General features: G+C 35.9%; 1 protein-coding gene across 1 annotated transcript; it reads left to right on the forward strand.

Moving 5' to 3' along the window:
• The first annotated feature begins 48,055 nt into the window (after window positions 1-48,055).
• On the forward strand, window positions 48,056-116,087 carry LOC145662375 (LON peptidase N-terminal domain and RING finger protein 3). The gene is made up of 10 exons (XM_081727891.1): window positions 48,056-48,937; window positions 92,570-92,688; window positions 97,892-98,014; window positions 100,739-100,915; window positions 101,867-101,972; window positions 104,223-104,419; window positions 107,589-107,890; window positions 109,362-109,546; window positions 110,626-110,822; window positions 112,198-116,087. The coding sequence occupies exons 1-10, from the start codon at window positions 48,343-48,345 to the stop codon at window positions 112,324-112,326; spliced, it is 2,130 nt and encodes a 709-aa protein (XP_081584017.1). The 5' UTR covers window positions 48,056-48,342; the 3' UTR covers window positions 112,327-116,087.
• Window positions 116,088-121,896: the final 5,809 nt, after the last annotated feature.

Consider the following 121,896-nt stretch of genomic DNA (forward strand, 5'->3'; position numbering starts at 1 on the left):
GCATACGGAATCACTCAAAAAAACAAAAACTATAAGGATATTAAAATTTATAAAAATAATTGCACTGAGAAACCCATCAGCCTTAACCAAGAAATAGAGAAAAATTTTCAAAAAAAAAATAGAATCTGGTATAAAATATGTAAAATCTAGCCAAAAAAGAATCTGAGCATTAGTATATCGCCAGGGGAGCCATGATTAATAAAAATGTAAGAATGTAATGGTATCGGTAGTCAGTATTCTACTAAAGCCAATTTAAAAATTATGGTTCTTATCTCTTCTCTGGGGAAGTCAGTAAAAAAACCGGGAGGAATACTTAAGTAAGCAAACTTTATTAACACTGAGAGAGTATATGAAAATGCAAAAACACAATAAAATTACATTAAAATAAAGTAAATTTCGTAATTACAAAATATTATACACGAGAGACCTTACTTGGCTCAGATTCTTCTCTAACTTAGATTTTACAAAGAGAGAAAAGGTCTTACATGAATGTTAGATGGAATCCTCTCGCCCACATGGCTGAATAACTTTTTCTTCGTCTTTGGCTGCTTCCGGCCCTTTAGCCTGCCTGGATTCTCCTTATATCCCCCACTTTATCATGGTTTTCACAATTAAGAGGCCTTGTTCTTTTGTTTATCTTGTCCCTTAGGCCAAGTTATTTGAACAAAACATTTTAATAGTTCACCTTTTTAAAATTCATTTAACCACAGATTATCTTATCCATTTGTTTTTTTTTTCTTTAAATCTGTTTCCCAACACACTTGGACGCCGTTCCCGAAGCTTCTGGAACACTTTTGTTAGGCAAACAGTGGTGTACCACTGAGCAGTAACAGTCCTTTGTTCTTCAAGTGGAACAGTTGCAACATGGCCAGATTTGGAAAAGAAAGTTGAGACCATCTTCTTCCCCACACTTCGCGGTCGCTTCACTTTCGTGGGTGGATTTTCGTCTGGATAGATCCAAACTGTAGACTGGCATTTATTTTCAGGGTCAAATTGATAGATCCAAGTCTAATCACCAGTAACAATGTCAGAGACGCGTCGAAAATTGCCTCCATCAAATCTTGCAAGCATTTCTTCAAACCATTCCACACGCATGCGCCTCTGCTGTTCAATCAAAGTGTGAGGCTCCCAACGAGATGAAACCTTCCTGAGCCGAAGATGATCATGAAGAATTTTTGTTACTGCTGGCGATCCAATGTTCACTGTAGATTCAATGTCCTTGAAAGTTGTTCGAGAATTTTCTCGGATCATTTGTTCCACAGCGGCAATGTTTTCATCTGACACAGCTGTTGCCGGACGTCCAGCTCTCTCTTGATTTTTAAGCGATGTCCGGCCTCTTCTGAATTCACCAAACCACCGAAAAATTGTAGCACGGGAAGAAGGAAGGTCCGCAAATGCCCCCTGCAAACGGTCAAGGCTTTGTGTCTCGTTCAAACCACTTTTGAAATCGTAAAGGGTCATTGCCCGAAAATGTTCCCTTTCGAGCTCTATTCTAGACAGCCGAATACTGCTCACATCAACAAACAAGTGAAGGTGATACGGCCACGCCGATAAGTGAGCCGAGTTGAAACTTCCTTCGCTTCTTCCCCATCAGGAAGTCGCGGTCGGAAAGAGGGATTGCCGCCGGAGGCAGCCGGCACCCGTCCGCGGCGGCACGACGATCTACTTGTTCAAAGTTGCCGACCTTTTGCCGAGGCGGCAAGCGGTCGAAAATCATCAAGTAAAATTCCCTTTGCCGACTCTTTGCCGACTGTTGCCGACCGTCAGAGCCGGCAAAACAATCGGAAAGGCCTCTTTCCGACTCTCTGCCGACTCCTTATGCCGGCCTCTTTTCGACGGCGGCGCCGGCGCATTTACTGCGCCTTTACGGTTGTTTGCCGACTGCTCGGCAAGACAACTTTCCGACGGCGGTGCCGGCGCATTTAATGCTCATTTCCGGCTGTTTACCGACCGCTCGCCAAGGCAACTATTCGTCGCGGTCGAAAATCGCGCTGAAAGATGCCGGCGTCCGGCGCCGGCAATCCGACCGCGGCATCTGGTCCTGATGGGGTTCGCTCTGGATACCACTACCGAACGCAATTGTTGGAATTCAACCACAACAATGCGTATCTCAAAACTTTCGTAGTCACCCTCGTAGAGGTAGAGGCTTATAGTATTGGACGCCCCAAAGCTAGGACCACTGGCGCAATCTTGATTACGGAAAATTTTGGTCATCCTAGTACATACACTCTGCTACTTAACATTGTATTGTATAAACTATATACTCTCTATATAACTACATGGAACACTGTAGTCTAGTGGTTAGAGCGTTGGACTCATGTCAGCGTGGTCCGGGGTTTGATTCCCGGCCGATGCTTCGTAAACTATCCAGCGTTGTGAAGCAAACTTGGGAGTCATGTGATTAAAAGACATGACGGCCACTAGGTCTACAAAGCTCCAGACATACCTGTCAGAGACACTTGACACAGCGCGAAGTCCACGTGCTAGGTCCTAGGCTCGGCATAGTTCAATCAGTCGCTAACAGATGGCGTTGGAGTAGCTCAGGCCCACAAAAGGCTGTCACTCCAAGTGGTTTGGTTATATATATATATATATATATATATATATATATATATATATATATATATATATATATATATATATAGTACAAGAATAAATATATAATCTGTTGATACGTTTTATAACACCGTGGAAATTCCTTTCTCATCATTTTCTCAAAAAACTACGCATCAGAATTTTCGGTCATGCATCTCATATTGTTCAATTTGGTGTGATCTATCCGACTGACATTGGATATCTCAACTTGGGGCAAAATCACAGTAAAAGAAAAGTTTAAGTTTAAAAGTTAAATCTTAATTTTTGGATGTATTTCATTTACCATATACCAGAGATGGGGTGAGTCAATGAAAACTTGACCCATGACACACTGACCTACTATCCATCGAGACCCACGACCCAGGACTCACTCTGACTCACGACTCACCAATCATCCTGCCCACTCTGATCCATCACCAACCCTGACTTACTTTGACCCACTCCGACCCACCACACACCATGAACCACTCTGACCCGCTCTAACCCACCACCTACCAGAACAAATCGTCATCAACTCCAACCAATGGTCCGCCTCCTCCTCCACACTGACTAAAGAGTTTACACATGTAATAAAACAAGGCTGTGAAATTATCACTAATCGGAGTTTGAATTTCTACGGTCAATCGCTCAAACATCGCTCTGTTACAATACCGGTGGATCTGACCTTTATGATATGAAATGCTAAAGGCTTTGTCATGGGCTAGAGTGCGATGAATTTCAATTTAATTATCATATATAATTATTTCCTTCTTGAATTACAGATGCTTTTCAGTAGAAAATAGGATGAAATTTGTAAGTCTCAAATCAAGGTAAAGTACGCTACCGCAAGTTCTGCTGTGTCTCGTAAGCCAAATAAATAGTAAGTCCTATTGTTACTATTACAATTACAAATATTAATATCGAAAACTGCCTCAAGTTATTTCTTTTTCAGTTAGATACTGTATATTCATCTCAGGTAAATAATAGAATCAAATGAAAAAGGAATAAAAATTGAGGTCTTGAAAGTAAAACGTAGACAAATTCACCCACCAGTGTTCAGAAGATGCTGTCTACAATGCACTGAGCAGAGTTGGTCGGTGGGTCAAAGTGGGTCATGATGAGTTGGTGAGTCAAAGTGGGTAATGGGTCGCAGTGGGTCACATCCTGTTGACTCACAACAAAACGACCCACTCACGAATCTGGACCCACTAGACCCACTTCATCTCTGCCATACCACTACATGCTATCATGTTGCTAATGTTACAACGAAAAGCTTTATGAAATTATATTTCAATAAACTCTGATAAAGTCAGTAAAAAGGATAATGCGAAATATATGTATTAGATTTCAATAACTCTTCATTAAAGACATCGTTACCCGAAGCGACTTAAAAAAAAAAAAAAAAAAGTTGATGGCACATGTGTGATTAAAGAGTCTACAATTATAACAAACTCTTTAAACGTTAATTTCCGTTTTTGTTTTATTTGCTTTGTTTTTTTGTCAACCTCTTTACCTGCATACTCCTACATTTTGCAAATTTTCTGCCCGCGGCGTTAGTTAAAAACTAAATTTAGTTTGTGCCATGCTCTGCTAAAGAGGCCATAGCAAACTAACACGTTATTGCAACATGAAAAATATAAATAGTTAAGGTTTCTGTCCGCATTAATAAATGTGACTTTTACATTAACAAACTGGAGATATGGAAGTTGCTGTGCTGGAATAAACATAGTATACGATTCGGAAGCAGGCCTACACGGACGACCCAGAAACAGTGTAACCAGCAAGTATTGCGTCAACCTCTTTTATTTCCACATCCGATAAAGCACCAATGAGCGACAAGGGATTTGTGGTCTTTTAGAAAAAAGAAAAAAATACATGGAAGGGGGTGAAGAGGAGAAGAGAGGGAATGTTTGTAATAGCATATAAGACATTATAAGCTGGGACTTCAGATAAAAAGTAGAACGTGATTGTGGATAAGGGAACCAGGTCACGGACATTTATGCTGTCCCTCACAGTTGGATTGGCTTTCTCTAAGTCACAACCTTCCAGGTCACTAGAACAAGCACATTGGAATACAAAAGACTTTTTCTTTCAAACAGAACGTGCTATTAGATTTAGATCTGATGACGAAGGCGAAAAACTGATAATTGAAAATGTTGGGTTTTGTTAGTCAAGACACGTCACTCACAGGGATAATAAACAAAATTATTCTTTATCCACTGATGGATGAAGGTAAATTTCTGTTACAGCTTTAACCACCTAAGTGGTTCTAGAAAAATGACTGATCTCATTTATCGATTTTGTATTTTACTGTTTTTTGAGTTGGTTCTTTATCTCTGGGAATCTAATGTAAAGCATTCGTTTGTCTATCTTTTATCTCTCTAGCTATGTGAGCCGCCCTTTTCCACGTTCGCTTGTTTGCTGGATTCTTTGTCAGTCTTTCCTTTGTTTGAGATGGATCCGAAAATAGTTGGTTCCGATCACGGATTATAAATAAACGTTTTTGGAAAAAAGAATTAGAATACAATATCGATATACTGTACGTATTCTGTTCACGAAACCATAAACTGTAAATAGCATGTTTCTAGAAAAGAACTGAAACTGCGTACATTTCGGCGTATCGGTTTTATTCACAAATCCGATATACATTTTGATGTATTACTTCTGTTCACAAACACGAAATGCATTTTGACGTATTAAGTCCGTTTTCAAGTCCAAAATAAAACCCCATGCACCAGAGGTAAGCGTTCCACAACTGAGACACAGTGTCCCCTAGAAAAGAAAAAGACCAATTCGGTGGACGCTGTGGCTTTCTAGTTACAATGAACTGTTTGTAAAACTATTAGAGTAAGTTCAAACTTTTTTTTTTTTTTTTGTAAAAAATTAGTAGTGTTTGCAATAAGTATTCTGAAAATGTTATAGTTAGATTTTATGGAAGAAAATTTTGATTGACATTTTATACACAAACTAACATTTCAGTTATTAATACGATTTAAGAGCTAAAGACGCATTCCATGTAGAAACATACATGGAACAAGTATATATTGCGATATCCCTCACATTAGTAAACAAACCACATGTTTCGGCACAAGCACCAGCAAGCTGACGTTGGATACCGTCACCGATGGAACACGAAAAGATACGAAGAGGACTCCTTCAACTCCTCAACAAGCTAAGCCTCCGAAGATTAGATATAAAAGAGGACACATCGAGATATTGTGCTGCCAAAATGTCTTGAGCCGTGGCAAAAATGCAAACTAAAGCTCACACCCTCACACACCCACGAGTTGAGCCAATAAGGGTTCAGCTGTTGCTAAGCGAGAGAAAGCGAGTGGAATTCCTTCAGCCGATAGCAGCGCTTGCAACGGAAGACTAGGATCAAGTCAATTATCAACCGGTCACATCTTATCTATCTCTCTAAGTTGCATTGGATGGGTGAGACTCCTCTAACCTATCTCCGAGCTGCTACGGGCAGGAGATACAATCCTGACCTCTAAGCTGCAACGGGAAGGAGATACAATCCTGACCTCTAAGCTGCAACGTACAGGAGGTTCAATTATGAAGGAAAAAACTTTTCAGAGACTTATCTATTTGTAAACTAGTGTACAAGCTCTATAGGAATCTTTATAAAAAAAAAAAAAAAAAGGTGAGTTATACCTTTTTACCGTTACTCTACCAAATATTACAATATTGAAGTTATAGCTTTTTAAAATTTACAACACATTAACACAATATAAAAGTAAATGTCACCAAGTTAAACTAACTTCAATCCCAGAATGGTCGATTTATGGCTTTAATTTTGTCAATTGAATTTATATTAAGGTCTAATAAAATATCAGAAGCTACAATAAAATATTTCCTGAACGAAGAACGAGATGTAAGCGAAATTTTATACTAAAACTAGAACGCTGTTGTATCTGACTTTTGGTTTATGGATACTTTTTCCTTGCCTACCAGTTTGAATTTAGATAACTTGTAAAGGATAATATAAGACGATGCATAACTTTGAGGCACTTAATAAGGTGATTAGACAACCCAAATGGCATTTGTGATATGTTGGATTGCATAATTTACTTGTAACCAATGTAAAGTCAATGTAGTTTGAAGAGCAATCAAGACAGCCATTCCCTTACTAAAACATAGGACTTGCAAACACTGAATGTTCTAATGGCACTTTCGTAATTGTAGAATCTACTATAGAAAAACAAAAGCGGTACTTGAATAAAGAAATTATATAAAGCCAAAAAAAAAGTAGAAAACTTTCGTTGTTTTCTTTAAGCCGGCTTCATAAGGAAAACAATCCCCAAAAGGTCGTCATTTTTAAAACTCTACTACGTCATCTCCTGTATGTCTCAAAATTAAGAACCTTCAAATAGTCTGGGATTTTAAAGGTATAATTCAATTTTCCGAATGAACCTCATGTCATTTTGTATTTACCTAGGTAGTTACTTCCTGAATCATTTTGCCATTCGATGTTTTTTTTTTTTTTTTTTTTTTTTTTTAAGCTCCTGACCCTATCAACACGTACAATTGGCCCAACATTGAATAGTAGTAAACTAGCCAACTGCAAACGTTGGCTCTACGCTGTAATTGGCACTTTGTCGAGTATTTGATAACCAACTCAACTAGCAACGTTTGCTCTACATTGTAATTGGCCGCTATGTCAAACATTTGTCAATCAACTTCATTGCCAACGCTAGCTCTGCGTTGTAATTGGCCCTTTGCTGAGCACTTACCAACTAACTACTCAAATGTCAATATTGGGTCTACATTGTAATTGGCAGTTTTGCCAACCGTTTGCCAACCAACTTAACTACCAACCTTGGGCTTACGCTGTAATTGGTCGCTTTGCTAAGCAATTACTAACCAACTCAACTGCCAACGTTGGGCTTATGCTGTAATAGGCCGCTTTGCCGAGTATTTGCCAACCAACTCAACTACCAACATTGGCCCGACGTTGTACTTGGTCGCTTTACCGAACATTTGCCAACAAACTCAACTGCCAACATAACCCATACGAAAGAAGTAAAATTGATATAAGGAAATGCGACATGGAAATTGTTGGATAAACAACGGCAAAATTGTTGGTTTTCCAACATATACTTTGACGGGCCTACGTAGTTTTTATACTGTATGTAACTTCCCAATTCCCAACTATGCTGATCATACGACCACGCAGGGGTTACCAAGTGCTGCTTCAGTAGATGCAAATTATGTATGTCTTCCTCGCGTGTTAGTAGTGCTTTACCTTTGTTTTTATTTAAATATGTTGCGGTTACAGTCACACGAAACTTCAACATAGGTGCATCGATTTTTTATTATTCTTCCTCGTTCGGTGATTTAGTGTAAATTTCATCACAGTCTTCGAAGCTAGATTGTGAAACACGTCAACAAGTTCAGTGTGAAAGCTGTAATTAACATCGTGTGCGTTCGTTTTTTTTTCCGTTTCTTCCCACATTTTCATACCACCAATTTTTCAATCATCATTTACTTTCCTTAATCATCGTCTTCCTTAGCCTAAAGAGCATAATCATGGAAAATTCAGTAGAGGAAATTAAAAGAAATTAAATGTAAATCTTAATTGTGATCCTTATTTCAAAGCTAATTTTCTGCATACTGTTTCAAAAATATGTCTTTTAAAATACAGGTCAGTAGCCAGTTTTTTTTCTTTCCTTCTTTCGTCGTTTGAACAAGACTATACATATGTACCAAACAACTAGAAATTTTAATTTAGTGGTGTTCCATCATCTTTCATCATTTTCAAACTTCACCGTGTTCTTAAAACAGTGACACAAAATAATACGAGGGCGGTTCGAAAAAAAAATGCCTTTTGGTTACTAATGATATACACTCGCAGATACAGTCTACAACATTACATTACTGTTCAACATAGTCGCCATTCAGATTGAGACACTTGTCATAACGTTTTACAAGGTTTGAAATTCCTTCTTCAAAAAAATAGAAAATAAAAAAACTCCCGCCTGGGAATGAAGGCACTTACTAACAGCATTGTAAAGTCCATTGTCATTGTCAAATCGATGCGACACAAGCCACTGTTTCATGTGCCTGAAGAGGTGTTAGTCACTTGGAGCCAAATCTGGGCTATCGGGAGGATGATCAAAAACATCCCAGTGGAAATACTTCAAAAGTTTTTTGAGTACGTCCAGTGGGGGAGCGTTATCGTGAACTAAGACTTCACCGGAAGTCACCCTGCTCTGACGCTCGTTCTGGATGACTTGTTTGAGTTGTCGTAACGTTTCAGTGGACACTCAGAAATCGTATAATCACACGCACTTCACATTTAACATGTTTATTATTATTATTATTATTATTATTATTATTATTATTATTATTATTATTATTATTATTATTTTCTTTCATAAACAATTTTCACTATTATTTATCCATTAGACACCCTTCCTATCGTTCGTGATGTGATATGAAGGTTCTTAACCCTGACCACGAGAGTTAGTGGTGAGAAACAACGTTTCCGTTATTTTCTGGAGATTCTCCCTCTTCCTCCATCATTCCCAGTCCACAAATTAATCCATAATCACTCTCTTTAATTAATTTACCGTTTCCTTTAGCCTAATTGACATAGTCGTGGGACGTACACAGAGAAAAAACGTGTGTGGCGTGTGTAAAAACGTAGGTTACATGCGTAAATCCTATACTTAACGTACAGTCCTGTACAACATCCTGAAGTAAACGTATAACTGAAAATATATGTTTTATAATACTTTCCGTATAAGTGCTCCATCTACACGTACTCTCCGTATGAAACAAAGAAACATATATAAGCGGTCAGGATCTCGCATACAGATGGGCATATATAACATATAGCTGATATACAGTATGTAATATTCATATATGTATGTAATATACAGAAGTTTGTTAGATGTCAGATATCCTGTAGCGGCATGATGTAACATCTGCTCGGGAAAAGCCAGTACGTATGTAGCATACAGATAACGTGTGTTCCGTACAGATTTCCGTAGTAAACATAAGGATTCTTTATATGTGTATGTAGGATAGGTGGGGGAAATCTGATCATGGGGGAAATCGGATCAGTCAAAACCAACTCTTGTGATTGGACGTTAAAATGATACTTTTTGCGTCGACGTGGGGGCGCATTGTAGTGCCACCTCTCACAAAAAATGGGTACTAACGGAAGACGCTATTGATTTGGCGTCAGAAGAGTTCCAAACAGTATGCATCATTAGGCTGTACAACAAACAAGTTGTGCAAAACTTACTGAACGTACTGTGTAGAAAAAGAAAAAGAAGAAAATTGCAGTTTGGGGTAAATCGGATCACTGAATTTGTAATTTGCATTAGTTGTTTGTAAGATTGGGGAAGTATTGAAACTACCTGTCTCTCTCTCTCTCTCTCTCTCTCTCTATATATATATATATATATATATATATATATATATATATATATATATATATATATATATATATATATATATATATATATATATAGTTTTATTTAAAAAAAACTCTCTTATATGATGTTGCTATGATCATAGAGGACACTGTGGCTCAGTGGTAGAGCATTCACCTCTGGTTCCAGGAATCCCTGGTTCAATCCCAGGAAAAGATAAGAAAAAGGTGGAAAATGGAGAGAACGTGACGGTTCTAACTTGTGGGTCAGCAACAGGAGTTTACATTCCATCATTTGTTATTTTCAAGGACAAGAGACTGAAAATTGAATATCGTAATGGTATGCTACCAGGATCCGACGTGTGTATGAGACGGAATCAGGCTGGGTGAACGAGGAGGCTTTCATGAAATGGGTGGAACATCTCCACAAACATCGAAGTCCTGATAAAGTTATTTTAATTATGGATGGACATTGTTCGCACGCATCCCTGTCTCTAGTAGACGTGTGTCAAAAATGTGATATACAAGTGTTGTTGTTGTCGTCTCACACAACACATGTTCTGCAGCCGCTTGATGTTCGTGTTTTTAAGCTATCCAAGGCATATTTCAATCAGCAGGCAAAAAAAAAAAAAAAAAAGTTTATTTGCGGCATTTGCATATCACAATCATTGTGATCCGATTTCCCCCAACACTGATCCGATTTACCCCATAACGTTGGGGTAAATCGGATCGATCTATCATCTGTTACAAAGTGATTTTTTTAAAGGTAAGAACTATAAAATTTAAAAACTTTTCATTACAGTATATTAGATGAAGGTTCACTTATTATTATTGATGTACTTTTCGTTTAAATAAAAGCATATTAAGCTTCCAATTTGACGTTTTCTGCAAAGGTGATCCGATTTCCCCTTACCTACCCTACAATGTACCGCTGTCCGGAGAACGGATTTTTCTCAGTATAATCCTAGAAATTTCACTTAATTGCATTCAGTGATGATTTCCCCCTTCGAGCCACGAAATTCCTCCCGGAATCATATATCCAATCGTTCGCAATGTGGATTCCCGGTATATTCGTAATACAGTGGAGTCGCACTAGTCCGGACTAGATAGGACCGGATCACCGAAAGTCCAGATTATGATAAATGGAATTGGCCTTAAAATGCACGTAATACGAATATTAAGTGTACTACAGCACTATACTGAAAACATGTACACTCATGTCCAAAATGATTGTCACATATCAATAACTATCTTGGGGGCCGCGGTGGCTCAGTGGTAGAGCGCTCACCTCTGGTGCTTGGGGTCTCGGGTTCGATCCCAGCCCCCGCTAAGTGAACTTTGTGGTGGACAAACACCGTGAGCGTGGGTTTTCTCGGGATTCTCCCGTTTCCTCCTACTTTCTTCATTCCACCATTTCATTCATTACTCATCATCACCGTCTCCTTTAGCTTAAGCGGCATAACCGTGGGACGTAAAACTCAAAGACTTAATTTCATTTTTTATAACTATCTTCTTGTAAGAATATAATTTGATAATTATTTTCCAGGGTACTTTTAATACTAATACTATGTGTATAACTGGGAAATGTGGTAAATTTCATAGGAAAAGAATTATAAATACGAAAATTAAAATGAGTAAAACAAACTGTTGCTAAATGGACAAGAGAGTTTTATTTTCGTTTTATTGTTCTTATTTATTGCTCTTTTGACATGAAATTTTCAACATACATGTCTTTGCCGATTATATACATACTAACATTATAAGAAATACCGGGTGAATTCATTATCAAATTATATTCCTACAACATATTTATAGACATGCGACAATAATTTTGGACATGAGTAGGGTGACCAGATTTTTTTAAATCCAAAAGAGTATATCCAAAAAAATTGACAGTAAGTATGAAGACAAGATGAATTACAGTATTTTATCCAATGCGCATGCAAATGAGTTAAATACTTAAAACAGTTTTACTCACCATCATTCATACATCTGCGACGATCTTGCTTTCTTGAGCAAGTTAATGTCATCCTTTATTGCCAGTCTGAACTCTTCGTAGGTCATGCTTACATTGAACTTCACTTTCATCACTTGTTCCAGTGTCGACATTGTGAGTTGACTTTTTTCCTCGCTCCAGTAAGTGTTAATAGCACTGAAGAGCCTCTCACAGTCAACATTAGTGCCCGGTAAACAAGAATTGCACGAGTGGCACAATCACTTTTAAATTTGACCCAGCCCACACTAAATCTTTGTACACTATTTTCCATTTGCCCATCATTGTCTCTCTTTTCTCTCCCCATTGTTCAAGGTGTTCTTTAACACATCTGGATATTGCACAGTAAGTGTCAAAAGTATCATTGTCACTGAATTCCAGCGAACTGTCTACATGTTTTACCTGCTCATAGAAATATGCAAACGACTTCTGAAATTCTTCATAGGTAACTGATGTGTCAAGTAGTAAATGTTTCATCGTGTTTACTTCTCCGAAAAAATGTTGTGACCACATCTCTCAGTATGTTATAACTTCAAAACCTTCTTGACACTGAGTAGGCATATTCCTCTTTTATATTCCCTTCTTTTACAAGTTTCGTAAGTAAATTTCTAGCAGAAAACGGAAAAAAAGTGTTGTTCAATTCTATCTTTGTATTTCCTCAGAAGTTCAATATATTCAACAGAAACTTCAGTCGCTGTTATATCCTCCCTCTCAATTTTTGTAATTGTTTCAGTGAACAAGATTAGCTGAGCATGCAGGAAATATAGCCACAACTCACTTGTTTCGTCTAGAAAGAAATTGACTATAGCTATTAGTGCATTTTCATCACTCAAGAAGTACCCCTTAAGTGGTTCATACTGACGTATAATTTTTTCTACACACGGAAGCAGAGACAAGAATCTCGTCTTTGAGTGACACAAAATATCCTCATAATGACAGCCAATGAACTCACAAAAGTTTTTCAAATTTTCTGTCCTTACAGTAAAAAATACTGAAATGGTTGTATATTTTAAAAACCAAATTCTCGACATCGATCGGTATTACTCTCGAACACGCCACAGAAATTCCATTGTGAAGGATATGAGCCCCACATCCGATAGGCAAAACATTTTTTTTTTTCAACCTGCATTCTAGTTCGCTATGCAAGTTTTCTGTTTAATTTTTATGCTTCCAAAATTTACTGGTGCATTATCAGCTACAAAACCGATTACCTTATTTTCCAAACAAAACTGACGTAATGTACCCATTAATACGTTCGACACAGTTTCCGAGGTTTCATTTGATATGCTATGAATTTTTAGAAGACATGTTTTTACATTAATATCAGTATCTACTTTACAGTACTGTACTAAAATAGGGATGAGTTTGGTTGCTTTACGATTGGAAGCATCACAAGCAACAACAAAGAAAGGAGCCTTTTTAACACTCCCACTACATTTGTTAACAAAGCCTCTATTTTCGTTCTCGCACATGCAAATTTTTTATTCACTGTTGATTTCAAAAGTTTGCTAGTGCAGTTCATGCTTCTAAAAGAGTGGTTATGTATAAGATTATGGTATGACTACACAAGTGCTAGTCTGTTAAATCTAGCTCTTCTGAAGATTCTGTGGTGAAAAAAACTATCCAACTAACCTGCTTCGGACGTTGATAAGCATTCAGTGTGTGACTTAGATTTTATATGTTGTTCTATATCATATTTCCTTTTTTTTTTTTTTTTTTTTAAATAGAGAACTCCTTCTTACATACTGTGCACCATGTTTTGTAAACATCGTTACTGCGGGTCCTTTTAACGCAAGGATAGCTTATTTCAAACGCTTGATTATACTGACATTTTCCTCGCGTCAATGTAAATAAAATAAATCCTTCCAATCCTCGAATAATATAATTGATTGAATGTACTTACGTACGCACGTTAATTAGAATAATAATCACTGCTGATACCCACTACCAAGAACTGACTCACATTGAAGGGAAATCAAAACCCCGTGCCATGAACTGTAGGAATATTATATAAATTCCGAAAATATAAATCATTCCAGGTAGGTCTACTCAATCAATTTAATTAACAATTTAATAATTAAAAGCTTGAAAGTTTGGATAAATCTATCACTTTAATTTTGCCGTCTTTAGTATAGTATTAGTACTAACTAATAAAAACAGTTTAGTTATATTATTTTTTCTTTTCTTTTGCAAAAATAAAATCTGGCAACTCTACAATGCAACGAGGACGAAAAACGCAGCACAGCGCAGCGGGTCTGCTACTACGAAGTACTAAGAAGTGTTGTCAACGTCCAAGTTTTACAGAAAATAAATGCAATTTTCAATTGGAAAATGCATTAAAGGTTAAATGAATTTGAAAATACCACAAAAGAGTATAATTTGATATTTTTGGGAAGAAAAAAGAGTATAGAGTATATGAACCTCAAAAAGAGTATAATACTCTTAAAAAGAGTATGTCTGGTCACCCTAGACATGAGTGTATATAGATTTTAGACTCACTGGAAAAAGTCCGCAATGTTCTTTTGCTGTAAATAAGAATAGTGTTAGCCAACGAAGCTAATTGAAGGCGTCAACGCAATACATGAGACATTCCATAAAGCTTCATAGAATTCTCTATTGCATAGTCCGTAAGTCCAACAAAACAACATAATTTATATCAATTGTAGGTTATGCCAGAATTTTTTGTTCGGAGGGGGTCCGAGCTTTGGAAGAGGGGCGTCCAATACTGCAAACCACTACGTCTATGTAGTAATAAACGGGTATTATTTTGCACCCAAAAACACAATAACTAATTGTTAAATATTTCCACTTATATTTTCAGAAAGAAAAGGATTGAACAAAATTGTTTTTATAAGAGAAAGAGTACAGATAAAGTGTAAGATCAAACTGTCATGCTACACCAATCATTTCCCTGATAAACAGGTAAAGTTTTATTGAGAAAGTGTACAAATGTATGTTGATTTAGGATTTTTTTTGGGGGAGGGGGAGGAAAAGTCTGGTGGTCTCTGGTTACACACAACCATCAAGAGATCTTGTTCGAAACAACAGTGTAAGATAAATTCGTTCTTAAAATATATCTTTGTTCTGTGAACAGAGTACTTCGTGTTTCAAAATCAACTTCGCCATTAGTTGGAGAAAAGAAAAGAATAATATTCAAAAACCCTGTTTTTTTCAACTTAGAACGATCACTTTCGTTACTAACAGATCTGTACAAAGGAGAGAATCTTGCTTTGTAGAGTAATTAGTTTTTAAAAGGATTATATAAATTATCTCATGTTTGCCAGTGTATATTTAAGCATGTCTTTTTTTCTTTTTTATCTTACATGAGGTTATTGTCCCGTAGCTACGTTTTGAGAGCTTACGTAATCAGGGTGATGTCCTCCAAAAGGGCAAACTCTCTGCTGAGAAAAAATGCGCAGAAGGGTGCTTGATCTTTTCAAGGCCGCTTCAAGCACCAAAGAACATTAATTTCGAGACAGACATCGAAAAAAAAAATAGTAATAAAAAAGGACTCGAAGAAGCGCGATCCTGTAGTTGTTGCTTTTTATCACTTCCATTCGAAAGAACGATTTCTTGGCGCGGTGAGCACCCGAGCAGTTTATATACAGTGGCGTATACAATGGAGTTTCAGTTTTACCCTTCCTTCTGTATGATACAATGGAAAAAAGTATACTAGCAGAATACCAGTTCTTCGTACGGGGAGAATACGTTTTATTTTCGACATAAAGGACTGAATTTGGATTTAAACGGCATCGGAAGTGTCACTGTTCATATCAGCGATTTCGAAAACTATGTATTCGATACAAATATCGGTCATTTTCGATCATTATATATATATATATATATATATATATATATATATAGGGTGTAACTGAAGGTCGTTTACAACGCTTGGTAGGTGATTCTTCATACGAAAATAAGCAAAACGTTTATGTGAGATTTTCTTAAATTCGGCGTCATTTCCGAGTTACAAGCTGCCGCAAATGGCGGCAAAACGACGTGTGACACCTCATTGCGGACAACGGAAAGGTGCAACAGCAAGCGGGTCTACACAGTTTAGAGAAAGTAATGCGTGAATAACATAATGGTGTGAGAAGCAAGGCAGTAGGGACGCGGCACAAGGAGTTCCTTTTCTGCATCCATTTTCCGCATGTCAGTCTGTTCACATAAGAAAGTCCCCTTTGAGAAATTCCTTGTGCCGCGTCTCTACTGCCTTGCTTCTCATACCATTATGCTATTCAGGCATTACTTTCTCTAAACTGTGTAGACCCGCTTGCTGTTGCACCTTTCCTTTGTCCGCAGTGAGGTGTCATACGTCGTTTTGCCGCCATTTGCGACAGCTTGTAACTCGAAAATGACGTCGAATTTAAGAAAATGTCCCATAAGCGTTTTGCTTGTTTTCGGGTGAGGAATCACCTCCCAAGCGTTCTAAACGACCTTTAGTTACACCCTGTATATCCCCCTCCCGTACGTTGCACCGTCAAAGTGAAATGACAAAAACCTTCCCAAACCTGAATCTCATCTATGTTGAAAATTTGATCGAGATCAGTCGGGTGGTTGTTCAAGAGCTATTAAGTCACAAACACAGCGACTTTCATTTTGATATGTAAGGAGGAGAGGAACTTCAAAGCCTCAATTTCATATCCTTTCAGGACAAGTGAGTTTCTTGTATATGTTTCTTAATATAATAAACGTTTATTTTTCTATAATGTCTTGCTCAAAGGATAGCACTGATACCTGATACGCATTGGGGTAATTACTCAGCCTTCGATTTTTGAAAGGGGTTCTGTTCTTAGAAGTACACGTCAGAAAAACATTTACAATTGCTTATTCACATACACACTATAAATTCAAATACATTTTAAACACTCTAGTGGGTCTGCATTTACTGTAATAGTTAATGAGATTATGCAATCTTTGTAAATAATTGTTGTTAAACATGAAAAAACTTTAAGTTTCACGTCCCACGATTATGCCGGCTAGGCTAAAGGAGACCGTGATGATGAGCAATGAATGAAATGGTGGAATGAAGAAAGTGGGAGGAAACGGGAGAATCTGGAGGAAACCCAAGCACACCATGTTAGTCCACCACAAAGTTCACTTGACGGAGCAGGAATTGAACCCGGGACCCCATGCACAAGAGGTGAACGACCTATGACTGAGCTCCCGTTGTCCCCGTATGAAACATGGATGTACGTACTGGTATGTCAATGCAGACAATTTATTTGTAATAAACAACAGAGTATTTTCGAAATAATAGGCATATCAGAGCGTAAACTGAAAATACTTTAGGAGTAATACATATAAGTTTTATGTTCTACCCAACTCTATTTGAAAAAGATATAGTATGTTATCTTACTAACATAAGCAGTATACTCTCGTCGAAGAGGATCTTGTTCTGTTTCACGTGTACCGCTGTTATGATGATTTCCTGAATACTAGAAAATAAGTAATTTACTCATTTATACAACGTAATCACAACGTGCAAAATAAAGAAACAAAAATAAAATATGAAATTATCAAGCAAAAATAGTAATATTAACATTATATAAGAGAAGCGAAAAGGAAAATCTGAGGGGATTTGAGTCCCTCTGAAGAGAATGATTAGACTTAGAATCATGGTAATCAATCCATGAGGGGATTCGAGTCCCTCTGAACGGAATGATCGGATTGTCAACTGTCCTCGATGTTTCTGTATTCGTGTCTCTGTAGATTAATGGTAAAAAGTGTAGTAATTAGGAAAATACAGTACTAATAAAGGTTAATGGTTAATCAATTATTTTTTAAAATGTGGTGGATTGGTTATTTCTGGTGGGAACTGTTCCTGGTTCGGTTCCCATCCACAAGATCTTTTAGTGTGTCTGTGGTGTTTTCTCAGGGTTCTCCCATTTCCTCCCAAATTCGCATTTCACAAACTCTATATCATTAGTCACTTCCGTCTCCTTTAGCCTAAACGCAGGGCCTGCCCTAGGCAATTTGCCACTCCGCGCAGTGGCAAAATTTACTTTTCTTCAGAAAGAACAAATTTTTAAAACCCACGATTGCCTACCCCAGCATGAACAACGAAGGGGAGAAAAAGACACTCGCACTAAGAAAGACCTAAACACTAGAATACAATCTCGTTGTATCTGCTTTTTTTCTTGAAATAATAATCTGTTATGTTAATGAAAGATAAAGCAAATACAGCTTCAAAACTGTAATATCTAACTAAATGGAACAGGTGTTCGCTACTGTTCGAGAATTGAGTTCTTGTATTGGCAACAATCAAGCAATCGTGCTGGGATTTGTTTGACCATTTGCTTAAACATTGTCCATGTGACCTTAAACTAATGCGACCAAAACATGATTTATGAATGCAGTATTCAAATAGTAGCTCAGCTTAGTAAATTTAACTACCATGATCATAAAGTCTATTTCCAACAAGAAAATTTTTATTTTAGATAATACAGTTATGACAGATTTTGCTGCTTCTCGAAGTTTGCTGTCCCATACAAATGCTCGTGTTACACATAGTGTAGAGCCGCCACTGCTTAAAGGGCATTAGCGTGGGACGGTAAAACTAGTAATTTAATATAATTTAATTTGAATTGTGATGGGCGCGGATTCGTGGCAGAACTCCTTATATATAGGGATAAAATAGAAGTGAGTGAATTTATAACTGTAAATTTCTGGCTTCGTATTCATTTAAAGTTATTTCACAAATAAATTAACTTCGGCCAGTTAAATGTTTTCTTTATCCTTCTTAACCTTATACAACAGAAAGGAGTGAGTGCGCTTTCAAATAATTGTGCAGCGAACATCACACATACGTGAGTTTACTTCCCTTTTTCCTTATTTCTTTACAAGGCGAGAGATAAGAACTCGTGATCTTTGGTAAACAAAAGAATACCCGTTAACAGGAAATGAAGGCGCCTATTTCCCTGGGAGATAGCCTACCGTTTTTGTCAACAGAATTTGTTTGTTAAACACAACTACCTAACACTACTTCCTGTATTTGACCTACGATAAATTACCACTTCTTGTTTCATTTGTTATTGAGTGATTGAACTAATCTTTAATATGTAAAGGTGTCCCTGAAAATTCAAGGATAGCTAAATAGTATTTTTTTTTTCCTTCAGACTTCCGCATTGGGGAGAGGGGTTGAAACCCCCAAACAAAGTTTTAGTAAGTACTTTTTTTGGGGGGGACGGAGAGATTCATTCCATACTTTGATTTTTAAAATTGTGAAACAAAATAGTACAGGACTTTCTGAAGTTTAAAGTTACGAAAGTGATAAATAAAATTAAATTTTTCAGTTTAACATCCAACGATTATGGGGGTTAGGCTAAAAAAGAGACGATGATGGTTAAGGCAAGAGAATGATGATGGAAGAATTGGTGGAATGAGAATGCGAGAAAACCCGATGTTATCTACTACAAAGTAACTTGGCAAAAGTGCTAAATAGTTTATGAGTCTTCATCCCGGCGAAATTAAAATACCGCTAATTTTACAGTAATTATGTGATATCTTCAAATAGATAAAAGATAATCGAAATGTGGAACAAGAGCTCCCTAGACAATATTATTTTACATGAGAAACCGTTATCACGACTCACTTATCTGCTTTCGATTTTGAGCCATTTTGAAAATCGGCATTTATTTTCGCGTATCTAAACAGCTGAAAACGGAAAGCCACTAGCTGACTTGTGATAACGACACCTCACGCAAAATAATAGTGTCTAGGGCGCTCTTGTTCCATATTTCAATTATCTTTTATCTATTTGAAGATATCACATAATTACTGTAAAATTAGCGGTATTTTAATTTCGCCGGGATGAAGACTCTTAAAGCAGAAGCGGAATTTGAGGATGGTGCAATTGCAGCACGTCCCATGATTACAGGGGCCCCGCGTTCTGAGCATGGTTCGTGAAAAAAGTAGATACAAAAGCACATCACGATTTTTATCAGTACCCTGGCCTCGTGAGGTCTCGCGTGCACCTGACACCGTCTCTGGTTTAAGGAACTAACTGAAAGGTTCATTCTAAAATCGGGCCAGGTCCAAAGCCTCAATATTTGTAGAAAAAAAAAACATTAACAAAATGCCCGTTTCTCCCTCAGGATTAATAAGGTATATGAAAATAATTGAAGGACATTTCAGTGGAGTTACGTAAACGCTTACAATATTATTACCTGTACGGTAGGCAACCTGAAAGACAGCATTACCGTCTCGGTCGTCTAGATCAGTACTATTCAACCGGCGATACGCGTACTCCTGGGGGTACGCGAAAATGTTTCTGGGGGTATGTAATCCTACAATAAGCATATTTCCAGTATTTATGAATGATCATAATTGAAGAAAATTTTAAAATTTCCCATGTTATTTTTTTTTCGGATATGCAGTTTATCCCCATGTAAATAGTTTTTTGATTTGCACACTGATTGTCCTTTTATTTGTCTCTATTTGTCTCCCTTTTTAATCAACAGAACATGTGTATTAAGTTTAATAAGTTCGTTTCCATTTAATTTCTTTTAGACAGCTTCAGGGCTATGCAATTGGATGGCGAACTGTGTCTAGCGGTACGTGGGAAAAAAAGATTGAATAGCACTGGTCTAGATAACAGAAGACGTAAGGGATCAGCCCCTTTACCCTGAAAATTGCAATTCAATGGACATTTTATTTTTGATTTATCATATACCTTGATCTGTGAGCAACACCCCAGACCCGTATTTACATATTGTGCGCCCCTGTGCTCTAAATAATTTGCCTCCCCCGCACAAAATTTCCCTCTCCCCGAGAACGACCAACATTAGAGTTGAATTCATAGTTTTTGGGGGTGGCTGAGATGAATAGTGGCAGTTTTAATCCAATTCAACTTCAAGGTAATACTCCACTTCCCAGGGAGGGGGCGATATTTTAAAAGTAATCGAAAACTATAATTATTAATGCTGAATTCATAGTTTTCGAGGTCGCTGAGTTTAACGGTATTAGTTTTAATGATGTTCATCCTCACCCCTTGGGGTGGGAGTGGGAGAGGATGACTTTTTTTTTTTTTAATATCATATAAGCTATTTAATAAATAACTACTGTGATTACAGCGAATTAAACACGGTCTCACGCTTGCGCGGAACTCTCGGGTTGCTAGTTTTAAATATTACTTTATGATGAATCTTTAAAAACAAAAAATTACAAAATTTTGCTGCCCCCTAAATTCTGCGGCCCTGTGCTCAAGCACAGAATAGCACTTTCCTAAATACGGGCCTGGTTTAGCCGTTTGGTCATGAAATGGCACAGACAACGTCCATTTCGTATTTAGGTATAAATATTAGATGAAATGCCCGTTACTTCGCACGGGAAGAATAGTAAAGAACGAATTCTGACCAAAGCATACACTATGTAATAATACTTTGGTCAGAATTCATTTTTTAGCTTTATACAAGAAATTCCAAAGCTAAAATGAGTGGTGTTCAGAAGAAAGAAGAGATCCGTGAAAAATATTTGAATTCCCTTAGGATACCCATTTGAATATTAATGAATTTACAAAAACCCATAAGATGTTCAATTTTTTGGCATAAATTTAAAATTTTTAATATGCTGGGTTCATCAATGCGACATAATTTAAAGAAATCCTTAAGATAGCTCAGCTACCCCGCCTCCTCTTAATTCAGGTAACTCCCCAATTGCTTCATGATACTGGGTCAATACCAGAATATTTTATTGCTCCCAGTGAGAATAGAACCAAGGAACCGCGGACACCGAGGTCGCGCACGCTAACCATGCGGCTAAACCAAAGCTAAATAATCAAATGTAAACATTCACTTTCCTTTTTAATACTCTCTATTCGTACCTGCAGATGATAATTGTTGATGCTTATTTTAACGAAAAAGAGTTGCAAAAGATTAAGAATACAGCATATAACAGTGAAATCTTGTGTACGGTTAAGAATAGAGCTTGTAGGAAGTAAGTTTTTCTTTAAACATTATGTGTAAAGCTTGTTTTTGAGACAAATTATCTATATACAGTAAAAGATAATGTCGTAACATGTTTATATAAAAGAAAAATAAAATGAATTAAAATCTTCAAGTTTTACATCCTACGATTATGCCGGTTAGGCTAAAGGAGGCGGTGATGATGAGAAATTAATGAAATGGTGGAATGAAGAAAGTGGGAGGAAACGGGAGAACCCCGAGAAAACCCACGCACATCTTGTTTGTCCACCACAAAGCTCACTTGGCGCGAGCTGGGATCGAACCAAGAACCCCATGCACCAGAAGTGAACGCTCTACCACCGAGCCACCGCGGCCCTCGTCTACACAAAAGAGTCACAAATGGAATATACTACATGAAAACACAATCCATTTCGCCATCACTGTACTAAAAGGGGAAAGAACTTGAGCCGAGTCAGCCCCCTGCCTACGCCATTGACAATAATTAATCATCAACTTTGTTACTCTCATTTAAGTAACTGGATGCACACATTTGCTATTTTATTAGCCTATTATACTGTTGTATCACTGTCTGAGAGTAATCTGCTTTTTTTTCGACTCTATTTTTACCATTTTTACTTTTGAGCGACGAAAGGAGAGAAGAAAATAAGTGATCATTAAAAAAAAAAAATAATCGAGATTTGAGTTTTTCTAAAACTAAGACGACTAAGACGATTTTGTTTATATATCATTAATAACTATAATATTGCGCAAATCACTTGTCACGAAAATTTAAAAAAATCATTAGTTTCCTTTTTACTATTAATACTAGCAGAACCCCTTTCTTCGCACGGGGAGAATAGTTTCATTTTGGACATTATTATTATTATTATTATTATTATTATTATTATTATTATTATTATTATTATTATTATTATTATTATTATTATTATTATTATTATTATTAGATATTCTGCCTTTCGGCAGGTCCTGGAACTAATGAAGTACTGGAGAGGTTTGAGAAAAGCTTTCGGGTCATCCTAAACGAAGGGAAAATCCCAACCTCCACCTCCTCGCGGGAGAAAGCGGGCAGCGTCTTTGGTGGCTAACGTAGGTGGGGACCGACCGACTCCTGGGATAAGGAGTCAGTTTCTACCAAGTGCCAACGGTCTTCTCGGAGGGCGGATGAGCGGGTGGAGGTCAGGGCACCTTCTTGTCCTTAGGAGAGGAAACTGTCCTAAAAGGCGGGTCAACGGCATGGAGATGTGGAAAGGAAATGGGAATACTACCACATTATCTTTTTCCCAGAAGGGACGAAGGAGGAGAATAAATAAATATGATGGTTCTTCCTGAGGTAAAAAATTCCGGAGGTAAAATAGTCCTCCGTTCGGATCTCCGGGTGGGGACTACTCCAGCAAGAATCATCAGAGGAGAAAATAATAACTTTCATTTCAGCATGATAACCTGGAATGTACGGACTCTACGACGTAAGGGAAAACTTGAAAATTTAAAAGTGGAAATGGACAAAGGTAAAGTGAACATAGTGGGCTTGAGTGAAGTGAGATGGCCAGGGAAAGAAGAGATAGTATCAGGAAATTACAGAATATACTATTTGGCTGGCAATAAGGCTGAGACTGGTGTCGCGATAGCAATGAAGAACGAAGTAGCAAGAAGTGAATCAAAGTGGAATACTGCAGTGACCGCTTGAAGTTTGTAAAACTGTATACAAAACCAGTGGATATTATGATAATACAAGTGTATATGCCAACAACCGACCATGATGATAATGAAGTAGAAGTAATGTAAAATATGATCATATCAGTGACATATTGCATCAGGAAGGAAGAGGTAAGGTCAACGCCGTAGTATTGGGAGACTTCAACATCGTTGTAGGAGAAGGAGCTGCGAATAAGGCAGTGGGACCATTTGGACTAGGTAGAAGAAACGAACGAGGTCAAATGCTTATCGACTTCTGTAGGCAACATGATATGGTGGTGATGAATACGCGATTTAAGAAAAGAAAAACCAAGCTGTACACGTGGAAAAGTTCAGGAGATAAGAAACGCTACCTAATCGATTACATTCTTGTGAAGTAACGTTTCAGGAATAGTGTACGAGACGTAAAGACATTGCCAGGAGCGGATATTGATTCGGAACACAATCTACTGGTGGTGGAAGTGCAAACCTGGTTAAAGGCGATCAAGAAAAATGGGAGGAGAAATCGAAAATGGAACTTAGAGTGACTAACAAATATCAACGATGATGTGAAAGAAAAGATTGAAGAAAAATTCTGTGCAATAGGAGATATGGTTGACAATATAGAGAATAGTTGGGGAAAAATTAAACAGATTCTACTAGACACACTCCACAATAACATTTGTAGGATGGAAAGAGCACCGAGAAAATCATGGATAACAATCGATGTTTAAGAAGGTGGAGAAAAGCAGAAGAGCTAAAAACACGGACATTAATGAATAGAGAGGGCTGAATAATAAATTGAGAAGAGAAACGGACAAAGCGAAAGAAAATTACATGGAACAAATATGTGAAGAAATAATGGAACTTCAATGGCGCGGCAGATATGATCTGATGTACCAGAACGCACAAGAATTACGAGGGAGAGCTAACAAAAGTATACGAAAACGTTCGGCATCGAAGACCAATAAGGTAATGAAACCACTGATCATCAAAGAATCCTTAGGATTTGGGAGGAATACATAAAAGGTCTGTATGATCAGAAGAATCGCCCCAAAGATATTGCGATCGAAGCAGAGAAAGAGATGGATGATGACGTAAAAGAACCCAGTATATTGAAAAGTGAAGTAGTACAAACAATCAAAGACATGCGAAGGAGAAACGTCACTGGAGACGACGACATACCAGTAGATTTGCCCAAGGAATTAGGAAACAATGCAAAGAAAGTGCTGATCACACTTACTAACAAGATCTACCTGAGTGGAGAATGGCCAAAGGATTTTGTTGATGTTACAATGATTGCATTGCCCAAGAAAAAGCAGGCAAAGAAGTGTAGCGATCATAGAACCATTAGCCTGATTCCCCACACTGGAAAGATCATTGCACGAATACTGTACAGGCGGCTGGAAAGCAAGATAGATGAGAGCTTAGAAGAAGATCAATATGGATTCCGGAAAGGAAAAGGCACCAGAGATGCTATTGGATTGATGAGAATTATATCAGAAAGAATTCTTGATGTAAAGGAAGAGTTGTGTTTGTGCTTCATCGACTGGCGAAAAGCTTTCGACCGAGTCAATTGGACGAAACTTCTGAAAATACTTAAAGAAATCGGAGTCAACTGAAGAGATCGACGTCTTATTCAAAACCTGTACATAGGACAACGAATGAAGATGCGCTTGAATGAAAGAGAAACCAGTAGTGTGGAGATTGGACGAGGAGTCAGGCAAGGATGTAGTTTGTCGCCCCAAATTATTTAACATTTACAGTGAATGATTAATGAAGGAAGCATTAATGGGAACTGAAGACTTCAAAATTGGAGGGCAGATCATTATGCAGATGATACGGTTATAGTAGCTAAAACCGAAGGAGGACTACAGGAGATGATTGACAAAATAGTTGACACTGGAAAACTGTATGGAATGGAAATTAACATCGAAAAGTCGAAAGTCATGAGAATATCCCGTAGAAACACGCCCTTACGAATCAGATCAGAACAAAGAGAACTTGAAGAGGCCGATAATTCCAAGTATCTGGGAAGTATTTTGACGAGAGACGCTTACTGCATCAAAGAGATCAGGTCAAGAATTGCCATAGCTAAAGAAGCATTCAACAAGAAAAGATCACTCTTAACTAGCAGGCTCAATATTGGATTTAAGAATTTGGTCAAGTGCTATATATGGAGCATTGGACTGTATGGTTCAGAGACTTGGACATTACGGAAGTTAGAGAAGAAATATTTGGAGAGCTTCGAAATGCGGTGTTGGAGGAAGATGGAGAATATAAAATGGAGAGAGAGAGCAACAAACGAAGACGTTTTAAAACGGATAGGAGAAAAGAGGACACTTCTAGCCCCATTCTTCATAGAAAGGCAAATTGGATTGGATCTTAAGAAGAAATTGTCTTCTTCATACCGCCATAGAAGAAAAGATGGAAGGTAAGCGAGGAATAGGAAGAAGAAAAACACAGCTGATCGATGATTTGAAAGATAGGAGAAAATATTTTGACTTAAAAGAGAAAGCTGAAGATCGACAAAAGTGGAAAAAAACATTTCCAGGCCCAAATCTAAATTTCTCTCTCTCTCTCTCTCTCTCTCTCTATATATATATATATATATATATATATATATATATATATATATATATATATATATATATATATATATATATATATATATATACTCCCCCTCCCCATGTTGCGGGGCTGAATTTGTATGTAAACGGCATCGGAAGTGTCACTATTCTTCTCAGCTGCTCCGAAAATTATGAATTCGACACCAATATCGATCCTTTTCGATCATTGTAATATCGTCCCCGTCCCTCTCTCCTAAGTTGCACAATCAAAGTAAAGTGATAAAAACCATCAAGGCCAAACCATCGAGATCGGTCAGGTGGTTCAAGAGTTATTAAGTCACAAATATAGTCACTTTAATTTTTATGTATCTATATAGATTTATTTACTATATCCTCTAATACAATTCATGTGATTTTATTGATATAAAATTAAGAAGTGTTTCAGAAATAACTGTAACGTATGATAGTCACTTATCAATAACAATTCCACAAACGGTAGTTACTTTTGAGACTAAGTTTTCTTTGAACGAAGTTTTCCTAAAACATAATTTTGTTCGCATTTCATAAATGTTTAAGTAGTATGTGCAGCATAACATGTTTTAGTTTAAGAAATTGGAGCGAGAAATCTCAGTGCGAGGGTTTGTTAGGTTTTATTTACACACATAAAGGTGAAGTAGAAAATAAAAATGGGCTTCCTAAAATATTTTTTCTTTTCCTATGAATAGTTCATTGGCATATTTCTTATAACCTGTGATAATAACTTTGCTCAGTGTCAAAAATCCAGGTTTCAAATAATAATAATAATAATAATAATAATAATAATAATAATAATAATAATAATAATAATAATAATAATAATAATAATAATAATAATAATAATAATAATGTGTAATATGGAGGATGTCTCAAAAGTCCCCTGACATAGGATATTTCTGTTATTATTAGTGTTAGAACTAAATGTAAGAGGGGAAGCCGTCTCCAAATATATTTGGTCTAGGAATTAATTCGTGCGGGTGGACAAGAGATGGCGCAACGAACGAAGCGTCCCACAGTTCCGTGTATCCACACATGTGTTGCAAACCCCTGTCATCGCGTATCGTTCGTAGTATAGGGCAGTGGATTAAAGCGTCAACAACACCAGTTTGTAGTTAAGTGAACATGGCGCAATTTGTGCCTGATAAAGTGTTTTTGCGGGGTGTTCTGCTGCATCACTTTAACATGCAGAAAAGTGCGATTGAAAGTCATCGTATTTTGGTGGAAGTGTATGGTGACCATGCTCTAGCTGAGCGAACGTGTCAGAAGTGGTTTGCACGGTTTAGAAGTGGTGATTTCGGCTTGGCAGACCAAGAGCGAACTGGACAGCCAAAAAAAATTTCAAGACGAAGAATTGACAGCATTGCTCGAGCAGGATTCGTGTCAAACGCAGGAACAACTTGCAGCAGCATTAGGCGTTGATCAAACAACAGTCTCCAAACCATGGGAATGATTCAAAAGATGTCACATTGGGTTCCACATGAATTGAAAGACAGAGACGTTGAAAGACGAAAAACCATTTGCGAATTGCTGCTTCAACGACAGAGCAGAAACGGGTTTCTGCATCGAATTATTACGGGTGATGAGAAGTGGATCCATTACGAGAACCCTAAACGAAAAAAGGCCTGGGTGAAACCAGATGAACCAGGTCCATCACAACCAAAACGAGATATTCACTGTGCAAAGGTTATGCTGTGCATATGGTGGGATATGAAAGGTGTGGTGTACTATGAGCTGCTGCAACCGGGTGAAACTATGAATGGAGAACGTTATCGACGACAATTAATGCGTTTGAAGCAAGCTCTCGCCAGAACACGACCAGAATGGAAGAACAGACATAATAAACTTATTGTTCAACATGATAACGCTCGCCCACATGTCGCAAAACCGGTTAAAACCTATTTAGAAAATGTCGGATGGGAAGTTTTACCCCACCCGCCGTATTCACCAGACGTTGCTCCTTCGGACTACTACTTGTTCGATTGCATGAACAACGATTTGATTGGACAGCGGTTTACTTCTTCAGAAGATATCGAAACATGGGTCTCTGACTGGATCGCTTCCAAGGATGAGGACTTCTTTCGCCACGGAATCCGTACATTGCCTGACAGATGGGCGAAAGTGGTGGCTAGCGATGGACAATATTTTTCTTAAGGTATTTATGTATTTTGTGTTTGTACTACAGCTTCAATGTGTGCGTACCAACCGCACGAATTAATTCCTAGACCAAATATTTTCAATCCAAAGTAAAGGATTTTTTTTTTTTTTTTAATCGGACGAGCCGTTTGGGCTGTACACTCTTTATGCGCCCAATGTTAAATGAAATGCAACGTTGCTATTTACCTGGACCCACAACATAAGTGAATGAAGTTACTGTTTGAAATGGGGGCTGGCCATCGATATGTTAACGTAAAAGACAGTAAATTCATTCACTTACGTTGTGGATCCAGGTAAATGGCAACGTTGCATTTTCATTTAACATTGGGCGAATAAAGAGTGTACAGCCCAAACGGTTCGTCCGATTAAAAAAAAATCCTTCACTTTAGATTGAAAACACCATGTTTGGAGATGGTTTTTCATCTTACTTTTTGTTGTAACTTTAATAATAACAGAGTTATCCTATGTCAGGCGACTTTTGAGGCATCCTGTATATGTAGTCTGTGTTATTAATTCTTTCACATTTTGAAGTAGAACTTTCGGGTCACTTTTAGTATGTAAAGATCTGGTTTCCCCGAAAGAGTAGTGGGCCCCACCAGTAAAACGTGCTGGGTACACTAGTGGTGTAGTAATTATTATAATGTGTCCATATCTCGAAACCAAATTTGATTTATGGAATGATATAGTCTCTATATGGATATTTATGTTTAAAAAAATAATAATTTCCTTACGTAATATTGCATCATTAATGTTTGCAATCTCATTCACGTGTATGTTACATAAGGTTTGCAGAAAATGATTCGTAAATAATAAGGCATATAATTTTGTTAGACAAAAATAACAAATTGTATTTACCAAAATAAGATGAAAAATGTCTCTGCTTATGTAAGAATTGGTCTGTAAATACCACTGACCAACCAAAACTTTATGATTACTAGGAACTTTTTGAACGAATTTATTGGTCTGACGTAAGAGTCACGAAACACAGAAGAGTCGCTCGCCAGACAGTGACAGTGAATTCATTGGATCAAGCAGTGTGGTGCTTTGTACGTAGAATGGGGAAGGTCAGTAATATATCAGAGTTTGATAGGAGTCAAATTTTGATGGCAAGACAACTGGAAACGAGAATCTGGCAAACAGCGCGACTTCTTTGGTGTTGATTAGTATCTTCTGAAGATAGGAAAAGGACTGTGAAACCAGCACCAAACGACATGGGCGACTATATCTCATTAAAGATATTGGACTCGTAGACCGTCGAAATTAGTAAACCAGGATAGGGCTCTAACTGTGGCACAACGAACTGCAGACTTGAGCAGTGGACAAAAACACCAGTGTATCTGAGTGTATAGTTCCCTGTACATTGTTAGATATGAACCTCTGCAGAAGATATCCTACAAGACGTGTACCAATGTTAACCGAACGGCATCGTCGATTATGACTGGAATGGGCACGTGCCCACCGTCATTGGAGCACAGGGCAATGGCACAAGGTTGCACTGGTCCGATGAATCACAATACTGTCTCTGTCACATCAATGGCTGGATCAGAATCCGTCGTCTTTCAGGAGAATGGCTGCTCGAAATGTGCACGGTAGATTCTCCATTATGATTTAGAGAACTTTGTGATGGTCACCTATGGCCCCAGTAGTTGTGTGTACAGAGCACAATGATGGCTTTTAGCTATATTACGAGGTCATTGCTAATTATGTACAACCATTTTGTGGACCATGTTTCCGGCTGGAAATGGTATTTTTTTTTTTTTTTTTTTTTCAGCAATACAACGCTGGTGAATTGCTACAATGACCCCCAAACTCATGCGTTCTAAACCCAATCGAACACTTTTGGGATGTCACCGAATGACAGATCCGTGGCCGTTGCGGAATTTAAAGGAATTAAGTAGATAACTTAGCTTACAAATGTGGTGTGTCATGCCTCCAGCCACTTGCCCAGGCCTCAATACTTCTATGCCAATCCCTATTTGTGCTTTCTTGCGAGCCAAATATGAACATACCAGATATTAAGTAAGTGATCAAAATGTTTTAGGCTGGTCAGTGTACAAGGGTCTGTGGTCTGTATATAGAGTAGACCATTTATCCTGAAACTTCCTTGGATGACTTTCAAGATAATAGGAAAAAAATATTTTGTACTATGTCCAGATTAACAAGGAGACATTATTTTGCACGCTTTACAATACTATCAGTTTAATGTGTGCCGTGTTACGCGAGGTGCTCACAAAGAACACTTGTGGTATGTTTGAAGAATGGTAAAATTTAACTTGTTAAACAGTCTAAGTCTGGTAGAATTTAACTTATTAAAGAGTCTAGGAGTGGTAAAATTTAACTTGTTAAAGAGATTAGATGTGGTAAAATTTAACTTATGAAGAGTCTAGGCGTGGTAAAATTTAACTTATTAAAGAGTCTAGGCGTGGAAAAATTTAACTTGTTAAAGAGTCTAGCCTTGATAAAATTCAACTTGTTAATGAGTCTGGGCGTGGTAAAATTTAACTTGTTAAAGAGTTTAAGCTTGTTAAGAGTTTGGTTTACCAAAAACTAATCTAAACCATACTCCATCACATGATGTACATACTACTTATCCATTTATTATTATTATTATTATTGAGGGACCGCTGTGGCTCAATGGTAGAGCGTTCACCTCTGGTGAAAGGGGTCCCGGGTTCGATCGTAGCCCCCGCCAAGTGAACTTTGTGGTGGACAAACGCAGTGTGCGTGGGTTTTCTCGTGGCTCTCCCGTTTCCTCCCACTTTCTTCATTCCACCATTTCATTCATTTCTCATAATCACCGTCTCCTTCTAGCCTAAGCGGCATAACCGTGGGACGTAAAACTCAAAGATTTCATTTCATTTATTATTATTGTTATCATTATGATTATTAAGTTTTCCTTTGACACAGAAATCATGGTGTTTGTGGCCATCTAAAGAATATAATAGTTCTAACGCCAATTACATTCTCCCGTTATGAAGCAGTCAGACTCCTCACAGTGAGAAAAAGGCAACCTCTTGACAGTGATTGCTGACATAATCCTGCAATTTTTTTTTTTTCGCGAATCAGCGACCAAAGTAAAGCAACTGAGGTGGGAAAAGTAAACGATTGCGTTCTCTTTATTTCTTTTTTACCTTTAAAAAAATAGATCTGACAGAATATGGGTGCCATTTTTATTCTGTGGGTATGTATATATGCTTGTGTAATACTAGAGAAAGGAATATCTGTGTATACTTGTTGAATCTTATGAGTTAAGCAAGTTGGGAACTAGCAAGCAAGAAAGAAAAAAATAACATACACGCGCGTTTATTTAAGCATTTACTAGGTCAAGGAAAACTTCAATCAAGCAGAAATTGGCAAAGGAAGAAAGAACGAGAGAGATGGAGACGTCGAAACGTATCTAAACTTTCTGTAACTGATATATTTCCATTAATTTTACATGAATGGCTAGTGGCGTCATTTCAAATTTTGCCAGGGGGATATGCTGCACCGACATAAGGGGGCACGGTGGCTTAGTGGTTGAGGTCTTACCTATGATGTGTGAGGTCTCTGGTTCGACCTCCCAGCAAAGTAAGTTTGTGGTGGACAACATTATTTTCGTGAGTTTTCTCGGGTACTCCCGTTTCCTTCCACATTCTCATTCCACCAATTCTTCCATCATCATTCGCTTGCCTTAATCATTCGTCTCTCTTGGTCTAAATAGCATAAAACGGGACGTTAAACTGAAATATTTCATTTCATTTCATTTTTTCACCGACATACGAAGTTCACGTTTTCGTTGCTATAGACTATCAGTATACAATAGGGATGGCCAGAACCACTTCCTAGTGGAACCGGTTTTCGGGCCTAAACGGATCCGGTTCTAGAAGATCCGGTTCCGGAACAGGTTTTTCGGATCCAAGTCTGGAACCGGTTCTTCGGATCCAGGTCTGAATCGGTTCCCAAGATCCGGTCCTGGAACCGGGTTTTCGGATCCAGGTCTGGAATCGGTTCCGGAACCGGCTTTGAAAACCGGAACTCCAAAAATCGGTTCGTCGCGGAACCAGTTCCGCTAGAACCGAAACTTTGTGACCATCTCTACGCTAAACCCGAGCTGCTAGCAGACTGTGAACAGTGTGGTAGATGAAATGGTGGAAGCGACAGGCGGGCGCCCAGGCGGCGGCCGCTTGTGTCATTTGGCTAAATAAACTGGGTAACTGGCAAACTCATTAGCTAAACAGGGAAACTGGCCAGCTCATTTGGCTAAACACCCACTGGTGGACCAAATTTTGTTTTCTGGGGGCACAAGCATGTCTGGGCGGGGAGGGCACAAGCGTATAGTCCTTTTTGCAGTGTTTTGAAGGTGAACTTTGTGCCTCCTTTATGGGTCTTTGGGAGTTACCAGATCCAGGTCTGGAACCGGTTCCTAAGATCCGGTTCTGGAACCGGGTTTTCAGATCCAGATCTGGAACCGGGTTTCGGATCCATGTCTGGAACCGGATCCTAAGATCCGGTTCTGAAACCGGGTTTTCGGATCCAGGTCTGGAACCGGTTCCTAAGATCCGGTTCTGCAACCGGGTTTTCAGACCTAGGTCCGGAACCGGTTCGAGAACCGGTTCTCCGAGAGCCGGAACCGGAACTTTGTGGCCCTTCCTAGTATTCAAGTCATGAAACTAGATTAAAAAGAATGAACCTTTCAAACTCAGGGGGATAATTACTTCCTGCCCTCCCCAAATTGTGACCCTGTGTAAGACTATTTCTGGCATGTACCACCACTTGGCGTAACAGCCCATTTGATTGCCTGAGCCGCTCCAGCGCCATCTGTCAGCGACCGGCTGAATTACTTCTAGCCTAGCGACGGAGCACGTGGTCAGCGCGCTGTGGCGCCCTGTCACATATCGGGAGCTTTCTAGACCTAATGACCGTCACGTATTTCATTCATGTGACTTCCCAGCTTGGGACGCTGAAATATTGGGAAGCACCGGCCGGGAATCGAATCTGGGATCACATGGACATGAGTCGATCGCTCTAACCACTAGATTGTCCCCGAATTTCTGGTATGTACTGAACGCAAAAGTTCTCGCATGCTTTCGGATGGTTTGGATATTCGCGAACTGGCAACAGATTAGTTTGTTTATTTAGGTTAGCACCCCTGGGGGGGGGGCACGTTGGCTCAGTGGCAGAACGCTCACCTCTGATGCGATAAGTCCCTGATTTGATCCCAGTCACGTAACATTGCAGATGATTTTCTCGGGGTTATCCGTTTTCCTCCCACATTATCATTCTTCACATTCTTCCATAATAATTCGTTTTCATTAATCATTTGTCTCCTGTAGCGTACAGAGCATAAATGCGAGGCATAAAATTATGAAATTTCATTTGAGTTAATTATGAATTATCTTCCCTTTTCATTACAAAGGCTATATGTAATGTTGATCTATAGTTGAAGATGGAATCCAAACCATCCTAAAGCATTCAATGCTCTTTCACCGAGATCAAACGCACAAAAGGCGCTCTTAAGGTTGGTTTAAAGGGACAAGTTTTGCCGATAGATGTCACTACAGTCTTCCTATCTCTCCCATGTATTTTTTACCTTTTATGAAAATTTACAATTTCTTTTATAAATTTCAACCTAGAGACTTCAAATTTTTAGAGAAGGAACTTCATAACCTACTAAAGGGAACAAACCGTGCCGATTTTTTATTTAGAATTTTCTTCATTGTTGAAACAGCTTCATCGTTCAAGATTTGGATATCCATTTCAACAATGAAGAAAATTCTAAATAAAAAATCGGCACAGTTTGTTCCCTTTAATAGGTTATGAAGTTTCTTCTCTAAAAATTTGAAGTCTCTAGGTTGAAATTTATAAAAGAAATTGTAAATTTTCATAAAAGGTAAAAAATACATGGGAGAGATAGGAAGACTGTAGTGACATCTATCGCCAAACCTTGTTCCTTTACACTAACCTTAAGGGGGGCCTCCAAAAGTTAGAGAAATAATTACGAGACGGTTGAATATTTATTTGATTTCTCATCAATTTAAATTGCCTTATAGACAAACAACACCCAACATGAGCACACTGCACAAGAAATAGTCACTAAAACTAATTTTGGTCTGCTTCTAACATACAAATAGCATGCCAATAGTAAAATGTGGCTGAATGATACATCTCCGCCATGAAAATGCAGTTAACTGGAGAGGTTGTATGCCTAAAATTACTTACGAGTTTAGAGTTCAGGCTGTCTTGTCTCGAAAAGTGTCGTGAAAATAATGTTTCGTCTCACGTCAGAAAGTGTATCTGATTCTATTGAAAGATCGATGTCTCGTCTCATGTCTTGTTAGAAAAATTTGTCTTGTTAGGAAATTTCTCTCTCATCTCTAAGCGGAAAAGTTGCCTAGTCTCGTCTTGTTAGGAAAATTTACGTCTCGTATCATGTTTTTATAAGAATTATGCCTCGTCTCTTATCTTTAGAAAAATATGTCTCGTCTCATATTTTATTAGAAAAAATTGTCTCGTCTCGTGTCTTGTTAGGAAAATTTGTTTCATTTCATGTCTTGATATGAAAGTTATGTCTCATTTTACGTCTTGTTAGGAAAATTTATGTCTTGTCTCATATCTTGTTAGGAAAAATTGTCTCGTCTCATGTCTTGTTAGGAAAATTTTTCTCGTCCCATGCCTTTTAATGAAAATGTATAGACCCTATTTATTTTAAATAATATAGTTGTGAGATATTTTGCTGCCCCTCGAAACTTACCAGCCCTGATAAGTACTAAGTACATAACTTTACTATTTATGAAAAGCCAACCTGTAATGTTTTTTGTTACCTGTGAAGTGAATGCGATAAAAAAAAGAACATCTCAAATGGCAGCATAGTTATGGTCAGAGTTAGGGTTATTTTGAACAATTGTTTCCAACTATTAAACATACTTCATACGTTCCAATTAAATCTCAATCAATCAATCAAAACATGCATCGTGTTTTCTCAGACACATGTTCACGGCAAAACAGAAACCAATACGAAGCAGCAGAACTCCTGTAATTAATTCAGAGCAATTCAACCCTGAAGTTCACGGAGAAAGATCACAGGTTACTTATAAGCTGATTCCATTAATTCTTCAGTGGAAAGAGCAAGACGGGATCCAAAGGTATACGCAACTCGTGAATGAGAAGTTGTCTTTGTTGGTACTCTTAGAAAACATACCACAAAGTTTAAGTTACCCGTTTGGAACCCAATCATTTTAAGGATTAAAAAAAAAAAATGCTAGTATGGTTTTGAGGTATAGTACAAAGTATACGACAAACACCAATGTGAATTTTGATGCCGCTTAAGGGGTTATGATTCTTAAAGGAGCTGCCCTCACGTAGGAAAGAATTTCAGACAAAAACTTCCGTCAAATTCTTATTCGAGGATCTGTGGACGTAGGGATCTGGAAGAACAGCTCATCTTGAAGTTCCTCATCTTCAAATCAAACCAATTCCACTCAGACCGGTAGCCAGCCCAAAAATGTAGGCGGGGGGGGGGGGCGATCCAACCATATTATAATAGTTCATCACCATATTATAATTCATTTTCAAGCCTACCGTGAAAATTTTAGGGGGGAGGACGCCCCCCTTGACCCCCTGGATACGGGCCTGATTCCACTGTCAGCAGTGGGGGATACTTTCGGTGGCTCAATGGCAGAGCGCTTACCTCTGGTGCATGGGGCTCCTGGTTCGATCTCCAGGCCAAGTAATTTTTTGCTGGACAGTACCGTGTCCGTGGGTTTTCTGGAGGTATTTCTGTTTCCTCCCACTTTCTCATTCCACCAATTTTTCCATCACCTCCCTCAGCCTAAAGGGCATAATCGTTAAGACGTTAAATTGAAATATTTCATTTTCTTCAATGTCAGCAACCAAGAAAAGAAATGACCTCTTATCTATGATAAAGACCGGAGTAATTCCTTTAGCGTGCTGAAGAAATTATCACTTCTACAACATGTCATCATCGTCTGAAGTGGAAGATACTTTTTGTCTTATGTGATAGAAGATGATAGTGAGAAAGTATTCTGCAATCTCTACAATTTGATTAATTTTCAAAGTAAGAGCACGTTTTCTGGAGTAACTGTGTAGTACGAGACGCTGCCTTCATAGTTTGAAAGTGGTTGTTCAAAAGTTTTTTTTTTTTTGGTCAAGAAAAACACTCCCGGTTGTGACACTTGGTCAAAAAAGTGTAAATGCTTTTCCAGGTCTCCCATCCTGAATGAGGTTTTCCTGGGTTTTCCTTATTCACATAAGATAAATGCCAGGATAGTACCTAACATATAAGTCCCGGGCCGCTTCCTTCCTTTATAAGGAACGGGCTAACATGGCCATAGAATCGTTAAAAAAAAAAATTAAAAAACCCTCTAATCATTAGGATCGATTATTGTCATATCACAGAAATATTTTTCACTGTATTTGATTACCAAGTAGAATGGAACAGTTTTTCCAAAGATTTTACGTATGTATACTATACCACATGATAAAATCAGTTAAACATTTATGTGAAACGAATATTACTTTTGTCATTTAGTGTACAAACATGACTCTTATTTGCTGTTGTTCTTAACTTTTAGTGTAAAAAAAATGAAATGAAATCTTTGAGTTTCACGTCCCACGGTTATGCTGGTTAGGCTAAAGGAGATGATGATGATGAGTAATGAATGAAATGGTGGAACGAAGAAAGTGGGAGGAAACAGAAAATGAAATGAAATGAAATCTTTAAGTTTAACGTCCCACGGTTATGCCGGTTAGGCTAAAGGAGACGGTGATAATGAGCAATGAGTGAAATGGTGGAATGAAGAAAGTGGGAGGAAACGGGAGAACCCCGAGAAAACCCACGAGCACGGTGTTTGTTCACCACAAAGTCCACACGGCGCGAGCTGGGATCGAACCAGGGACCCCAAGCACCGGAGGTGAACGCTCTACCACTGAGCCACCGCGCCCCCGGGAGGAAACGGGAGAACCCCGAGAAAGCTCACGTACACAGTGTTTGTCCACCACAAAGTTCACTTGGCGGGGGCTGGGATCGAACCCGGGACCCCAAGCACCAGAGGGGAACGCTCTACCACTGAGCCACCGCGGCCCCAACTTTTGGTGTAGTATCTTAGATGTAACATATTATCATAGTCAAACAAGATAATAATTTACAATTCATTCCAACTACAAGTTTCAGAAAGAGTTGAAATTTCTTTTTGTTCTTCTGTAAGATTGGACATGGAACCTTTACGCTCTAAGGACGCGAATTCACAGATAACGATATAACTTTCTTGTCAAAAATCTACATTTGAGGGAGCCTTACTGAACTTTTCCATTAATTTTGTATTTAGAGATTGCATTTATTATTTTATTTTTAAAAGCATAAATTGTGTTAATATTGTAGCACTGGGTTCACAAAGCTTCTAACTATAAAGGAGGTATTTACAATTGTTTGTAGCTACTTCTCAACTCATAATAATTATTATAGAACAAATTAGTTGTATATCTTTAACTCATTATCTGCAGATGCGGGTAGAAACTTCCGGATTTGGATAGAGATTCGTGGGTGCGGGTAGAAACTTAAAGGTGTGAATAGAATTGCTGGTGCGGATAGAAAAATGCGGATGTAGATAGAGACTTGCAGGTGCTGGTAGAAATTTGTGGATGTGGATAGAGACTTGTAGAAGCGGGTAGAAATTTGCGGGTGCTAGTAGAAACTTGCGGATGTGGATAGACTTGTAGATGCGGGTAGAAACTTGTGGGTGTTGATAGAGACTTGTAGGTGCGTGTAGAAACTTTCGGGTGCGGATAGACTTGCGGGGTGGACAGAGACTTGCAGGTGCACATAGACTTGTGGATGCGGATAGAAACTTGCGGATGTGGATAGAGAATTGTGGGTTCGGGTGCGGATAGAGACTTGCGGATATGGATAAAATTGCTACGAATGCGAATGAGGTAGTATTCTCCCTAGTAGCAAAATCGGTTGACCCAACATTGGGAAAATGGTGGTAATGCCACATACCAACGTTGGTCAAACGTCAGGTTTGGCCACTTTGGCAATCATTTGTCACCCCAAACCATTTCCCAACCAAAAGAGCGGTTCCCCGACATTTAACCAATGTTAAAGTAACATTTTTTTTTTTTTGTTAGAAAAAGAGTCAATTCTAATATCGTTGCGTGAAGGTAGGGAGAATAGTTGGTTCGCCAACCATACATTTCACCAACGTTGGACCAACGTTAAGTTTTCCGCTATAGGCTCGCACTGATCATCACCCAAATCCCGCTCAATCCTCAACGGTGGGCCAACCAACCTTGCTACTAGGGTTATATCCCCACAGACCTCTACCCAGGACCGAATGGGATTTTTTGAGCCCCATGACCTTTCATCCTTGAGCTCCCAGGTGCATATGCAGTAGACCGGGACAATACTTCGTCGTCTCGTGTTCCAAGATCATTGTCCTGTTGCGTTGTATTACTTGCACTTTATTATTCTTTCTAGTTTTTTCTTCAACATCTTGTTTCTGTACACTTCTACGTTCGAAAATGTAACATATAGACCTAATTGTAATTTGTATCATATTGTGTACATTTTTTCTTTCTTTCCTTGTTTATCCCCGTTCTTACATAAATGATGCTTATCTCAACTACACGAGCTCTCTCTGCCTCGTGGTTGCACCTCATCACTTCACTTTACACAGGTACCAGTTATATCGAGTTTTCCCGCGCAACAATATGAAAAGGGGGAGGAGAGTAGGAGAGCGAGAGGGAGTCTTGCTTATGCATCACTTGTGGCATAGTTGCCAACTGGTTACGTAATGAAATCACTAGCTGAAAAATGTCAATCGTTGAGTTGATAATTATGTAGTAAGCAAGTTTAGTATAGTAAAACTAAACATAACACCTCTCTATATCGCACATTTATAGAAAGAAAACTATCTATGCAATTTCTTTTGTAAATAACTTATTACAGTAACTCACTACCCAAGCTGAAATGAAACATTCGAGTTATCGGTTCATATTGGGCCAGATCCCGGGTTAATATCCTGATATCCAAATAAAGGGTTTCCTTGAACTTGTTCTTAGCTTCACCTGCTGAATGTTGAGATGATACATTCAGATATAAATTATATGAGATTTCTTTCCAGATTTTTTCCCTGATACTATGCACCAAGGCTAAAGGAGATAGTGATGTTGAGCTGAATTATACTGGTGAAGTGACGAAAATGGTAGGAAACAGGAGAACCGCGAGAGAACCCACGCACACGGCATTTGTCCATCTCAATGCCCACTTGTCGGGCAGAGGGACCGAAGCAGGAACCCCGCGCGCCACTGTTAGTAGTTCCCAGTGTAAAATGGCTGGAATTTAGCTAGTAAATAATTACAAATTGCTACAAATACTGTACAGTATATAGTAAATAAACACCAATAAACACACAAACACGAATATATAAAAGTAAAGAAATATATTCAAATAAGTAAATACAAAATAAACATGAATAAATATATACAAAAAGAAATATAAATTTATTTATTTATTTATTTATTTATTTATTTATTTATTCATTCATTCATTTATTAATTTATTTGCCTGAGAGTATTCTCGAGCACGCATACAGTTGTCAAAATTACAAAATAATTACATATATGGTATAGAAAAAACTTAGATAAAATAATACATACATAACTATGACTTTTATAAGCTTATACAATCATAATATAATTAACAAAGAAAAAAAACATTTATACATTATCTTCAAAAAACTCATTTACCGAGTAGTAACATTTATCTACTAAGAACTCGTGAAGATCCGATTTAAACATAGAATATGATTTGTTTTGTTTTAGAAAGTCAGGTAACTTATTGAAAATTTTTGTACAGTTAATATATACACTTTTTTGAAAAAACGAGAAATTTTGGGGGATAACATGCAAATTATTAACAAATCGAGTATTGTATTTATGGACGTTACTGTTTTCAATAAATAAATGTTTGTTACTTACGGTAAACAAGATAACTTTATATAGATACGCACAAGGTAATGGTAATATTTTTTGTCCTCGAAAGATGGGCTTGCAAGAAGATTTTGGTGACAATCCAAACACAACCCTTAGTGCTTTCTTTTGTAAGCGAAACGTGCTAATACATTCAGTAGAATAACCCCAAAAAATAATACCGTAAGTTATTAAAGAATGGAATTTTGCATAGTACACCGAAACTAAGGCCTCTGTTGTGACATTACCTCTTAGTCTACGGAGACCGAAACAAATACTACCTAATTTTTTGTTAAGTTGAGAAATATGCTCATTCCAAGTTAGTTTCGAACTTATGGTGACACCAAGAAATTTAGTTGAAATAGAAAAGTCGACTTTTTTGTTATTTACCATTACGTAAGGAATAAATTTATTTTGAAGAGGATAATAAAAATTTAGCAAGGAAGTTTTATCATTGTTTGGAACTAACTTATTGTTACTTAACCAGTTACTTAATCGTGAAAACGCAGTGTTTAGATTATATTCAATATCATGTGAGTTACCTGTAATAATAACATTGGTATCATCAGCAAATAAAACACATTTATTAGGCAACATTTCATATGTCAAATCATTCATGTAAATAAGAAAGAGCAATGGACCAAGCACTGATCCTTGAGGTACACCAGTTAGTATTGTACCTTTATAACTACTAAACTTACGCATTTCGCCATTATTTTCGTTCGTAATTTGAACTATCTGATACCTATCCTTCAAGTAAGACTCGATCCATTTATTGGCAGTTACTCTTATACCATAAAGCATAACTTTTTAAGTAAGATATCATGATTTACAGAGTCAAATGTCTTAGTAAGATCAACAAAGAGTCCAATTGCCCATTTTTTTTATTATTATTATTTATTGCATGCATAACAGTACTAAGAAAATCGAAAATCGCAGAATCAGTAGATTTGCCAGTTAAAAACCCATGTTGAGATAATGATATTAGATTATTGGAACGTAAGTAATTCCTTATCCTATTTGACATTATCGTCTCAAAAAAATTTTGAAAATACAGATAAAACTGAGATAGGGCGATAATTCTTAATATCGTAACGACTGCCTTTTTTGAACAAGGGAATCACTTTAGCCACTTTTAACCGTTGTGGGAAAATGCCTGATTGAAGGGAAGGGAAAAATTTAAATAAATAAATAAATAAATATAAATGAACATGTATAACAAATAAATTAGAATAAATAAATAAAATAATACAATAAATATGAATTAAAAATGCGACTAAATAAATATGAATGAAGACAAATGGATAAATACAAGTATATAAATCTGGCTAAATAAATACAAAAAGTAAATATAAATAAATTAATAATAAACAAGCAGATAACTGAATAAGATACGAAACGAGAGAGTTTTTTCAATTGAAATTTGTAAACTTTCCGAGACGAGACATCGCTTTTTTACAACACATTTTGAAGACGAGACATCTTCAACTCTCGTCTGGTAGCCACCTCTACTTAAAAGGTTAATGTTTCACCTCGTGTGACCCTGAGTAGCGTAGTCACTAGCGCTCTCGCCTTTGGTGCGAGGGGTCCCGGCTTCGAGTAGAAAAAGTGTAAAAGCCTTTTCAGGCTAGCCATCTTGAGTGAGATTTATCTTGGTTTTCTCGTTCATACCAGGCAAATGCCGGAATGGTATATCACATAATGGCTTCCAGGCCGCTTCCTTTCTACCCCATTCTTTTCTTCCTTCCCAATTTCTCGGGTAGTGTCATTGCCGAGGTCGTCATCCCTCATACGCGACGGGTTAACATGCCATTGGTAACGAAATCTGGCAATCTTATTTTTAATCCTATTCCTTCTAATCAAATGGGCCTATTCACTCCAAAGTTATTGAAAAAATAAAATATATAGAGGGGTTCCCACTTTTACAGATTTTACCACAACTATTTGTTTAATGTATCTACCTAGATCTCTCATACTTATAAAACGATAATCATGCGTGTTGTGCTATATGGTTGCGAAACATGGTCGCTTATTCTGAGGGAAGAACATAGACTGAAATTATTTGAGAATTAAATTCTGAGACGAATATTCGGACCCAAGAGGAACGGGAACGGCGGAAACTTCTTAACGGGAAACTACATAATTTATATGGTTTACCAAACATTGTTAGGGTCATCAAATCCAGGGGACTTAGGTGGGCAGGTCATATAGCCAGGATGGAAGAAAGTAGAAACGCTTTCAAAGTTCTAATTGGAAGTCCAATCGGGAAACTACCATTAGGAAGACCTAGGCGCAAATGGAAGGACAATATTAAAAAGGATCTCGCAGATACAAAGTAGAAACTGGATCCAGTTGATTCAGGATAGAAGTCAATGGAGAGCTTTTGTGTGTGCAACATTGAACCTTTGGGTTTCATAGGCCATAGAGTTAGTTAGATCTCTCACACATCTCTAATGTAGACCCTGGATCCATTTCATAGTTAGTTGATAATGAGTAATATCAAGGAAATATCTTATAGATATTTCTGAAAAGGAATGTGTCAACCAGACACGTATACCGGAATTTATTTGTGAAGGGGTCCAAGTTCAATATGAAGATAAATTATAAAATATGTAAAATTAGGCTGAATTTACAGAAAAATCGGGATTTCAGGGAGGTTCGGAGCCCCAGAACCCAGTCCCTACGTACGTCCCTGGTGTTAACTATTGACAACTTATGGTCCAATGATTTACTGGACCTTACGTCACCTGGTAACCTCCCAACCTATATTACACTCTTGCTCTTCAACTTGAACATTAATATTAACCAGAATGGTATGAGTCTGTCTGAGTATTTTGATTACCCAAAATTGAATGCTAGACTTAAGACTAAACAATTTCAAAAGAAATGTGAAATTCAGAATTCTCCGTCCGTTAAGTATTTGCTGCGAACTGTTATCAACTTTAGCTAATCTAGGGTTGCTTATGGAGACAACAGTTGGAGTTGTCTCGTCTCGAAAATATTTGATATCACGTCTCGGAAAGTGTATGTTTCTACTGGAAGAGCTCTGTCACGTCATGTTGACTTCTCACATGGGCAACCCTATCCTACTTCATCCTATCGTATCGTACTGTCTTAGCATATGATGGCTCCGCGTAGTGTAGTCGCTAACATTCTCGTCTTTTGTGCGAGCGTCCCCAGGTTCGATTTTCGGTGGGGACACTCGTTCGAAAAAGTGTAAAAGCTTCCTCAGGTCAGCCATCCTGACTGACCTCATTCATACCAGGCAACTGTCGGGATGGTACCTAACATGTAGGTCCCAGGCTGCTTCCTTTCCCAATCGTTTCTTCCTTCCATTTCCCCGGATAGTGTGATCGCCGAGTTACATAATCTCTCAGGCTAACGTGGCCATAGAACCCGAAAACCCAGAAATCTAATTCCTAATCCCCATTTTAGCATAGACCTAGAGCTGTCAATGTAAGACTTAGTAATGTGCGACTTATAAATTCAATCTTATCTTCGTACTCAACATCTAGAAGCATGACTAAAGATTTTCCAGGTTTTCTCCAGTTCCATCAGGCGAATGTCTTGCTTATACCTTGAAATAAGCCCAGGATTAGTTTCTTTTATCTCTTTTCCCATTGCTGTTTATTTGTTAAAAAAAAGATTAGTTTCCCTTTTTCAGTACCAAAGCTGTATGGGACGGGGACCTGCAGTTTAAGATGGAATCCAATACTCTCCCACGCCCACCGGAAAACTCAACCGCGATCACGTGCACCTAAGACACGCGTGCTATCCTCTAGACCAATCGTGAAGGCCAATTACTGTTCTTTGTTAACTGACAATGCCTCCATTGTAAATTATAGTAGCAGGATGTATCTCAAAGTTATTATTATGATTATTATTATTATTATTATTATTATTATTATTATTATTATTATTATTATTATTATTATTATTATTATTATTATTATTATTATTATTATTATTATTACATTGCTCAGACCGCGATCTTTCAGTTTCGGCACCTGAAAATTTTGACCGAAACAGAGCTATCATCACAACAATGCTTCTTTATCCTTATTTTTGCACCATTCACTTATTTTCTTATGACAAAAACAGTGGAATGGGAAAGGGAGGGGAAGGGGTGAGGAAAGAAAGGTGAAACCACAGACAACGAAACAACACAATACAAAACAAAGCGAAACAAAACAAATTTGAAAAGAATAACAAATTTTCAAAATCTATACGTACTATCTGAGTAAATAAAAGATTAACATGAAAATTAATTTAAGGTATTCTCCTTTGCTTGAATTAAGCCTCGTTCTAATCTTTCAATTTATTCATCATTCAGTGCCTTAAAGTCTTTATACTTAAACTTTCTTGGATGTTAAAAGTCAGTGGCGTGCGTATGTACGATTTTGTTTCTGGGAGGGGCTTTGCTAACTTTTGGGGGGGGGAGCTTTGCCTGAAAATGTGAAAATTCTGCAAAATATTTCATATACTTTACTATAGTAAGTAAGATTTCCGGAGGGGGGCTTAAGCCCGGAATCCCCCCCCCCAAATACGCCACTGTTAACAGTATCTTCTCATTATATCTCTGTTAACAGTTTATTCATCATTCATTTAATTTGTTTTTATACTTAACCTTGTTTGTATATTAATGTTGTATCTCAAAGTTATTATATAAATATTGCGAGGAGCCGATACAACGTGTTGATAGAGGCTATAACTCCCTCCCCTTTCCTTCACAAATTCTGGACATACGCCTGAGTATTGTCATCAGAGATGAATAAAAATGCAAATTTCAACGAAAATACAAATAAAATAACTAAAAATATATTACAAAATTTACCCACCCTGTATATGATCTCGGGTTCGATTTCTGGTAAAGCTACGCAGATACCAAAATTTAAAGGTATGAGGTCCGGAGTTTTCCTTTAAAATTAAAAAGTGGGTCTGTAACCCTCAAGTAACTTGGCACCACTATTTAGAGAATGTGTCTGAATTGGGATCAGGAATTAGGTTCCTGGGCTTTCGTCATCTATGCATATTAGCCCGTCATCTAAGAAGTGTGAGGTCCGGCGATCACACTGTCCGAGGAAAGAGAAGGAAAGAAGTGGCCTGGGACCTGTATATTAGCTACCATTCCGGGCATTTCCCTGCCGTGAATGAGGAAAACCTCACTCAGCATGACTGACCTGAAAATGCTTTTATACTTTCTCGACTGAGTCTCCCCGCCGGGTATCGAACCCGGGACCGCTCGCACCAAAGGCTAGAGCGTTAGCGATTTTTTTTTTTTTTAAAGAACAGTAGTTGCTAACTGGCGAACGGAAAATACTTCATAATGGAGCAAGATACTTCTCCTAGTATAGGCCAAAGAAAATAATGAAAAATAGTAATTCAATGCCTCATTTGAACTGGAAGTTGGAACCACTCGAACTAGAGATTTCTGTACAAACAAACCACTCAATTCGAATGATATAAGAATGGTACAATCATGTTTTCAAAATTTCATTCACTTTCATTAATCAACCCGTCCGTCTCCTTTGTCCTAAAGGGGATATCTGTGGGACGTTAAACTAAAAATCACCGTGTTTGTGTATTTTCTCGGGGTACCCCCGTTTCCTCCTACCATATCATTCCATCAATTCTTCCATCATCATTCTCTTGGTTTAATCATCCACCTCCCTTAACCTAACGGGCATAAACGTGGGACGTTAAAGTGAAAGATTAATTTCATTTCATTTAAAATAAATAAATAAATACATAAAATTCACAATGTACTAATCCAAGCAGTAAAGCGAACGAAAGTGCATAAACAGGGTACCTGGATAAATTCGACACTGTAGCGCCTGACACTGTACGCAACCAACTTAACTTAATCAGTTACGCAGTGCAGTATCCTAACAGGATAATAAGTTCTAGTCTAGCCCTTTCTAACAGCCCGACACATGACGTAGGAGAGCGCTCTCATAAATATGAGAATAGCACAGAAAAGGGAAGGATAGGATGAAATAAAAGAAATAGAATAAAGAACTGATGGCGGAGCATGTGTAGTCAGAATCTACGAATAATATACGTGCAAAACCATTTACTACACTATCAATATTATTGTTTGCTTGTTGTTCCCACTATTGTTTATCCATATCAGGAGGTTACCTGTCTGCTCCTTCCCCTCTCTGTGTATTTTATTGACAGGGAGAGCAACAAACATCGACGTCAAAGAGCACTCAGTTGAAAACGACTTCTTTAACCTATCACTAGTAGCTTACTATGTCAAATTCAACTCCCTGTTTCTGTAAATATGGTTCTCAAATTTGATTTTCATCACAATAAATGGTAGGGATTAAATAGTGTATAAATATCAAATTACAAACAATAAGTTTTTATCTATATACACAGCATTCACTATGGTAGTTCCCAACCAAGTACTACTAAATCCAATATATTATCTATAGCATTTTTTCCCAATTGGTGGCCCGCGGACCTCTGGGGATCCGCGGAACAAATTTAGGGAAGCTGTTGCATTATTTATCAAAGTTATAAATAACGCTATGGATTCCCTGTATGCATGTATGACCCTGTTGCTTTTCCTTTTGAATTATATCGTTAATTGATGTCACACCACTCATTTCCCTATCTAATAAATAAATAAAACTCAATACTTGATGGCACCTTATGATAATCCCAGTTGGGATCAGGTGGGTCTCTTACTTGATTGCCATTTTCGAAAGTTTCTTCGAATCGATTCTTGTATCAGTTTCCAACGTAAAAGGGTGTTTTCAGACCTACGTCTCATGGTGTACAATTACACAATTCTCTTTGTTGCATGGTTTGTAATCCTGGCTTTGGTACTTTAGATCCTTCTCCGCACCTCTGGGACCAATAGAAAGGGATTTCTTATGGCTATATGGTTAGCGTCCCTGCCTTCGGCACGGGAGAACCGAATTCGATTTGTCGTGAGAAGTTAAGTGGTTCAGATCCCACACTAAGGTGTAGATCCACGTCTCACTTAGACTTAATGCTGTAAATGAACGTTAAAATAATAATAATAAGTTTAAATGTTTATTAGGACAGCAAACAACATACATAGCCACAAGTGCGCCTAGACAACAGACACATGATAAATGCAACCCTATACAACAGTCTTGGATTATATTTAATAGAAGGCAAAATACACCAGCAATACAAGCTATACATGCAGTCGATATCCTAAAATAATAATAATAATAATAATAATAATAATAATAATAATAATAATAATAATAATAATAATAATAATAATAATAATAATAATAATAATAATAATAATAATAATAATAATAATTATTATTATTATTATTATTATTATTATTATTATTATTATACGTTTATATTTTGAATCAAATATTTAAAAAAAACGTACAACGTATTTTCTCAATTTCACCACTTCGCTCTTTTGAGGATACCCATGACCTTGATCTTTGAAGATAATGTGCTCTCAGGTACTTACACGTTAAAAATTAAATTAATTCCAATTAGGCCTACAACTAACAATTACCCTAAAAGGTGCATTTTGTGTACTACATTAGCGCAAATTAATAAGAACATTTTGTTAGGGGGCTTAGCCGCCTCTAGTTAGGTCTATGTGTATACAGTGTACGTAGCCCACACTTCATTGTATTAAATAATGAGACACGATTCAGTAATTTAGTTTTCTCATAAAATTTATGACCGTTTTTTAGAGTTCACGGGTACTAGTTGGCTACCTTGTACGCTTGCTTGAGATGCAACAAAGGGGCTGTACCTGGCGCGAGGCTAGTGACGTACCAACCTGTGGCCAATGACTGAAGTCCCGCTAAGTAACGTGACCTTTATGTAACTGCGATGCGTCTCTTGCTGTGTCTGTACCCTTGTGCATAACAACGGCAATCACTTGAGCTAGTGAAGTGGTGCGAGAAAGGAATGGGAGATGTGAGTGTTAACAAAAAGCATTGAAGCTATGCAACAATGAGAAACAAAAGAAAATAAATGTTTATTGTTGTTTTGTGACGAACAAGGATGTAGTGTTGTAGTGTGTAAAAGTGACAAATCTAATAAATAGTAAGCATGGCAGATGTAGCAAAAGATGCATTTTTAAATAGAAACTATGGACTTGCAGCTGAAATGTATGAGCGGTGTCTGAAAGATAGGGGCCACCAATCTTTCGATATTTATTTTGGTTACGGTGATTCGTTAGCCAAATCGGGGAGAATTCGTGAAGCGTTAGACGTGTATTCCCAGTGTTACCGCGTTGGAAATGTGCCCCATGACAGATTAAAACATCTTGCGAGTGCATTGTTGGAAATTGTGGGTGGTGATTCAACTGTAAGTCAACAAAAACAACAGATGGATAATAATAATGTTATGTGTTGTTTGATTTGTGAAGGTGTTCTTCTGCAACCGGTGACAACTGTTTGTGGACACACTTTTTGTCGCAGGTGTCTGTTAAGTGATACTTCAAAGGCTTGTAGGAGGTGTGGACAAAGGTTCACCGGTTCGAACCTCGAAAACATCGAAACCAACATTCTAATTAAAAGTTTAGTTGAAAAATGGTGGAGTGGTGAACTTGAAGCAGCCAAAATCAGGGAGGAAGCAAGCGGTTTACTTGAAAGAAATGAATTAGAAGCGGCTCTGGCTAAATTCAATGAAGCTGCACTTTATGGTGAGTACAGCTCATTAATATTTTATTATTTCAGAAAATATTTTTGCAAACTTTTAAAGAGATTATTTTAAAGCTTTATACAATTATATATTCTTAAGAGCACGATAGTTCAATGGTAGTTCGTCTCTGGTGCGGTTCGCTCCAAGCTGTCAGTTTGTGGTGATCGTGATTGTCTATGTGCAATTTTATAATTTTCATTACATCATCCATATCTTATAATCTACAGAGCAAATCCCAGTTCCGTATCCCTACCGGTAGCTATTTTTAGAGGAACTGTGTGATTTTTAAGATTTCTTATGATTGTTCGAGGGTCTTGACATGCAGAGTTGATAAATAAGTTTACAAGTCGAAATACGATAAAAAGAAACATTTTAGTTTTGAATATTACTGAAATAGTTGATCTGGAAAGGGACAAGAAATCCGGACAGGGATGTTTGAGGTTTGGACAAAGGTTCACCGTACAAGAGAAATGCATTATTTAAGTGCATTAATCAACCAAATAAAGCACAATATCTTTTGACAGTTGTTACGAGTTTGTGATGTGCTTCAATACATTGTTATACTTTTCAGTATATGTATTTTTCACCAGTTTGATATAGATCGATAAAAAAGAAGAAAAAATCGATGATGTAACCTACAGCAGAAATCTGCATAGGTATATTCAGCGACATAGATTAAATAACCTCCATACCAAAATTTAATTTTGAAGGAAATAGAACAAAATTTTAAAATTAACAAGTATACGTATGCACGAGGACAAGAAATGATTTTTATTAGCCCTAGTTGCAGTGTAATATTTGGTATTTCCGGATTTGGGGAGTGGATTTGAGCCCTTGAATGTCTCCTTTGAATACGTGTCTTGTAAAGAAGCTTTGAAACTAATGCATGCAAGCAAATCTAACATCACTGAAGATGAGGTCCCTTTTGGCTAAGTGGATAGTATGCGCCTTCGGCTTGGGAGTCCACGGTTCGATTTCCGGTGGGAGCTCATATGCCTTGGGTTCCGCCTTAAGCTGCAGACCCACGTCGTATATAGCATAGCAGCTTGAGTGACGCTTTAAACTGAATCTATTTAATGCAGACAGATGCATTTCGTTCACAGAATACTTTTTAATTTGCCGAATATTTATAAAAAAAATTAACGAGGCATGTCCTTGGTTTTTGTGACACTGGATTCCATTTCCAGATTTCAGTTTCATCTCAGTTCGGCATTGATATGAAGCAGTTTGACTTAAAATGTAAACAGACAGCGAGTCAGGGAAAGTGGCAGTACCATCGTACCATCTATTAACCAGTAAAAAATCTAGTAAAGTAAGTAAATTTGAAATATTTTAAACATATATAGACTTCGATTTTAATATTTTAGGTAATAGTCGAACTAATCTATTGAAAAGTACTTAATGTGATAATAATGTGCCTGGATTGCTACGCTATGCCTTTTTAAAAAGATGGAACACAAATTCTCGTAAACAACACGAAACCCCACAATTACCAAAAAATAAATACATACATAGAAAATAAATTATCAAACAGTATCGCTACACTCAGAGTGAAAAATATTTTCTTTAATAAATTAATGTATAAATAAGTAAAAATTTCAATCCCAGTCGTATAATTCTAATCTTTTGTTCGAGGGAACATGTGTATTTCTATTGATGGAGCACAATTTTTGAGTTAGCAGTCATAAGATAAATTTGAATTCATTTTCGGAACATGTTCGTAGGTGAGGGACTGTTCATTGTAGACTATCTTGTAGATTTACATCCAGGCTCTATAAGAAGTGAATATACACAACTAATGTGGTGTCTGAGCCAAAGGTATGTTTGTGGGAAAGTAAAAACGATAATCATTTAACCACGTTAATAATTTTCCTCTGAAGCAACCCGGTAAGCACTAAGCAAATTATAATTCAATTGATTACATGTAGCGTGGATTTTACATCCTCCACACACATAAATAGTTGTTCAAGATGAATTTCTGTTTGAGCTTAAACCTCCATTTAATTCTATTGAAATAAGCATGTCCAAGTGAAAAGTTAACATTATTTAAACTTAGGCGATTTCTTTTCAGTGGTTTACGGTAATCGCAAGTACCGATATGGAGTAAAATAAAATAATTATTTTGAACCTTGGTTATCGTTTCTCCTACAAGATTTGTCTTTTGTTTTCGTGAGTTCAGTAGCAAATATAATCGGACATATAATTTAATAAATAACAGTTAGCAACCTACTTTTGCTTCCCATACAAGGATAATAATAAAGAGGAGCAAGTGACGTTTACTTGAGTGTATGTGTCTTGTGATACTGCAATCGGATATTAACAGTTACATAACTGCTCTTATGGTGTGAAGACGAGATACTTAAAACAAGTCACTGAGGAATCGAGGAACAAAGAGGACGACTGATAAATGCAAAAGAAAGTTTTTTTTTTTCTTTAGCTTTACTTTACAGGTCACAGCCAGTAAGGTAAACAAAGTTAGTAATAATTAGAAATGAATTATGATAAGGAATTGGTGGGAAATGGCTAGATGTTATTTACCACTAATATCATCCGCTAAGATTAAACCAGAGTATCCTCGAACCTGAAGTTATATAGGTGTTATATGTGTTAACTACAGCTTCTATACCCAGACTGATCAAGCGTCTGATATCTGATGTTGCTGCTGTATTATAAATATAGGGTGTTCCGAGAACCTGGAGACTTTTTAAGAATATTTTCGAAATTGTCGTCCGTGGTGCACCCTCGGAAAATATGTGAAACATGCTTCAACCCCATCCCCGCCATTGTCTTACGGAGGAAATCTTCCCTCTGGTTTTTGAAAAGAAGTGAATGATCTCAGCTGTGTTGTTAATTTGTCATTCAGTCGTTTGGTCATGGCGAGTGAAGACCGTAGGTTCCTTAGAATGGTTAACAAGACAGTGTGGCCAGTCAATGTGGCAACCCTGTCCACATCCAACTATTGAAGAATTTCGGCCAAAGCGACTTGTCGCCCTCTTTCGAGGGAGGTACGGGAAGACATCGACAGCAGCGCTAGGAAGGTCACACTTGAAATAGAAAAACTCTAGTCACACACAAATACTTCTTATTCCGTACTCAAATGTATCTGTACCTAATTAAACATGAAACATAGAGAAATCCATGATGTTTCTACATTTTTGGTACACAATGTAGTGTAGTATTTCAGTTATCGAAGTTTGAAATTAGATAAAATAGATTCATGTAAACATAAGCGGAGCTATGGGGGGCATTGCTCCTCCAACTTTTTGACAAAATAAAAAAAATAAAAATGCCTCCTATAAGATCCATCAAATCTCATTTGTATTTACCGTGCCCCCCAACAGACAGAAGGTCTGCCCCTCCAGGAGGCAATTCCTAACTCCGCCCATGCATGTAACCTATTATGGCGATAGGAATGCATTTGGCGAAGCTTTGAGTTGCTAATATGCATCTTGTAGTACAGTGCATTTGTTACGCGTACACTAAACTTAACTTTATACTTACGGAGGATTGTGGCTTGACTAGATTTGAGTGAGTTCATTTGACTAACTCTGTTTGATTTCTGGTAAGTCCCAATACCATTATTTGTGATTTTCCGTACCCGCGGTGGGTGCTTGGTAGCTGCTCTAGCACTATTTGCCCTTTACGATGTTAGTTTACAACTGAAAGTTGTGTGTCAACGCGGGAATCGAACACAGAATCACTAATATTTATTAAGATTTAACAAAAAAATATATTGTACGTATGAGGTTAAACTGATGTCAATCAACAATACACTAGGTTTTGTATAGACTCATACTTCAAGTAAACTTCACAAATATTTTTTTGAGGTTTAAACAAGCAAACAAACAAAAAGACTTTTAATCTCTGGGTGGGAAGCACATTAATTTAAACAACTAACCTTTGCGTATAGTTCCATGCATGCGATATCGATAACCACTTTTCTGTATATCCTTTTATGTCAGGTTACCAACATTTCTTGGCTATTATGTAGGCCTAGGTTGCATAGAAGCTAGGGAATGCTATAGATTTTAAAATGGGATTATGGATAATCACCGTTAGAGCCACTGTTACCCGTGAAGCTTTTAACGGATTGACTACGTTAACGAGCTCGGCCCAGGTAATTAGTGTAGCTGTCTATTAAAAAGGAACAACAACAAAAACGCTTTCGTTCAAGAGTTATTGTGTGGACTAACAGACGAATGTACTAACATTACAATCTAAGGGAGACGGCAGGTAGCAATATCCTAATAATTAGGTCAGAGTTGGCTGGTTTAAACCGCTGTTTTTTTTTTTAAACTTTTAAACCAAAGAAAAAAAAAACGAAAAATGCTTTAAATCGTGTGAACTTCATGGTGATGTTTCCACATATCAAAAGATCTGCATTAGTTTTATCTCCTTTTCACCTTTTAACCAAGGCGTCCAATGTTCAATTCTCGGTCGAACCACAATCCTTCTTTCAAGTGTAAACCAAGCAGCGGTTCAGATGTCACTTTAAACAAACATAATCTTCTTGATAACCTCGGTATTACATAAGAATGTTAATCCCAGGGTTGGCAAAAACCATGGTTTTTAATGAAAAAGAGTTTTTTTCTTTAAACTCTTTTTTTTTTTTTGGTTTAAATTTAATAATTTTAATTTATTTATATTACATATGGATAGAAATAAGTTTGTTTCGCCTTGGTGTTCTTATGCAACAACAAGGCTATGATAGAAGGGGTCACATAAACTTAAAGCGGAATCCAAACCGTTTCATCGGCTTACATCCAAGAGAAATTGTTCATTTTGGACATGAAACCGAGACTAATTGGTCACAAATGCGATGCATCTACCGACTCACTCACGAAGGACTCCTGAGTACTCCTTAATACTTCAGTTTTAGCGTACTGATTATGATACATTGACCGTAAAATTTTACATGCAAATACATTTAAAGTAATAACAGGATTTTCCCAATGGCTAGGGCGTAAAGATCATAAGCCGACTTGTTAATATAACTGTCAAGAGCCATTTCAAAAGGACAAAAAATAAAGTTACACAAGTAAACAGGGTTATATATAAATTATACAGGGTTATGTATAAATTGGGAAACTCCCGCCCTAGCCATTGGGAAAATCCTGTTATTACTTTAAATCAGGGTGGAAAAAAATCATGATTTTTTTAAAAAAAATCATTTTTGTTGATTTTTTTGATTTAAATCGATTTTTTTTGATTTAAATCAAATCTTTCTCCTCGTATAATACAAGTCGGGAACTGAAGAAAAAGCATTAGGAATTAGTATTAAATGCTAATTATGCCATTTAAGTGAAAGTATTGGGGTTGAATTTTGAATTATCCCCAATAGTTAACCTATATCAATTCCAAACAATGTTTCTTAACCCTTTTAAATTATGGCTCTTTTTAAAGGTAAATTATAGACTTTCAGTCAAGCAGCTACAGCATCATCCCTATTTATCTTAGAATCATGGTACATACATCACTCTCTTTAGAATAGAACAGCTTTTGAAACTGTAACATTCACATTTCCCTATCATGTCCATGAAGCGGGAAATTTTGAGAGTAATCGGCATTTTTTAAAACTTTTTTTTCTTTCTTTTGTTTTTAAATTTTGATCCCCTCTGGATTCCCCTGTGTTAACGCACAGATCTCGAAATCAACTGGGAAATACTACGGGGAATATTTGAAGCTTATATCTTGAGTAGTAAGGGTGAGGAAACTATTTAAGAATGAGCTAAGAACATTCCCATAATGCCCCAGATGACCCGGAGGTAATATAACAATTTCCTTAGACATCCCTATTTATCCTAGGATCAGGGTTGGCAAAAACCATGATTTTTATTGAAAAAAAAAAAAAAACAACAAAATACGTTTTTTTGTTTAAACCTTTTTTTTTGTTTAAACCAGGTTTTTTTTGGTTTAAATAATTTGCTCTACGTACTTATACCACATATGGACAGAAATAAGTTTTTTTCGCCTTGGCACTATTATGCAACAACCGGATTATGCTAGAAGGGGTCGCATAAGCCCAAAGTGGAAACCAAACCACTTCTCGGCTTACATCCGAGAGCTGTTTGAACTCGGAACCGGGACTAATTGGCCACAAATGCGATACGTCTGCCGACTCACTCACGAAGGACTCCTGATAAAAATGCGTTGTAGTGATCTTTAGATACTTGTTAATGTAATTGTCAAGAGTCATTTGAGAAGGAAAAAAGATAATCAGTTGCACAAGTGAAACCATTATACAGAATGACATATGGACAATTTCAAAGTACTGCAGAGTACAGTAGAACTAATTTAGTCCAAGTTAGTTCACTACGACTTTTATCAGTCCAAATTTAAAAAAAAAAAAAATACAAGGACTTAATTTGCATATCAGCAAGAAAAGTGAATAAAGATACGAATTATCTGCGTCCACTTTGGCTCTGACCCATTTATACATAAATAGTTACAAAAGATACTTCTGATTTCAATAAATGCCTCTCGTGGGGTTTGTATAACCCCTCCCCCCAAGTACGGCATTTCAATGTATTTTATCAATAGTAAACATTATTAAAACGAAACACTATTTAGAATTTCTTTGATTGCAATTGCATAACAATGATAAACTATAAAGAAATCACAAAAGAAACATTCATAAACTTATATATTTTTTTAAAAAAAGTTGCTTTTGTAGTATAATCTCTTTGAGCAATGGATGGGGAATTTAGGTCTGAGTATAATACGAATAGTATACGGGAGTGAAACGAGATAACCCACAAATGTGTGTTCATCAAGCTTTTACGAACACTTATTTTACACTTTTACGAACATTTTTCGTTTTTTGGTTTAAACCAGCTGGTTTAAACCAGTCAACCTTGCCTAGGATCATGATTTGTACATTATTCTTTTCATAATAAAACAAATTTTCAAACGGTACCCTTCAAATGTTTCCGTCACGTATCTGGGCCGGGTTAATCACGAAAAAAGGAATTTTTGTTAAAAATCACGAAAAAAAGCTATTTTTGTTAAAAATATCCTTTTTTAAACATTTTTGCCCCTCTGGACCCCGCTGTTTCCACGCAGAAATCTGAAAACACCTGAAAATTACTAAGAGGTGCATTGGACGAGTGTGCAAAATTTGTCTTCTGAATGTAAAATGTAACCCGCCAAACAATAATTCGCATAACAAAAAATACCTTTTTAAATTTATGGCGTTATCACACACTATGCTTCAACGCAGAAAGGCGTGAAAGCATATGTAACGTGTTCCAAAATGCCTCCAGTCTTGAAGAAAACGATGTAAACAGCCTTGTTGGTACTTTTTTAATCGAATAATGAAAATTCTACCCTATTACCTAAAAATAGGTGATATAATTTAAAAGGTTACACATTAAAGAAAAAGTACAGCAATGTTTATCAAAATGACACTTTTTTTTTCCCACAAAATTTACTGATATTTGGCAGGGGCCTATTTTTAAAAACTCAAAACTAGCTTGCGACATGAAATACATAAATTTCGCCTAAAGTTATAAAATTTAAAAAAATGGAGAGGGGATAGGACCCCTCTAAATACACCCTATTATCTGGGAACAAACAAACAGGCACGTACAAAAAAGAATTTTCGTCTTAAATGTCGATGGTGATTTCCCCATTGGAATAGTTAACGATTTTAAAACCCAAACCCAATGTTACGAAAAGAAGAAAGCAGGATTGCTCCGTTACCTGTTCAAAACGGGATTTTCCCTAATCATCCTCTGCATGACACTTGTTTTCATACTTTACTGTACATTTGAGTCTCATTGTATTATGATTATTAACTTCCATAGTCGAAATAACAGAACAGAAACTGGATTTTACTTATTTTCACTTTAAATTAATTTATTTCTGAATTCGATTTAAATCAACGATTTTTATTAAAAAAATCAAGTGATTTAAATCTTGATTTAAATCGTGATTTAAATCAGACTGATTTAAATCAATCCACCCTGCTTTAAATGTATTTGCATGTAAAATTTTACGGTCATCGTATCATAATTAGTACGCTAAAACTGAAGTATTAAATTACAAATTTAGTATGTAGATATCATTCAATAAAATTAAAACAGAGTCCAATTCAAGCTAATGCTGGAAGATAGGTAAGCAGTCGATAAATTTTTGCCAATTTCTATCAATATATTAAAGCAACCTTTGCTTCTTTTTAAAACAACAGGCATTCAGGAAAGCAGAAATGAATATAGTAGGAGGTAACGGGAGAACCCTGAGAAAACTCACACACGGTGTTTGTTCACCACAAGGCTCACTTGGCGCGAGCTGGGATCGAACGAAGGCCCTCACGCACCAGAGGAGAACGATCTACCACTGAGCCACCGCGGCCCCGCTCTAAACAATTTTATTTCCGTATAAACACTGAATTTAAAGGGTTATGGAGAACGAAATGTGTAGTTTCTTTCTCTCTCTCTCTCTCTCTCTCTCTCTCTCTCTCTCTCTATATATATATATATATATATATATATATATATATATATATATATATATATATATATATATAATATCAATAAAAACATCCAGAGGAAATGCATACTCGTTTATTGTATTGAAATTCGTGTGAACGTTCACGACATACATTCTCCCACGCTCATAGTTACTGAATAAACAGCGTACTGAGTGAAAATAAACATATTTGCCGTACCACATAATAGTTACAACCTACTTATTATCGATATAACGTGAACATAATACATCAATATAACTAAAGTATCATAGAATTATAAACTAAAACAGCTTTGTTTATCGGCAGTAAAACTGTCAGAAGGTCATTAGGACCACGCGCGGAGTGTCAGTCAGTGTGTCAAAACTTGATCACCGTTACAAAGGGTTAGTCATTTGCTATTGTCAGTTAGGAGGCACAGGAAAACTGTCCCATTCTTGGCTTGAATAATGTCACCCGTCGATATAGTCCTTCAAGAAAAAAAACAAGAAGTTAGTTTTATTGGTGTACAAACTATAAAATTGATAACTATTATATAAAAAGGGTTGTGTAAAGACATTTTTAAAAGTGATGTTTTCGTGGGAAGAAATTTTCCGTGAGACGTAACAGAATTCGATAACTTTACTTAGAATTATATAAATTCATTTTATTCTGTGTAAACAACAGGTAGTTGTACGGTTTCAAGTTCGATTCTTGTGGATTATCTATTCTTATGCTCTGGTTTCACTCTAATCCACGTGTAATATAGCACAGGTACTAAAAAAAAGTGTAGTCAACTTTAATTTAACGTACGCATAATAACACGACAGCTATGCGTTAATTTGCATATTTCTACATTAAGGCGCAGAGGGCCACGGTGGCTCAGTGGTAGAGTTTACTTCTGTTGCATGGGATCCATGGTTCGATCCCAGCTCGCGCCAAGTGAACTTTGTGGGGAACAAACAGAGCGTGCGTGGGTTTTCTCAGGGTTCTCCCGTTTCCTCCCACTTTCCTCATTCAGGCATTTTATTCATTTCTTTAGCCTAGCCGGCATTAACCATGGGACGTAAAATTTAAAGATTTCATTTTATTTCATTAAGACGCAGCAGCACTTCCAAGACAATTGCATCACAAAGGGATAAGTTCTTAACGTGAGCTAAACTATTTTTTAAATTGAATTTACGAGAAACTGCGAACACAAAAGATTAAATTTAGAGAATATAAGGTTGCTAGATTTTTCAGTGAGAGAGAGAAAGAGGGAGAAAAGAAAGATTTATAGCAGTAAATACTATTCATATATCTATAGTTTCTAATATTGGAACATACTGATAAAACGTAATATTTACACATAAGATCTGTAACTCTTCGTTAAAGCATCTTCAATTTTAAAAGTCGTATATTATTATTATTATTATTATTATTATTATTATTATTATTATTATTATTATTATTATTATTATTATTATTATTAATATTATTAATATTATTATTATTATTATTATTATTATTATTATTATTATTAGTAGTAGTAGTAGTAGTAGTAGTAGTATTAGTAGTAGTAGTAGAAGAAGAAGAAGAAGAAGAAGAAGAAAAAGTATTTGCACTCCAAACGTTAGCGTACTTTCCGGTTTAGCTTTTTTTTTGGGGGGGGAATCTCCACCGATAAGATTTCACGTTTTCCGTTACTATAGCACTGTAAGACCTCCCTCGTGGCTAAACGGTTAGCGTACGAGTCTTTGGCGTGGGAGAACCGAGCTCGATTCCCGGCGGGAGCTCATCTGGTTCGGACTCACATTCAACTGTAGGTCCACGTCTCATATAGCCTCGCTGCGGAAGGGACGCTAAACTCAAATTCCAATCAAACAGTACTATATTATTGTTTAAAATTTATGCATACACATCTCAAAGTCAGGGGCCAATTACCCCCTCCCCATCTTCAGATGACGCCTGATTTTAAAGTATTATACACCATCTTTGTCTTCGTCTTTTCCCATCTATTTGCGGTCGTCATTTCTGTTTAATTTTATGTTTGTGTGTATTTAGTTGTCTTAGGAGGGATTGAATCGTTTAGACTCTTCTATAGGTGCACCACGGTATACTGAACTTGCTTTTCATATTAAGAAATGCAAAATAGCACTTTTTTTTCGCAGATTATTGTATTTGTATGTATTTTTGTCTAGGAATATGTATGCTCTGCGTAGAAAACGTGTACAAAAATCATCGCCGTGAAACAATGGAAAAATATTCAGAATTGGCACGTTTGTAGGTATCTATGTAGTATCAGACGTTCTGTTGTTTGGATTTTGTTACGTAACACCAAGCTTTAAGCAGCCCTCTTTGCCTCTCGTAAAAAAGCAACAAACTGGTTTTGCGTCTATTCTTGATCCTAACCTTCATTTTAAATTGCTAAAGTTGATTTTGAATCCATGAGGAGAATATGAAACCTCAATGTATTTTTTAAAGATATAATTGCAAGATTTTCTACTAAACACCATCACAGAAAGAAGTTATCTTTTGTTCTTTGCGCTGTTTAGTACTTTTTAATGTTGAAGAAAGTGTTAGAGAGTTCTTTATGTCATTGACCCTGGACAGAGAGAGATGCAAGCCTTGGAAGACCGGAAAACAGAACAGCGTTGCCAAGCCGTGTAAACAGAAAGTTTGTTTCATTACAATATGAGAAAGTACTGTAAACCGTTTGATGACAACACGTCGGTCGCGTTCCTATGAATACAATGTTGCTTTGTGTGAAAGGGAGACACTTACAAATACATTTTTTTAAAAAAATATTATTATTCTTTTAAGGAAGTATTCATTTTGTGAGGCCTAACTTCCGGTATTTTCGTAAAGCAGGGTTAATATCCTGAAGACGGATGTTATAATACTTTACTTCGAATATTTCGCCTTTCTCTCTTGTTAGAGGTTATCCACATATTAAAAGAGAAAGGTACTTAGTGTTAAAAACCGCAAGCTACAGGTTGTTGATCCCAATGTGAAATTTTCACCAAATCATCCTAACAAGCCACAAACTTTCTCATGAAACAGCAATGAAAATATGACAAAACAAAGTATACGAAATGAATTTTAACGAATTTTTATTTTAATGCCACGTTAACATATTTCAATTAACACATTTTTAAATTAAAAAAAAAAAAAAAAACTAACAGAATTCCCATTCTTTGCATATGGTTCATTTTGGATATAAAGGGCAAATCAACTTATGGACCCCAAAAACTATGAATTCGACACTAATATCGGTCATTTTCAATTATTTTTACGTTACCATCCCCCATTAGGAGTACTAATGGGGGCTGAAGTTTGGATTTAAACGGTATCGGAAGTGTCACTGTTCATCTCAGCGACCTCGAAAACTATGGATTCAACAGTAATATCGGTCATTTTCGATGATTTTTACATATATTCTCCTCCCATCCCCAAAGTTGCGGCGCTGAATTTGGATTTAAATGGCATTGGAAGTGTCACTGTTCATCTCAGCGTCCCGAAAACTATGGATTCGGCACTGGTATCGGTCATTTTTGATTATATATATATATATATATATATATATATATATATATATATATATATATATATATATATATATATATACAGTGAAACCTCTCAATAGCGGACACCAATGGGACATGAAGTTTTGTCCGTTACTGAGAGGTGTCCGTTATAGAGAGGTTACAGAAGTTTAATTTCTCATAACGGTAATTGTATGCTATAATATATAGTAAATACATTTTGTATTAGCGTAAATACGTAAAATTCAATATGAAAATACTCTTATTTAGTACACATTTGAATTACTGGAAGGGATGAAGGAGAAATTCATTTCTGTTAAATCATATTATTGCTGGGCAATGTTTAACAAAAAAGGCATGCTTTTTCCTCTACAACGGTAATAAAACTCATTAGCATTAAAAATCCTCAGTACGATTGCAGAAGAAACATGTGTTTGTGTGTGTGTGTGTGTGTTTGTGTACTGGCGCGGCATCTTCGTTGACAGAATGGATGAAAAGGCAAGCTATTAGGGGTGCATATGTTTATTGACCCAGGCCCAATCACAAAGAATATCCTTTTAGAGAAAATGAAAAACGAAGGCGAGAAAATTCCAACCCACACTTGTTCCAGTATCATGAGTAAAAGAAAAAGGTTTCTTTTCCGAAAAAGTAAGAGAGGAAACATTGCTCGTTGAAAATGTTATTGTAAAACAAACAATGTTTGTTTTGTTATCTATGAAACTGTCGGTAAAGATGCAAGATCCAGACGAAAAGGATTAAATTTGTTAAGGAAGGGAAGATCTTTCGCATAGAATTCCTGGCCTTACCGTGCATGGGTGTTATTGCTTATTCAACATTTCTAGAATTTACTCCAGAAAGCAGTTTATTGCGGGAAAAAAATGCAAGTTCAGCTGTTCTGTTTGATGGTTCACTCATGAGAGATACACTTATGGAGAAAAGACTGTAATATACCGCAGAACCGAGAACAATTCCTGTCCGTTATGAAGAGGTTATTGAAACGTTTGGGGAAAAAAGGACTGTCCGCGTCCGTATCTGCGAGTGTCCGTAAAAGGGAGGGTTTTATTCCGTAAGAGAACATATATTTTTGCCGGGACAAAAAAATCTGTCCGTATTATAGAGGTGTCCGTTATTGAGAGGTGTCCGTTAAGGGAGGTTTCACTGTATATCTATATATATAAAAGAGAACGTACAAAATTTTGTCCGCTCATCACGCTAATACGGCTGAACCAATTTCTTTCATTTTTGGGGGGTTATTAGGATTTGGACCCTAGATGGTTTTTATCATATCACTTTAATTTTTAATTACCAGTGTCTTGAGATAATTGACCATTCAAGTGTCCATAACGTACAAATCCTTTGTTATTAGTTCATCATAGGTAAAAATAAACGTATTTATATGCAACCCGCATGACCGTGTCACTCGGCGGGTTAACATAAATGACAGGCGATATACAGCGGAAAATAGCTTGAATCTTCTGTTTAAAATTTTTTAATTGATTTGCTTATTTTTACAGACACTTTTACAATATGCCAGCACCGGGATGACCGCAGCGAAGCGGGGCGGGTTAACATAAATGACAGGCGATATAATGTTAAGATTTACTGCAATCTTCTATGGTTTTTATCATATCACTTGAAAGCGAAAAAGTAAAAATTATCTAAGTAACAAAGTTTATTGCGTTCCGGGGTGACCGCAGCGAAGCGGGGTGAACGCTGCTAGTATATATATATATATATATATATATATATATATATATATATATATATATATATATATATATATATATATATCCCTCCTCCTCCCTCAAAGTGAAATGATAAAAACCATCCCGGACTCGAACTTCATCTATGTTGAAAATTTGATCGAGATCGGCCTGGCGGTTCAAGAAAGGCACAAACATAGTGACTTTCATTTTTCATTTATATAGAAGATGAAATAAAATCGAATAGAAATTTTAAAATCATGGAAATCAATATAGAGTCTTGGAACTTCGGAAGTGTTCGATAATCCTATATAGGCCTATATATATATATATATATATATATATATATATATATATATATATATATATATATATATATATATATATATATATATATAGTATAATTATTAAAATGAAATTAAATCTTTAAGTATAATGTCCATGGATTATGTCCTTTAGGCTAAGGGATACGATGATTAAAGCAAGTGAATGATGATGGATGAATTGGTGAAATGAGAATGTGAAAGGAAACGGGAGTACCCAGAAAAAACCCACGGACACGATGTTGTCCACCACATACTTACTTAATAGGGGATCGGATCAGGGACCCTACGCACCAGAGGCAAGCTCTCCATTACTGAGCCACCGTACCACCTAAAATTGCCATTATTAGGCAATCGTAGGTTGGTAAATGCTTTATTTGCATATCTCCCTTACGAAAAAGTTAAAACCCCGAGGCCCCCCTTGCGTACGCCATTGGTGTTGATGTTAGTGCCTTCACAGTCTCAAAAAATCGACCAATATCATTGATAGTATAGCATATTGGCATTCTCTCTCTTACATACTGCAGTCCTTTCTCCCAGAGTTGCGATATGTGTGAAATCACGAGCCTTTAATATGAAAATTCAGCAAATATGTATATGTTTTTTTGCAGATCTAAATCTATACACATACACAAACGTATAATAGACTTAATTTTAAAATGGTAATAAATTTGTCTTCTAAATAAGCAAATAACTTTCTTTAATAATGATGATAAACATTGCATTTTCCTTTACTGCAATATGCAATAACTTATTTATTTCCTTTTAAGCTTATATCACATTTTAGGGGCCTGCTAAAAATGCATTTTTGCAGAAGGCTGGTCTGCATATTTATCGTTAACACCACTGAGAGAGACCACTTTCACTATATAATAAATAAAGAAAACAATGTTGCCGGGCACGAGAGTGCAATTTCAGACGTTAAAGGTGAAAAAAAAAAAAAAAAAAAAACGAGAATGAAAATACTTGTCTGGTAACAGAAGTGGGTCATGGACAAAGCAATAACGAAGCGAAATTAAGGACATCGGCGTGTTGGGTAACGTGGAGGCATTGCGTTGGCTGGCAAGTAGGCTTACCTAAATACAAACATTCTAAAAAGACATTGTTTAAACTGGCACACAGAATAAACTAAAGATAAAGAAAAAATGAAAAAAAAAAAAAGGTTTTGTAATTTATTTTGAGAGAATTGGCACATTCGTAAGAATTTAGTATAATTAGTGTGAACTTGAGAAGCTGAAGGAAAAAAAACTGCTTTAATTGCTGTAAAATGAACAATAAGATAAAAAAGCAAATTGAAATAAATACCATGCCTTAAAAAAAATCCTAAAGCTATTTTCTGACTACTTCAAAGCACATCTTATGCAACATCCAAGTGATTACAGATGTAACTTAATGATTGTGCTGTGTTACCTAAGAAAGTTGCATTCTAAAATAAGCTCTCAAATTAGGTTGTTCTGTTACAGATCTATTCAGTGTTTATTTATTTATTTTTAATTGAACTTGAAAGGTAATTAGTAAGCAAATATGTTAACAGAGTATAATTAATGGAAAGTTAATAATGTTTTTCATTTTAACTTTTAAGAATATATTTTTTAAAATATGTAAACCGATGTTACGTATTCGTATTGGTTATATAATTCAACATTTGTATGAAATCAAGTGACCTTGTAGTAAGCAACTTACACAGTGGTTTTAGCTACAAATTTTACGTTATATTCTGTCATGGGCTTCGAGAAAGGGGGACCGGGATTCCTTGAAGTTTGATTGGGCGCACGTGTTTATGTTAAAATCCTCATTACTATCTTGCTAGTACATACAGAAATTGGCGCCATTGCAGGGCGCAAAATTCCCGGTTGCCAGGTCGCCATTGGCGACTAGAAATTTAGAGCTGGCGACCAGTGTTCAGTAGGAATGGTTTCTGCCTAAACTCACAGGGCTGCGCACTTTCTGTTTCGCCCGAATATAATTGTAACTGAGTGAGAGAAAACACGACGGGGGGGGGGGGACGTCTCAGAATTTGTATGTGATAGATACTGGCGCCCATTATTTTTGGATTTGACAGTGCGTCTAATTTTGAAATTTTGCGCCCTGCGTCATTGGATTCTGCACTTTGGCACCCTAGTACAATTGGAATTACTACTACATGTCTCCGTCTAGCTAAAGGTATTTTTTAGTGGAACTTTTCAGTAAAAGTTCTACGGATTATATTTATTTATACATATTTTTGGGTATTACCGTCATATTTGGCCTTAAGAGCCTGATATACTAAAAAGTAATAACAAAATTTACCGTTTTTCTTTTGCTTGTTTTTCATAAGTGAAAGGATATAATGGAATACAGCTTACCACAACCGTAGATAATGTTATTCTACAACAGAAGATATGAACCTGAAGAATTTTCAGTGTTGCTAAAATATCATTTCCCCCAAAATCTAAGTTAAGGCAGCGACTAGAGGAACGAACTTAACTGCATTTGATTACGTGTCTTTTTTTGTATCCTGTGAACTACTTTCTAAATAACATTATTATTTAGCTTTAACAACTGTATGTTAAAACTATTTTATTACAAACTAAATACGATTATCTAAAAAAAAAAAAAAATAGTTCACCGGATTCCAAGACAACATAATACGTAATCAAACGCAGTTGAGTTCGTTTCTCTAGTCGCTACTTTAACTTAGATTTTTTTTGGGAAATGTTATTCTAGCAACACTGAAAATTCTTCAGGTTCATATTTTCTGTTGTAGAGTAACATTATCTATGATTGTGGTAAGTTGCATTTCATTATCTGCTTTTACTTACGAAAAATAAGCAAAAGAAAAATGGTAAATGTATTATTTTTAGTATGTCAGGCTTTATAAGGAATAACGTCTCTCGGCGAGTAGGAAAGAGGAAAAGGAAGAAAGGGATTTCTTATTTGCCTGGTGTGAATGGGGGGAAAACCCAGGGAAAAACTCGCTCAGAATTGCTGACTGTTACACTTTTTGGACAGAAAATAAAGCAGGACGAAATTTGCAGTGAACAACTTCTAAGCCGTAGGGTTAGTTTATGACACATAATTTTACCCAGTAACCTATTCTTGAACCCTACGTCATTGTATATTGACTTGCCCTCAGTACAGACGTGTTTTGCCAAGAGTGTACGTACTGTAACTTCAGTACTAAGATAACTGCGTAGGCTGTTGATCAAACAGATGACGAATATAGTGATTAAGGAATAGGATGATTTTTCCGCTTTAGATTGCCTGCTGCAGTAAATATTCAGCAAGCGATGAATCAGAGAAGAAAAATCTCGGCACTGAAAATGGTTATATAACATCTACACAGGATGCTTTCCCAAGTTTTCTAAGTAACTGGTGATGCTATGACAACGGAATTATAAACGCTCGCTGAGGTCACAGTGGGCAGGGTCTATCTAGTCGCGCAAAAATCATACAGATATTTTTGTCATTAGACGGTAACGTGGAAAGAAATCTGTATTTTTAATGTTTTTCCTTGCCCGTACTCTGTCGTCTAGTGGTTAGAGCGCTTGCCTTTGGTAAACAAGGTTTCTGGTTCGATTCCCGGCTACGCTGTAGAATGGTTCAGATTTCGTTTTAAACATACCAAAAGAAAATATGTTTCGTGCTATGTAGCCTCGGCGCTGATGGATGACGTAAATATAAATTATCCAATTTAATATTTTGTTCCTTTCTATATAGTACTCCTCTAAACACCGTTCGACCGGCCATAGTCCTTCATACGCTGTAACAGCAGATAATTTGAATGATTTGAATGTTCTCCCTCGTTGCTAAACAGTTAGCTTACGCGAGAGAGGCCCGGGTTCGATATCCGGCGGAAGTGGATGTGCTTCGGATCCCCAGATTAAGCTGTAGATCTGCGTCTCATGTAGTCTCGCTGCTGAAAGGGGTGCTAAATTTGAAAATCAAATGAAAAATCAAATGATCGGTAGTATAGAAGTTTCTGATACAAAATTAAAAACTGCCCCAGTATGCTTTATCGCAGAGGTTATCAAACTTTCTGACATGGCGCCACTTTTCATACTTCATGTCTTTCCATTGACGCTTTTGTGTCTGTAAAAGACCATAATTCGATTTAATGATTACTGCTTACAGTAGTTTCAGTATATCAATTCAGAATCGGAAAGATGAAATGAAAAAGACTTTTTTTTTAAGTTTAACGTCTCATAACTTTCAGTTTATGCCCTTTAGGCTAAGGCAGACTATGATTAAGGCAAGTGAATGTTGATAGAATAATTAGTGAAATGAAAATGTATCAGAAAACGGTATTGGCCCGAGAAAACCCGCCACAAACTTGGCCGGATATCGAACCAGGAACCCTACGCACCAAAAGTAACACTCTACCACTGAGCCACCGTGGTCTCCCCTCTCCCTTCCAAAGTCAGGATTGGAAGACAACTACAGAACTAAATAACAAGGAATTTGTGACGTATCCGAGATAAATAAAGTGCGGAACTCTTGTGAAAGAACTTTCACAGCAGCAAGAAAAAATGGTTTCCGTTTTATTCTTTTGTTTAAAATGTATATCCGTATTGAAACAGTTCATATTATTTTTCACTGTCCGTCATAAACTCTACATGTTGACTTTGTAGACACAGCGCCTCAGAATGTTACGACGCACACTTTGGAGATTCCTGCCTGTTGGTATTAATGTTATTTTTTTCTTTTTTAATAAAAGGAAATCTGCTGTGCAAAATGCTGCGGGAAAACAACACAATACTGTTCCAATAGCACATGCTCTACAATTAATTAAATGCAAATCATTTTCAAGCAACCTTGAACACGCAAGGTAAAACGCTTTTCTGTGTGTATAAATAAAATTAAAAGAAAAGGAAAAAAAGCCCAACATACAATGTGTTTACGTAATCGAAACGAATTGCTGATCTTAACGCGTATTAGCAAGCTGTTACTCTGAGCATATTTTTATTATTTTTTAAAAAAATAATTATTATTTCTCTTATAAATGTGATGGGAATGGGGGCGAACGAGATATCCTGGATTATGGAGATTTCGTCCTCATTCATTGCGTCACCACCACCAAGAAGCTCTTTCCACAGCGGATTTTGGTAACTATTTTTGTTGTGTAAGTGTAAAGATGCGTGCGTTGGAGTTCTGATTCAAGGAATGGTTGGTTATGTAAGAAGATGTAGTGACGCTATTCCTTTTAAAAACCATCATATAATCACAGAATTACAGCTGAAACTGTTGCTACAGAAAATGGCTAGAAATATACGTAACTCAGCGTGCATGGAACATTCCACAAATATATCTGTCTAAATCATTCCGGCTAGGAATATTAAAATTATTATTTGTTGTTAGATTGTATTAGTTTTACATTCCACAGTTCTATCCTTTAGCCTAAGGGAAACGATTAGAAATTATGGTAGTGAAATGAGTGGTGAAAGAATATTACATAATATCCATGTCCTGAGTGAGGTTCGAACCACTGGTAGGTCTTAATATCGCCAACTTCATGGCTTAAACCGTTCAACAACCATTATATTATTTGTACAGTCAGTGACAAAAGTTTTGTTCGTTTGGTAAAATTTATTTTGGGAATAGCGGTAGTAGGGTTGGAACGTGCAGAAAATTAGATTCTTTTTAATTTACTGAAAACTGTACTCCAGTTGTCCTTGCATTCTGAAGTTATTTATGAAACTAATTACATCAAATGGAAAGAACTTTTTTGTGGCTAACTGTACATCTGAACACCTTTAGAGATGCAAAGCATAAAATGTCTCGGAAAAGAAATGATAGCTTAAATGTACAACCTCCAGCCATTATTATTCAAAATTTTTGTGAATCTCAATTAACTGTTTATAGAGTTATCCAAACCTTTAGATATCTTAATTTGGTTTAAAGGCTTACAATAATTATTATATCAGAGAGAAACAAAGAACATTTTGAAATTATACAATTCTACAGAAAAGTATGTATGCAGGTTTTCTAAAGTTGAGTGAGGATTACAATACAATACGTTTGAACTTGTTTGTTCATTTATGATCGAGTAAAACATTCAGTTCTAAACTATTCAATTAATACTAGTTTTTTTTGAAATTGTTACTGAGGCAAAATGGAATGAAATGAATCTTGATTCATGATCTATAGGGCAATGAAGATGAATAATAATTACAAGAAAATGAATTAATTGAGTAAGAAAGTGGAACGAAAATGGCCGGTTCCTAAGAAATCATGGGATTAACAAACTTCAAGAATCGAATTAGGAATCCTTTTGTATAATCGATGAGCGGTTTATTGCTAAATCACCTCAGTTCCTGTAGTATGAATAAAAATGGATCTAAAGTAAAACTTGTCTAATTTGGTTCCATAGAAAATATGCTCAATTTGTGGGGGTGGCGAATTTAATGAATACTACGTGATAAAATAAAGAATACTGTTTGACTTAAGTCGGATAATTATTAAAAACTTCACATATGGCCATACTTTTACTTAGTTTCCTGCTTAATTTGACCAGTTTTATTGATTGTATAGTTAGATTCCTAACCAAATTTCCAAACAATCAGTTAGCTTAGGTAGAGAGGTGGCTTTAACAGGTCTTAGTGTACTTGGAAACAGAGAAAATTGCATCAGTGGATTCCTAACAGTTATGTAATCAAACGGAGATAGGTATGAATATAAGATCACATAATACCACATACTCAGTACGTATAGAGTTTACTTTCCATCAAGGTGACACTTCAATTGTCAATAGAGCAAGATTGAAAACAACGAAAAAATCACAATTCAATTCTTCATTTTATGGCGTGTGAAATCTCAATATACTGTAACATTTTTTTTTTTTTTAAGAACGATCTTAAATATTTTTTGTGGGAATTGGAACACACAAAAAGTTTGACAAATTATTTGTTACGTAAGGACGGAAGAAATATTCACAGCCCTATAACAGTTGATTTGAGTTATGTATCCGCATGTGCTCTGCTGAAATGTTACACTCATACTAGTGATTCGTCACTGTTATACTCAGTGGCGTATTTAAGGGGGGGGGATCGGGCTAAAGACACCCGAAATAGATTTGTTAATTTTTCGCACTCCACGTACAACAATAATCCTTGTTACCATTTTTAAGAATTTCATTGACTTTACATTTTCTTATGCTCTTCGTTCAGAAATAATACTGTATTTGTTAAATTTCATTCCATGTGAAACTGCGTTCTTTTTTTCTTTCTTTTGTCCATTCTACTCTTCTGTTTCTTTTTCTTAGTTGTTACTTTCTTTCGTTACTCCTATCATACTTTCGACCGTTGTTAGTTGTGATTCAGGTCAGCCGTCGTCAGTAACACCAAAACTAAGAGGAGCTGATAAGCGAAACTGGTGTGCTGATGCGGATATCAACATAACGGAGCTTTAGATATTATAGGAAAGGAATATTTACATCGTTTAGTTATAAAGAAAGGTAAATGTTTGAATTAAAGGGAATCAAGAGGGGAATAAGTAGCCCGGCAAATTAGGTAGGCCAAGAGGATGCTTTCTTTTTCTTCTATGAATAGAATAAAAGGTTAGATTCGTTGCTAAATTTTTGGGTATATCATATCACGTAAGATTCACCAGTCTGCAATCCTTACCATGAAAACTTCAATCTATGCATAAATTAAAATATATTTAATTCTCAAATGTAGGTGGACAATTGCCTTCCCTGCATCCCCGTGTTGTGCATAGCCTCCCCAAAACAAAATCCTAAATAAGCCCTTGGTTTACATCGTTTCACTCTGTTCGCACTGATTCTGTAATAACTTTGTCACAGAATAACTTGCATTTTTTCTTTCAAACTTTTTATAAAGACACGTCTTCATCTTTTAAATCTGCCGTTTGTTATAAGGATTTGAAGACAAAAGGAATTTATTCTGTTTCTATGTGTTTTCGCTTTTCTACACACACACACACACACACACACAAACACATACCTCTTCCTATGTTTTCACTCGATGTTCGGTTACGTAAATCTGATGTGTATAGAACGAAAAAAGGGAGGTGGGATTGGATGGAGGGACTCACGTGCTAATTTCACGTGCCAAAGTAGTGCATGCAGTTTTAAAGGATCGATTGGGTACAGGAGAAAGAGGAAATAGGAGAGAAGTTGCAAGAACTTTGCTTATATAAAAAGCAATGACAATGCAAAGGGGGGTTAGTTAATATTTTCTTTTGAGAATGTTTTTTTTTTTTTAATCTCTTGTTATTTGCATTTCTTAAAAGATTGTTAGCTGCTATGACAGAGTATATATATTACGTGTATTTCCAAAAATTCTAGTAAATGTTAAAAATAAATAAATAATGAAATATTAGACTTGAAAAAAATTACGTAATATTGTGATCTAAAATCGCTAATGATTTCGTAGAAGTTTCTTGAGCTCTAGGCACGCAGCCAGCAGGGATCTAGACGGTATCTCGCACAAATTATCCCGTCGCCTCTAAATTATGCCGAATAATGGGATAAATAAAGGGATACGTTACGTGTTTTCAACTTTATATTGCATTTCCTAAAGTTTGCTGCGCTATGGGTTAAAAAAAAAAACATTAAAAATATGTAGTGTAACAACTCAGTTGCAGGACAAGGATAAGTGAAAATTTTCCAAGTGAACGTGGCTTGCTGATTGGAAACAGATCAGTCCTCAGAACATATGATAAGGCCCAATAAAGCGTCTGAATATCTTGTTTTTAAAATATAATACATAAAAAATGATAGTGAATCATTGTGTGGGAAAACTACATGTTCCAAAATAAACTCTGCTAAAGATAGTAAAAAGGGGATCGATCACACAGTTCCATGTATGGGATATAGAAAACTTTTCTACGTATCCCCATATTAGGTAACCAACATTTCTTTTCTACTATACAGGGTGTATAGAAGCTAGGGAATACTAGATTGTAAATGGGATATGGATAGGCACCGTTCGTTACCAATGAAGATCTGAAGATATTAACTCGATTAATGAACTCTGCTGAAATAAACGCTGTAGTTCTCTAGTGGGCCGCGGTGGCTCAGTGGTAGAGCGTTCACCTCTGGTGCTTGGGGTCCCAGGTTCGACCCCAGTCCCCGCCAAGTGAACTTTGTGGTAGACAAACACCGTGTGCGTGGGTTTTCTCGGGGTTCTTCTGTTTCCTCCCACTTTCTTCATTCCACCATTTCATTCATTACTCATCTTCACCTTCTCCTTTAGCCTAACCGGCATAACCGTGTTGCGTAAAACTCAAATATTTCTCTCTCTCTCTCTTTTTTTTTTTTTTTTTTTTTTTTTTTGCTGTAGCTCTCTATTAATAAAAAATCTCGTAAACGAATGAACATTACAGTCTCAGAAGTCGTACTACATGATGCTAATAGGACATTCAGCGGAGACTTGTTTTCGGGAAATGGAAAATTTAAATATCAGCTGATGGGTAGTATGGCCTCAAGAGGGCCGCCATCACCCTTATTTTGGTTAATGAGTGAGGGAGTCGATTGGGGGTGAGTGTGAGGGAATTGATTGAAGGAGAGGGTGAGAGTGGCAGAGGGTGAGGGTGAGTGAGGGTTAGCAAAAATGTCCATCTCTTTTATATAACATAATATAGCTTCTTTATTGAAATTAATATTCCAGAAGTCCTTGTTTTGTATTTGTATTAGTATTTAAAAAAAGAAAAGAGAAAAAGAAAGGAAAAGTAACGTGTTTTCGTTTGATCATAGACGCAAAGAATTACCTGTACCTTGTTTTTTTGGCTGGTAATTTTCCACTCCGTTGAATCCAGTTTATTGGCCTTGATGTAGCCTACAGTTACGAACTCGATGAGCAAATCTTGAACTTGATTTCTGAGACGCATTACAGCGTGATTAATGGTAACCAGTGTAACTACATAGGTCTTCAGGAGCGAAAGAAGTTGCAAACAGGACATGTGGGATCTTCTATATACGAATAATGCTGTGCAGTCTAGAACGCAGTGAAATTTTTCTTTTTCTTTTTTTAAATTGACGTCTACATCACGTTACTCTTCACCAAATACCATCACAAGTAACAGCAAGAATTCTTTATCTTCGGAGAAAACATGCTTTGTGTCATGAAAATATTATTATTAAGTGTTATACCTTTTGGCAGGTTCTGGAACTAATGAGGTTTATTTTATTTTATTTTAGGTTTAGGTCTGGAAATGTTTCTTCCACGTTTCTCGATCTTTCAGCTTCCTCTTTTAACCCCCAATATTTTCTTCAATTTTTTAATCAATTGTGTGTTGTTTTTTTTTCCTATTCCACGCTTTCCTTTCATCCTCCCTTTTATAGCGGTAGGAAGAAGACAGTTTCTTTGCAAGATGTGTCCAATCCAATTGGCCTTCCTACGAAGGATGCTATGTAAAAGCGTCCTCCTCTCGTATCCGTTTTAAAACATCTTCGTTTGTTAATCTCTTTGTCCATTTTATCTTCTCCATCTTCTTCCAACACCACATGTCGAAGCCCTCTGAATATTATTATTATTATTATTATTATTATTATTATTATTATTATTATTATTATTATTATTATTATTATTATTATTATTATTATTATTACTATTGACGACCTTACCCTCAAACATCAATTTCATATGCAACTCTACCCCCTTGCCCTTGATTGTTGTCAACCGTAAGGAGTAGATCTCATTACGAAGTCTGAAAGAAAGTGTATGCAATCTTTTATGAAAATTGGATTTTTTTTTAAAAAAAAAGGAACTATCGTTAAAAACTTTCGTAAAATGGAATGAATTCACCCTCTTCTCTCTGAGTAATTTTGACTCCATATAATTGGAGTGTATGTAATTTCAAAGAAAACATTCATTCTGGGAATCCCGCAGCGGGACTTATCAGACGTCCGTTATTCCACAGATCATTCTTGAACGAAAGCTTTTATTTTTTCGCGTAGCTCGACCGATTATGTCGGCCGACTTCAATCCATTAACATCTTCACGGATAACGGCGAGTTTTACATAATCATTTAAAATCCACGATATCCCCTAGCTACCATACAACCTGTACAACACCAAAGCGTTGCGATTTGCCTATGATAAAAAGATATGTAGCTTTGCTCATTTGCCTAATATAAAAAGATATGTAGCTTTGCTCATTTGCCTAAGATAAAAAGATATGTAGCTTTGCTCATTTGCCTAAGATAAAAAGATAGCCATTTTTTTAAGTGCACGAAGTTCATTAGACTTCAGTTCTTGGGTATTGTCTTTTCCGGAGTTTATTGATTGTCATTTTACAAAAATTTTCGCGCTTCCCATTTTCAAATTGAGAGAGGGAGAGACAGAATGACCCACTTCAATACCCAAGTAGTAGTCATCATTGTGAAGCCATAGAAACAAAATAGTGGAGGTGGACCTTAGGACAGAAGCTTCGTAGTTTCCGGCAACAGCCAAAGAAGACTTCAACAAAAAAAGATCGGTGTTAACTAGCAGACTTAATATTGGACCAAGGAAGAAGTTGGTCAGGTACTATATATGAAGTATTGGACTGTATGCTTCAGACACTTGGACATTACATAATTTAGACAAGAAATGTTTAGAGAACTTTGAAATGTGGTGTTCGAGGAAGACGGAGAATATAAAATGGACAGAGAGAGCAACAAACGAAGATGTTTTAAAACGGATAGGGGGGAAGAGGACAGCATCCTTCGTAGGAAGGCCAATTGGATTCGACACATCTTGCGAAGAAATTGTCTTCTTCATACTGCTATAGAAGGAAAGATGGAAGGAAAGCGAGGAATAGGAAGAAGAACACAACTGATCGATATTTGAAAATCAGAGGGAAAATATTGGGAGTTAAAAGAGGAAGCTGAAAATCGAGAAACGTGGAAGAAACATTCCCAGACCCAAACTTAAACTTAAGAAAAAAACTCATTAGTCTTAGGACCTGGCAAAATGCATATGGTGATGATTACTTACCATGGCATGTACGAAAAATGAAATGAATTTTTTAAATTTTACGTCTAACGCATATGCCGGCTAGACTAAAGGAGACTGTGATGATAAGAAATGAATGAAATGGTGGAATGAAGAAAGAGAACCCCGAGAAAAACCACGCACACAGTGTTTGTCCACCACAAAGCCCACTTGGTGCGAGCTAGGATCGAACTAAGGACCCCATGAACCAGAGGCGAAGGTTCTACCACCAAACTACCGTGGCCCTGGCATGTGCGAGTGGGACGTGAAGCTTAAAAAGATTTCATTTCACTTTTATTTCATATCGTTTGTTTAATACACGAGTATGTGAGTGAGTGTTTGAAAATTGATGGCCTTAGATATACTTAACAATAAATTTTAATTTATCTGAAAAGCCATTGGTGGTGAAACAGTTGTGTGATTATGAAAATTGTTTTTCTGGGTTATTTCTTTGGATTACGTTACCTGTTACGATACTGTTGCTTACATTTTACTGATTTTTCTCTTCTTCTCTTTTTAATAACTCATTACGTAAATGATAACAAAACTTCTAAGTTAAAAAAGAAGAAGAAAGTCTGTCAAGAAAATTGACAGCTTTGTGATTCACATACCACTGTATAACCTATTTAACTTGGAAATATGTAGGCCATAAGTGCTTGTTATTGCAAAACATAAAAGGTTTATAAGCAGACTTGTTATGGATGGCTTTGGTGTGTAACGCGTTACGTAAACACTTCGTTCAGTAAGCATACTTGTTAAAGAAAGAAGAAAAAATATCAAATTAAATTGATGTAAGAAACGGTTTTTCTTCTTCAATCCTTTGTTTGTAATCTTTGAGAAAGAAAAAAAAATGTCAAAGAGTTTCCAGGGATGAGTTACGTCAAAGTCACTGGCGTAATTGAGCCTCTTTTCTGTGGAGGAGCAAGGATACGAAATTCTATAGACCGGATGACAAGTAGGGGCACGGTGGCTCAGTGGTAGAGCGCCTGCCTTTGGTGTGTGGGGTCCTTGGTTCAATCCCCGGCTAAGTAATTGTGGTTTACAATATCGTGTTCGTGCAGGGTATTCCCATTTCCTCCCACTTTCTCATTCCACCAACATTTCCATCATCATTCACTTGCCTTAATCATTCTCTCGTTTAACCTTACAGGCATAATCCTCGGACGTTAATCTGAAAGATTTCATATCACCGGATGACAAAACTGCATTCGAGGATGGTGTTGATTTCTCGTTAGGGGTGGCGCTGAGGAAAGACAACGATCGTACCCGGCTGATCAATATCTGGGCTTCGATATAGATAAAATATCGAAATTTATTGATTATAAAAAATATCGGAAAATGTTGAATACTGAAATATGGAGAATATTTCATACTATAATGCCAAAATACTGATTTGTTCAGTTAAACTTTAGCGTCGCTTGTCAGAACTAAGACTGTGAGACGTGAACCTACAGTTTAAAGCGCAATCTAAACAACAATAATGTTCAAATTTTAATGCTCTCCCACCGGGAATCGAACCCAGAACCACTGGAGGAAAGGCGAATTCAGTAGTCACTAGACCAGCAGGAAGGTGTTGAAATATCGAATATCGACATATCGGTCAGCAATATTTTTATATCGATATATCGATGGTCCACAATGGTTCAGCGGTAGAGCGCTTACTTCGATGCAAAGGATCTCTGCGTCGATCCCAGACCATGTGACCTTGTGGTAGACATCATGTTCGTGGGTCCTCCCGCATTCACATCCCTCCAATTCTTTCAGAAACATCAATTTTCATTAATAAACCGCCTCCTTTAGCCTCAAGAACGTAATCTAGTGCTGTGGAGTTAGATAAATAAATTCAGTTTTTTAATAATTTTTTTTTGTATGAAGATGATCCTGTGATAGTGATTAATGGGAAAGAGAACATGTGGGGGAGTAAATTGAAATAGTATGACGTCACATCCTGCTTATTGCCAAGGAAACATGGAAATCGCCATATTTTTATATTCTGTGTTACATGAGGTGACAAGATTAAAACAAAACGAAAGTTGTAATTTGTTACATTATGGGTTATAAACATTACACTGACAGAAATACCGGTCAATTGTATTTTTTTAACACATAAAAGAAATAATTCGTTGATGAAAAAACAATCAATTTTGTGTACACTGCGAAAAATCCGTTCTCCGGACAGCGGTATATTGTACAACTGTACGGTATCCTCTTGCTTGCTATAGAAATCAGTACGGAGCATACGTTATCCATATGCTACATACACACTGCCCTTAGATTCTACATCATGCCGTTGCAGGATGTCTGATACCTAACAGTCTTCCTTATGTTACTTACATATCTGTATGTTACCTTTTCAGCTATATGTTATATTCGTCCATTTGTGTGAGATCCTGACCGCCTGTATTGTTTCATACGGAAAGTACGTATAGATGGAACACTTATACAGAAAGTATTATACAACATGCGTTTTCAGTTATACGTTTGCTGTACGGTAAGTCCAAAAACTACAGGATTTACTAATGTAACATACGATTTTAAGCACGCCATATACATTTTTTCTCAGTGTATAAAACCTAGGATGTTCAATTTCGGCATACATAATGCAGGGGCAAGCAGCTACGAGCAGGCATATGAATAATAATAACAACAATAAAATTGCTATCATCATAATGACAAAAATTATGAAACCACTAGTTTTTTTTTGTGTGTGTGTGTGTGAGGAGATTGACGGAAAAGAAAGTGTTACCGAAATTCAGAATTAAACGTCAGGCGATCTCCCAAACCAGGGTATGATCAACTTGTAATATACCACGCGGTACATACGTTGCGTACTTTGGGCACAGCGTGTAATTTGGTATTCAAAAACTTTTAAACTGTGGTTTCTTTGATATTTAACTGTCCTCGCTTCTGCTTCAAATAAAGAAGTCCGGCGACAAATGAAATTAGAGAAAAAGTTCTATATAGTTTGAGCTCAAGTCTGACATTTTGAGTAGAATAATTCTGTATTATGCTTAAAATTACGTCATACTGCTCTTTTTTAATGAATCATGCTGGGAATTCCATTGAGTCTTATCTTTTTAAATTCTATTATGTAAGACATTCGGAAAATAACACGTACTTATTTTCCAGCATTTAGATCACTGGTTCCTAACCTTTTCGAGTCTAACGCCCCCTTGGATGAATGCGATTGTACTAAGAACCTCTTGTCATCTTAACCCAATTCACCCATGCTACAAGGCGCTAATACCAAATAAGACGTGCATGAAACAATTTAAGAACCCTAAAAGGCTTCGTTTCTTAAAATCAGCATTGAAGAATCAATATTATTATTTGTTTTTTTTAAAAAATGTCTAAAGTTTTGATAATTTATAAAATGCATAATAATTTTCGTCCAATAATACCAGAAAAAAAATAACAGGTCATGAAATCGCAAACGCCCCCCTAAGTAGCCTATCACATCATTTAGAAACGAGGGCGTTAACGCCCACGTTGAAAACTACTGAAAAATCTAGATTCAAAAAAATCAATATACAAGTTTAATATTTTTTCAGTATTTAATAGTCCCACAAACCATATAGTTGATGCAAATAGAGATAGTGGTCGTCACGTAGATCTGCAATGCTATCTAAGTTTAGTGCATACACGAAGGCGTCTGTCCCCCAAAGGCTTGGCAGCAGCTTCCCAAATTTACCGTACTTCCCCAAAGATTTACCATTCTGCCTCCCAAACTTACCGTGCTTCTTCAAAGATTTGCCATTCTGCCTTCCAAATTTACCATACTTCCTCAAAGATTTACCATTCTGCCTCCAAAATGTACCATACTTCCGCAAAGATTTAACATTTTGCCTCCAAAATTTACAATATTTTCTCAAAGATTTACCATCCTGCCACCAAATTTACCATACTTTCCCAAAGATTTACCACTTTGCCTCCCAGATTTACCATACTTCTCCAAAAATTTGCCATTTTGCCTCCCAAACACCGTACTTTCTCAAAGAGTTACCATTTTGCCTCCAAAATTTACAATACTTTCCCAAAGATTTACCATTTCTGCCTCCTAAATTTACCATATTTTCCAAAAGATTTACCACTCTGCCTTCCAAATTTACCATACTCCCCCAAATTACCTTTGTCCCCCAATTTACCATTATTCAGTTTGATTGGACTATTTCCAATGAGGAATTGCCCCTCAAATATTCTCATGTGCGCAACTCGTGCCCTAAAACCCGCCTGTTGATTAGTTTGCAATCCACCATCTTGGTGCTCCAAAATTGATTTAACCCTGTGATGAGAATGCTGTTCATACAGACAAACTAATATGGCTTTTCTTGTGAGCTTCACTGTGCTCATGTGACATCGACCACTCGTTCTAAACCACACCCGATTGTCTATCGTTTCGTGAAGAGATCCTTGACAGCACACAATTTGAGAAACAAGTACGTTATTTGTCTAACAGAAGAGAAAGTTTAAAATGCTTTTCAAACAGACCACGTAGATAAACGTACAATAATAATATATATTTTTGTCGTGACCTGTACTGCACAAGGTGTGTTATCAATGACATCATGGATTCAAGGTGAACTACAACTTTCGTAAGTGTTGCTTGCCTCTCATACCACTTTACAAAACTGCTATTCAAATCCTGGTGTTGGATAAATTAAACTTTTTATTTCCGTGTTCTGCAGATGAAAATACTTTTTTTTATTATTATTATTATCTGTATTCGCAATCTTGTTTATTGCGGATCTGCTAAGTATTCAGTATAAGCGTCATGATTTATCGTTTGCATTTCATTATATAATTTAAATTCAATAGAGTTACATAACTTATTTTCAATTTATATTGAATACTTTTAGCATTTCTGCATTATTAATCATAACATAGAAGTGTTTATTACTTTCTCAGGTACAATAATTAAGAATCAATTATTACTTCTTTGTGAAATTTTCTTGTACCTACGCTACTCATATTTCTGTAAAAAAAAGAAGTATTCGAGATTTTCGTCTTCCAGTTTAACATCCTACGGTTGAACTGCCTAGACTAAAGGAGACGGTGATGATGAGAAATAAATGCAGTGGTAGAATGAATAAAGTGGGAGGAAACGGGAGAATCCCGAGAAAACCCACGCACACAGTGTTTGTCCACCACAAAGCCCACTTGGCGCGAGCTGGAATCGAACCAGGGACCCCACACACCAGAGGTAAACGTTCTACCACTGATCCACCGCTGTCCATTGTCATTGTTTGGATAGTTCGCAACGAATTTGTGTATCGTAACGGTCGTTTAACGTTAACGTAACATTAAACAAGTCGCATTTTTGGATTATGAGAAACATTTCGATGGCCATGTGAAGTATTATTTGAGAAGTGTTGTATTTTACTATAAAGTTAAGAAATAAATTACTATATTCTTCAATTTTCGTAACGTTTTTTAAAGTGATAAAGTTGAGATGGGACTACTAATAACAGCTTGATATTTGATACATAAAATTATTTAACAATCTGTTTATTATGCTTTAAAAAAATACTGTTCCAAGGGAGCGTAGATGAACGTTTAGAGTTTCGGAGTTTTCTTTTCAGAGTTTTCTGTCAGTACCATAAGACAAATGCTAAGGTGGTACACGTAATGAAAATAAGTTATCTGAGTCCTATCTACAGTTCCTTCCCGTATTTTGTTATTTCAAAGTGCAAAATGACTTCACAACTGTATCTATAGAAGTGCTAGTGAATAAATAAATCAATACACAAATATATTTGTAACTTTGTACAGATAAATTTGCACAAAAATCTGTTCCTCTGGCGGCACAAAAGTCCTTTTGCGCTTACAAGCATTCAGTATTTTTTTTCCTAAATAAAAAAAATGACAGTAAAACAGCTAATCTTTGGTTTATCCAATGCTAAGGCTTTTATATCCAGTGTTCATGATTCCTTTACTTGCTGGGAGTTAATTTTGGTGTCACATTGTTTTTCAAATGGGAACTTTTATATTGTAGCATTCCAAATTACTAAAACAGTTATTTCTAAAATTTTAATTGTTCTTTGAAATAATGTGAAAATACTATGTCATATTCAATGGACATTTAAAGGGATTTTCCGGGGATGCACTACCCATGTGCTTACAGTGTTCTTCGTAAACAGACTGTCGTAACCATAGCGTCACGTCCGCTTCAGAGTTAAGATTCGTCAGTCAAACACAAGTGGCTGACTCATCAATCATAATCCAACTTAAAAAGATAAGAAAAAAAGTCCTTAATTTAGAGTTAACTTGTGCTGAAATATTTCACTTTTTTGCGAAAAATGCGAACAACAAAACTTCGTATCGCATCAAAGAGTACAAGTGGCACAAAACTAGTTTGTGCTAATAATAATAATAATAATAATAATAATAATATGACAAAAGTAATTTATATTAGCTGTTAAAGAAAAAAAATAAGATCAAGGACATTAATACGCCCAAAGGGATGAAGATGGAGGATCTTACGTAATGTCATTGTTCCATTCAGAGCAGAGGAGTGAGATGAAAAAATAAAAACAGAAAAAGAAAACTGACCGAACATGCAAGGTGCAGAGAGGTAGATGACGTGACGTGAATCGCGTGAGTTGATTCGACGCCCAGTATCAGATACTGACTAACTTCTCCCTTCCAATTACTTCTGACGGTGTCATTTCCGCTGGCTTCCAAGTCTTTACACAAAGGAACACCTGTCAGTTTGGCTCCTCCTACAACTGTAATACTTACGCATTACGTCTGTCGTTTTTTTTACCCCCCTGCCTTTCTTAATATGAAGTTGCAGATATAATCATAAAGGTTTTTGTTCTACTGTGTATTATCTTCATGAAAGAAGAAACAAACTTTTTTTTTTTTTTTTTTAAGTAGTAATTTGTTCCCTATTCCCGTTAACTTTCCGAAAGGAAGGAAGGAATTGTGCACTATCACTGTCGTGCATTCAATGTATGAAGAGTTGATGTTCTATTGTGGAAAGATGTTTTTACTTTATTCTTTGATTTATTTCCAGGATTCTTCACAGAGTGTACAGTACTTACCGTTAAGGGTCTTCACTACAGCGAAATTAAACTGCAGCTAATTTTAGAGCTTTTTTTCTGTAATATCTTCAAAACAAATAAAAATATTCGAAAAGCAGAAACGTTGTGAACTAGACAAAACTATTTTGCATGTGATACCGTTATCAAAACTCATCTATCGGCTTTCGATTTACAACTGTAGATAGATTTAGCATTTTTTGCGGGTTCTGTAAATAGCGGCATACCAAAAGCAGATAGGTGAATTGTGGTATGCAAAATCGTATTGTCTAGTTCACTACGTTTCTGTTTTTCGAATATTTTTTATTTGTTTTGAAGATATTACAGAAAAACTTTAAAATTAGCGGTAGTTTAATTTCGCTGTAGTGAAGACCCTTAATGGTGTTTCGGTAAAGTAAGAAGACAGTGAGGAGTGAAAAGTTAACTCTAAATAAGTATTAAACACAAATATGAGAATATTTCTTATTGTTGTAAGCAAAATTCTTCAACTCAAATTTCTGACGGTTTCAGGGATATTTATTAAAAAGAAAAAAAAATATATATTATAGTACCTAGGTAGTGTAGCTGTAATAATTATGAGCTCAAGTAACCTGCTATGAGGAATGCAACGTCTTTTATATGAAAATGAAAAGAAATCTTATGACCTACGATTACACAGGCTAGGCTAAAAGAGATTGTGATGATGAGACATGAATGAAATGGTAGAATCAGGAAAGTGAGAGGAAACGGGAGAACCCAGAGAAAACTCAGCACGGTCCGGTTGGAATGAAGTTGGATACCAAAGAAATTTTTCTGTAGTTCGTGAATTCGAGTAACTGCATGAATAAAAAATGAAGTTTAATTGTTTTTTTTTTAAAAACGAACCGCTTTTTTTAGTAAATTGGGGAAGGGGCAGGATCTGTAATTTTAACCAGGGCTGAATTCTTAAAACATTTAAAAACCTACTCCTAAAAGTCCAAGTGATAGAAACATAAGAATGTGGTTAGCTACAAAATACACCTAATAACAGTGAAGGCAATGTATGTTTACCTACTTCCCTATACTAATAATAGCACCAGCATTATGCCATAATAAAAGTGTTATCATGAACTATGTATTGGGCTCAAGGATGAAAAACGAAGTGCATCTGTTTATAGTTGGTTTTATTGCTGAGGAGATCTTTGCACGGCCTTGATAAGTATAGATTAAAAGGCGGTGCCGTGAAGTCTCATTTTCATCTGATCAACAAGGAAGTTGAAACAAAGTTGCGATCAGATGTGTTGGTTAGGAGTTTTGGATAAACTACGGTAGAAGGTCATATAGAAATGCATTAATAGAAGTAATAATGAATCGCTTGCGATAGAATCAACATTTTATCACATTCTTAATAAAACAATTTCTTCTCATACAATTCTTATCCAGTTTCTTTTTCTCTTTCCATTTATTTCCAACCTTCGCTAACATGTCCTCATGGAATTTTCGTTCCATCCGGACACTTTCTCATTCTTTTCCATACTTCCATAATGATATCTAAAAAAAAAAAAAAAATCGCTCATCCATACAGTATAGATCCTCGTATAATACAATAATACACACACACGCACGCACACTTATATATATATATATATATATATATATATATATATATATATATATATATATATATATATATATATATATATATATATATATATATAGGGTGGTAAGAAACTATTTGAACAAACTTCGGGAGCTGATTCTCTGATTCTCGACATCGAAATCAGCAGAAGAAGTCATCTGCAACTTTGGTCAGTGAGGGATACTTAGGGTGATATAAGGTGCCGAAAGCGTGAGAAAATGAAATTCAGAGGGCTGTAATTAAAAAATAACGCAACGTGAGGGACGTATTCCCCAAAGGAACTTTGGGATTCCCTATAACCTGGCAAATAATCCCTATGTTCCTTTGGGGAATTCGTCGCACACATCTTGCGGAAATTTGAAACATACATTGTTCAATTGAGCAGATATGACTTCGAGTGTCATGTTTTAAACCACTCTCTACGTTGCGTTGTTTTTGAATTGCAGCCCTCTGCATTTCATTTTCCCACGCTTTCGGCACCTTATATCGCCGAAACTAATCCCTCACGGACCAATGTTCCAGAGGACTTTTTTGCTAATTTCGGTGTCGAGAATCAGCTCCCGAAGTTTCTTCAAATAGTTTCTTACCACCCTGTATATATATGTATGTGTGGGAACGGAAAATTACTTTAATTTTGTTTTATCCTGTGTAAATTTGAGGATATCGATGAAAGTGAAGGGTCAATTTCCCCTCCCGCTTCCCCAATATCTTCCCTCGATATCGAGTTGGAAACAGTGATTTATTTGGTTGAAATAACTACAATAACATGAAAGAACAAATATTCGAAACCATTATCACGTTGTCATTATGTTGTTTACATTGTGATTTTGTTAGAATAACTTCGTTTTTTTTTTTTTTTTTTTTTAATAATTAAAGTGATGAAGAACGCACAACTTACTGACCGTAATAAAAATATTCATACGTAGGGTTTCTTCCATAACATTTTGTCTCGGGAGAGGTTTTTAAAATAGAGAAAATTTTTACTATAAAATATGTTGGCCGAAGGAAGGACATAGACGATCATTGGTGTTGGTCTTACGTATTAAAGAAAGTGACATATTACCGACGATTCCAATTTAATTGATCATACCTTCGGATGAGTGAGGGAGACAAATTCCGAAAATACGTAAGTATGCTTGGAAAAACCATTGTTCTTAATATTTCCAATTCATGAGTTTCAAATAGACTTACAGTCTTGAAACTTGTGTGATAACATAAAGTAAGTATTTTAGACCGAGAAAAATTCGTTATCTGAACAGTGGTTTATTGTACAGATATACGGAATCCTTATGTTTATTACGAAAATTTGTACGGAACATATGTTATCCATATGCTCATACATACTGCCTTTTTCCCACTCAGATGTTACATCGTGCCGCTGCAGGATGTCTGACATCTAACAGCCTTCCGTATAATACATACGCATACGTATATTACATACAGGGTGTCCGAGAAGTCCTTCCCTGATTACAGAAATTGATAACTCAGGCTAGAAATAAGATAGAAATATGAAACTGGTGTTGAATTGTTTACAAACTATAAAAGTTTTTGTCTGTGTTAGGTTTGTAGTACGTAAGTAAGAAGCCCAAGAAGCCATGCCAACCAACCAGGAGAAGGCACAGTGTGTCCTGTGGTACCATGAGACACGATCACCAACCACGGTGCAGAGACAGTTCCAGACAACATTTGGGAGGACTCCACCTGATGTCAAGAGCATTAAAGCCTGGTATGAGAATTTCAAGAACACAGGGTCGGTTGCTGACCTTCCGAGGTCTGGTCGACCAAGAACCTCAGCATGTGTGGATGGAAATTGAATATCGCCTAGATGTGCTATGTGCTACCAAGGGTGCTCATGTGGAAGTGTACTGATGTGACCAAAACTTTTATAGTTTGTAAACAATTCAACACCAGTTTCATATTTCTATCTTATTTCTAGCCTGAGTTATCAATTTCTGTAATCAGGGAAGGACTTCTCGGACACCCTGTACTTCAGCGGTATGTTATATACGTACATCTATATGTGAGAACCTGATCGCCTATATGCAGTTTTTTTTTTTCGGACGGATAGTACGTATAAATGTAGCCTATGTTTTCAGTTATACGTTTGCTGGAAGATGTTACAAGGGTTGTACGTTAAGTCCAAAAACTACAGGATTTACACATGTAACCTACCTTATTACGTATGGTACATACTTTTTGTCTTAGTTGTACTAGATCGTACTGTTATTACATTGCTAAACTGTGGACATTTTTTTAAAGAATAAAATGGCTGTTTAAGTTTTGAAATTGGTAGCTCTGTATGTGAGAAAAATATCTTTTGGGTTATATATATAACCCTCAATATCTTGTCCTCAGTTAAGCTTTCCATGATAAAAGGCTTCAGAATTCATTCCGAAGTTACGCGGAAGAAAGCTAATGAATTACGAGTTTTACCAGATGTCGCCACATGTCTAATGACAATTTTCTCGAAGTACAATGACCCGAAAAGTGATTTTTTTTTAAATGACACAAGTACTTTTATCTATAAAATGTACATAAAAAAATTAACAACAATTACTAGTGATTTTCTCAGCAATGACAGATTATTAAAAGAACAAAAACAGTGTTTGAAGTAGCATTAAATGTCATCTTCGAGGAATTTATTATCTTGGTAGACATTTTTATATAACATTGACGCAAATGCAGAAACGACTTGCTCAATACATTCACCAGATAACGATCTATAATATTGTTACCTAACCTTGTAAAGGGGAAGGAACTACTACTATCTTTTTTTTTTCTTTTTCTTTTGAATGAAATTAAATTTATAACTTCTTTTTCAAACTAAGGTTGTTTCATAATTGGCTATGATCTTTTGTAGGCACAAAGCTAGGAATAGAGCGCTCAATTGATTTGACAAGGCGATTAATATCTTCTAGGATTTTCTATAGATAATACTAGCAGAGTACCTCTTCCTCGCGCGGGGAGAATACGTTTAATTTGGACATAAATGGGTGAATTTGGATTTAATCGGCATCGGAAGTGTCACTGTTCTCTCAGCGACCCCGAAAACTATGGATTTGGCACTAATATAGGTAATTTTCGATCATTTTTGTATATATCTCTCAACCTTCACCTCCCCTGCGTTGTACCGTCAAATTGAAATGATAAGAAAACATCCCAGGCCCGACCCTCATCTATGTGGAAAATTTGATCGAGATCGGTCGGGTAGTGCAACAGGTACGAAGTCACAAACATACTTTCATAAACATACACAAACGTTACAAACATACTTTCATAAACATACACAAATGTTACAAACATTCTTTTATATACATAGATATAACATTAATAATAGTTAATTCAATATTATTAGGTATTAACGAAAAAAGATGTCGAACTATGAAACATATAGCTACCAATTAATTGAATTCGTTAAGCTAAACAAAATGAGATTGGTGGATGTAAATCCTCATGCGTAGATTTCGAGAAAATCGATTTTTTACACTGACCATGAAGGTCACATGGACACTGTAGAAGCAAATGGTCAAACAAGTTCCAACATAAATTGCTTGATTGTTGTCAAATGCAAGAGCTTAATTCTCCAACAGGAACGAATATCTGTTCCGTTTAGTTAGTTATCACAGTTTTGATATGAAAACTAGTCAGAAACAAGTTCCTTATCATTGAAGGTAGAAACAACTTTTAAAAAATAACAGATGTAGAAGGAAAATCAAGAAATAAAGATAAAAGAGTTTGTTGCACTAGAATTGCAAACTGATATATTGAAATTGAATCTCGATATTGAAATCTGTAGGATATATATATATATATATATATATAGGCTGATCCAAGGGGGGCTGTAGGGGCTATAACCCCCTCTTGACGTTCAGGTATACGCTGGATAAAATGGGCTTCAATCTTACTTTACACTGGATAAAACGGCAAAATATGGATTAGCCCCTCCCTTGATCATATCCTGGATCCACCACTAGTATATATTATATATATACTAGTATATAGGCTATAAAGATTACCATCCTTCATTTGCAGGTGTGTTTGCTTTATCTTTCACTAACATAATAAATTATTATTTAAAGACAAAAACAGAGTGTATTTGTAGTGTTTAGGCATTTCTAAGTGCGAGTGCTTTCCCCCCTCCCCTTTGTTGTTCACAAGGGAGTAGCATACTTAAAATCGTGGACTTTGAGGTTTGTTTTGTCTGGAGAAAGGGGGCGGCAAAAGCCATCGCACTGGGCGGAGAATTGCCTAAGGCCAGCCCTGGGTATACTCGTTGTTTCATTATTATTTGAGACAAAAAACAATGTCTGAAAGCAGACTATTTAGTAGAGTTGCACGGGTCTCCGGGTGCTGGTGTGGGGGTGTGCAGTGTATGCAATGCATGTGACCGCCCTTCTTCTTTATTGATCTATCTGAAGCGAACGAGAACGCCGAAAGCATTGGCTTTGGCTTACGTAAGCACCGTTGTTGCCCGGCCACGTGAATTACGCAACCGTACTCAGAAGCGACATCCGTTAGAAGAAGAAAAGAGGATTAAAAAACTGCCCTTTACATACGTTTACTCTTTTTTCTTCTTTCCCAACAGAAAAAAAAAAGTTTCGCGCCATTTACGTAACGTGAAAGAACTAAATTAAAGTGAACATGGGAGAGAAGGTCATTCTACCCTCCTGCCCCCTTCACCCGCTTATCCTACACAGCACACTATATCTTCAGCATTTGCAAAAGAAAGAAAAAAGTGCTGGTAATTACAAAAAATGTGTTTTTTTTTTTATGACTCAAGTCAATTGATGCTGTTATGATGGCTGGGTCTTCAATGTTTTACATAACATATGGCATGAAATGACAGCATATGGTATTTTGCGTTGCAATTTAGTTTTATCATTACATATTTCGAAAGCAGAAATATGTAATGATATAAAATGTTAATTTTGATTGGTTGTTGGGTTCCACTTTAACGTCCTTTTTATCGCCAAGGCTGTATAAGACATGGATTTATATAAACTCAAGTTGAATGAAACTTGGTTCTCCAATAGGCGCTCACATTAACCATGGGTACGAGGGATACAGTTGAGATGAGAGCAAAGCATGCACTTGTAACAAGGTATAATGCACAGTTGAAAAGTAAAAAAATGTCGCTGATAGGATGACGTTCTCCATGCACTGGAAAAATGAAATGAAGTCTTTCATCTTTACATCCCACGGTTCTGCCATGTAGGCTAAAGGAGACGGTAATGATGAGAAATGAATGAAATGGTGGAATGAAGAAAGTGGGGGGGGAGGGAAACTGGATTGCCACGGCCGCACACGGTGTTTGCCCACCACAAAGCTCACTTGGGGCGAGCTGGAATCGAAACAGGGACTTCATACAGCAGTGGTGAACGCTCTACCGCTGAGCTACCACGGCCCTTCATGCACTGGATTAGAACAGATTATGTGGAACGGACATTATAATCATCGTACCTCAACCCCGTATCTCTGCCATATAGAGTATTTTGAAATATGAAACGCGTCCTGTGAGAATACGGTGTTTGGATCACTTCTGGAAGAAGATAACCACAGCAACAAGTACAGTATTTTTTTTTTTTTTTTAATGGAATGTTTGAAGAATGATCTTGAGAATTTTGGGAAACACGAGGCCATTTAGTACCAAGAAGCAATTAATAGTCTGGTTTCTGCTCTCGTAGAGGTTCCGCCTAGCATGTACAGCCATTTTCACTGCAAATGAGATTGAAAAGTGAGAAAGTCCGGATCGCACTTGAATTACGGTCCTCTCTCCCCTATCCTTAACAGAACCATCGCGGTAGCATAGTTGGAAGTAATCTTCCTGCCAACCGACGGTCCGGATTCGATCGCTGATAAGGGCCAACAATTTTTTTTTTTTCACTCTAGATTTTCCCGAATGTGACTTAGGAGTACATCAACCTCTGTCAAATTAGTACTTGGAGAAAAACCAGGGAGATGGAAGAAGTCAGCCATAGTGTTGTGGTGACCACGTCACCTCCTCTAAGTACGAGGTCTTGAAAATGTACTACCCACCGCAACAACTGCTTATTTTGAATGGGCGCATCATTGGGGCTAGGCTATGCGGACGCAGTTAACGAGGCGTTGGCAATGCAGAAAAGCGGGCATTACGGACTCTAAATATACAGCGTATGGACCGTATTTCAAAACCTCTTTTCAATAACTTAAAATAGGCCCCTTTTCAATTCTGTATTCTCTCATCGCTTTTGTAGTACTACACTAAACTTCGTACCGGAAGGATGCTACTTATTGCTTCCAAGTTTCGAAAACTTTCTGTACGCAATAAATCGTTGTATTAATCTTGTGGGTTACATTTTTGAAATTTGCCTACCTTCTATTAAATTGTGAAGCTGCTCATAACCCGCTACTCTTGTCCACGCCACTGAACATTTCTAAATGTCCTCTACTTTCGTATACGTGTACACTACCAGCACCACTTTGATAACCAGGGCCCGGATCTTGTTGACCTAAAATTTTCTAAAAAGTGACCTACAAAAATTGACCCTAAAATATGTTTTTTTAAACGTTTATTTCGTTAAACATTGTCATTTTTGAATATCTATTAGATTTTAATTACCATTTCTGACATTTTCAAAACTTTTGTTTTGTTAGTTGCAGTCTACGGATCAGGCCATTGTACGGCATTGTAAGTACTGAAAGCGTCAATTCACTCCCGATTTGAAACTAGGAAACACACTTAAACAATAGAAGTTCACAAGTGTAGAGTGTATACATGAGAATAATAGATAAAAACCCCGTTTAAAATCTTTGTACGTCTTCTAATCCATTGTTAGTTATTCACGTAATCACATCCTATGTGGTAAATGATCTAAAACCATCTGTTTGGCCACCGACCAACCCCTACCCCTAGTCAACCAGCTACAGCTTAGTGTTCATTAGCTTCTTAGGAATGCAGTTTTCCACCCCAATAATCAGGAACCAGGAAAAGAGATAACTTCATATTTTTCAAATCCGTGAACAGTGCTCATTTTAAGATTTCTTTATGTACAAGAAAAAGACTAAAAAGACCATAAGTGACCTGAAAGTCACCTTAAGATATTAAAAAATGACCTGAAACTTCAAAACGGCAAAAAGTGACCAAAAGTTGACCCTAAGACAATATATTTTTAGAACCTTGAGTTGAAGGATAACATTTTTATTTGAAGTTGCCTTGTCATATGCGTAACAGAAAAAAGTTGACTTGTCAACAAGATCCGGGCCCTGTTGATATCGCTCACAGACACGTTTAATATCCTCAACACTCGGTCCTCGCTCCGCGTTGAAAACTTTCGTCGAGTTCATCCAATGGTAATAGCCATTGTTCCAATAGGTCGGCGTTAACGCTGCGTTTTCTTCTTGACGCCGTGTTTGTAGTGTCCGTATAGTCCAGGCCTTAGAGGATATTTGTATCTTGTTTTTCCACCTCTTGAAAATGTTTATTTAATGTTTATATAGTACGTAACAATTGGTGTATATTGTGTATAGTGTGTCTTGAGAGCATCGAAAGTTTCGTTTTGTAACACACTACTTTTTTTTTTTTTTTTCTACGCAGTAGTTTGATTTGAAAAATCCCATAGTTTTTCATTTAGGGTTTAAGAAAGGCGGATGATTATTGGAAGTGAATTGAAATGAAATATTTCAATTTTACTTCCCATGATTATGCCGTGGAAGCTAAAGGAGATGGTGATGATGTGAATGAATGAAATGAAGAAAGTGAGAGAAAATGGAAGAACTCCAAGCAAACCCACCCACCAGATTCGAACACTCTGCGACTGAATCACTGCGGTCTCAAGTGATAAAAGTGAAGGATTATGAAAGAATTAGTGGGGTGAAATGTAGGAGGAAACGGTAGAATGCCGAGAAAACCTATTGACAGGATATTATCCGGCACATACACATGACCTTAGATTGAAACCAGGGATCTCTGCACCAGAAATAAGCGCTCTAGCACTGAGCCACTGTGCTTCACTGTAGTTTGAATTCAACGTCCTTTTACGACACCAAGGCTTTATGAGTCGTGGGCATATAACTTGACGTGGGATCTAAGCCACGAAAACATACATTGAGAATCGAGCTCGAATGTGGCAGGTTATGTAGTTTGGATCTCTCTCAACCTATACATGTGTAGGTTCACGTCTTATGTATCTTCATGGTGCTGCACTATCAAAACTTTTCAAATCTTCACATTCTACATCAATTTCCATGATTTTGATAATTACGTATAGATATATAATATTACATTACAGTAATACAGTGGACAGAACCGGAAGAACTCGCCAACACTGTTCAAGCTCGTACGGAATTTCACGTGAAGTAGGTCGACGCACGCGATGGTGGGTTGGCTACATGTTAAAAGTTCGGAGCGACATAATATAACTTCAATACCTATCTATTCACTATACTTCGATCTCTAGTTGCCTAATTATGAAAAGCTTGTACGCGACGATGAATTTTACTGAGATTCACTTCTTCCATTGTTAAAATTAATCACTATTCGTTGTTTTAGCCTAAATATAATCACGAGCTGTTGCACGAGCTGTTGTTTTAGTGTAAATTCAATCACTACACGTTTTAGCGTAAGTGTAATCATTACGCATTGTTACAGTCCTCATACTTAAGATTAATATCCCTAGCAGCACACTTGTTCGAGTCTGCATTGGTTAATCGTTGGCATATGGTTGGGAATTGCTGATTGAAAACAAAATTGAAAAAAAAAAAATGTGGACCAACGTAGTTTAAAGCTATGTTAGTCAACCAACAATTTACTGTCATTTAACCAGTAGTTTCGGCCTTGCATTCCCAATATAAAAATTTTACTTTTTTGAGTTGGTTGGCGAATGCTCGGCAAAGAGGCTAATTACAACGTACGAGCCAGCGTTGGCAATTGGTTAGCGTACTGTTTCCCACTGTTGCACCTACTGTCTGTGCTGTGCTGCTACAGGGAAAAGTGTTTGTTTTGGTATCATAATATATGTATAAATCTACTTTTGAATTAAAAGTGTTTTTACATTTATTAAAAATTAATAGTTTCTAACCAGTGTCTGTTAATTTCTTCTCTTTCTAGCACCAAATAATCATTTACTGCTGAGCAGTCGATCTCACACGCTTTATTCTCTTAACAAGTACGAGGAAGCATTAGCTGATGCCGACAAAGTCCTTAGGTTGCGACCAGATTGGAATAAGGTAAGAACCTGTTCATTATACTTTTTTATGCTTTTTAATTAAAAAAGAAAGATAAGACCTTGTTTTTTAACTTATGAAATGGATTTAACTTCTTTGCTGTAGTTAATTAGAGCTATTCATTTTACTGATTCCTTCTTAAAGCCTAGTTAAAATGTCCCTTGCTGTGTCAAAATGCATTTGCGTTATAGAAAAATTAAATACTACTCAAATTCTATCTATCACAAAGGAAAGGACATTTAACTCGACTTTTTCTAAACAGAAGAAATCAGTAAGATCAAAACGATGAAATTTTAGTTCATTTCAAACGTAAGAAAATAATACTTTCCTCCATAATTCAATGAGGCTTAATTCCGTAACGGTTTGCCTCAAAGCAATGCAAAATCTGTGCTTTAGTTTGCGATGATAGGCGTAGCAGTTATAATTGTTTTCTATTTTTCGCGTCTTGCGTTGTGTTAGAGCGAGAAATTTTTGCGAAAACTGGTACCAAAGGCTCCTGGACTAAATTACAGAGGCGCAAGTATTCGTTAAAGACGATCCGCCTCATGCAGAGTCGTTTTGACATAGATTAGCGTCATACTAAAGTCCTGACTACTGCAGGAAACATGTTAGTCGAATTCTCTAGTATGGTACTGATGACGCGTCAAAACGACTCTGCGTAAGGACGACTCCTTCGGAGAAATAATCCTTCCGGAATTAGGAAGTACACAGTTCTGATTGGTTGGCGTTATCTATTTCTCGCCACGTAGCACACATATAGCAGAAAGGAAACGCCACATGCTGTCGCCCCTCGTAGCTGAGCGGGTTAGTAATTAGTCTGTTTTGGCGTGGGTTCAAACCCAACTCAAGGAAAGTTCGATTTTTATTTTTTTAAAAATTCATAACACTTTTTTCATTAAAATAAGATGAAAATAATTTATTTACGTTACGAAACATAGCGGCAGCGAGCGAAGGGAGTTAGAAGACCCGCAAGGCTTGTTTTGTTCCACCTTGACTGTGATACGTCACACTTGACAGTTGGCTAAGATAGGGCGCGAAAAAATACTTCCGAAAGTATTACTTCCCCGAAAGGGTCGTGCATAAGGCTCTATTATTAGAAGAAAACAAAGTGTTATATATATATATATATATATATATATATATATATATATATATATATATATATATATATATATAGATAGATAGATAGATAGATAGATAGATATAGATATAGATATAGATATATATATAGACAGTTAACAGTAATGTAATTGGACGGTTCTTTTCTTTCTTTGTTTTCAATGCACCCACAAGCATAATCTCCAGCAACGGTTCTCACTTGTCAGTGGAATGGAATGAATATATATATATATATATATATATATATATATATATATATATATATATATATGGCCTATATATATAGAAAAGAAAAAATGAAGAGGATAATATGAGTTGAGTTGATTTTGAGTTTAGCGTCCCTTTCAGCAGCGAGGCTATATGAAACGGGACCTACTGATTAACGTGGAATCCGAACCACATGAGCTCCCACCGGGAATTAAAGCCGGGTGTTCCACGCCAAAGGCGCGTACGATAACCGCTTAGCCATGTCTAGGAAAACGATTATCCTTATTAACGGGAGGATTTGACAATAACTTTAATTCCATTTGACCTCATACAATCCTAAGAACTCACAATGCGCTTCATGAATACGGTATTTACTAAAAATGTATAAAAAAGGAAAACTTAAGTGCGTGTGCAACTGTTCAAGGACTTTATTGTACATGTAGCGACGTTATTCACGCGTCTATTATTAGGATGTGCTGTTTATAAGGAAAGGTTAAAAATTAAGATTTAGAACAGGTTAAAATAATCATTAAGGAAAACAGAATATATTTCAGCTGCATAAAATATAAATGTTTATAAGTATTTTTGCGAGAGACTTTTCTCAAGGTCAAACCCATTTAAAAAGGGAAAATTCATAAATTGCCGTAGCATTAACATGTAGGTTTATACGTATTTCTTGGCTTATAAAACACGATTTGTCTGTGGTTATGTAAGATATTATTTTAAAACAATTTTTCTTTGAGCTGTTGATTTATCACATGAGACTTTTGATAAATGGGTTTTAAAAAAACAGCAACAGAGGTATATGTATAAAAAGTAATTAAATTGATATTGAGAATATTAACGCATAGAACACAAGTTGGATGGATTTAAGTAAATTAACGTTATCACATGTTTTGTAAATACGTTTTTGAAAGCGTTTCGAATGTGATAAAGGCTTAAATGAGAGCGTTATGCTTCTGAGCAAAGAATATCGGATTACGTAATACTTTGCATTCCTATCGTAACAGTCTATTTTATTTGCCAATATAGGTGGCGTGGGAACATACTTCAACGCAATAAAAAATTGGAATAATAAGAAATAAATTGTGCATGTAATATGGTGATCATGTGACGTCAGCACTTTAGAATCAAGAGCAAAGTTTGCTTATCGTTTGGTTAAGTAAAAGTTTTTTTATTTTTATTTTTGTTCTTTCTTTAACAATTGAAAACTATTGTTCAGCCTGCAATCCCAACGTTTTTAAGGGAGAAGTGAGAAATCATCAGTAGTTCATGGTCGCCTGTGGTGTGAAAGGATCCTTCGTTCGATCCTAGGTGATGTAAGTTTGTGGTGGACAACAGCGTGTCCGTGGGTTTTCTCGGATTCTCCTGTTTCCTCCCACATTGCCATCCCATCAATTCTCATTCACTTTCATTTATTGCGGGAGCCGCGGTGGCTCAATGGTAGAGCATTCACCTCCGGTGCTTGGGGTCCCTGGTTCGATCCCAGCTCGCGCCGTGTGGACTTTGTGGTGGACAAACACTGTGCTCGTGGGTTTTCTCGGGGTTCTCCCGTTTCCTCCCACTTTCTTCATTCCACCATTTCACTCATCTCTCATCATCACCGTCTCCTTTAGCCTAACCGGCATAACCGTGGGACGTAAAACTTAAAGATTTCATTTCATTTTTCCTTTAGCCTAGCCGGTATAGCCGTGAGACGTAAAACTTAAAGATTTCGTTTCATTTCATCGATTGTGCTCCCGATGGTCTGATGGTTAGTGCGTTCGACTTTGACGAATGTGGTCTCAGGTTCAATTCCCAGTGTGAGGGCATTAAAATTTGAAACGTATTATGATGGTTGAGACTCCAGTTTGAACTGTAGGTCCACGTGAGTACTGAAAATGAACGTTAAACTTGAAAAACATTAACGAAACAGAACTGTCATTGACTATCCGTCTTCAGTGGCGGAACTAGAAGGTAAAAAGGTGGAGGGGCCAGCCAGAACCCAGTCTATGATAAGTATATCATGAGTTTACTATAAACGTTCAACAAATATATAAATAATAGTTTAAATTATTTTTGTCACTCAAAAAACTGGGGAGTCGTAGGCCCCCCGGCCCCGGGCTAGATTCGCTACTGTCCGTCTTCTTTTCCCTACGAAAGGGTGGTTGGGATACGACATTAAACTGTAGGTCCATGTTTTATATAGCCTTGGAGCTGAAAGATATGAAAAGAATCAATCCAATCAATAGTAGATCAATAAGACAGTTTGCAAGGTTATATCAACAAGCTGTTAGTTAAAAATAGTAAGAACCAGTGATCGAAAAAAAATATGCTTTCATCTATCTATCTATCTATCCATATAAATAAAAATGAAAGTGACCATGTTTGTGACTTAATAAATCTTGAACCACCAATCCAGTTGCACCATCAAAATTTTCAACATAGATGAGGTTCAAGCGCGGGATGGTTTTTATGATTTCACTTTGATGGTGCAATGTGAGGGAGGGGGAGATATATAAAAGTGATCGAAAATGGCGTATCTTAGTGTTGAATCCATAATTTTCGGGGTCGCTGAGATGAACAGTGACATTTCCGATGCCATTTAAGTTCAAATTCAGCCCCCATTAGTACTCCTAAGAGAGGATGGTAACATGTAAAAATAATTGAAAATGACCGATGACCGATATTAGTCTCGAATTCATAGTTTTTTTTTGATCCCTAAGTTGATTGGTGATTGTTTTAGTGCCGTTTTGTGTCCAAAACGAAATGTATTCTCTCCGTGCGAAGAACGGTCATTCTGCTAGTATTCTGTAAATTGAAAGGAAATACGTGTAGCTCATAACAGCAGTCTTTAATTCCTAGTGATGTGTATAACTAAAGTAGAAGTAAAATTGCTTCTATCGTAACTAATAGTCAGTACTATTGCGTAGGTTCGATCTTAGAGAGAAAGAAACTTATTCACGTATTAATGCGTCAACACTTACTTCTTACGAAATTTTTACCATTTCTTTTATGTACTCATTAACAAGAAGGTTGTTTTTTTTTTTCTTTTTCTGGTGAACATAACAGGAATCTTCTTATTTATGCAATTTACAATCCTTTTGTTGTAATAGCGTTACGAGATGCAATGCCACGTTATGTAAATAGAATGTATCAGGAGAGAATAAGAATAACAATATAATTACGTCACAAACATTTTGATATAAGCATCGATTGAGCAAGCAAGACTTGCCATTTTCGTTTTAAACGAAATAACTCGTTAAAAAAATACATATGGAAGTAAAAAGGATAACAGAATAAGTTGATGCAACTGTCACTAAATATTCTGTAACTTCTGATTAAGTAAGAAATACACACTATTATCAAATGGAAATGCTTGTTATATCCATTAATTTCGTAAAATAACTTTTTTCTTCTTTCGTTTTAATATAGTAATAAGGAAAGTCAGATTTTACGCCACGTGATACGTAAAATTTTTACAAGATATTCTGCGATATAATAGAATAAAGCAATGAAGCTTATAAATTGTATTGCAATGTTATTTGAGAATGTTTTCGTGGCGGCTGTTGAGGGGAGTCATACCTGCAATAATTAAAATTTTATCGCTGCAAATTGAAGGAAGAAACCAGGCACATACGTAGGAATTTATTTCCTAGAAGGTCCAAAGCTTTTCAGCAGTAGCAGATCTCGAAGGTAAAAATTGAGAAGGGTTATGATAAGTGTACGCCAGAACCCAGATATGATACGTGTATTATGAGTTTACCATAAACTTTCAAAAATATATAAATAACAGCTTAAATTATTTTTGTCACTCAAAAAACTATATTGTAGTTGAAAATAAAACTCTGGATATTGTTGTAATTTGTATTGCATTGTATATTTCCTCCCTTTATTGCAGGGCTATTATCACAGAGGTGCTGCCCTCTCTGCTCTGGGTCGACATGAAGAAGCGCTGGTAGCTTTCTGTTTATTTGTTGCATTGGATGGAAACGCTCAATTAGTCAAATATGAAGTCATGAGGGTAAGTTTCTATGAATTGACATTTTATATATATTTTCTCGCAGAAGTATGAAGCCAGAATTATTTTTGTTTGGAGACTAGGGTACACATATAGAGCAATACCAAAAACGGTTGGGCTAATGTTGGCAAATGATTGACCAATGTAAACACTGAAAACCGTTGTATCGATGATGATTTTTTTAAAAAAATCATAGTATATGAATGTATATGAATATAGTATATAGTATATGTACTATATATGACGATATTATATGTCATGACGATAGTATATGAAATATTCTACTTTTCGGCTAAGAAACATTTTCCCATGCTGTCTCTAATACAAAATTACATCGGCTCTGCAGAATGGGTCAGAATACATATTCCCAAAGTTGGACTTTCTTTCTTTTTGTAGAAATTGCGCAGATTTAGGTTAAACTACGTAGGAAAATAACTGGCTGTGCAATAGAACAATCAGACAATTAATCTTCCAATGATAACCTTACGTTGACCCAACTTTTTTGCTACTATTATTTGTTTTTGAATTACCCTATATGTGGTCCTCCCTGGCACAAGTGCTAACTATATAGCCATCCAGGTAGTTCGTTTGCTACTGGTATGCAGTCATACACACTGAATGTAATGATAGCCGTCAATCTCAAAAATGTCTCGTCTGAAATGAGTTTACCCAGACCTAGAGATAGAAAAAATAGGGTATAATAACAGAATCTTAAAAAAAAAAAAAAAAAAAAAAAGGAAGGAAGGCGGGATCGAGTCCGTGGATTTTTTTTCTCAGGATACTCCCGTTTCTTCCCACTTTCTCATTCCACCAATTCTTCCATCGTCATTCACTTGCCTTAATCATCCTTCTCCCTTAGGCTAAAGGGCATACTCGTAGGACGTTAAACTGAAGGATTTCATTTCATTTTCGAAACCTAGGGGATGAACTTCATGCGCCAAGTACTCTTTCTCGCAATAATATATTTTTAAAAAAAAAAGTACCACTAAAACTAAGGAGCGTAAAACGCCTCATTGCTATAGTAACATGGATCTTGATATATGATATATATCGGTACCCTGAACCCAGTCCTTACCTACGCATACAGTGTTCTCGGTTACTGTTTTCAGGTTATTGATGTATTAATCAATTTTGAACTGATTGAGTAAATGTTAAGTATTTAAGCAAGAACTAGATAATTAAAAAAAAAGTGTGTAAAAACTGCAAAATAGTAATAATAATGCAACGATTATACATACATATTTGAGTTTATAGTTGAAAAAAATATTTACTTTAATCAAAAGCATTTTTCAATATTTTTTCTGAATCGTATTCAAGATTTTTCTTTATTTATTTGTAATGAAATAATTCATTGATATATATATTTTTTTCAATACACATTGTCAAACGCTCATAAAGTACATATTTTCAAAATTTCCTTACCAAGCCCTGTCGTGAAGTAACGCAGGAAATGCGTCAGTGACCTTTTGGTATTTGTTTTTTTTTTTTTTCTGGCATAGTGTGACGTCATATACACACGCTGCTATTCCTGATATTATGACGAATCGTATCGACACATCATTCGTCTGATGACTATCTCGAGCCGTATGTGTGTGTGCTTTACGTGAGAAGAACACATTTAGAAAACGTACTCACACACACATAATTTGTTACAAAACATTACATCCTCATTTTAGGTCTTCGTTGCAATCCAGTTAATATATATGAATCTGTCTATAATATCTGAATGATTAATCTATATTGAATCTGTAATTTAAAAAAAAAAAAAAAAAAAAAAGTATCTCTAAATCGCTTAAAAAGAAAAAAAGAAATACGTTATCGTTGTCAATATAAGATTGCTATGCTATGCCTGCGCTGATTAAATGACTATCAAAATTTCAAGACTCTGGAAGAACAGCATGAAAGAAATATTTGAGTCAAATATACTTTTCAGTCATAAATTTATGTGTGCAATAATGCTTGCCAACATATTTATATCTTGGTAACGAGTCTGAATTCAATGCTTAAAACAGTACACTACATAGTGTTTCGTATTTTACTCTAAACATAACTGTGAAAATAAAACGTTTATGATAATTTAGAGTTCCTACTGATCAGGGAAGTCAGGGAAAATGATGCAGGTCAGAAGCTCAGCGAAAGTCAGGGAAATTTTGTAAAATTTATTTTTCTAATATTAATTGTACACCAATTTCAGCTTAGCCAACCATTATAATACATATTTGTTTTTTATTGTTGTTTTTTCTTCTACATGCAATTGTATTTTTATTACTGTTGTCTCTGTAGAATAAATGTTCTAATATATAAATATTCACCGTTATTTATTCCTTATTTATATGTCAACGTCATCCGACACTTGTTATGAAAGTAAGGAAATTTCCTGCCAAAGATCAGGGAAATTCAGAGAGAAGTCAAGGAAATAGATTTCTCCAGATCAGTAGGAACCCTGTAATTGTAAAGTTGAGAACCCGAGTGGGCCATCTTCATTTTTAAGGTAACAAAGACTTCGAAAGCTAAGAATTCGCTTGCCTTCAGCAAGTATGTCAAATGGTGCTTCAAATATTCTTATAGTAATTCATGAGGAAGAATCTCACCTGAAATATGATACATTTTACCGGCGATAAACATGTCAAAACATGTAGAATAGTACTGGTATTTGAATTTTGGTCATGCTTCATTCTGAGTTATTTAAAATAACTTACATGATTTTCGTATTTATTGTCATTGCAGGTTCTCCATCGACTACTTGGTCCTTCCCGTAAAGCAAGATGGCACTCATTAGGATTGCCTGCACCGTATTCTTTAAGTCATAGATTACGACGAAATAGGTTCCTCGCAACATCTCACCCACCTCTTAATTCTAGTGACTGTGAAGATAATTCAAGTGGCGAAGAGGATTCAGGACAAGTAAGGATTATAATTATTCTTTAGTTTATTATCATTATTACTTTTTCTTATTAAAAAAAATGAGCTGCAAATTGATAAATGAAAACGCCATTTTCTTGCAGTAATATTAATTAGTTTTTTTATTTTTAATTAAATACAATGGATTATTATCGACTGTTGAACATGACTTTACGTATAAACTTCAGGCCACGTTAATAATTTCTTTACTGTTTTCAAAGCGATTTTTTTTAAAGAGTTTATGCTCCCGAAATATATTTACAGTTCTACAAGAACTTTTGCATTTTATTCACTCCGGCGAATCTTTTTAAAAATTTCTCCTAAAAAAAAAATAACTTCCGCTATTATACGTAAATTAATCTCGTGACCAGATATCCTTGATCAAATTTTGGCCTTAAGTAAGTAAAATATCAGGAAAATTTTCTTTATTCTATATTAAGGAAACGGTTAATAGTTGGTTAATGGTTGATTTGGAATTGACAGCGTCTCTTTTAGTACCGAGACTATATGAAACATTCACCTACCGCGTACGTTAACAATACAGCCAGAGGGAGGTCTAGAAAACGGTTTCCTTTCTGCGAACAAATTATTAAGTGCCAGTAATACATCGGAGAGAATTGAGTGAAAAAGAGTAAATTTTTAAGATGGAGGTTACTTCTTTTTTTCAGCTTACCGTGTAAACAATTTTATTTATATAGGCATGTTTCAATTGATACAGACTATTTATCCAAATACTAATCGTATAAATAATAAAGCAATTGATGTAGGCAGCAGCTTTGTGGTATTTGATTGGCTTACTTCTGCTCTGGCTAATATCTCAAACACATTGTCTGTTCAATAAATCGTAATTCCTTGCAATTGCCTGTAATGTAAGTCAGAACATTTATAGTATTATATAGTTAATATATATATATATATATAGTATTATATAGTTGTTCATTACTTCTTTTGCAGACTCTTAGTCAGCGTTTATCATCTCCTTTGGCTGTAGTGCTTCAAGAGAATTCAAGACTGCACGGATTAGTCGATAGAATATTCCGAGAAATAGAAAAATTGAAACGTAAGTGGGATTTGTAATGGATCTTTGTAGTAATATTATTTTCTAGTGTCAAGCAATCGTTGTCTCCCCCCACCACCTGGAATTTCGATCTTTAATCGTAGTAATAAGGTAACTGATTTTTAATAAAGATAAAGGGAAAGATACCGGTCTTTGAAGTGTTGCAATAAGAAAAGGTTAAATGTATTAACACACAAAGATAAATACATTTGGAAAGTTACTCTTTTGACTTAATGAACTTCCTGAATTTTCTTTCGAAATCGTCTCATCTCTCATCACATTTAGCTTCCTTGCATAAGTTTTATTGAATAGAGGTCGAAGGCTGGTTTCTTATATGGTATATGATATACAGGTTTCTTATATGGTATATGATATGGTATATGATTGAAAACATAATATTTGGAGACAGTTGTATCTCTGATAATAACAGAGTTACCCTATGTCAGGGGACTTTTAAGACATCCTGTATATGATTTATTTGAAATGTACATGAGAAAGAACGGTTAATCAAAGAACGCAGATGGGATCTAGAGAAAGATCGCACTAAACTAAAATGTTACGTAAATGTCCATATAAAACTACGATCTCTGTATTCACAATATTTTGTATAGTGTGACTTTTCTCTGGATTTCCTCTGCGTTCTTTGATGAATCTTATTTTCTCAACGTGGTTTTCAGATGAATTATATCCCGAGTAATTCACTGAAATATAATGCAAATATACCAACTGATTGGTCTGGAATATGGATTAAGAATATAATTTGTAATGAACAGTATCTTATGTGTGACGTAGACTTTTTTTAACATCAGTCCATAGCAAGAAAACAAGACAGTTTTCCCCTGTCTGTTTTATGTATAGGTCATTATTATTATACTATATGTGACTTGAAAACTGTCACAAGAAAGATTCAAACATTAGTTCATATATATATCGTCGGCGTTTAGGCAGAAGATACTAACTCCAAAAACAGACGAATGAAGTTAGTTACATATATATAGTTAGTTAAAAAAAAACTACCGTAATAGTTAGTTAAAGTTTGATTAATATATGATTATTGATCAATAGTAGTCTATCCAGATTATGATTATTTTCATGGTGGAGATTTTTTTCCTTTTATTGTCTTCGGAGTTAGAAGTCTCTTTTCAACCCTGAGGTTAAATGAAACGTGTACCTATAGTTTAATACAAGATCCGTACCAAATGTACTTACGCTAGGAATCGAACCCGTAACCCGTTACCTTAAAGATGATTACACGCTAAGTACCATTTTGTTCACATAATTGCTTATCCGAAAGTGTTTATCATGAAAGCTTATTTCTAACTTGGAAATGAAATGGAAACTGAAATGTGTACTTAAAACGTTCGCTCGTTATGCCCTGTAGGCTAAAGGAAACAAATCACAAATGCAGGAAATAAATGAAAAACAAAATTAAATTCTAGTTCCACAAGGCTAAGGAAGACGATGAATGAAATAGTGGAACGAGGAAAGTGGAAGAAAACGGGAGAATCCAAAGAAAACTTCCACACACGGTGTTTGTCTACCACAAAGCCCATTTGGCACGAGCTATGTTCGAATCAGTGATCCCATACACCAGAGGCGAGCGCTCTACTGTTGAACCACTGCTGTAGGAGGAAACGGGAACACCAGAGAAAATCCACCAAGATGGTGTTATCGACCAATTGTAAATTCTAAGATGCGATGTTACAAAGAATAGAAGTATATTTTTCAAACTAGTTTTGAAAGTAAAACAATACATTTTCTTTTACAACTAAATAAATCAGGTGAACTATATAGTATTGAAAAGACAAAGATGTCCTTTTGTTAACAAAACGGTTTCAAGGCTTTTCAACCTCTTCTTCAGTTGAATAGTTTTCCACTAAGTTGACACTTGGGAATCTCTTAATTTCCAGGATAGTTATACCATACATTCTATACTTCCGAGTTGTGTGGAACAAAATTGAAAAACTATAGTAAGTTTAAAAAAAAAAAGTTTAACTATTGTTTAGTTTTCTGGAAATATGCACCAATTACTGTACTAGTTATTACTAAAAGTATAAATTGTAGAACAGATAGTCTCACACATTGATTAAACATGGGGAAAACTTTACATATGTAGATGTGAAAATCTTATCACTAACATTCACTGGTCCCTTAGATAAGATATTTGTGTTTTTTTCAAATATTTGAATATGCATCCTGTAGCATCACTCAGCAAATATATATATAATATCGTATTTGTTGTGATTGTTTCAGGCTTGGAACCGAAATCTATAGGTTTGGCTATCGATCCATTGCAAATAGATCAATCGGACTTCGACTGTATTCTCTGCTGCCGAACTTTGTGGAGACCAGTGACGACCCCGTGTGGCCATACGTATTGCTGGATGTGTCTTGATCGCTGTCTCGATTACAGTTTTGCGTGTCCGTTGTGTATGACGTCACTAGCTGATGTAAGTGTGGTCTTTTAAAAATAGCAACTTTTTTTTTGTTGTTAGTTCTTTTTATAGTAACCTAGTTTGCTTCATAGTTGTTTCAAATCTGAAGAACAGTTAAAATTAGTTTTTTTTTTTTTTAGTTCATTGTTTAAAACATTATATTGAACACACATACTATATTACCTCCAGTGTTATGTTAATAGTTGGAATAGTTTCTTCATTTATTTACGTAAATATTATGTATTAATGGTAATTATAAGTACAACTTTCCTAACTAAGAGCTTGACATACTAAAAATAATACAAAATTTACCATTTTTCTTTTGCTTGTTTTTCATAAGTGAAAGGAGACATTGAAATGCAACGTACCACAATCATAGATAAAGTCATTCTACAACAGAAAATATGAACCTGAAGATTTTTCAGTGTTGCCATTCATAGAAATGACAGTGTTACCAGAATAACATTTCCCCCAAAATCTACGTGAAGGCAACGACTAGAGGAACGAACTCAACTGCACTTGATTACGTATCGTATTGTCTTGGAATTATGTGAACTATTTTTCAAATAATAGTTGTATTTAGTTTGTAATAAACAAATTAGTTTTAACATACAATTATTAAAATTACATAATAATATTATTTAAAAAGTAGTTGACAGTATTCCAAAACAATATGATACGTAATCAAATACAGTTAAGTTCGTTCCTCTAGTTGCTGCCTTAACTTAATTTTTTGGGAGAAATGTTATTCTGGCAACACTGTAATTTCTATGGATGGCAACACTGAAAATTCTTCAGGTTCATATTTTCTGTTGTAGAATGACATTATCTGTGATTGTGGTAAGTTGCATTTCATTATTTCCTTTCACTTATGAAAAATAAACAAAATAAAAATGATAAATTTTGTATTATTTTTAGTGTGTCAGGCTGTTAATGATATAGCTTTGAATTACACATTTTAGACTTTATAGACTGTTCTTTAGTAAATTTCAAAGGTGTGAAAATGAGTTTTGTGCTGTGGAATTCTTTGAAACACTGAAGTAGACACTTTTATAAGCTGTAATTCCAGGACTAGCTTTTTATGTTTAAAAAATAATAAGTAAAAATAAAACGAAGTAAAATGCAAAAGACTTCTATTGTTTGGTAAAAATAAGTATTCTTGTTTTGCAGAAATGTTAAACTAATCGGATCGTTTTTTTCAAACATAGAAGTAGTACTTCTTGCTAAGCAAGATTTTAAAATTTGTAACTTAAGAAAGAAAAAAAAATTACAGCTTCATTTCTCTAACACTTTACAGTTTGTGTTTTATTGAATGCTAAAATTGAATGTGGTACGTAACTATGAAACATGCCACAAATACATCAGCTTGATTGTACATACAGCTTACATTTATCGCAAATAATAAATAACATAGAACGGAACTAATTATAATATTCATATTAAAAAGAAATTGGGAGGTTTGCAAAGTTGGTAGAAAGATATACATAGTTTGTTTCTATTGACTTTAACCCTTTCGAACACAGTATGTTGCTTCACGAATATGTGGTCACCTTGTATAGAACTTTTTTTTCTTGCCACTTCATTGGAATTTGTTTACGTGTGTTTGTATTTTATTCGTTATAAATACAAAATGTCTATAACGGACAAAATGTATAGAGAACTTTTGTGTTCATCACGATTTTTCAATAGTGCATTATATTATATTATGTAGCACAATTGCTATAAAAAAAAAAACAATTGTGCTAGATAATTGTTAAATTATATTCAAGGAAGTATCAGCTAGGTAAAGAACTACAAAATTATTTCTAGAAATATAATGCAGGGTGTCTATCGGTCACGAAAGTCACGAATGTCACGAAAAAGTCATGAAATCAGAAAACGGCCATGAAAGTCACGAAATTTAGCTTTTGGGTCACGATTTTTTAAAACTGCAAATGTAAGTACAGATTGATAAAAATTGTTCTATAAAACGTCAAAATTCACCACCAAAAATGTGTATGGTCGACTTTAGATGCTACCAAATCGCAAGCAAAATAAGTTTGTATCGCATGGATGAAAATTCGGCCTAATTCGCACCCAAATTCGCTCTTCAAAATGTTAGATAATTTTATGATTTGGTAAAGAAAAGGTCACGAAAAAGTCACGAAATGTCATTTTGGAATTTTAATAGATACCCTGTAATGCACTATTGAAAAATCGAGACACAAACAAAAGTTCTCTATACATTTTGTCCGTTATAGACATTTTGTATTTACAACGAATAAAACACAAGCATACGTAAACAAATTCCAATAAAGTGGCAAGAAAAAAAGTTCTATACTAGTTAGCCACATATTCGTGAAGCAACATACTGTGTTCGAAAGGGTTAAAATCAATAGAAACAAACTATGTACATATTTCTACCAACTTTGCAAACCTCATACATATATTTCGTAACGTTTTTCTCCAACTTGAGGAAAGTAGGGTTTTGTTCAAATTTTCATTCGAGCAGTTAGACAGGCAATCACTTTTGGTCTTAATTGTTCTGTACCCTTTAGTACACAGTGGAGTGCTGTAACTCCAACCATTTACTTGATAGTTTTATGACTAAATTTAGCAAAAAATGGTTTTATTTCAATTCTTGAGACAGTTAGGCAGACGTATATCTTAGAAAAATATAAGTACAGAATATATTTATTCTGTACTGAATTTCGGCGGACTACACATCAACGTTATCTTCAATTTCACTTTGATCGTCAAAACTGTTACAATTTCTTACTTCACCAATAATATTTCTCATAGCGTCTTCGAAATTACTATCAGTTGGGTGTAACTGATCCATAGCATCTTATAATAATAATAATAATAATAATAATAATAATAATAATAATAATAATAATAATAATAATAATAATAATAATAATAATAATAATAATAATAATAATAAAGATAATAAAGATAGCTAAAGCGTACGGTACCATTTCTGTGGGTAAACAAAAAACTGGTAATGCACCCTTCTGTGTATTCCAGCATTAACAACTGTCATTGGCATTTACTTCCTTCACTTTGGCAAATCTATTTTATATCATTACAAACTTGAAATATTTGTAAGTCTGTAAAATTCATGTAAATTGAATCTCAGTGAGAAATTGGTGAGAAATTCTGTGTAAAATAAATCAAAGATTTTTGTTTGTTTGCTTTGCAGTATTTAGCCACGAGTCAGAAGAGTGTAACCGAGTTCATTGAGTGTGTGTTAAAGATGTACCTGCCGAAGGAGTACGCTGCTCGCCAATACAGCTACTGCCAAGAACTCTCCGAACTGATTTTAACTGGTTTGGAGCGAGAGCCCCAGGTGCCAGTGTTTGTGTGTACGACTGCTTTCCCCTTTGTGCCATGTCCCCTGTTTGTGTACGAACCTCGTTACCGATTGATGGTGAGACGTTGTGTTGAGATGGGAACCAGACAGTTTGGCATTGCAGCGTGTCTTTCAAGAGATGGACCGAAAAGGTGAGAAAAAAAAAAGTTTTGATATATTAGTTTACATCTGTACAGTTCGAAAGTAGGGAGTGATTTTTGTGTGTAAAGACGGGTTTACTGGCCTTGTGAATACCTAACGTTTCAAAGCAAATTCAAGGAAATGATGCATGTAAAATAGCGAGGTAATGTGATGAACAATTTCGTCTTTAATCGTATTATGTTAACAAGAAAGATATAGTAACTTCACAAATTACACAATTTGAAATGAATTACACTCTACGTAATGGCTTTTATGAAATTCCCCTCGGCAATATTCTTTTTCACTCCAAAATTGGCCTATTTTGGGCAATAAATTAAATGTATCCATGCTGGAAACGTTATAAGCGCGGCTACTATACCCACCACTATTTCTTTAAACTTGAATCACAGCTTGCCGACTGGGAACGTTGTGAGCGCGGCTACTATACCCACAGCTATTATGCCCACCATTGTGCCTTTAAACCTGTATCAAAGCTTGGCGACTGGAAACGTTATAAGCGCGGCTACTACACCCACAACTACTATACCCACCACTATTTCTTTAAACTTGTATCACAGCTTGGCGATTGGAAATATTGTGAGCGCTTCTACTATACCCACAGCTACTTCTTTAGACTTACGAAAGCTTGTGAACTAAAAACATTATAAGCGCGGCTACTGTACGCGCTGCGATTTCTCTAAACGGTTATCTAAGCTTGCTGACTGAGCAATGTTAAGCAGGCTGCTACTATACCCACCCTATATTTGTTTCAATTGTTATCAAAGCTTTCTCACGGGAAACGTTATGAGCGCGATTACTATACCCAGCAGCATCTCTTTAAACTTGTATCTAAGCTTGCTGACTGCGAGCGTTGTGAGGATGGCTACTATAAAACAGGAGTTATACGAAATAAAATGATAGCACTTCCATTGTATTTCGAAAAGAAAAGCTAAATCCAGATTTTATGTAATCATCACCCAAATTTGTATTGAAACACGAGAGTTGTCAAATCTTGGTACTAAAAATCAAAAGAAAATAAGAAATCTTTAAAACGTGCCGTTTTTTAAAATTATTGATGGATATTCTAATCCAAGCAGGCCCATGATATAATTTGTTCCAAGTTGGATTTTTTTTTTTTTTTTTTTTTTAAATGATCGTTGAACTTCCCTGGGTTTTAAGTGTATAAATTGACAGTATTGATTTGATGCTTCTTTTTAATAATATAAAAATGGTTTATTTAAACTCGTCACATAGCCTTAGTGTTGGAAAGAGACGCTTACTCCAGACAAATAAATAAATACGGTTATGCTTTCTTTTCTCCATAAACATGTTACACGTATGAGAAGATACTAAAATTATTTGAATAAGGTTAAGTAATATTGTAGGGAAGTTCGTTCGATTTGTGTAATGCAGTGCGATTTAAATATATGTGCAGAAACAACCATATCTAATATAATATAAATTGTAATATTTATCCTTCAGGTACGCTGACTACGGGACAATGTTGGAGATTCGCGACTGGCTAATGATGGGTGATGGTTGTTCCATTTTGACCACCGTAGGTGCGAGAAGGTTTCGTGTATTGCATCGTAGTGAAAAGGATGGTTATGACACAGCACAGGTCCAGTTTCTTCGTGATCAGCCCATTACGCCAGACCAAGAAACAGGTTAGCTACATTCGTGTATTTCGTTAGAAAAGCGCATATGTTCAGTAAACAATAAGACCTTTCTGGTTGCAAATCATATGTCATTTAGGCTTGGAAAATTTTAGAACTGATTAACGAGTGAACAGCAGCTTAGGAAACCCGTCGCTATAGAAATAGAACATGTCCACTGAATATTATTCTATGCTAAGATGATCTTTGCTACAATTAAATATAACTTCTTTAAAAAATATATTATTTAGTCTACGATTCAAGAAAAGGGATTCCTTGTTTCCTAAAACTTATTTGGAAGTTTTTTTTTTTTTTTCTTGGCAATCTTTATGATTTCTCCCCACCATTCCTTAAGTTTTCGTCAATTCTATTTATCCAAAAACCCAATATTGCATTATGAAATGAAGATTCATATTTTATTTTTCTTGTACGGCTTATCTTATTTATTTATTTATTTATTAAAAAAAAAAAAAGCATTTTAAGCCTATTTCTTTGTGATTTGAACTTCTGTAAGTTAGGGAGAGTGGGGATGTGGAACTTCAAAAGTGAAAATAATGTTGCATTTGCATAATGAGGTTGTAGGAAACTATCTGTAACGTTATCCTAGTAAGGTCTATTCCTAGAGTGCAATTTAGAATGCTTCTATCGCTTTTTAATAGTATAACTTCTGCATGGTCATCTTTTAAACAAAGATATTTAGTTAACTCATAAAGGAAATGAAAATGACATCCTTGTATGTTACACATGTGTTAATTCCCTGTGTAAATGTGTTTGAAGCATTTTATCTTATGTTGCTGTGTCGACAATTCGTCGTTGAATAAATTTAACACAGTTGATGAACTGAAAGAAATGTATTTTTACATTTAACCAATAATTAATAAAAATATTATTTTAAATTCAACATTAAAAGTACAGTCTTCTTTTAAAAATTCTGGCAACTCACCTATCGTTAAAAAGTTTTGATTCTTACTGATGAGCGAAGTAAATCAAATAAATGAAAATTTGCTTTGTTTGTTTCTAAGATGTTTATTTCTGCCAAAGTTTTAAATTGTACTACGTAGAGGTGTGACAGCTCGTTTCGTCTATTTCAGGTATTCGGGACCTTCATGACCGAGTACGTAAAAAGGGCAAAATGTGGTTCTCAAGTATCGGCTCAACGTTACAGTTAGAAATCGTGAGGACGTTCGGTACGATGCCTGAGATGGAAGAAGACTGGATCTCTTTGCCTGATGGACCAGCGTGGGCTTGGTGGTTATTGGCCATTCTTCCGCTTGGCCAGCAACTACAGGTGAGGGTCTCACTAGTTTCTATTGATATAATAATACCGACCTGAATGAGTTGCTAAAATGTCATTTTTTTTTTTTTCATTGATATTTCAGGCAAAATTATCGATTGTCTTTCATCAGGGTATGTTTAGCTAAATTTATCGCTCAGAAAAGATTTGGAACTCATGCAGAAGAGATTTGCTACACAGTCAGGCTTGAACTAACTGAGTCATTTATTTATTTGAAGACCGTTTGGTCATTTGACGGTGGAATCGTAACCACCATTTCTGTTCAGTTTCATAAAAATCTTACATCTTACTACTCTCTGAACGAATAGCTTCGAAGAAATCGTTAGAACAAGACATTAAATAAGAATAGTGAGGACACTTTTATTAAAGCATCTACATGCTTCGAAATTTGCTATCATGTAAGTTAAGCAAGCTCTCTAACTGCTATAAAAAGATGCAGCTTTTATGAAATCAGGTCAGTTAAGGGTTGGGTTTCTAGAGACAGGTTCAATGTTTTGTAATCAAGATCACATCCTACCAAATTTATAATTTATGCGTTAAAATAAAATAATAACTGACCATGAAAGTCTGTAATTTGAATGTACACATAACCAAATATAATTTTAACATGACATTATAAACGTGTCAACTAATAAGGTACATTTGTGAAGTGTCCCCTCGGGATTCGTGTAAAATTGATTCAAATGCAAAGTTCTGCGCGGTCCAATGTGTATTGGAGTAAGTTTAGCGGTCCATAGTGATAATTTGCATATTTATGAGCCTTCACATACGGAATTCAGTCATAAACTATATACTATAACGCTCGGACACAAAATTGCTTTTAGTTTCTTTATATGTAACTGGACATGAATGTGGGGATATGCAAAAGAATTTGGATCAAGTACTGCTTCTCTAACACATGTTACAGACCCCGGCTGCCATCTTAGATGGGCCATATTGTATTCAACTTTCGTTTTTTTTATTTTATTTTATTTTATTTTATTTTATTTTATTTTATTTTATTTTATTTTATTTTATTTTATTTATTTATTTATTTATTTATTTATTTTTTGAATGGGAATAGGTGAAAGTGATACATCAAATTCATGTACAGTTTTCTCGGAAATTCACTGGTGTAGTGTACTTTATCGTATCTTGTATCGTTTGCAAGGTATTGCATGTTAAATGTCATATTAAAATTAGTACAATACACATTGGGCCGCGAAGTACTTCGCATGTCAGTCAATTTTACATGAATCCCGAGGGGACATTTCACGAATGTACCTTGTAAAGACTCAATAATCTCGTAAAGTATGATTTTTTTTTAAGGAACAACAACAATAATAATAATAATTAATCAATAACAATGTATTTTATTGTTTCATTGTAGGTTGGAATTCTGGCAACAACCAGTTTGGAGAAGCGCCTTCGTGCTATAGATAAAACGCTTGATCACATTCACAAGTTAGAAAGGCGCGAGGACCGGAAACCCAAGATGGAAACGAAAGTTGATTCATGACATGCACAAGATTGTGTTTTTCAACAACAAGATAATTTGTGACGTTAAGAGGCTGTTAAAACTATATAAAACTGTATTCTGATATTTAAAAAAATAAGAAAAAATCCACGTATATCAGTAACTATCAATCAATCTTTGAACTCAGGAAAAAATAATGTGTAATTTGCATGTTTTCAATATTATGAGAATAGAAACATGATTAAGATATTTGTAATTAATGGTAGTGTATTTTGATCGGTCCTAATGAAAAGTACACATTTTATGTACAATTCTTAGTGAAAATAAGATTTTAATTTTATCATCAGGATGTATCTTAAAGACGTGAAACAATAAAGAATAGTGTATCCATGTTCTTTTACCCCTTTTTAAAGAATTTTGTGAAGAGTTAGATTTAAATTCTCCTACATTCAAAGGAAGTTTTCTGTTTCCATATAGCATATCTAATTAATAATTTTTCTTCGTTATAAGAAATATTTTCCAAACAAAACATCTCCAATGTATACATTTCATGTAAACGGTAAACACAGGAAGTGTTTCATATTATAATGCATATAGCAATATGGCAAGTAATACAATAATTATGATATAATACATAATGCATAACAATTGAAATTACAGTGTTATTGAATTTTTTTGTTTAGTTTATATCGTTTCTATTTATTACTCAGTAATTTGATTGTAACTGAAATTTTTTGGAAAAAAATGTTCCATGAATGAGCGTGTCCTTGAGGGAATCAGTGCTAAAGTTTGGTATTATTAAAATAAAAATGCTTTCACAGTTATGAAAAATCATAATTAGCGAAGCAACTTCAATTGGAAAAAACTTTGATAAATTGTTGTTACAGCTCTTGACTGCTTATAATTACAGAAAAAAAGAACTATTTGCTAAATGACAACGTACTCATTGAGAACATTAAAAAATGCAATTGGAAACAGACATTATGGAGTCTGACAAGTTAGTTCAATATTTTTCTAAAAAGGATATTGTGTAGTCTGCCATATTACTACAGAATTCTGTATCATATACATCTTTCAGTTGCTTTTTCTTTAACATAATCTGCATTCAAACAGTATTCATATTTCAACTTCAAACACTAAGCTAAATCAAGTTTTCTTTTTATTGTAATACGTACAGATGTTTCATTAAACAACGACATTAAAAAGAATAACTACTACAAAATTTATTAAATGATATTATGTTCCATTACCTTTTTGTCTGTAAATTACATATTTTTTTAAGATTTTATAAAATAAATTAGTTATTCGTTACTTACGACCAAAATACAGTAGTCTTCATTTAAATAATATTAAATATCGTGGGACTAATTCAAACGCACTTCATTTTGAAAATACACTCTTAAAAGTTTTACGGAAGATAGATACAGTCTTGTTTCTATTCTCATAAATAAGGTAATAACCAATATAAATACTTTCTTCCTTCTTCTTTTTTAAGCAGTTGTTTCGTTGTGTAGTCCTCTTCTAGTGTATCGTCAAAACCTACTTGAAGTCTGTGCTAAAAGAGATATATTCAAAATTTATGTTTATATATTCCTTTCACGTCTGTACAATGGAAAAACTATCTTGTCGATCAGTACAACTTTGCTTTTCCTCTTTGGATTGTGCAGTTACGTTTGGTAATATGAGCCGTTCAGATGCCAAACCCATTAATTCCATCAAACGAGATTTTTCAGTAGAGAGTATTATAGTAACTTAGATACGATGTATTTAAATGGGAGTGATCAGAACGTTTACTCATTCTAGTGACAGATTGTTAAACTATGGAGTTAATCGATTTTGGCTCTTATAAAGAATGTATCTTTTTCAAGTCAAAAATGTGTAGAACTGTAAACAACAAAAAATTAAGTTAATCAGTTTGGCTTCTGAACGCCTCATATTTATCTATATCTATATAGAGTATTGGTAGTGTCTTGCACATACATCTGCTTAGACTATCCTAACAGTTTTCATTTTTTTTTAAACGCGTACATCAATCTAATTGGTATGGACGTAGGTATATTTTATTCATCGTTACTGCTAAATTTTTAAACATATTTTCTCTGTACTGATCATATATATTTTTATATATATGGAGTATATACAATTTTCGCTGTCAAATAGAGAATCATACTATATTTACGTTAAAACAAAATTTGCTCTTAATTGGCTGATTCGTTGTAAAGTTATCTTCAAAACAATATACAAGCCGATTCGTTGTAGTGTCGCCTTAACTAGTTACGGATTATGACTGTACATTTTATGACTTGGAATTGAAAACAGCATAATTTTAGACAGTGCTGAAAGTGCAATATGTAAATCAGTAAAAAGAAAATACGTAATCGTTAATGAAGCTTTAAAAAAAAATGATTTTAAACGACCACAATTACACTTTCATATTTATTAAATTTTGCATAATATAGGTAATATATATTTCTTTGTGAATATGTCGTTAAGGACAGCCATTTGTGGTTGATTACTTGGTTTAATTCATTTGTGTTTGTAATGCTCACATTTTATGACTTAAAGGTGAGCAATTTTATATTGAAATTGAGAGACTGCGATTGAGATAGATGGTCGATGTATGGTTAATCGACTCATTTTAAATGAAATATCGTATCTTAAGTGAAAACTCAATTGGTATCGTGCTTATCTACTTTACATGTAGCTGGTTGAAAATGCAACTGAAATAGATATTTTTAAAATTAATTTTATTCAAATGTTGATCGTATGAAAGAAATTATCTCAGATTATTTTCGTTCCTTGTTTGCTGTTGATTTTACATCGTGATTTTGTATTGTAAGAATATCAAACTTCAAAGTAAGTTAACAAGTATATTTGTTTTCGTTTGAAGAGCACGTACGGTAGCTTGAAAAATGATGGATTCATACAAAGTTGTCAGGTAAATCTTTAACTTAATGTGTTATTTCATTCACTTTCTTTACGACGTTAACTTAATAATCAAATAGTCGACTAAAACTTCAAATTAAATTATTTTTAATTTCATATACCATCTTTATTCTACTCAATTGGAATTCAAAAAGTTTTACTTCCAAAATCAACCGAAAGTAAAATCAACAACAGTGTCTTATGCATCATAATATTTATACAAAGTTAATTTTGTTTTTACAATAGTTCTGATATACGAAGGGAGTCCGAAAATAAGTTTCCTCAGGCGACTGTGGACAGAGGTGGGGATGCAAAACCAAAAATAGCATGTGACATTCAAGATCAGACGTATCTTCATTTTTCCACATAAGCACCACGTACGTTGAGACATTTGTCGTACCGGCCTATAAGCTTCAAAAACCCTTTCAGGAAAAAATCAGGGCTCTGCATACGAACAAAGCGTCGAACAGCTTCTGTGACTTTAGCATTGCTTCCAAAGCCTGCCACGGAGAATCTTCAGAGCTCGAAACAGATGGGGTATTAGATCACGACTGTATGGCGGATGCGCCTTTCCTCCATTGCTGTTCGCTGTCCTGGGGAAAACGAGAAGGGAAATTTATTTTCGGACTTTCCCACGTATATACGTTTGGGAATATTTATTTATAACATATTTCAAATGTGATAAAATGTGTCGATGATTTTTTAAAAATGCTCACAAAACTGTTGAGCATAATTCAGTTTTGGTTAAGTACATACTTATAAAATACTACGTAATAAAGTAGATGATGTCTGTGGGATAAAACTTCATTGTTAGGGAGCATATCGCAAAATCTTTGACATCACAGTTCAGTCCTAGATATGTTACTGTAACTTTTTTTTTTTTTTTAACCTTCTGTTGTTAGTTTTTAGTATGGTACTTGATTTGTGCGCAAAAAATTTTTGGGATTTTCCTCTTTATCGTGACAGGGACAAGTATGCAACAAGTATTCTCGATGCTGACGTTGTCACGAATTATTGCTACCAACATTTCAATAAAGAAAGATTTAGGCTTTAGGATTTAGATTTCTGGGCTTTCGGTATCTATGACCATGCTAGCCCGTCAGTTTTGAGGGATGACTTCCCTCGGAGAGTACACTATCCGGGGAAAGAAAAGGAAGGAAGCGGCCTGGGATCTATATGTTAGGTACCACTCCGGCATTTGCCTGGTGTGAATGAGGAAAACCCAGGAAAACCTCATTCAGGGTGGCTGGCCTGAAAAAGCTGTTTACACTTTTTCGACCGAGTGCCCCCACCGGGATCGTTCGCACCGAAAGCGAGAGTGTTAGCGACTACGCTACGCGGGCCACTTTCAATAAAGGATGTCTCATTCACATCGTCTATTTTAAGTTAGTATATTTTAAAAATACCAAAGAAAGATGCTGAAAAATGTTAATATTCTTTTACTAAGTTCTTGGAAAAGAAAACTGAATCAATATTCTGTGAAATTCATTTAATATCTATAATAAAATAATAACCAAGATAAGTAAATGTATTAAGTAAATACATCGTGTATACAAGCAATTGTAAAACAGACTTCAAGTAGTGGCAGATACGAAAAAATTGTGTCCTTTTTTTTTCTCTTCCTTGCTCATTCTTTTTTCTGTGAATCTCATAAAATAAAATAAAATTCGTTGATGTTGTATATTAATGGTTTGCTTACACATCAACCAAAAATTGTAATCATGCATGAACATCAATAAATGAAATAAGTGAAACATTTTATGCAGAAACAAGAAATATGATGTACCTTAATGTTGTGATTACAAGTGTGATCTAATTGTGTTTATTTATATTTAAAACAAAAATAAAATAAAAACAGAATTGACATATCCACTAGAATTGGATGCATAAATATATATATTATGTACATTCTCTTGAGAAAGCTGATTTTTTAAATTGATTAGATTATTATGATAATATGTATAAGACTGATTATAGTTATTTATGCAGTAGAACTTGTCTAAAATATTTTACTTCCATATTGTAAGAAAAAAGTGAAACTATAAAAAAAATGTTGCTTTCATCATTTTTGTCGACAATAATTTTAAAGTGTTTTATTTATTGCTATATCCTTGTTTTCTTAACGAAATGGATTGCAAGATTATTGACAATAATACAGGGCAAGTCAAAATGATGGACCCGATTTCAGAAAATTATTCTGTGAAATCAAATAACATATGTTATTATGAGACATGTGCTAAGAAAGGTAAATTGTCAAAGTTTTCTTCAAACATATCACAAGTGTTCTATGTGAGCACCTTGCGTAACACGGCACACATCAAGCCGATAGTTTATCTACTGCCAAATCTTTTGTAACACAAGTGTTCTATGTGAGCACCTTGCGTAACATGGCACACATCAAGCCGATAGTTTATCTACTGCCAAATCTTTTGTAACATAAGTGTTCTATGTAAGCACCTTGCGTAACATGGCACACATCAAGCCGATAGTTTATCTACTGCCAAATCTTTTGTAACATAAGTGTTCTATGTAAGCACCTTGCGTAACATGGCACACATCAAGCCGATAGTTTATCTACTGCCAAATCTTTTGTAACATAAGTGTTCTATGTGAGCACCTTGGGTAACACGACACACATCAAGCCGATAGTTTATCTACTGCCAAATCTTTTATAACATAAGTGTTCTATGTGAGCACCTTGCGTAACACGGCACACATCAAGCCGATAGTTTATCTACTGCCAAATCTTTTGTAACATAAGTGTTCTATGTGAGCACCTTGGGTAACACGACACACATCAAGCCGATAGTTTATCTACTGCCAAATCTTTTGTAACATAAGTGTTCTATGTAAGCACCTTGCGTAATACGGCACACATCAAGCCGATAGTTTATCTACTGCCAAATCTTTTGTAACATAAGTGTTCTATGTAAGCACCTTGCGTAACACGGCACACATCAAGCCGATAGTTTATCTACTGCCAAATCTTTTGTAACATAAGTGTTCTATGTGAGCACCTTGGGTAACACGACACACATCAAACCGATAGTTTATCTACTGCCAAATCTTTTGTAACAAGTGTTCTATGTGAGCACCTTGCGTAACACGATACACATCTAGCCGATAGTTTATCTACTGCCAAATCTTTTGTAACATAAGTGTTCTATGTGAGCACCTTGCGTAACACGGCACACATCAAGCCGATAGTTTATCTACTGCCAAATCTTTTGTAACATAAGTGTTCTATGTGAGCACCTTGCGTAACACGACACACATCAAGCCGATAGTTTATCTACTGCCAAAACTTTTGTAACATAAGTGTTCTTTGTAAGCACCTTGCGTAACACGGCACACAAGCCGATAGTCTATCCTCCTATCAAATCTTTTGTAGCGTGTTGCGGTCAATATCAGCAATTCATTTCATGGTCGCTGCTGACTCCTAGCGGTAGAAAGTAGAAACACTGCGTGGAAATGAAAAACTTTGAAAGTTAACCTTTCGAAGTGCATGTCTCACAATAACATATATATTATTGTATTTCACTGAACAAATTTGTGAAGTCGGGTCCATCATTTTGACTTGCTCTGTAGAATGACTAAGGTCAGCAGATGATCAAATGATGAATTTATTTTTTGTGGTAATGAGCTTACGAGTTTCCTAAGTCATAGATGAGTCATTTCCAGTTGGATGTTCTGTAATACCACAATTTACTGTTGTTATTCATAGTAAATTACATAGAGAGAGAGCAAGGAGGAGACATTAAACTTGGCGTTAAAAACTCCAGTGGCGACAGAAAAGCAAGAACAGGAATAGTATAGTGGATGATTGTGCAGATACGGTACTTTGTACGTTTACGAATCTGTTTATGAGTACACTGCCAACACTGCCCTACCTCGGCTTCTCTCCTTCTTTGCTCCGTCTACGTCTTAAGTACTTCCAATCGCAAAATCGAACTTCTGAGTCATGTATCTGCCAGTTGGGAATGATTGCCATAGAATGTTATAGAGCAAAACTTGTATTTAGCGGAATCGAATTCAAAATAGGTTTCCGATTAACGAAGTTGGACCTATGGTAAAAACAGAAAATTAAACCATGACTGTACAAACATATAATGGACATACTGAGATACAATGCTTTACATATCTTATTCAATTACAGTATTTCTTTTTGCTACGAATTATTAGACGCAAATCCTATATAAAGAACAGAAAATAATACTGTAAATATGTTAACCCTCGTGAGACAAACTGGGGAGTCACGTAAAAACAAGACGTGACGGCCATTAAGTCTAGAAAGTTCCTGATGCGTCTGTTCGGGACAGGGCGTCAGAGTGCACTGACCACGTGCTCGTCACGAGGCTATAAGTAGTTCAGCCGGTCATTAGTAGATGGCGCTGGAGCAGGCTCAGGCTCACAAATGGGCCATTCGCGAAGTGGTTTGGTTTGGCTTATTCAAGGAGGGTTTTCTGTACACATTGCTCCTTGGCTACTCGACTTGCATGACACAACCACACTAAGCAAAACAGGAATCATTTTACCGTAAGGCAAATTGTTGTTCATTCAACTGTTGACAACATCTTGATAAGTCTTTACACTCTTTTTCCCTCTAAATGACATATTCCTCTTCTTCTTTCCGACTTTCCGTATAATTCTCAATTAGGACATCTATATCCGTTCTGTCTTTCGATTTGTACATCACTGTCTGTTACGCAGACAAATAATGTGTATATATACACATCTGACCTCTCAGGATGTCTAAAAATCTTATAAACGCTGCATTCCGGAACTTGAAATTTCCGTTAAAGTGCTTTTTTGATGTCCGTGTAACACAAGTTTTTGTTTAGTGAAGGGAATTTAGTATTTTTCCATCCTAAGTCACGGGGCCGTAAAATGTTTCCGTGTTAGATAAATTTTCGTTTAATAACTCAGTTGAAGGCAGTTTTTACTATATTATTCTTTCACTTATAAAAATCCTTACAATTAATTTCATATTTACATATAATATAACAGTTTGGTTTGATTTAGTTTAACGTCCCAGGATTATGCCTGCTAGGCTAAAGGAGACGTATATAATATAATAATGATAGCACGTTTGGTCCCGGGTTCGATTCTCGGTAATGGTACAGGTTTCACCAGGGATTTGAACCATCATCATTACATAATTGAGGATCTATTTCAATTAAAATCTAGTCGACTGCGGGTTGAGAGATGTTAATCAATTCGGAAATCAATATGTGACCACCTTATCCACTCGAAAGTGTGACATTTAGTCAGCTGTAGTTTATATTGTATTTATCACTTTTATTCATCCCTCTATTTTACTATCCGAAAATTACTTGAGTCGACAGCAAAAGTGCATGCTCCAATCTTTTGGTACAATAACCGAGTAATTTTAAATCCTACGACACACACGTATTTTTGTAGCTAATGCCAAGTTACATTGTATAATTTTATCATAAAGAAGCGTTACTATATTGAACTATAACTGTCTGATTATCAAATAACGAATAATGACCTCATCGAGAGCTATGAAACTACTTGGTCTACTTTTTAGATTTCCTGAAATACATGGCCTCCCTGCCCTTACGATGTATTATAAGGCTTTCATCTCTTCGATCATTAAATATTGTTCACCTTTATGGAATATGGCAGTACCTAATCTATCTTGCATTGACTCGGTCCTAATCTTCTTTCTTGCCATAGTTAGATTTAGAATTCCTGAGTTACGTGATTACTCGAGACAGGAATTAATATCTTTAATGAATCTATGTACCCTGACAAACGACGCCGGGCTGCTGAATTGCTTTATCTGTATAAAATTATCAATGGTAAAATTGACTCCGAGTTCTTACTATCGCAGATTAACTTTCGTGTTCCTCCGCGGCCAACTCGCTCTCTTAATTTGCTAGCTTACGAGACACCTAGGCTATAAATTGCCAAGCGTTCCTTGTTGTACAGACTATCGCGCAATTACAATACTGTTTCAACAGATCTTAACATATTTACTTCTGAACGAAACTTTAGAACTCAACTGAAGAGAATATTGCATATTGAGAGGTGAACCTTCTCGTTTTGTATTTGTTTTGTTAGTTATTCTTTTTTCTTTGATTTTATCTTGTTTTATGTTGATCAGTTTCAGCCAATTGGCCTTGTGCTGTATGAAACTTACTGAATAAATAAATAAATATTATCGTTACCGTTTTAAAAGATAAACTTTTCTATAAAGGAACTACCGAGGACTAGTAAACTTTTGTATAAAAAGTATATTATATTTAGTACTTCCCTTTCTCCCGGCAGACCAGTGGTTCCGTCTTGGCATGCTATTGTGCAGGTACATACCGTTTGAAAATGGCTGCTCTAATAGTATGCATGATGTTGAAAACCTTACTGAAATTGTCTATTCGTTCCGAAGTTTTGAAGAAAGCGAGTATCACCTGAAGAAGGACTTTGATAGGTGAATGTAGAGATAAATCCGAAGCAGTTTCCTTGCTTTCTCGATGTATAGCAAATTGATGCCTCAATAATGAGTTTTTAGTGTTGAAGGAGTTATATTCTTTTGACGTAACGATATTTCTCGAGTGGTTTCATATGATACTGTCCGTCCTACATTTACATATAAGTAAATGTTAAATATTGGGAAAAAAGCGAACTTTTGTTAAATTATATTCAGGTATTAACAGAGGCGGCTTG

The sequence above is a fragment of the Thermobia domestica genome, chromosome 10, assembly GCF_964235325.1.
Source record: "Thermobia domestica chromosome 10, izTheDome1.hap1.1, whole genome shotgun sequence".
Taxonomy (NCBI): Eukaryota; Metazoa; Arthropoda; class Insecta; order Zygentoma; family Lepismatidae; genus Thermobia; species Thermobia domestica.

Bases quoted from the DNA above. Each gene is read 5' to 3' on its own strand.
- LOC145662375 (XM_081727891.1), top strand. From the start codon at position 48,343: ATGGCAGATGTAGCAAAAGATGCATTTTTAAATAGAAACTATGGACTT. The intron at 109,547-110,625 runs GTTAGCTACATT...CGTCTATTTCAG, and splicing joins TACGCCAGACCAAGAAACAG to GTATTCGGGACCTTCATGAC. The intron at 110,823-112,197 runs GTGAGGGTCTCA...GTTTCATTGTAG, and splicing joins CGCTTGGCCAGCAACTACAG to GTTGGAATTCTGGCAACAAC.